This window comes from Myotis daubentonii, chromosome 1 (genome assembly GCF_963259705.1).
Source record: "Myotis daubentonii chromosome 1, mMyoDau2.1, whole genome shotgun sequence".
NCBI classification, from domain to species: Eukaryota; Metazoa; Chordata; class Mammalia; order Chiroptera; family Vespertilionidae; genus Myotis; species Myotis daubentonii.
The window spans coordinates 6,366,417-6,510,595 of record NC_081840.1 but is presented as its reverse complement, the minus strand read 5'-3'; the positions used below and the strand labels follow the sequence as shown (position 1 = coordinate 6,510,595).

General features: G+C 43.6%; 1 long non-coding RNA gene, 7 other non-coding genes and 18 pseudogenes across 8 annotated transcripts; all 26 read right to left on the bottom strand.

The window, feature by feature from the left end:
- Positions 1-7,376: 7,376 nt before the first annotated feature.
- Positions 7,377-11,851, bottom strand: LOC132229925 (uncharacterized). Its single transcript, XR_009451756.1, has 3 exons — positions 9,421-11,851; positions 8,640-8,789; positions 7,377-7,749 (listed from the first exon to the last, which is right to left on the bottom strand). It is a non-coding gene; the product is annotated as an uncharacterized LOC132229925 (long non-coding RNA).
- A 53,820-nt stretch (positions 11,852-65,671) lies between these two features.
- LOC132224531 (small nucleolar RNA SNORD113/SNORD114 family) lies at positions 65,672-65,744 on the bottom strand (annotated as a pseudogene).
- Positions 65,745-66,551: 807 nt separating this feature from the next.
- Positions 66,552-66,626, bottom strand: LOC132224435 (small nucleolar RNA SNORD113/SNORD114 family; annotated as a pseudogene).
- Positions 66,627-68,213: 1,587 nt separating this feature from the next.
- LOC132224469 (small nucleolar RNA SNORD113/SNORD114 family) lies at positions 68,214-68,287 on the bottom strand (annotated as a pseudogene).
- Positions 68,288-69,495: 1,208 nt separating this feature from the next.
- LOC132224487 (small nucleolar RNA SNORD113/SNORD114 family) lies at positions 69,496-69,568 on the bottom strand (annotated as a pseudogene).
- A 2,355-nt stretch (positions 69,569-71,923) lies between these two features.
- On the bottom strand, positions 71,924-71,998 carry LOC132224538 (small nucleolar RNA SNORD113/SNORD114 family; annotated as a pseudogene).
- Positions 71,999-72,780: 782 nt separating this feature from the next.
- Positions 72,781-72,851, bottom strand: LOC132224480 (small nucleolar RNA SNORD113/SNORD114 family). Its single transcript, XR_009450689.1, has one exon. It is a non-coding gene; the product is annotated as a small nucleolar RNA SNORD113/SNORD114 family (small nucleolar RNA).
- Positions 72,852-73,790: 939 nt separating this feature from the next.
- LOC132224460 (small nucleolar RNA SNORD113/SNORD114 family) lies at positions 73,791-73,876 on the bottom strand (annotated as a pseudogene).
- Positions 73,877-76,788: 2,912 nt separating this feature from the next.
- LOC132224508 (small nucleolar RNA SNORD113/SNORD114 family) lies at positions 76,789-76,867 on the bottom strand (annotated as a pseudogene).
- Positions 76,868-77,745: 878 nt separating this feature from the next.
- Positions 77,746-77,822, bottom strand: LOC132224514 (small nucleolar RNA SNORD113/SNORD114 family; annotated as a pseudogene).
- An 869-nt stretch (positions 77,823-78,691) lies between these two features.
- On the bottom strand, positions 78,692-78,764 carry LOC132224546 (small nucleolar RNA SNORD113/SNORD114 family; annotated as a pseudogene).
- Positions 78,765-79,577: 813 nt separating this feature from the next.
- On the bottom strand, positions 79,578-79,646 carry LOC132224474 (small nucleolar RNA SNORD113/SNORD114 family). Its single transcript, XR_009450687.1, has one exon. It is a non-coding gene; the product is annotated as a small nucleolar RNA SNORD113/SNORD114 family (small nucleolar RNA).
- A 666-nt stretch (positions 79,647-80,312) lies between these two features.
- On the bottom strand, positions 80,313-80,380 carry LOC132224566 (small nucleolar RNA SNORD113/SNORD114 family). Its single transcript, XR_009450697.1, has one exon. It is a non-coding gene; the product is annotated as a small nucleolar RNA SNORD113/SNORD114 family (small nucleolar RNA).
- Positions 80,381-81,924: 1,544 nt separating this feature from the next.
- Positions 81,925-81,997, bottom strand: LOC132224464 (small nucleolar RNA SNORD113/SNORD114 family; annotated as a pseudogene).
- An 863-nt stretch (positions 81,998-82,860) lies between these two features.
- On the bottom strand, positions 82,861-82,932 carry LOC132224559 (small nucleolar RNA SNORD113/SNORD114 family). Its single transcript, XR_009450696.1, has one exon. It is a non-coding gene; the product is annotated as a small nucleolar RNA SNORD113/SNORD114 family (small nucleolar RNA).
- A 2,473-nt stretch (positions 82,933-85,405) lies between these two features.
- Positions 85,406-85,477, bottom strand: LOC132224582 (small nucleolar RNA SNORD113/SNORD114 family). The gene has a single exon (XR_009450698.1). It is a non-coding gene; the product is annotated as a small nucleolar RNA SNORD113/SNORD114 family (small nucleolar RNA).
- Positions 85,478-86,748: 1,271 nt separating this feature from the next.
- On the bottom strand, positions 86,749-86,818 carry LOC132224522 (small nucleolar RNA SNORD113/SNORD114 family). Its single transcript, XR_009450695.1, has one exon. It is a non-coding gene; the product is annotated as a small nucleolar RNA SNORD113/SNORD114 family (small nucleolar RNA).
- Positions 86,819-87,666: 848 nt separating this feature from the next.
- On the bottom strand, positions 87,667-87,742 carry LOC132224491 (small nucleolar RNA SNORD113/SNORD114 family; annotated as a pseudogene).
- Positions 87,743-94,594: 6,852 nt separating this feature from the next.
- On the bottom strand, positions 94,595-94,671 carry LOC132224494 (small nucleolar RNA SNORD113/SNORD114 family; annotated as a pseudogene).
- A 788-nt stretch (positions 94,672-95,459) lies between these two features.
- On the bottom strand, positions 95,460-95,534 carry LOC132224440 (small nucleolar RNA SNORD113/SNORD114 family; annotated as a pseudogene).
- Positions 95,535-97,624: 2,090 nt separating this feature from the next.
- LOC132224448 (small nucleolar RNA SNORD113/SNORD114 family) lies at positions 97,625-97,699 on the bottom strand (annotated as a pseudogene).
- Positions 97,700-98,294: 595 nt separating this feature from the next.
- LOC132224425 (small nucleolar RNA SNORD113/SNORD114 family) lies at positions 98,295-98,363 on the bottom strand. The gene has a single exon (XR_009450679.1). It is a non-coding gene; the product is annotated as a small nucleolar RNA SNORD113/SNORD114 family (small nucleolar RNA).
- A 687-nt stretch (positions 98,364-99,050) lies between these two features.
- On the bottom strand, positions 99,051-99,124 carry LOC132224432 (small nucleolar RNA SNORD113/SNORD114 family; annotated as a pseudogene).
- Positions 99,125-100,249: 1,125 nt separating this feature from the next.
- Positions 100,250-100,313, bottom strand: LOC132224554 (small nucleolar RNA SNORD113/SNORD114 family; annotated as a pseudogene).
- Positions 100,314-103,021: 2,708 nt separating this feature from the next.
- LOC132224500 (small nucleolar RNA SNORD113/SNORD114 family) lies at positions 103,022-103,095 on the bottom strand (annotated as a pseudogene).
- A 5,805-nt stretch (positions 103,096-108,900) lies between these two features.
- Positions 108,901-108,979, bottom strand: LOC132224574 (small nucleolar RNA SNORD113/SNORD114 family; annotated as a pseudogene).
- Between the last annotated feature and the right edge of the window lie 35,200 nt (positions 108,980-144,179).

The following is a 144,179-nucleotide window of genomic DNA, read 5'->3' as shown; positions in this document are numbered from 1 at the left end:
ACAGGCTTTCATAAAACAGTCTATGTTTAGCTGATAACAACTTATGTTTAATTCACACAGACACTCTGACCTTTTAGTCATCCTCCACGTTTTGTTTTTGATGTCACAACTTACACCTTTTTATATTCTGTATACATTAATAAATTATTGTGGCTACAGTTGTTTTTAATACTATTGTCTTTTAACCCTTATACTAAAGTTAAGTAATTTACATACCATCATTACAGTATTAAAATATTCTGAATTTGACAGCCTACTTACCTCTACCAGTGAGTTTTATACTCTTGTATGTCTTTCTATTACTAATTAGTCCTTTCATTTCAGCTTGAAAAAGTGCCTTTAGAATTTCTTATCAGAAAGGTATAGTGGTGATAAACGCCCTCAGTTTTTGTTTGTCTGAGAAGGTCATTTCTGAAGGATGGCTGTGCCAGGCCCAGTACTCTTGGTTGGCATATTTTTTCTTTTGGCACTTTTAATATATCATCCCAGTCTTTCCTAGCCGGCAAGGTTTCTGTTGAGAAATTCACTAAAAGCCTTATGGAGGTTCCCATGTATGAGTTTAATTTATCTTGCTTTTATTAAAAAAAAAATGATTTCTTTGGAATTGAAGAAGACACAAATAAATGGAAAGATATCCCGTGGTCTTGGATTGGAATAATTAGATATTAAATGTCCATACTACCAAAGCCATCTACAAATTCATGCAATCCTGCCAAACTTCCAAAGGCATTTTTCACAGAAATAGAAAAAACAATTCTGATATTGGTTTGAAACCACAAGATACCCGAAATAGGCAAAGTGATCTTGAGAAAAAAGGGGCCAAGCTGGAGGCCTCACACTATATTACAAAGCTATAGTAATCAAAACAGTATGGTACTAGCATAAAAACAGACACATCCACCGATGGGACAGAACAGGGAGTCCAGAAACAAACCCATGCACATACCATCAACTAATCCTTGACAAGGACACCAGAAACACACGATGGGGAAAGGATTGCCTCCTCAATAAACGGTGCTGGGAAAACTGGGTGTCTGCATGTCAAAGAACGAAACTGGACCCTTACCTTCCACCACGCACAGGAAGTAACTGAAAATGGATCAAAGACTTGAATATACGCCCTGACACCATAAAACTCCTAGAAAAGAACAGAGCGGAAGAACTCCTTGACAACGGTCGTGGCAGGGATTTCTTGGCTCTGACACCAAAAGCACAGTCAATAAAAGCAAACATGAGCAGTGGGACCACCTCAAACGAACAAGCGAAGGAATTTAGACAGAGAAAAGCAGTAACGGCATGTGCAGAAACAGGGAGGAGCCAGGGGGCTGCCGGGGCCTGGGGGTGCAGGGATGGGGCGATGTTGCTTAAACAGTAGAAACCACTTCTAAGATGAGTAAGTTGTGCGGCTCTAATTTACGGCATAGGGACCCTGGTTAACAATGCTGTATTACGCGCTTGAAAGTTGCCGGGAGTAGATCTTAAGTATTCTCATCACACACTCGGAACAGGTACTTTGTGAGGTGATGGAGGCGTTAATTAACTTGACTGCAGCAATCATGTCACAATTCATGGGTATATCAAGTCAGCACATCATACACCTCTAATATATACAATTTTATTTGTCAATTATAATTCAATAAAGCCAGGGAATGCAAAGAAAGACATCCGAACCTCAGAGGAAGACATACTCGGAACCATGTCGGCAGGTAGGTGTGCTCTAGCTGTTCCCACTCCCTGGGTGGGAAAGAGAAGGTGGGGCGGAGGGGGCCTCGCACGCCCTGCTGCCGTGGTCCTCTCCTGCTGGACATAAACCACCTCCTGGCTTCGAGCTCAGACCAGGCTACTCCGAGGCCGTCTTGGGAGCCGGGCAAGGCCACTGCATAACTGTGCCTAAGCACAGACAGAAAACAAGGTCCCCGTGCCACCCACAGGCGACGAAACAGCCCCTCTTTGGGCTGAGACGAGTGCCAGCTAGTGCCTTACCGAAGCCGCATCTTCGTTCTTTCATTCTTGGTGGAAGGTAAGACTGACTAAGATGCTTTGTGGCAGCACCTGGTCCAGAGTGAACCCCCGCTTCCTTAGTCCCTCCCAAGCCCCCCAACAGCGGAGGTCGGGTCATACACTTCTCTCTAACGCCCTGACGGAGACCCCGTCCCAGTTCCTCACCGCAAGGCCGACTTGCCAATGGCGGCGAGCGTGTTCTCCGAGGCCTCTGGCTGAGGGCGTGGCCTTGCCAGCTGTGTGGCTCTGGACACAGCGCTGTCCCCCTCTGGAAGCTGGAGGAGATACAGGAGCCCTCAGTGCCGCCTGCGGAGGGCCTGGCCGGCAGAAGCCACCCGCCCTCCCTGGCTCTCCATCACCAACAGGGACCCGCTTCACTGTCCCTGGCTGTCGCTCCCACAGGAAGAGGCTGAGGCAGGATGACTCCTAGGGCTGCCCCCCACCCCCACCCCCGCTCTCAGGAGCAGGGAGCCCCTTGCTCACCTCTATTCCGATTTTGTAGGCACGGAAGCCAAGTTTCAGAAGCACCTTCTCCAGGGAGCCCAGAATTTGGTGGTGGTGCTGGGTGGGTGGGGAGTGGGGGGGGGGGCCCCAGAGATATTTGGTGCCTTAGGGCAAGTAGGTGGGCTTGGTAGATCTTGGGGACACGCCCCCATCCTAGGGTGTCCTGTGCCAAGCCGCCACTGTCATGCCACAGTGTCTCTTGTAGAGGTGTTCGTTGCAGACCCCTGGGCCTGGCTCTCTGAATTTTGCAACAACTGTCCGCCTTGCATTCGTCTGGGCTCACAGCCCACCGAGGCCCCTGTAGGCACTGGAGGGGGCTGTTTGGGTGGCTTTGGAAGGAGGGAGGGCCCCCAGGTGCCCAGGGTGAGCAGGAGGCAGTAGCAGGAGGGAGGAAGGAAGGACCCTGTGGAGAAGCTCACTGAGGCTGGAGGGGACTCCGTGGGGTGCACCTGTCTCCCCCTTGGCTTGGCTGTGTGTTCTAGAAAGCGTGAGAGGAATCCAATCCAGCAAGTGGGGGGTCTAAACCCACTTTGGGGGGTTTGGCGCCGGCGGGGGGAGGGCACGGGCAGCGGTGGAGCACAGTGCATGTTTGCATGAGTTTGGTGTGAGGACGCGGGGGGGGGGGGCGGGGGGGGGCTCCCACTTTGCATTTTACCATCTGGAAAGTGAAAGGCCTGGGTCTGCGGGGTCACAGGGCCGGTCTGGAAGGAAGTGGGGGTGGGGGCAGGTCTTCCCCCTCCCTCCAGGGGCTTCCACAGGTGTGAGGCCTAGAGCCAAAGGCGGGGCATGGGGGGGGGGCTGTGGCAACCTCCACCCTTGTGCAAGGGTGGGGTGGGTTCATCCTTTGCATGCTGGGCAGGGTCCCTGCCCCACCGGACCCCCAGCTCACACGGGCTGTGGTCCGGCAGATGTGGGCTCCGGACATGGCTTCCCCTCCCCCTTGCAGCCCTCTGGCTCTGCACTGCGAGGGCTGGGGTCTCAGCGGGGCGCCCAAGCCTCACACAGCTTGATCTCCCCACCCCTCCCCTGCATCCTCTAATCTGCTTGCTGCCCACGTTTTCATAAGCCCCACGCCTGGGCCAGGCCCCCAATTGTGAGTGACAATGGCGCAGGCAAGGTCCGCAGCGGCTGCCCCGCCCTAGGACGATGTCAAGAGCTGCAGGCCCTCTCTCTCCCCCCTTCCCTCCAGGCCCAGTCCCTCTCCCTCTTTGTCCTGTCCCTGTGTCCCCTGTGCCGGGCAAGGGTAAGCTTTGAGTTCCTCCCCCACCTCTGGACACCCCCACACCGCCGCTGGTCCCCCATCCCCATTCCCAGGCCAGACAAGTTCAGCTCCGCAGCTTCGTCCCCCCCCCCCCAGCTTCCTGTCCCGCCTCCGCGCCCCGCAGTGTCGGGCCCTGCAGTCCCCACCCCCACAGAGCGGCGCTGTCCCCCTCAGGTCCCCGCCCCCGCAGCCTCTGCTGCCGGCCCGGCAGGTGCGTCAGCAACTGGGCTGATCGCACTTCATTTATTCAATAGCTCGGGGCCTGAAAACCAGCCGCTAAATTGCCTCCCATTTTCCCCAAGCCCATTAGCAACCAACGGCTGCGTTCCTGGTAATTCTGCTGAATACCCTGCCGGCGGGAGGGCCGCCGCCTCCACCTGCCCCTTCTTAGAAAAGCACCAACTTCTCCTGATGATGAAGCCCGGGCGCCCGGACCCGGGGCCAGGCCCTCCCCCTGCCCACTCAGGCCCGCTCCGTCCTCTTCTCTGCTTTTAGTTGCTGACCACTCTGCTCTCTCCCAGCACCCCTCCCCCCGAAGCCCACCCCCCTGGGTCCCCGAGGTGGCTCTCTTCTAGGCGCCCAAGGCCTGACCAGGGGCCACCCGGTGAGTTATAACAACAGCCAGCACCTTCCTTTCTGGAGGTGTGCCAGGTGGCACTGTGCCCGCCCCCCCCACCTACATTAATATCCCCCCTCTGTCTTGCACTGGGGACCCCGAGTTGGGGTACCTGCTGGCCCCAGGACCTGACTCTTTTTCAGCTGAAAGTGGGAAAGGTGCTGTTAGGAGCTGCCAGGTGGCCGTCGGGAGAACACATATAGAAGGGCCCTATGGTGGGCACCTCCTGGGCCCCGGGCATTCGTCGCGAGGGGCAGAGGTGATGATCTGCGGGTCTTCCGCCCCAACCCTGCAGATGGGCACCCAGTGGCCCTTATCTGGCCCGGACCTCCTGGGGTCTCACTCCTGTGTCCCTCCTGGCCTTGCAGGCTGCTAGGGGGAGCGTGGGCATGGCTATGTGCACGGGGCGCACACGGACCACCAGGTAGGTGGCAGCTGATGCATGAACTACTCATCCACACGAAGGACCATTGTCTTGTTATAGGTAACAAAGTGCCAAGGAGCTAGGAAAGGCCGGCGAGCCTGGCTGGGATCCCGCTGCAGCCACCACGAGGTCTCCTGCAGCTGGGCGATGCGGGGTGCGGGGGGAGGTGGGGGGGGGCACATAGCTGCCGTTTCAGGCTGGGGGTGCTCTCTGGGGACCACACTGTACTGTGCACACGTGAGGCAGGGAAGCTGGAAACCATGGCTGTTGGGCATTGGAGGGACCGATGAAGTAACCCCCGAGGGGAGGGGGTCTGCACCATCTCTTTGCCCCCAGCCCTGGGAAGAGGCAGCCTCAGTACAACCCAGGGACACCCCCACCCCACCCTCACCCCTCCAGTGTGAGGGTGCAGCCACCAGCCCCCTTCCTCCTGGTCTGGCCTCAGGAAAATGTCAGCCCCGAGAGGGAGATGCCAAATGAAAGGTGACAGCGCAGGAGACGAGCAGCAGCCCGACCTGACTCAGCCAGGGTTCTGTAGGGAAGGGGCCCTGGGCCCCACTTCCTGGGACCAAGAAACCCCTAAGACCCATGATTGCCCACAGCCCCTCTGAGGTGTCTGCTCACATCATCCTCCTTCTTGGGGGGAAAAGCTGGTGTATAAGAAAGGACTTGGGAATTCCGTGTCACATTAACTGATTCAATCGCACCCATTTTACAGATGAGAACACTGAGTTCCAGTGCAGGCAAGTGACTCCCCAGGGCTAACTCGGAGCCAGGATCCTGACAAAGTTTGTGTCCAGATCTGTGCTCTTCACCAGGACCCTCTCTGGTTGGTCTGAAGGCAGCACCCAGCTCCTGCCTGGCACACAGTAGGAGCAGAGCCAGAGAGATTGGCTGCTGTGTCAATATTAGAAGGTGGGCTAGCTCCAGGGGGACTGTGATGAGGGAGGAGGGACAGGATGGGGACCTGGTAGGAAAAGGACCTGCCCTTCCTGCCCCACCCCCACCCCCAATCTAGCCCCTCAGCACAAGTTTTGGGAGTGAGAATGAGTGATGGGCTTTTGGGTGAGCCAAGATGGCGTGTGGGACTGGGAAGGTGGCTGGGCCTTGAGGACCGCCCTGTCCACCCCCTACCACCACCCCAAGAGGTGACTTGAGCGGACCACAGACCCCCACACTAACAGATCTATTCACATGGGGGCCCAGAGCTCCCAGAAGGCCCGCCCACATCAAGGGACCCTCAGCGCCCTCTGTGACCTACAGAGCTTTGCTTGGGATCTGGACACAGCTCTGAGCATATTCCTGGTTCTGTTTTGGGGTGCCTTCAGAAGTGAGGGAGCAGACAGGGAGGGCACAGCCCCTGGACGCTGGGGCTAGCAGCGAGGGATGGTCCCGGGGCCAGGGTGAGTCAGGTTGCAGATGCACTGATGTCAGGATCTGTGGGGACCCTTCCCATCCATGGGCCATCATGAGGGAGCCCCCAGTTTAATGAGCACCAACTCGGCTCACTTCGCCCCCACTACCAGGTGCGTCCATTTGTGGGTGAGGAAACCGAGGCTCGGTGCCAGTGGGTGACAAAGGCTGGATTGGAACCCAAGGCCTCATCCGGAGCCCACCCCACAGACCCCGTCCTACTCGGTTTTCTATTTTTACCAAAGCATCCCGCCAGCATCCCCCACCCCCGCACCGGGCATACACACCCTCGTGCCCCATCCCAGACCCAGTCATGTTCACGGGGTTTTCCAAAGGTAGACTTTGCTCAACCAAGGGGCCCTGGAGGAGACGGGGCGTTGCGTGGGAGTGGCAGGAGGTTCGAGGGTCATCCCAGCAGCTGGGCTCACCCGAGGCCTGTGATGGGGGCCATGATCCCGCAGATGGACGGTCGGGACCAAGGAAGGTTTGGGGACAGTCCCTGTGAGGACCACGGGGGGCTGCAGAGGAGGCGGGGGAAGGTGCCCCCACCCAGAGCCCTCGGCAAGATGGTGGCTGCCTGCCTGCCTGCCTTTGTGTTTGCGGCAGAGCTGGGGGGCAGTGGAGCTGCGCCCCCCGCGCCCCCCACCAGCCGGCCCAGACCCAGGCGGGGGCGAGCGCAGGCGGGTGGGCAGCTCTGGGGAAAACAGTGAGTCACCGCGGCCAGGCGAGCGCGTCCTTCCGCTGCGCTGGTGGCAGGTTTCATAGGTAATTATGTAATTTACGAGGCTCTCGCTCGGGGCCCTCTGAGTCAGCCGGCTGCGTCAAGCAGCTGCGTCGTGACCAGGCGGAGGCTGGCAGAGCCAGGCGTGGGCACCGGCTCTGACCCTGGGCCCCGGCCTCGGCCCCCGGTGGGAGGACTGACGCAGCGGCTGGGGGAGTCATCTCAGACTTCAGACCGCCAGGAAGTTTGTCTTTTTATGGCCCTCGCTTCCACCTGGAAATGTGGGCTCGCAGGCAGGGGGGCGCCGCAGGGAGACCCCGCCTTTGGAAGATGCCCCCCGCCGAGGGCCCCTCCTGAAGGCCCGGGACCTTTGTCTCTCAAGCTCCCACTTACAGCCATCTCCGAACACAGAGACACACAAAGAGATTGCGTTCTTTTATCTTGTGGGTTTATTATTCAAACAGGCTGACAACAGTCCGAGGGGCTGAAAAGGCGGAGCGGGACCCCTCTGTCCTTCCCGGTCGGGGGTCGGTGGCTCTTTCATTGGAGTTTGTCACTCAGGACGCCTCCCCGCGCCCTGGGTCCCCCCCATGCCCACAGTCCTCCCCGGGCCACAGAGAAGTCCAGCCTGTCCCACACGGAGGGACCGCCCTGGGCGCTCAGTCAGGTCCTTTAAGCGGTGGTGGTTCCTGGTGAGGCGGGAGAAGGCGCTGGTCTGGCCGCTGTGTGGTCCCATCTCCAGGAGCAGGGGCCACTGTGGAGTCCAATGGAGCAGGAGATGGGAGGAGAGGGCTCGGAGCAAGCAGGGCCTGCGAGGGAGGCAAGAAGGACGGCGTCAGAAGGACCCAGTGTTTGCCCGGGGCCCTACAGCAGCACCCCGCCATTCTCATCACAGGGCCCAGCTGATGGGTCAGAGCGACACGGGCAAGCCCCCTACTTCCCTCTGCCTCAGCTTCCCCACCGGGCACCCACCATCCCGGACAGAAAGGCCATGCAGACACCGGGCCCCGGGGTCTCGGGCAGACCTCCCCTCTTTGCCTTCCTCTTCGCACCACCCTGCGCCCCACTCAGACCCCACCCCATCCTATCTTTCCTGGCTAAAACCTGCCACAGACACCATCACACCCGGGAAGAGATAAATAAATAAAAGAAAAACAACCTCAACTGTGAAAAGCGGTCCAAATCTGAAAATTTTCCGGCCTGAGTTAATTACACTTTAAATTGGCATGTTTACTGATCGGGGATTTCAAGTTAACAGAGACACCCCCCCCCCCAACTGTTAGTACAGTAAAACTCAGCAGGCTGGCGGGCTCCCCCAGGCCTTGGCAGGCCCCGCCGCTCCCCTGCCAACAGCGAGCATAACAGAAACATCTATTTTCGAGCGTTAGAGAAACGAAGCTCTCACAGATGGCGAGAGCCGCACCCTGGACGGTTTCCCACCCCCAGGCTCCGTGCCCCCCTCAGCGGTGTCCTGCCCCAGGGAAGGCCATGTGGGGCGGGCATGGAGCTCTGGGCTGGGGCAGGAGGCCCCGTTTCGGTCAGTCATTCACTCCACAAACGCTGTTTGGAGCCCAGAGTCAAGTGGCATCGGCCCTAAGAACAGGGTTGGCTCTCCCTAGAGCTGGCGTGCCCCAGGCAAACCCCGCTCTGCTCCAGGCCCACATGGAAGAGCCTAGCGGTCCCCCTGACAGGCACTTACCAGACCCAAGGATGATCCGCGGTCAGGCCGGGCTCCCAGCCCAGGTCACTCCCGGCAGAAGTGGTCTGGTCTAGCTTTCGGCTCATGGCTGGGATCGACCGAAGGCTCCACCCATGGGGACGTCCCTGCCAAGTGTCCGGTCCCGTGTGCCTGCGAAGAGAAGACGAGACCCATGAGCATGGCTCGGCACCTCCCCTGGGCTAGCTTCCGTCCTGGGCACAGGGGCCCCAAAGGGGCTAGCAGGGAGGTCGACACCTGTTGATCTCTGGGTCATAGGGCTGACATCGGACTGCAGGTTGAGGCTGTTTGTGTGTATTGGGGTGGATCAGGGAGGCTTCCTGTAGGAGGCGGCACTGGGGCAGAGTCCGGGAGGGTGATGAGGGAGGGGCAGTCCAAGCAGGGGTGCCGCTTGAACAAAGGCATGGGAATAGGTATGAAAACAACAAATGAGGGCACGAGGTGGGCTTTCAGATGTCCCCCTGCCTCGGGATCATGCTAGGAGAATGCAGGGTCCCATGTGGGTCCTGCGGCCATAATGGCACCAAAGTCCTGCCTGGGCTGGTCATGTGACCCTGTGTGGCTCCTGTCCTCTCTGCCTCTCAAACCAGGGCCTCAGGATGGACCTGCCTTCTCAGCCAGCTGGCCTGCCCTTCCCCAGGGCCCCCCCTCCCCCACCAGCCCTGCACTGTCTCCGTGACGGGTGGTAAGGCTGCGCGTGTGCGGCCCTTCCACGTCGCTGGATAATGAGAAAATGATGAACGAGCCTCCATCACGCCCTTACTTCCCGGCCCTCGAGCCTGTCCACCGGTGACAAATGGCACCTCTCCCTCCGCGGGGTCTTTCCTGGACTGCAGAGCCTTGGTGGAGATTTATGTCCATCTTCCCTGAATCCTTCTTCGTTTCTCTGCTTCTTTATTCCCTGCAAGAGCACAGTTATTTATTCATTCCACAAACGTCCTCCCAGGGCCTCCTGGGGGTAAAGAGATCCGATTCAATATACCCTCACATCTTGAACACCTACTTTGTGCTGGTGTCTGTGGCCAGCCTTGAGCCGGGCATTAGCGGAGCACCTACTATGAGCCGGCCGGACAGTCCAAGCCATGGCTTCCAGAAGCTCTACGGCAGGGTGGCAGCGAGCATTCAGGGACTGAATCCCACGTGCGGACCTTAGCCCTGGGTGCCGCGTCACCCTGGTTTTTCCAAGGAAGGAAAATGCCTATTCGCCAGGTGTGTGGACCGAGGCCGGATCTGGGCGGTGCCCGAGGTGGCCCCAGTCACCTCCGTCCCTGCCACTGTGAGGAGGCATTTCCACTCGGCCTGGCGGATGAGGGAGGCCCTTTGTTTATTTGCTTTCATCCTCAAACAGTAGATAAACCAGTGATTTGGCTTTTAATGAAATTCTGCGCCGAGCAGTATGGGGTCACCCTCTTCGGGTTTAAAATGAGTTCGGGACATGCACGCTGCCGAGCGCCTGGTCCCCTGGGCTGACATCTGTCTCACGCGTGACTCCCAGGTGGGGGCCGATGTGCCCCATGCTCCGCCTGGGGGGTGGCCTGGGAGACCCGGGGGGCACCGTGCTTTTTATTGCTGCGGCGTGGGGATGGATACATTGGAGCTATTAAATAAGGCCGATGTTGCCTCCCACCCCCCCCCCCGCACACATGTAATATATTCCGAAGATGTGTGGATGCATTAACAGCAATTTTCGTCTCCAAATGTCCCCATTTAGTCAGTTCCATGCATAAAATATTAGCTCTGACACCGGGCCCCGAGCGCTGGAGGATTGGCTGGGATGTTGGGGGCTCCACTGGTTGTCTGCTGGGTTATACTGGGACTCGCCACTCCCTTCGGGGTCCCCTGGAAAGTGGACAGGAAGCCCAGGCCCACCTGACCGATCCCTGTGGCCTCAGGCTCTCCAATGACACCCTGAGTGGGGCAGAAAAGGGGGAAACCGGACAGCTTTGAACAAACGGGAAGAATGTTAGTCTAAGAGCTGATTACCATATGCTCGCGCTCCTCACCACACCTCAGGCCTCCTCTGCCTCCTCTGCGCAGGGCACTTACCCAGGGATGAACCTGAGAGGCCCCGGAGGTCCTGAGTTCCTTAGTCAGGGAACACTCACAGTTGCTCTACCCTGGGCCTGGCCTGTGCCCCGTGGCAGGGGACAGAGCAGGGACAGGACAACTTCCTGCCCTGAGACCTGAGTGGCCGTGCAGTCTGCTAGGGGTGGCAGTAAGCAGGGACAATACAGCAATGGGCAGCCGGAGAGTCCCAGCCCCACCCCCCTCAGAAAGGGCTCCCTGAGGCCCAGGCCACCAGGAACAAATACCAAATGGCCTGCCTCCACCTTTGGAGGTGCTCTGGCGGTTCACCTTTCCAGAACCTTCTCTACCAAAGTGACCTTGATGTGGTCTGGGCAGGGCCAGGCTAGGGGAGAATGGGGCTGCCCAGCGCAGGGGATCCTCCCTCTCCACGTCCCCCGCCCCCCGAGCACCCATGCCTGCAGCCAGGGGCTCTGGAGCCAGGGAGACCGCTCCGTGTGCTTTCAGGAGCCCTCCGCACAGGATGGAGCTGGAAAATTAATAGACCAGGTGGCCCAGGTCCGACGCCAGGGCCTTGGGGCCCCGACGCAGAGGCTTCCGCCGCCTGGGGTCAGCACTCGAAGGGAAGGTCGTCCCCGGCGGGATTCGATACCGGAAAGAGGTTGACTGTATAATATTCATCGTATAGACAGTGAACACCTCACAGGCAACCTCTGTCAGGTACCAGGCGCAGAGCACTCCCGACGGAGGCTTCTTCCTCGTGCGGCAGCCCCGCCACCCGCCACCCGCCCGCCTGCTGCCATGGGATGGCCCAGTTCCATGGGATGCCAGTGGGCACATGCTGGGCCCTCCTGGGCCGGTGGTCGTGCAGGAGGCATGCGAGGCGGGATGGATACTAAAGAGGTCGACTGTGTATTGTGCGTCAGGAAGCATGCGAACGCTCACGCACAGCAAGCAGCCCGCCGCTCTTCCCCGAGGGCTTAGCCCGCCTGGGGTCTCCGAGGCAGAGGGATGAGAGGTGTGGGCCATGCCCGTGTCCCCGCGGAGGGACACCCTACAGAGGGGCAGATGCCCGCTCCCACGGAGGGCGCTCAGGGAGCCCTCTGACTAGTGGCCCTGGCATGGAAACAGACTGAACATGCATCATTCCTCACACATGAAGCAATATGCTGCATGCCCAGATTCCCACACACACCCCTCCCGCCTGCTCCCCAAGGTCCGGGAGCCCCCAGGTAGCTCTCCCAGGATGGACTCGGCGAGACATGTCAGCACGGATGAGAGAAGTCACACGCGGAGCCCATGCAGGCACGTACCCCGCAGGAGGCCAGCCTCGGGCCTGGCCCTGCGCGCGAGTAGGTGGTACTGAAAATAGGCCATCTGTGTTATATTCGTCATTAATAAAGCGAACTCATCACAGACAACCTCTCCTCAAGTACCCAGAGTGACGATGCCGATTCAGAGCCGTGGCCGTGGCTGTGGCCGTGGCCGCCGCAGCACCGCTGGTCGCCTCCGGGAGCAGCCCTGAGGGTGAACCAGACACCACTTGTGAGAGGACACAGGGCAGGCAGCGCGCCCCGCCCCGCCCCGCCCCGTCTCCCTCCCACCCTCGGGGCAGTGGCACGGAAGGCCCTCCCCACTCCTACCCCCACAGGGCTCCATCTCCGAGAGGTCCTCCGAGGTGCGATTTGATACTGAGAAAAGATCAACCATGTATTATTCGAAGTCAAGAAAGCGAATATAACACGGTCGATCTCCCTTCAGGTACCAGCAGAGGTGCTGAGCGCGGGGCGGCGGCCGCGCCCGGCTGGGCCACAGGCGGCAGTGGATACGGACGGCTAGTGGACCAGGTGAAGTACATTAGAAACAATTACTTTCCAACTGGTCGACCACCCATCCTGTACCCCAGAGCGGCGCCGATCCCGTCGTTCTTCCCCGAGGTGCCGCGCCTCCCGGACGGCCTCTGTGGTGCAATGTGATACCGAAAAGGGGTTCACCGAGCAACATTCGTCGTCTGGATGCAAAGTTGCTCGGGTAACCTCTCCCCAAGTACCATGGACGCTCAGCTGCTCAAGGCGGATGCTTCCAGGTGGCTGTGCTTCTAGAAGACCCTCCCCAAGGGCCCTGGAGCACTGCGCGTCGGGCCTTCCCACTCTACAGGGACCCCCGCTCCCCGCAGGCCAAAGCCATCCTGTCCCCCGAATGAGCCGCACCTAGAGACCCTTCCCAGCAGTTACGCGGGAGATCCAGGTGGGATCCGCTCCTGAAAGGGGTGCCAGCGTCACATCCAGGAAGGGCACCGAATAAGGGCCTGGCCGCAGGGTCAGGGGCAGAGGACGTGGCCACAGCAGGATCTGGATTCTGCGCCCACCACCCATGCTGCGAGCTGTGGAGTGACTGACAGCTCAGCGACCACGGCCGGAGGCCCCACCTAGGAAAGAACACTGTGGACAGCCGCCCTGCGGGAAGCGCGGACACTGACCTGCCGCAGAGATGGTCCCCGATGGCGCACGCACCAGGCCACACGGGTCATCAACACTCGGGCGTGTCCCGGGGCTGCGCCCAGGCACCTATTCGGGGGAGGACTCGACCTGCTGGCCACCTCCTGGGCGGCAGGGCTCTGCAAGTCCTCCAAAGTGGGGACTGATCTGCAAAGAGACCCACATGCAATGTTCGTGCCAGACAAGGACAAGCACTTTCCTCATCCCAGGCAGTGGCTTTGATCCCAGAAGCCCCCACCCAGGAGACCCTCCCCCCCCCCCCACAAGGCTCTGCCTCTACGACAAGTGACAATCAGCACCAATGAGGAACATGTCCGTGGGGTGGGCATGACCCATGTCAGGTGCCAACACTGGGTTCAAGGAGGGAGATGCCTGGGGATGGCCAGCTTCCCATGTGCCCTTCAGGCTGAGACCCCACTCACCCAGGCGTTTCTGTCCCACTCTGGAGTCAGCATGTCACCCCAAACCCCACGAGGGATAGAGGGAGCAGACCAAGATGGCGCGTGCTTGCCTCAACACGCACCCCACTTCACCGGGGGTCACCCCGAAGTCAGCACGTCCGTCCGGGAGGTGCCCTGGGAAGACCTGGGACAGAAAGAAAAGGTCAGTGCTGTAAAGGACACTGTGTCTGACTCCAAGTGTCTACTGACCGTCTGCTCCTCGCCAAACACCCATGAATGCAACTGTCTTAATGAGATTTGTGCCAACACTGATTTTCATAAAAATGTGTTTTTCAGAGTGAATTCCATTAAACTAATCCAATTCCCTGTTTCGTTTCCCTGACTGTGCTGTTGAGCTGTTTTCATTTCTTTTATTTCCCTTGTTATTTCCCCCAAATCATTTTCATTAGGATCAATTCTTTTCCATTTAAACATCTGAATGCAGATTCGGTTCCTGCATGTACTTTTGCCTACATCAAACAGCGCCGTCCAGAGCCCCCGCCAGCGTCAATTTCCTCCCACGGCCGCCATGTCTACCGTGTCCCATTTCCCCAGGTCAGATGTGCCGCTGACATGTTGTCAAGAAAATTGGATTCTTCTGCCAATTTGTAGTCAATTGAACATGCTTTACTTGGTGCCATTTCATTTGTTTTTAGTTTTATTTTGTGTTGATTATTTTTATCACTATAATTTGATACAAATGGGACGAAATACTGATAGCGTCTATTCATTTCATAACCCATGAGAAAATAGAAAATGCTGTTTGGCAGGGGGAGAGAAAGGCAGAGAGAGAGTGAGAAACAAGGAGGCAAGGAAACAAATCAGAGACAGACAGAGCGAACACAGGGGGTTTGAGGGGGTGGGGGAGGTGGAGAGAGGAGAAACAGAGAATTGAGAAGCCGCAGTCTTTAAAATGGTTGAGGGCAAACTCTTTCCCACAAGGTCAAAATAGCTCCCGAGAAAAAGAGGTGGAGGCAGAATGACTTTGGGATCAATGGTCAAAACAGAGACGCAAAGAGGGTTCCAAGTCCTAAGCGAAGCAGGCTCACCATCCTCACGTGCCCAGGCGTCCACGTCAGGAATCACACTTGCGTTCTCTGATCACCTCCGTCTTGTCCACTGGAGAGGTGCCGACACCCACATCTACACCCACGTCTACACCGTCCAGTCGTGTTCTTGGGAGAGGCGGGCGGGGTCCTGGAAGCCAACCCAGAAGGATTTGATACTCAAACAAAAATAGATAAAGCAAGTGAAATCACCAAGGGCAACCTCTGGTCAAAGATCAAAGGTCAGCATGGGGGCGCACACCAGGCACCATGGAACCAGTCTTCAAACACCTTTGCTTCTCACTGCCCGGGAGCCTCCCCTCACCTCCCTGGAGGTAGCGTTGAGTCCCAGAGGTCACCCTGAGGGGGAGGACATGGGTGGGGCTGGGGCGGTAACATGTTGCATAAGTCTCCCTGATCGGGCTGTTGGCTGACCAGAGAGACAATTTCCCAGACGATTTCCCCCTAAAACGAGGTTACCCACCAATACACTCTGTTCACTTGTGAGACTCCAAGGAAGGGAGGGCAACCATGACCTGAAAACCACGGTCTCATCTAAAACGTGAGGAATTCGGGGCCGGCAACACAAGTTCCACATAAAGCACTCATCGTGGGTGAAACGACCGCTTCCTTACCCTGGGCAGGCGCCGGCGGAAACGTTCCTGAAGTTTTCCCGAGAAGAATTTAGTACTGAAAGGAGATTGGCCATGTAATACTCATCATGAATAAAATGAACACACCATGGACAACCTCCATTCAAGTACCAGACAAGGGTGCAGGCTGCGATGCAGCCCCGGCAACAGGCCCGAGGACGGATGCTGTTAACGCGCCGGCGGTCACACACAAGCTCTGTGGGCCACGCCCTTTCTGTTAAGTCCCCACCGAGTGCCACCCAGGGTCCTTAGAAATGAGTACCCCCATCCAGGAAGCCATTTAGGGAGCAACACACTGCAACCAAGGTGCGCAGAGAATCGCATGCCCCCCCCCCCCACACACACACACACACAGGCAGGATGCCCTCTTGTCAATCATGAAGTGGTTCTACAGTGAGACCCCCTCCTCTTCAAGGAGACTGGCATCCTAGCAGCAAACAACACACAGCTGTGGGGGCAAGGGGACATCCATGGAGGACATGCCCACGCTCAGCGTGACCATGCATGCACACGCGGAAACCGAACGCTAGTTCCTGAAGTTGGCGTCTCCGGGATTCGTCGCGGCCAGATCTGATACTTGAAAACAGGTCTACCATGTATGATTCAGCTACTAGTACAGTGAATGCATCATGGAAGACCTCTCCTCAAGGACCACCAAGTCACTCCAGTGAGCGAAGCGCCACTTCTTCCCCCAGGTTGGCTCCACGTCCAGGAATCCTCCCACGGAGGGGGCAGAGAGCATCTGGAAAGTGCATGCTCTGCAGTCGGCGGTCCACAGTCCCTCTGCCCACCCCAGAGAGAACCCACACCAAGGTCCCGCCCTCCAGTGGGGCTCCGCCCCAGGAAGCCTCCCAGGCAGGATTTGGTACTAAAAACTAGGTGAACCATGGAGGATTTGGAACAAATAAAGTGAAGGCAGCACGAATAACCCATCTCCGCACACTGCCCATTAGCCGCGACCAGGCGCCAGTGCCTCCTCTCCGAAGCCGGGCTCCCCCAGGAAGTCCTGCTGAGGAGAGAGTGAACACTGAGGATTAGTCGACTAAGCGATGGTGGTGTTCAGCTGACCCATCCCAGACCCTGCAGCAGCCCAGACATCGACACCTGTGCTGTGCTTGGCAGTGTATCTAAGAAGCACTCCCAGGGGTTTTAACGTGGAGAGGTCAAGTGCATAAGAATGCATTATTCTGATCCTAGGAGGGAACATGTCTGCCTTTCCCATCAGATCACAGCGGACAGCAGTGACCCTTTGCTCACACAGGACGTGTGTCCAGGAAACCCTCCAAAGGTAGAGCTCGTCCCAAAGAGGCTGACTTTGCAGTACTAACCATAGAGGCAATGCCGGCATGGAATGCAAACATCATCCCATGGTACTGACCTGGGAATGGTGGACTCATCTCCAAAGGTGTGCGTGACTTCCAAGATGTCTCCCTAAAAATAAATTGCGTTCTTGGGGTTAATAGTCCAGTATACATATGGTCAAAAAAAAAAAAAATCCTCCATTCCGAAAGGTAAATTCACATACCTAGCCAACGGGACCGACTCCATTTCCATCCCAGAAGCTGGCACTGCAAAGAGGATCCTGCCAAGGTGCAAGTCGATCCTGGGGGCGGGGCATCTGGATACGATTCATGTTAAATAGACGGATGCAGATTGCAAATGATAACAGAGAGGCTTCCAGAGAGAGATGGCAGCATGGGGCCAGATCACAGTCTCTTTCCTCTTCCAGGGTGTAATGAAGTAATAAATTATCATTTAACTCAAGAAAAGACCAGCATGTAAACAGAAAAGTACTCATAGAAGTAATAGAAGAAGACATCCTTGAAACAAAGGAACGACGAACTAATATGATTCAGAAAAACTGATAAATAAAAAAAAATTAGCGACTGAGTCAGAGCCTGGCCAAGAGCTAAGAGAGAACTTTCTCCTCCACAAACATGGAGACGTGATGGATAAAAGTCGAAGTCGACTGGTAAAATAAGTGCACAGCTGAAAGGAATGAAAGGAAGGGAAACCCTCAGCTGGCTAATAAAGAAAGAATTTAATTCAGAGCGACAAGTTTGCAACCTGCCACCAAGAGGCTCGAAGAGTCTGTAGTCACAATCTTCAAGCAGGAACTGGAGATGTGACCTGGGGCCCAAGAGCGGTGGGCACCTAGAACAGAAAGGGCAGGCAGACAACTATACAGGCCCAGAAAAATGACAAGAAAGTTTGTTTCTACCTAAGCTTTGGCTAGAACGAGCTCTCCTGGGAGAAACAAAGCTACAAGAGAAAGATGGGGTGAGGCTTTACAATAGCCAGAAGGTATGGGAATCCTCAAGTCAACAAATAAGTAAGAAAACTGGTCCCAACTGGTGAAAGCCATGGGTGCCAGACAGAATCCAATGTAGAACCATATGTCACAGTTCTTTTGCGCGGAGAACGAAATAAAACAGAAACACCTTAACCCCCCTGATAACCCACATTGAGAAGTCACAAATCCCATGGAGAAAAGCACTATCTTGAGTCAAAAGACAAAAAGAGAAGGACTTGTACCCCAAAGCTGAGAGACTTTATATCGTAAGTATCTTTAAAGCAACTAAGATCATTAAAAAGAACGGGAAATCATAGGGTTGAAGAGAATAGTGTGGAATAAAATTAGGCAGATGAGTAAAGGTGTCCAAGCAAGGGTCAGACATCCTCAGTGAATAAAGACCTCACAGAATACAATGCCCCAAAGTGTTTAAAACAAAGACTATTATAAGGATCCACCAGATAATACAGTCCAGGTAAGTAAGAGCTATGTGGAGAAGCCACATCAAAAGAGCTGGTAAAATACCAAATGCAGAAGACAGTGGAGCAGTATCTAAACAAGTCTATGAAAAAAAAAAAAAGCAAGCTGAGAATTTTATACCTAGCAAAATTGTCCCTTGTGTGGCAAAAGCAAGAGACAGATATTCTCAAATGTACAAGAACTAAGAGGAAGTGTCCATGAGCCACTGTAGAATGAACAATGGTAATATCCATTCCCCTGAGGAATAAATTAAAACTAAAAACTCAGGAACAGAGAAGGCTTAATTTAAGGAGAGAAAACTGGTGGTTAGTAATGACTTCATTTAAATATAGAACTATGACAAAACACCTGCAAGAATTGTGGTTAAAGAACAAAATGCAAATATTTATCATGGAAAAATTAAATTGTATGAGTGAAAATCAGGCAAGAGGTGGGGCGAAGTGTAAGAGTGCTGATATCCTTACATTTCTGAGCCAGCAGTGAAATTTGAACAGTTAAAAAAAACATAAGGATCCCAATCACTGAATATTTTACACAATTCTTGGTTTCATAGGGATCTTTTAGGAATTAAGATTTCTTATGGTAAAATAGGACATTTATCAATTCTCCCAATCTCCTTCAGATTATCTTTATTTTAAATTCAAGTAAAATTATAGTTAACATTTTAAATAAAAATATCAGGTACAGTGTAATATAATATTCATAAAATATTTTGCTTTCTATTTATCTATCTATATTTCTATTTGCATATATGCTCAGACAGGTATTTGAAATTTCTAAGGCCCTGATGGTTATTTCTGGGTACACAAAGAATTGGGAAATTTTCCCCCTTTTTATTTACATTTTCCCACATTGCATGAATTTTTATTATAAGCATGTCCCATTTTTATAATTATGATAATTAGGTAAAATAATTATTCTTTTTGCAGTCAAATGCTCTACCCCTGAGCTATACCCCCAATAATTATTCTTTTGAAAAACAAAACAAAATAAAAACAAGATATTGAAAATAGAACTGACCTCCATCCTCAAATTTTGTATGGCTTCCAGGTCGACAGATGTGGATCTGTTCATTCATTTTATCCAGAACATTTGATGAAATCATGCCCCTCCCCTGACTCTGCTAACATCTCTAAGAAATCCTCCCTCCAAGACGAGATTTAATACTGAAAGGGGAGGGGATTATCTATTGTGTTTCTTAAAAAAAAAAATCCCAGAATCATCATGGACACCCTTAGCTCCCTAGGTCTTAAACCCCCAAATGGGCAACGTCTTCCATAAAAAGACTGAATGAGGATAAGGGGCACTAGTGACACCTACCCAGTAGTTCCAGGGCCAAGCACAAGTTCAAGTACACTGGCATGGAACCAACATGAGTGTGGCTCCCCTGAAATTGGAATCAGTTCCTAGACGATACCCGGTGAGATGTGGTACCAAAAAGAGATCGACCGTGTATTGGGCATCACTAAACAATGCGAACTCATCACGGACAACCTCCCTCCGAGTACCATGAGGTGGTGCTACTCACAGCATCCCTGCATCCATGGAGTTGGGCAGCTTGGGAGTAGCCTCTGAGGGCGGATGGGACACCGAGGATGAGGGAACCAATGGGTAAATCAAACCCATGCTCTCGGGCAAACCCCTGGTTCATCAACCCAGCATTAGTGTGGACAGGAATGCTACTTCCTGTACTTGGCTGGCATGCAAGCAATACTCAGTAATGCAAAGAAGTCAGCCACTGATGAGTCATTTTCAATGAAGCAATGAGCTCTTGAAAGGCCACAAGGTTGCACTGCCTCCTTGGTAAACCTGGGATCACCCCAGGAGTTCCCTGGAGGGTGTGGGGCTACAGGCTAGTAAACCAGGGGTCATGCAGATCCTACTCCTGTTCTCGCCTATATCCTAAGAGCTTACTAAAAAAAAGATGCTTCTACATGCCCCTTCAAGGTTGGTTGGATTTGATAGCAAAAAAAGTCAGCCATATGCACTTCAATGTTAATTTCTTTAAAAGTTAGGGCATCCCCACAACCTCTCTAGCTTGTCCTAAAGTTGGTCGAGCCCCAGGAAGTTGCGCAGACATTGGGTTAGTGCGTCAGTAGCGTGCATCCTCAGGAAAGCACTTGCCGAGAGCTCAGCCAGCCAGCAGGGCACATACCTCGCCATCAGCATTAGCTCAGGCAGCCCTCCGAGGCAGAATTTGATACTAAAAGAGAGGAGAGCCGTGTATGACTCGCTTTGATGAATCGAATTCATCACGGCCAGCCTCTCTCCAAGTACCATAAGTGAATGCTGGCGAGCAATCCATCGTCCCTCTGGCTGAGGCGCTGCCCTCCCCGGAGCCCTGTAAAAAAGGGGTGGAACCATATTGGGTAGTGGGCCGAGTGACATACTACTACAGTTAATCGCATGCTCACCCGAGACGCACTTACCCTAAGCGGGTGGATGCGGTTCGTCTGTTTCGCCAACAGGGGCACCGTTCGACAGCTGCCATGAAGTCAGCATGCCATGGTATCCCTTTGGCTCTTAATGAACCACGGCCAACTCCTGTGAAGACACAAGATGTGAGGGTTAGGGGACTGGGTGCCACACCTCCTAAATAAAGCGCATGCTCTGTGAACAGTCACACACCATGGGCAGGAGCTGGCCCGCTCGCTTCAGGTCACTCATCAGAAGGCAATGTCACGTCCCAGGAGCGCTTCAAGGAGGCTGCGATAGTGACAGCGAGAAAATGGTTACCACGGGATGACTCATCACATTTTAAGTGAACACACCCTCCCAACCACGGCTGTCCAGGTCCACCAAGCAGCCATTGTCACCAGTCCATTGCCGCTTGCCCCAAGTTGAAAAGGCCTCCCACAAGGTCTTCCTGGGTGGGTGGGGTGGGTGCTGACCCACAGGGTGAACAGAGTGCTTGCCCCTCTGGTCACACACCCTGGACGGTGCTGACACCAGCATCTCTTCGGGAAGTTGGCTTTGGGCCCAGGCAGCCTCTCTTCAAAGTCGTGGAGGGTGACTCTGTTGACAGAACCAGAGCCATTTCCCCTGAGTCGGCATGGCCCAGGGGAAAGCCTCCTACAGACGGGTCGGACGTTCGGGCTAGTGGACCGGATGACTTACAGATGGTCGAGCAGGGTGTCCCTGGTCAAGCATCCGCTATCTTCTCCACGTGGTTGACAACATGAAGACGCCATCCTGAAGTTCCGCTGTGTCCAGGAAGTCCTTAGAGGTAGCATTTGGTACTGAAAAAAGTGTTGTCCGTGAATGATTCGTCATAAGTAAAGCGAATCCACCACGAACAACTTCTCTTCAAGTACCACAGAAAAGCAGAGACCAGACAGACAAGGGGTCCCCTTCCACTTCTCTGAGGGGCGTGGCCTCCAGCAGCTGTCCTGTGGGCAGATTGGAAAGTGTTAGTGAGATGGCTGATGTATGTCCTCAGAACACATGGGAGTTGAGGGGAGGGTCATCCACTCACCTCTTCTGGAGGGGTGCCAACCCCGCCCCCTGCCCTGGAGTTGAAACTGTGTTCCTGAGTCATCAGGGGCAGCATATTAGACATGAGAAGAGGGAGGCCACTGCGGTCCTTCACCATGTGAACTTGTCACAGGAGTTCTCCGCGTGTATGTGAACCCGAGAGTTTCTGAACAGGGACCTTGGACTTCTCAACAGAACACACTCAGTTATCCATCAGCACAGGGAGGTACTAGCCAAGCTCCTTCATGACTTACGGGATCCACTGAATCAGGGGAGCTCAAGAGAGAGCACCATGGCCACTTGCAGGGTGGATGACCAGGCTCTTCACAATCCCAGGAGACCCCCCAGTCGCTTCCCATCTCCTCTGCTTCACCACCTACCTCACCCCAATAAACCATCCAAGAAAGCAATTCCAAGATGGATGCCATCAAAGTCACTGACCCACCCTCTCCCAAACAAGCTTGGACCAGTAGAACGAGGTCCCATTCACTACTGCCAGAACCTAGTCCTCATGCCCAAAGGATCAATGTGAGAACCCATCTCCCCACCCTTCCTCCACGCCCCCAAGACTCTTGCAAAGCCTGGAACCATGGCCCAACACCAGCCAAGTCTTTCATGTCCATATTCTCTCACATGGGACACCTGCCACTTCTTACACCAAGGCTTGCAGTGGGCAGATGACATCCTTGCTCCACCTCCAGATTATGCCCCCCCTTTCCTTTAAAATTCCAGTTCATTCCTAGCACATTTGTCTGACCTCATGAACCTCCACCTGGATAATGGCTGCCCAGCTCTTCTTTGATAGTTTTTGAGTCTCCATCTTCCTCCCTTGAACACCTCCTGATTTCCTTCTGGTAATGACTGCACATCAACAGCTCCCTTGCTTTAGCCTGGCGACTTCCTCATTTCCAGCTACCTCCGCCTCCACCCCACCTGACCCTTCAGTGCCAAGGTCATTGCCTCAGCTTGGGTCGTTGCAATGCTGGTCACAGCCTCTTCTACATGAGTTCTCTGGCTACCCACTGACTTGCTCTAGAACCTTGCTCAGCAATGATCACCTTTAGAACCTCTTGTCCGTCCCCTCCCCCACTACCTCACTGTCTACCGACTGCTCTCATCCAACCATTCTGCAGACTGGCTGGCTCCACCTTGAGGGCAGCCCACATTCTCCATGCCCCCACCTCAGCAGGGGCTCCTGTCCTCACTCAAGCTCCCATTAGCTCTCTTCTAGGCCATCCTTGTGGTCAGTGATCTTTTCTACATGGGCCATGCATCCCTCTGCTGAGGACCCTCCCAGAGCCTCCATCTCACTCAGAATAAAAGCATGTGCCCATGCCTCTGAGGCTGCCTGTCCCACCTTAGCGCCCATGACTGTCCATGCTCGGTCCAGCCCCACTGGCCTTCTTGCTGTTTCTCAAAGATACCATAGGGCTTCCTTGCACCACACCCTTCTTCTGAAATGCTCCTACCCCAGATTGCCATCTGTCCTGTCCCAACTTCACTCTCCTGCCCTCTCCTCAGAGAGACCTTTCCAGGCCCCTATCTGTAGCATTAACCTCCACCCCATCTTTGCCTCATTCTGGCCCCTTACCCTGCTTTGCTTTCCTCCACAAAACTTACTGTGGACAAAATTATGTTTCGTAGTTTGCATTCGCTGGTCCATCTTTCCCACCAGATTGTGAAACCCACATGAGCAAGTGCTTTGTCTTGCCCTCTGCTCCACCCCCAGATTAGAGAAAACAGCTAAGGCCGAGATCGTCTAGAATACAGTATGTACTCGGTCCTCATTTGTGGAATGACTGAATCTTTCCTCAGTTCATGGACCATGTAGTTATGCAAATGACCAGAGAATCTGATCATGAAGAAAGAGCACCTATGGAAGAAGCAGGTACCTTCCCAAAGCGATGATAAACACAGGCCGGGTCTGTGGGAAAGCGAACCAAGTGAGACCCACCAGGAGCAAAGAGTAAAACTCAGCTCAACCAGCTCTCAATGCACGCCAGGAAGATGCGATGCCCACCGGCTGGCGCTGCTTTCAGAAAGCCTTCCTGGGCAAGAGTTGACTCTCAACAAGAGTCTTCCCTGGAGAAGTGCAACACGCATGACCAATTGTGTATCAGACCAGATCACTGCCGCCTCCTCGTGTTGGCCTGGTCTCCAGGAATTCATCTTAAAAAAGGATCGGGTTTTGTTTGTAGCAAGTGGCAGATGTTTTGTGCGAATGGAATTCTCACTGGCCAACCTCCCATGATGCTTTGGTGCTGAAACCAACACCCCTTCCAGAAGATCGCAGCCCTCCTAGGCAGCCAGCTCTGCCCAGCTTAGATTCTGGCCGTCGGGGCACCAAGGGCCATGCAGCAGGAGGCAGCGAGGGCACTGAGCTCCATCGTCCATCTACATACCTTGGGTGGGCACAGAAGCCCAGACCTCCTCCCTGAAGGCATAACGCTGTCCGGAAAGCCCTCCAAAGCAGTATTTGATACTGAAAAACTGGATGTCCCTGTATGATTCGTCATAAATACAGCGAACACAGCAGGGATAACCACTCTTCAAGTACCGAAGGCTAACGCCGATGAACCGTGTCTTCACCAGAGTGGGCCTTGCCTCCAGCTAGTCCCCCTGAAGATGAATCGGGGACTGAGGGTTAGGAGGGCTGGGTGGTGCTCCTTGGATAGAAAGCCCATGCTCTCTGGCCAACCATGCATTCCTGTCTGTCCCCGAGAAGGAGCCGAGGCCGACAGCTTCCCAGGCAAGATCAGCACTTAAAGTATTTCCCTCGGACGACTCGGCATCAACAGAGCCAGCCCAGCAAGGAGAAGGTCTTTTCAAGGGCCAGGCACTAGCACAGATAAGGGAACGACCACCTCTTCTTCCGAAGTCTGTCCTGAAGTCACTGGATAGGTAGGGACTGTGGATCAGTTGACATACATCATTGATAAAATGTATGTTCTCTGATCAACCATCCATTCCCCTATCATGGACAACGCCCTGCTGGAGTCTTGTCGGGCACGTCTCCAGGTGGGAGCCTGTCCTGAAAAACAGCAGCTCGGAAGTGATTAGCCACCAACACAGAGAAGTCCCAACAGTCAGCCCGACACCGCCCAGCCCGGGGGGAGCATCGAGGCCCCATGCTATAGCTGGGGGACCGCGTGACTTAATCCTGATGAAGGCCCAGGCTCTGCCATGGACCGTCCTGTCAAGGACTGGGGCAGGTAATTCTCCCAAAGCTGAATTATATCAGGAAGGATGTGACGCAGCACCCCATTCATGCCAAGGAAGCATGACAGAGATGCTGCCGAGGGCAGTGGTCAGCACCTGCTTGGGAGTGGCAGAGTAGGAGCGCCCCCCACCCCACCCCCCGCCCTCCCTAAACCTTGGATTGACACCAAGAACAAAACCTTTCCCTGGAAGAGATGTCCTTTTCTCCAGGAGGACCACTTCGCGCAAATACACACCACAACTCTTTCCGAGGGAGCTGGGGCGGAGCTGAGCACGAAATGGCCTGGCCCCCAGAAGTCCCTGAAAGAGGACAGTGTTCTTAGGGACCATGGACCCTACCTCCCTGCAGGTACTATGGGACGGGACTGACACCCATCCCTTCCCTGAAGGTAGGACACCTCCACATCACCTTCCATGGCACCAGTGCAAGGTCAGCTGGTCACCAACAACGAAACAGCATCCAGATGGTCCCTCGTCACCCCCACGTGCTGACACTGACAACGTCGGCACCCCGTGTCCAGAGCTGGCATCTCTCCTGGGGCTTCTCCTGCGGGTGGAACGGACTCTGCGTTAGTGGATGGGAGGCACAAGCATCAGTAACAGGCCCGGGCTCGACTGTGTATTCACGTACCTTAGGGCCAGGCTGACAGACTGCTTACGGGGAAGCTGGTGCCCCCAACAGGCACCCATCCTGAACTGACTCCAAGAAAGAACTCACTGTGCTGGTCACCACACATGGGCCCTCCTCCCCCATAAGCAGGAGGATCCTATCGGCCGCGTGGTCTTCTCCACCAATGAGTAGAGGGAGTGCAGCGGGAGCGGGAAGGAAGGCCCCTGGCTCTGCGACGGCGGCCCCTGGAGTCCATCTGCTGAGGAAGAGGACAGCAGGGTAGTGGTCTCAGGGAGAAGCAGCGGGTAAGCAGAAGCTGACCTGCCCTTCACACACCTGGGCCGGCGGCCAGCGTCCAGGGAGCCGTCTGGGTGCGTCTTGACCCCGGAGCACAGACTGCCCTCGGAGAAGTCTTGGAGAAGGAAGGAAACTCGCAATGTCCCTGTGGAGCAGCAGCCACATCCTCTCCGGCGTGGCTAGTGAGCCCCAGGAGCCACCCTGCAAAGGACTCGAATGGAGGTCAGGGCCAGTGCTGCGGGGAACTCTGCCCCTGGGGTCAGGGGCACAGTCAGGCACCCAGGGACCCACCCTGCAGTCCAGGGACACAGAGGCCCACCCCAGGGTCCCTCTCTCCCAGGCAGGTCAGCATTGACAGGGGGTAACTGGACACATGGTAAAAACACATCAAATTCACTGCAAAAACACTGCAAAACAACCCCGGCTTGTCGCATGCTGGCCTCCCTGCCGGGAAGCGCACCCTCGGGGCACACGGCTCACACAAGGCACACGCTCTCACGTCTCCTGTGCGGGTGGCCCTCGAGGCAGAGTTTGATATTCAAAAAGAGGTTAACCATGTATTATTCATGATGAATGAAGCGAACATAGCACGGATAACCTCTCCTCAAATATCCCTGAATATTCTGAAATGAAAACCACGGCCGCTTCCCCACCGTCGTCGTGGCCTCCTCTTCTCAGGATGAGCCGAGTCCCGGGGACCAGGGAGCCAGGCGTTCCCGTCCTGTAAGGAGAGCACGAGTGTGGTCTCGTCTCCGTCACCCAGCCCCGCGCCTTGGCCCCAGCGCCCAGAGGCAGCCCCGACACCGGACTCCGCGCCCCCACATGACAACCTCGCTCGGGGAGACTTCCAACGCGGGTCCAACTCTGAAGTAGAAATGAAAGAAGAACCTGATGACCAGAACGGCGCCCTGGAAACCTCTATAATCTCGTTAACCAATGTCACCCCAATACCTTTAGTTTTTAAAAGTTAGTACCTGGATCGATCGGCCAGTAAATAAACCAGGTCGATGCGTGTTGTAGGATAAGCAGAGCCATCACGGACAATACCTCCCCTGACAGAACGGGGCACCGTGGGTCCTGAGCCAGGGTCTCCAGGGCAAGACGGCCTGGGTCCCAGGAACATGTCCTTCGGACTAACTGGAAATGGAGGATCACAGAGTTAGAGGGCCCAGCCACCACCAACACTGCTGACCCAGCCCCTGACCAGCTTGGCCCTGGGCAGACACCTGCAGCCTCTCCCAGAAGCGGGTCATGTACGCGGGCAGCCCTTTGGGGCATCTGTGGTTCTGGAGAGGCGTAAGCGCGCGTTGTTCTTCCATCAAGCGAGCCTGCCCCAGATCACCAGGGCTCGCAAATCAGAGGGCGGCCCGTGGGCTCTGGGGAGGCCTCAGGACAGGCGGCATAGGGACGGTGGGGGTCAGGGGGGCACACCGCGCAAGGAAAGCACATATCTCCAACGCTCCAGCCCCGAACGGTTCCGAGCGGCGTCCACGGACCAGCAGCACTAGCATCACTTGGAAACTTGCTAAAAATGCAGAATCTTGGTCCCTGAGTCAGAATCTGCCTTTTAACAAGATCCCTAGGTGATGGAAATCTTAGAAGCATTTTAGAGTTTGAGAAGCACAACGCCAGCCAACAATCTGCACGCACGCACGCACGCACGCACGCCCCAGAGGTGCCGTTGACCAGTGTCTTATTACTAAAGTTCGTGTCCCATGGGAGAGAGAGTCTCTAAGATAAAGTGGATCCCAAAAAAGGGGCACGTGGCCATGCCACGTCCTTCAAAAATAAACAGAACCCTCCAGGGACGGCTGCTCAGAAGCCCCAAGCAGTCGCAGAGGCAGGTGATTGTACTGTGTTTCCTTAATGTTTGGCCCTCCTCCGGGAAGCCTTCCACGCTCTGAATGTATGCCAAAGGCCGGGGGTGGGGTGGGGGCACCATCTAGCTGCCTAGAGAGATGCTTGGCACCAACATCTCGTCATGGAATTCCTCGTGGCTAAGATTTAATACAAGAAGAGAAAGACAGATGAGAAATTATCAACATCTTCCAAATGGCCCCAAACGCCCACTCTGCACCTCCGCCCCGAAGCTGGTCTTAGTGACAGGGCAGCGCGCTGGCGGCTGACTTGGTGACTACAGATCCCCAGGAGAGGCGTGCGCCGCGGGGCAGGCACCCGTGTCCTCGGGCTGAGGTCGGCGCTGGGCTCAAGAGAACATTGTGAAGCACATTTGGATACTAAAACAATGGTTGTCCGATATTAATCACCATAAATAGAGAGACCATACTACGGACAGCCATTCTTTAAGCACCAAAGATCTGCGCCATCCAGAAGATGCATCTTCTCCAAAGTCCGTGTCCCTTCTAGAAAGTTCTTCTCAAGTGCTAACCCAGACAGTGAGGGTGAGCAGATACGCTTCACACAGGAGGAGAAGGCACGTGCTTGGGGGTCAGTCACATCCCTCAGGTGCGGGGCGGGGCACGGACGCCAACGACCTGTCCCAAAAGTTGGCTCTAGGTCAAGAAGTGCCTTCAAGAAGCAGGCCCGTGAAGGCCGCGTCACCCATCACACACACCCATGGCCAGCGCAGGCCGGCGGCCGCACCCAGGGTCCCACCGGCCTCTTGCCAAGCACGGCCTCGCCTCCAGGGTCCGGAAGGCCAGGGCACAAGTGCACCCCCACAGGCCAGCGGCACGCTCTCTCCTCCCCACCCCAGCACCAGCCCCAGGGAGTGGCGGACGCTCACATCTCGATAGAACTTGCCAGGGAGCCCAGGACGTCCGCCGAGGCAGGGCTTGATACTCAAAAAGAAATTGTCCTTGTATGATTCGTCACAAAAGACGCGAGCACACCAAGGATAATTTCTCCTCAAGTATGAAACAGGAGCACGGACAGGGCCCCCGGCACCTCCAGGTCTGTGGCTCAGGGCTGGACAGTGACGGAAACTCAGAACTCCAGACACACACACACACACACACACACACACACACACACACACACGTGCACGCACGCATGTGCACATACCCCCCACACAGGCATGGTGCATGCCCAAAACCCACTCCTCACGCTGCTTGGCGTCTGCACCCGCGAGTCCTTCAGAAAGTGGATGGCGGCTGAGGCCGAGGCCGAGGCCAAGGCCGGCCCCTCTCACAGGGAGCCAGGCCAACGCTCTGGGTTTGCCAAATGCCGCCCCGAGAAGGGCTTCGCTGCGGCCCTTGGTTGCCGTCATTGTAAATACAGCATAAGCTCTGGGCCCCGCACGCCACCCCCTACCTGAGGGGGCATCTGACGTCCACGTGGGACATCGCTCCAAAACGCCCAGGAGATAATTTACACCGTCACCACCGCCACCGCCACCGCGGGCTTCAGAGCACAGGCTTCCAGGCGACCGCGCGGGAAGGGCTGAGGCCAGGCTCTGCCCTGCGCCTCGCACACGGTCTAACTCGTTCCGCCCCAGCAGCCCCCGATGCCCATGGGACACGTGGGACAGAAGGCCCCACGCGATGAAATCCTTGCCCAAGGTTGCATGGTTAGTAAGTGTCAGAGGCGGGATCCAAACACAGGAAATCGAACTCTACAGTCTGCGCTCTTGATACTGAAAAAGTGGATGACCCTGTACGATTCGACATGAGTAAAACGAACAGGACAGGGATAACCACTCTCCAAGTACCAAAGTTTAGCACGGAAAAGAGAGCCACTGCCTGGGGAGGCCTCGGCACGTCTTCCAGGCGCAGTCCTGGGGATGAATTAGATGCTGAGGGTTAGTGGGCCAGGTCACACACACTGAGCACAAGCATGCGGGCTCGAGCACTGAACACCACAGGGAGGACACGACACCACCCCACACGGACACTGACCTGGGGGGCTCGGACCAGACCACACACAGCGCATGCCTGCTCACCCCACCCCCGGCCACACAGAACAAGGGCAGGCGGTGTGCCCCAGGCCACTGCCTTCCCTACAGTCGGCCGTGTGGCTGTGGCATCATCTCTGCAGAGTGGCGACCCGCGAGCAAGGTGCCACACACCAAATGGACACGCACTGGCATGCACACACATACCGCATCCCTCGCTGAGTGTGCACTGGGTCAAGGTTTGATACTCACAGAGAGCTTGCCCTTGTATATTCTATGTCAAAAAACCGAATATACAAAGGGCAACCTCGCTTTAAGTACCAAACAATAGCATTGGGCAGGTCCACCGCTATCGATCCCGGGGCCGGCCTCGACTCGCGCGGTTGGTCCTAGAGAGGGGGTGGGAGATGCAGGATCTGCAGGCCAGGGGGCACACACCTCCTGCCAGGTGTGTGCCCACAGGTCAGCTCTCCATCCCTCAGAGTCTGGGGAGGGGCAGATGCCATTGCCCCTCAGTGAAATTGGCATCATTTCCAGGCACCCGTCCAAATCAGAACTTGTTCCCGAAACGGAGCTCAAGCCCATGGCCTTGGAGCGCACGCAGAGCCCAGCTTCTCGGTTTCTGCAGAACAACAGTGGGTACCTCCTCCAGAAAGTTCTGCCGACAGTGTATGGGCACCGAGGGCACAGGGACTGGGTGAAGGGACATAGTATAGAAGCAAAGGCCCCGTGGCCAGTGTCTATGAGAGATAGGACTGCCAACGTGTTCCCCAGGGCCCGCCCCCCTCCTCACCACCCTCCTGAAGCCATGCTAGGAAAGGTCTGCTACCAGAAAGGATTCAGACCTATGGCCAATCTCCCATGGTGGCCTCTTCCCGGGAGTTCCCTACCCTACAGGAGTGGGACTGAAGGCTACAGGTGAACAGGTGGGCTGACTCATTCCCCTCCCAATCGCCCCACCCCGGTGAGGGGCTCACCTCTCTCGGACGATGTTCGTTCTCCCTGACAGGGGTGTTGCAACACCCCTCCTCTGATGCTGGTAGTCAACGTGTGCAAGGCGGACAGCCACACGGCCCAGGAATCGTCTCCACCAACACAGCCCCAGAGCCTGCTTTCCTGGCCAGCATCCTAGACATGAGCAGATACAGGAAGTCAGAGGGCCAGAGGACAAACATCAAGACAGAAGCCCTTCCCTCTGACCTTCCAACATCCACGTACCTGGTCCAGGGAGACAGATGGCTCCCCCGGCTTTTCCCTAGAGCCGTGCAGATCCTGTGGAGGACACTGTCTCCAGGTGGGACTTGAACCACAAATCACACACAGAAATAGCTCTTACAGATTCATCTCAGGGGCCACACGGAGAATATCCACCAAGGACGAGGAGTAATGATGAGCAAATCTCAGCTTCCTCCCAAAGGCAGATGCCACCTCCAGGAAGTCCTCCAGGATAGAGTCACAGGAGTTAGTTAGTCAATCAGGCTGGAAACCATCATAAATAAAGTCGGTGCTCTGTGGTCCACTGTCACTCATGTGTTACCCGTGACACATGAGCTCCATGTGAGGAAGTCTCCTGGGTGTGGCTTGGCACTAACATAGGGCAGGTATACGTACGGTTCATCTTTAAAAAAGCAAACCACCATTAAACCAGTGCAGGCAACAGGTGGCCTACCCAGAAGGCTTGGCCTCCGGGGAGTGCCTGAGGAGGAGCTGGGGGCACCATCACAGAGGGAACACATCCACATTCAGGCCGGGAAGCCAGGACATACCTGACGTGGCTGACATCAGCGACCCTGTCCTGAAGGCTTCTGGGTCCAGGTGCCTTCCCGGTCAGTTTGATACGCAAATAAGAGTCTCCCCTGTACATTCACCATTAATAAAGTGAACATACAAAGGGTATTCTCTTTTCAAGTACCAAAGAGAAGCTCCGGTGAGGACCACACGCGCCTTCCACAGAGGAGGTTCCTGGAGGGGGTAAGACCATGGGGGCGGGGGGGGGGAGGTGTACAAGGTGGGGGGAGGGAGGGCCAGTGACAACCCCACACCCTGCATGCTGTGACCCAGCTCTGAAAGGGGCTGTACATGCCAGGATCTCTCCAAGATAGGTTTGTCTCCCCAAAGACAGGCCAACCCCAATGGCTTGGCAGAAAGTGGAGGTAAAGGAATCCCCTATGACATTCCTTCATAGCCCACAACCACCCTGGGGCAACAACCATGCCTCTGCCCAAAGCCACCGCCTCCAGCAAGCCCACCCGATGGCACACAGGCTGGTGGGGGTTAGAAAACATGATAGCATGCATCATTAAAGAGAAAAAGCAAGAAGGAGAACCAACACACTCCACGACTGCCCGCACACTCACAAATCGCGAGGCAGTGCTAAGATAAGCGGCCCTTTTCCTGAATTGGCATTGCGAGCAGAAAGCCACCTGAGCTGCTACTCAAAAGTGCTCATCTGTGCAAGATCCACCAAAGAGAGAGGAGACCCCAGGCCACAATCCCTCCTTACACAGATGATGAAAATGACCTAGGGAATGCCAGTATTTCCGTCACAATTGGCAACGATGGGAGATGCCTGTGGACAAGGGGGCACTGCGGCCTCAGGGTCCCAGTGCCCAGTCCCATAAGTCACAGCACTTTAGGGCACCAACACCCCTCCCCTGCCTCTGAATGACATGGACATTAAGGCCCAGAAGTCAGCCCAGGGATGAGCTAGGTCTGGAGGGTAGGTAGACCAGATGACCCAAATTAAAATGAGACCCTAACTTTGCTGTTGACCATTCTGTCACCTGTCCAGGAGAGGGACGGACCCTGGGGTCACATCTCAGGGCTGGGCATCATGTCTGGTGAGACTGACCAGAGTAGCAGCTCATGGGTACGGTTAAGAAAGCACCACTTTCTCAACAGAACAGCAGCTATGAGAAGAAAACCACTGCATCATCTCCAAAGTCATCATTTCTTCCAGAAAGGTCTCTGGAGGATGCATGGGATGAGAAAGGTGAGAAGACCGAGTCACAGACAGCAGGAGAGAGGCGCATGCCCTGGGCCAGCCATGCTCTGGCACTGGCCCCCGCGGGAGCAGCCAGCCTTGCCTCTAGGGAGCCCCCCCCCAGGCAGGTTCTGCCCTCTGGAGAGAGCTTGCCCTTGAACACACATCACAAATAATAACAACGGAAGGACAACCTCTCTTCAGGGAGCAAATGATACCACTGGTGGCAAAGCTACTCTCACGAAACACAGTTGGCATCGGGGGGAGGAATAGGTGGAGGTGGAAGAGGGCATAGAGGGGATAAACGGTGGTGGAAAAAATTAAATTATATTGCATTTAAAATAATAGGAATGAATCCTTCTGACTGAAAACAAAAGTTGGCATCAGCTCTAGGAGTGAGCCTAAGACAGACAGATTGATCACGCCTCCATTCCTTCCACGTCCCGGGAGCGGTCCCCCACTCCACCTCTTCCTAAACTCCACAGCCCCCGCAGTGCCCTCTAAGGTTCCCGCGGAAGAGGGTAAGTCCAGAAAACGCGTATTAAACTCGGTAACACACAGAGAGCAAAATCCATTCCAGGTCAGTGAAGCCATTCGGAGTCTAGCCCCTCAACCACACAGTGCACGCGAGGGTGGGCGGCACACGGCGCATCTCACAGAGCTGGGGGGCTCCGGGGACCACGCTGCTTTGATGGTGACTTCACGTCCTCGGAGGTTTCCCAGCGGCATTTGATACTGAAAACGTGGATTTTCCTCTATGATTAATCGTAAATAATGTACTCATAGAAGGAGAATCTACCTTTTAAATACCAAGGAAGGACTCTGTCCTGGCGCTTGCGTCAAACATGACAGTGACACTGACACGGGGCAGACAAGCTCCCCCGGGTAACCGGGTCCTCCCCAGGTTGGCTTCGCTCAGCCTACGCCTTACGGCCCACGGCCTTCACCCACCCAGGCCGAGGGAGCCAGGAGGGGGGCTCGTCCTACAGCCCCTTCCCGAAATATTCCCTAAGCGGCTTTTGATACTGAAAACATGGATTTTCCTCTATGATTATCTATGAATCACGTAAACATAGAAGGAATATCCACCTTTTAAATACCAAAGGAGGATCGAGTTCCGGAAAGGACACGTCCACGCAAAGCTCCCCAAAACGGAAGCCAAGTTGTGTCCAGCCCCGTGGCCGAGCTGTGACCACACACGGCGGCCCCTTGCCCCGCTGGCTCCTCAGCGACAGGGGGCTTCTCAAGGTGATGGTCGGCAGACATATGGCTCGAATGAAGCACATGTTCCGCCGTCCACCATCTTTCACTTCTCCTGGGTCGCTGGGCCCTGCTCGCCGCCCCCACCCCCCACCCCCCACCCCCGGCGTCCATCCAGGAACTGTTTCCAAAGGAGCGTTTGATACTGAAAACGTGGATTTTCCTCTATGACTAACCATCAACCACGTAATCATAAAAGGAAAATCTACCTTTTAAATACCAAGGAAGATGAGTCCTGGGAAGTGTGGACCTGCTCACGAGCCCTCTGAAATGAAAGCGACATCACACAGGAAAGACCGTGTAGTTGGCATGGAGAGACCCGGATGCCAGCCTCCAGCCTCCAGCCTCCAGCCCCAGCCCCCAGCCTCCAGCCCCAGCCCCCAGCCTCCAGCCCCAGGCCCAGCCCCCAGCCCCCAGCCCCCAACCCGCAGCCCCCAGCCCCTCCTCTGGACAGTGGGTGGTTCACAGACGTGGCAGGAAGGAGGCACATGGGCTGGGTGGCCCACCATCCCACCACTCACCCTGCAGGGCTGCCCCCACCTGGCCTCCCTGGTGTGGGTCCGTGCACGAGCGTTTTGAAGAAGTATTTGATACTGAAAAGGTGGAATTTCCTCTACGTTTAATGGTACATAACATAAACATAGAAGGAATATCCGCCTTTTAAATACCAAAGAAGGATTTAGTCCGGAAAACAGGAACCCACGCGTGATCTGTCAAAAATGAAGGGCACATAAGACAGGTGCACCAGGCGCCGGCCTCCGGGCGCTCGAAGGAGGACCTGTCTCATCGCCACGGGGACCAGCCCTCCATCCCCCCTCCCCGCGCCCCACCCCTGGGAAGGGTGGAGGTTGGTGACCTTTGTCTCTATTCCCTGAGACGGACTTGGTGCTCAGAACTACCTTAAAAGCAATGTTAGGTACTGAAATGGTGGGTTTCCTCTATGGTTAACCACAAAGCCTGTAATAATAGAAGGAAAACCTACCTTTTCAATACCAACAACGAAGCAGCGCTGGAGGGCACCAACCTGAGCACAGGCTCATCGAGAGCCAGCACAACCCAGGGGAGGACACGCCCCACGTCCCAGGAAGGAATGGACGGCTGAGGAGGCAGCGCTCACCCCCCACAGTCAGAGCACAGGACCCACGTTGGCCCTGCCAGTCACTCACCCTGCTCCTCCGGGGGAACCGGATATCTCCTCCTTGTTTGGCAAGGTTGCTGTCACCTCCAGGAAGTCCTCCTAAACAGAAAATGAAGAGGAATGGGCCATCCACAAAGCATGTGCTCTATGGACGACCACACCTTCATGGTCCACAAAAGGCCACCGACCTTTGCTTTTCTCAAGTTGGACTTGGTCCCCCAATGTCTCAGACTTAAAACGCACATCTGGGCACAAGGGTGGGGCAGGGCATTCCTCCTACGGAGAAATGGACGCTGAGGGTCAATGGACCAGGGCTCCTCCCAGCACCCACCGCTCCCTAAGGAAGCAATGCTCTACCCTCAAAGCCCCCCAAGCACAACTCATCACAAATAGAGCAGAAGCCCCTGGCCAGGTGGTCCTCACTGTTGGGCGCAATGCCACGCCCCCCAGGCTGCTCCACCTCCATGAAGCCCTGTCAAGAAGAAAGGAGACATGCTGGTTAGGGGATCAAGTGCTTGAAGGTATAAGTACCCTACGGGTCCCTCTGCGGCCACCGTCATTCATGTCCCCAGGAATGGCTCTTGCAAGCGGGGCCGTGAATCAGGAGGGCGTGCCGTCAGGGAATAACTCCTGGCTGGGTGATTATCTTCTTCACTGAAGTGCAGGTGGCCAGGCAAGAGCTGGGCTAGACGCAGTGACTAGGCACAAAGCCCCTCCTTCAGGTGTCCTGGGGAACAGTGTCAACCCACCTGTTGTCTCTCCCAAGAAGCTGGCATCCCTCCTTGAGTTTCCCTGCGGAGGCTGAGGGGCAGGCAAGCTGAGGATGGTGTTTGCTCACCTCGCTGTCACTGTCCCCTCCCTCTTCCCCTCCCCTTCCCCCTCCCCCTGGAGTGGCCTTCCCTAGAGACCACTTGTTACACAAACCCCCTGCCCACAAAACTCGAGGAGCCCCCCCGCAAGTTTAAGAAAACAGCACACGGGGACCCACAGGAAGAGAAGCTCCAGCCGGGGTCCCGGGAGCCGGGTAGCACCTACGATCGGGGGGACGGAGGGAGGGACACCTGCGGAGAATGCGAAGGCGTTCTCGTCCGCTTCTGTGAGGGTCCTGGGCATTGTCCTAACTTTCCCGAGCAAGCTGGTTTCGTGCCTTTGAAAAAGATATTGAAATAAAGTTACATTAAAAACAGTTCTGTACGAACACACTGGCGGGCCCGCCGCATAGCCATAAAAAGTCTTCGAGATCCTCTCTAACTTGTCCTTTTTGATTTTTCTTTCAGAAGTGAAGCTTCGAAAGCCAAGGGGCTGCACAGGGTCTATGTCCCGAGTGTCCCAGAAATCTGAAAACTGCATCAAACATGGACTTGCTTACATTTCTTTGACGGTTTTTAAAATTGAAATGGGTGTTGCAGAACCTCATTTTTCACACGTATAGATTTACCTTAAGAGAAACGGGGTTACAGGATGATTCATGAACTACACGCTCAGCAGAAAAGCTGTAAGAAAACACGTGCCATCTGGTCAACCACCACCTGCTCCCCACCCTCCGAGGGGCCACGCCCACCCGCTCCTGACCGGCGAGCAGTGTCCTTCAGAAGGCATTTGATGAGGAAAAGAGATCAACCGTGCAATATCTGCCATCATCAAAGCAAATACATCACGGACAACCTCCTTTCGAACATCTCAGACCAGCTTCTGTGACCCCGCTTCTCCCCCGGCCACAGGGCGTCCTCCTGCAAAGGATCGGGGTGGGGGTCAGTGCACAGAGAAGAAACACCATCGAAGACGCGACGCGCCCTCGGGGCCTCCTCTGACATGAGCGGGGGAAGCGGAGAACCGTGCCCCACCGGCCCACCCCTGTCCCCCGGGCGGGAGCAGCAGGAGTCAGGAGCCCTCCACCTGGGCGGCGAGGCCCGTTCTGAAAGAGAACTGTACCTTTCGGGTGTCCTGGGGCAGAGAACCAGGGGGCACTGTCCTTCAAACTGCACTGGTGACTCCCATCAGAACCCCAACAGGAGGGCCTCCTGAGGGTCAGGCGGCCACACCTGCTCCCGGGAGGTGACCCGTGGCTGTGCCTCCCCTGAAGTGGGCACCCCCATCTGGAAGGTGTCGCTGACTGAGGAGGACAGGTTGGTGTGTCTGCCACATCTTGGATCACTTCTCCTCCTGGGAAGACAGATGCTGGGACCAAACATGTATTTGGGCAGGTGGTCTCTAAGGGGGAGGGGGAGAGGTCGCCAAGCGACCCTGAGGGATCCGTGCACACTCTCTGGATGACGACCCCTCACTTACCCAAGTGCTAATGCCACTGAGTCCCGGCTCCAACAGCCTCTCCTCGAAGTCGGATTTGACACTGAAAAGAGGTTGGGCAAGAATGATTCGTCCCAAGAAAAACCTGGACAAAGCCCTCTCTAAGTACCACAGACTAGAGCCCCATGGCACCACCTCCAGGAAGACGGCCGAGGATGCACTGACGTGGGGGCACCTCGGAGGCACATGCTCCGCAGTCACATCCACGCGCTGGTCCTGACCGGACTGACGCCAATGTCCCGTCTCCATGGATGGCACTGAGGAGCACATCCCTCAGGGGGACCGGAACCTGGAAAGAGTCGGGCTGGAGAGGATGGGTCGCAGTGACATGACCTCTCGGGGAAACCCCTCTCCCAGAACCACAGGGACCTCGGCCTCTGCCAGGGCCACTGTCCCTAGTCAAAGCTACTGTGGATGTGCAGGTGATAGCCTGCCAGGCGACACGTCCGTTAAAATGCACCCCTGGCCACCACCATGCCCGCCTCGGGAGGAACCTGAAGGACAGGCTCGCGGCCACAGGTTTTGTTGTCATTAATGTGGTGTTTGCGTGGTGTTTTTGGCTGCTCTCCTCTGAACACCCTTTGAAGGCTGGGGATGCTCCACCACAGAGCCTGGAAGTGTGCCTCTCGGCCTCTCTCGCAGTGGGGAGCAGCCTGTGACCCGGGTCTCGCTAGCTGTGCCTGTTCTTAGAGGTGGCATGGCCTGCGGTGGGACCGAGGACGGCCGAACACCGAGTGTCCCCGAAGCCTCCAACACACAGTGGACGGGGCGAGTCCTCCGTGTACGTACCCAGAGGGGCAGCGACAACAAGGCCCCTTCCCCAGAGTCCCGTCGGGCAAGGTGAGAGTTGATCCCGGAAAAGAAGTGCACCATGTTTGTTTCGTCACATAATACGCGAAAAGAACATGGGCAACTTCTTTTCAGGTACCAGGGGAGCGCGATGCCATCGTCCGTGCCGGTCACCTCCAGCGGCCCACCTGGGTGAGGGGACACAGAGGGTTAGGGGTGGCGATGGGGCTGGGACAGCAGAGGGGCATCTGGGCCCCCTGAGGAGGCAGACACCACTCGAGCCCAGGGAAGGGGAGTCCTCACCATGGATAAAGCCAACCCATCCCAGCCTGCCTCTGCGTCAGGGTCCCCGGAAGTCTTCTTGGGCAGAATTCGTCACAGGGGCTGACGTGCTCTGCAACCGACGGTCCCGGACCCTGAGATGAAGTCTCCTCTGTGAGTCAGTGAGGTTCCTGTTGAGACGCAGGAAACGGAGGATGTGGAATTTGGCGAATGGAGCCACCAGGCCAGCACCGGCTCCCTGTGGACCAGCTGCCGTGTGCCTGGCATGGTCCTGACACCCGCGTCCCTCCTTCACAGCACTCCCGGTTCCCTCCAGGCACGGTTTGGTTCTCAAGCACCAGCGGCCCAGTATGACCTGTGACACATACAGCAAACCCATCATGGAGCGCCAAAGAGCAGCAGGAGCAAGGACGCTGTCTTCCCCCAGGGCCGCGTCACCGCCAGGGAGTCCTCCCAGGGAGACAGGCACTCTGAGGTCAGATGAGCCCTTCAGGTCTCCTGGAGAGGGGCCCACGCCAATGGCCCTACCTGGACACAAGCTTATTTATCATGTATGACGTGTAACTCATAAATTAAACACCAGGACAATCCTTTTGAAGTACAGAGTAAATCCACAAGAAAAAGTAATTTCACCAAGGACCCACCTTCGAGAGGATACCAAGGATAGATGAGCTAAAGGACGCCCATCACTGAAAACATGCACGCTCTCCAGCCGCACAGTGTGTGGCGTCACCTATTTATACCCCGAGTAAGAGAAAGCCCAACGCAAAGTGGCTTAAACAAGAAAGGGATGTATAGGCTTATTCAACTGAAAAGTGCAGAGGCAGGGCAAGCTTCAGGCAGGGTTTGATCCAGGGGTTCCAATGCCATCACCCAGGTCCTGACTCCTCTCTGACTCCCCAGTAAGCCTTTTATGGTGCAGGCATTCCCCTCTGGGTCTGCAGAGTTCACTCGTGCAGCCTCAAGGCCCACGTGACCAGGAGCATAGGGGGTAGGCGGTGGCAGCTCTCATTGGTCAGGGAGAAATACTTCCTCTCCCGGTAGCCTCAGCAAACATCTCCGTGGAAGCCCCTGGCTCAGTGGCTCTATGGGCCCATCTTTGAACTAATGAACATGGAGGGATAAGTAACTCACTTAACGCTGAGCACCCGGGTGTGTGTGTGTGTGTGTGTGTGTGTGTGATTCCAACCCAAACCATGTAGCAGGAAGAGGGCAGCTTTCAGGAGAAACATCAAGGGAAACTGAGGAAGGGAGAAAAGATGCCATGGGCGACCATCTTGACCAGAACCCACAAGTGCCAACATGCCCTCCCTGACTTTGGCGCCCAAACGATGACGTCTTCAAGGCAGCAAGGGATACTGAAAAAGAAGTGCACCGCGAATGTTTCGTCACAAATACAGCGAAAAAGACACGGGCAACTTCTCCTTAAGTACCGCGCGGGTCAGAGCCGTGGCGAGACACTGCTTCCTGGAGGTCGGGCAGCTTCCCCCGGACTGGCTGAGAGCAAACAGGGCCAGGCATGTATGGGGGACAAGCCTTCGTGGGGTGGGAACAGAGACGCGTGCAATGACTGTCCAACACACAGCAGGTGACTCATGGACAAGGCAGCCGCAAATGCCATGGAGTGAACCCTGGACACGGACGGGTCACCACAGGCAGCCAGCCTCAACTCAACAGGAAACTGGGGGTGAATGACGATGAACCCCAAGTTCTCAGTGACCCATGTGGACAACTGACCCATGGCTCCATGTCCTCACCAGCCCCACATCCACACCCTGGCCATCGCCTCTTTGTGGGTGGAGTCCACCTCTCTCCCCTGGCCTTTGGACTTGGACGTGACACTTGTTTGGGCCAACAATCCATGAGCAGAATGTGCTCTGGGTTTCCATGTACTGGCTTGTGCCCCGGTGTCACTGTGAGAACACCACCAGCCCAGGAGGAAGTGACAGAGGTCCAGCCCCACCTCCTCTCAGAGGAGGCCTGGGAAGGTGATCTGGGGTTAGCGGGTAGGAGACACGTGTGCTAAATGGAACACGTGCTCTCCGGGCTACATCACACTCTTACCTTCACTGACGGTGGTGCCAGTGGAGCTGGAAACACCGACGGCCCAGTTCACATCCCGGAAATCTCCAGGGTGGCGCTGACTCCTGAAAGAGATGGGCCGCGTACCCTTCATCATGTACACGGTACGCTCGTCACGCAGCCTCGGTTCAGGCACCACAGACTAGAACTGACATCACAGCCACAGACGCACCCTACAGTAGCACGATTGTACATGAGTGTGCCCCCACACGCACACCCACAGGTGCACACACACGCCCTCCTAAGACAGACTGAGCCAGGTGGCATGCAGCCTGCACTCAGCAGGTGCTGTGGGGCGCCCCTTCCCTGACTTTTTCTGGGGCCAGGCTGAGAGTCCTGGGCAGGATTTGACAACGAAAGAGAGATTGTCCATGGGCAATTGCTTATATTCACTCTAACAAGGTTGGAGTAGGAGCCCCCTATGGCAGCCCCTTTAGACACTGGAGGTTCCCACTGGTCCCCAATCCTCGCACGTCTTCTCCGCAGCTGACACGTGAACCGCTGTCAACCCACAGCTGAATTGGGTACCGACGGATAGTCAAACCGGTGACCTACATCGTAAATAAAGTGCACGTCACCGGTCTACCATCCCCTCAGCTACCCTGGAGAGTGGGTGGCACTACTGTCCGCTCAGCGACGCTGCTGGTGTGTCCGGAAGTCGCCCGGCGGGACTTCACACTGAAGACCCACCGCCCGCCATGCGTTGTCACCCAGAGGACACCACAGTGAGGAGCCCCCCGCATCACAGCAATGTGGGCCCTCCCCAAAGTTGGCTTCCCTTCCGAGGAGCTGGCCCTGGGAGGCCTGGACCCTGAGGGCCACGCCCCAGCCCCGCCCCAGCCCGTGAGTCCCCAGAGCTGGTAGCGACCCCTCCCTGAAGGCCGCACCGGGAACAGGAAGTGCCTCCAGGGTGGGATCTGATACTAAAAAAGAGGTTTCCCGTGTATGTTTCATCATCAATCAAGAGAACACAACACGGACAACCTCTCCTTCGAGTATCGAGGATTAGCACTGATCAAAACAAACAAGCAAACAAAAACACAACAAAAAGAAAACCACAGAATCTTCCCGCATGCTGGGGTCACCTCCAAGGTCTCCCGAGTCTACATTGCACCAGGCAGACTCAAGAGTCTTTCTGGAGGTCAGTCAACAAACCCTTTAGGATACTGAAAAGAGATCGCCCACGAAATATTCTCTGCCAGGAAGAGAATACTTTGCATACAACCTCTCCCGGGAGCTCTCCTGATGGTGGAGCCCTTGCCCCCCTTGGGAAGTGCCCCCAGCAAGGGTTTGCACACCAAGGTCCATGCATCAGGCGAGCACTCACGAATGAACCCGCACTTTGTGGGCAGGAGGCAGGCGACGTGGTCTGCTGCAGGCCGGCACCCAGGCCCCGCGTGGACTTGGCTGTGGGTCCAGGCAGTCTTCCAGGAGAGCTGTGATTCTAAAATCAGAGTCAGGTATCAGGAGGGTCCTAAGTAAAGGGAGTACCCACTACAACTTCCTGCACCCCACTTACCCACCGAGCGCCTGGTCTCTGTGAGCTCAGCGGCCAGCTGCCGGGGGTCCAGCAGACAATGGCGTGCCCACCGCAGTCACAGGTCCTCCCCTCTCTTCTTTCCCGCCAGGTTCTTTTCAGGTGGCAGGAATGATGGTTGGGTATCAGCTGGTATGGAGATCGGTTGTGCCGATCATTGCTGCCACCGCATCTGGAGGGCTCTTATCAGACAAACGGGGGAGGAAATGGAAAGACCTGGCCCTTCTTGCGAGCCCGATGCCCCTTCCCCAAATACCACGAAAGAGCCCAGGACCCAGAGTTGGGCCATTGAACAAAATGCAGGGCCAACAACCTACCTCCAAGCCTTGCCTTTGGAGTGGCCAGGAAGTACTTCCTTCCCTGAAGGTTGGCGTCGCCTCCAGGAAGTCCTCCTGTGAAGGATTGGCAGGAGTGTTAGTGTCAGACACGACATGCAGAGCGAGGGAAGAACACAGCTCGGCTCACTCACCTGGGCTGGGGTGACAACTTCCGTCCTGTCCGGGAAGTCTTCCAAGCTGGGTTTTGAGTGAAGAGCGGCCGGCAGGATGGTTCATCATGAAAGAAACAAATACACCAAAGGAAAGCGTTCCTGGAGGACCACCTACAGAAACACAGCCTCTGCCCTGACGTCAGCATCACCTCCTAAGGGTGGGCTGGACACAGTGGTCAGCGGGCCAGGGTGTCCTGGTAAGCCACGGCCTGTCTGCTCACTTCTCCTGGATCAGGGTTGAGGACAAAGCCTTCCCCCTACATTCGCATAACAACAAGGCTGCCTCCGGATTTAACATAAATCAACTCTAGAATTCTTGTTAGAAATAAACAGGTCCCACCCAGTCCAATCCTAAGGATACCTATGGTCTTATCTTGATCTCAGAACCATCATTTCTTCCCCAAAGATGTCCAGAATGCTCTTTCAGTATAGACTGGAGGCCGAGGGGCCGTGGTGCAGGCTACCTACACTGTCTGTCCTGGGCACATGCTCCATGCAAAGGGCATTCCTCCAACATGGGCTGGGTTAACTCCACACCCACTGAAGGCAAAGACCAGCCGTCACTCTAGAGTGCGGCCAGGCATAGAGCTAGGCTGGCTGTGGATGACTGATCGGAAGCGAGATAAATTAACCCCAGTGAACCTACCTGCGCATTCTGGGGCACGGAGCTATCGCGTGACTATCGTGGTCCTCCCGGCAGGTGCCGCCCTGGGAAGTCGTCCTAAAAATGAATCATATATTGACAGTTAGTGGAAAAGGCGGTAAAACTCAGAAATAGGGGACAGGCTTGGTGGCCAACCACTTATTCATATGCAAGGCGCCCCCTCCCTGACGCTGGGATCTGGACCAGGGGGTCTCCAAGGGGGGACCTGATACTAGAAAAGAGGCTACCCAGGTGTGTTCCCTCCTCGAAAACATGTCTCTAGATGCTACCAATTAACGTGGGCAGGAATTCTTCCCCGGGCTTGACGTTCAGTCCTGGAAGTCCTGTTACTATGACTGGCCACCGTTGTTAGTAGAACAGGTGACATCAGTCACAGACACAGGCATAGGCTTTGAGGTCAGCCACTGATTAGAGTCGACTGGATGGGAACTGACAGTAACACGTTCGCTGAAGCTGGAATCTGATACTGGAAAAGAGGTTAACCAGGTGGTGTTTCATCCTCATTAAAGAAACAGAAACCCGGAAACCTCTCTCCAGGTACCACTGATGAGAACACCAGACATGGCGCTCAGTCCTGGACAGCCTGTTGATCGGGCCAGGATGCTGCGCATTTGTCAATTTGCTGCCGTAAACTATTGGTTGAATGCATGCTGTCCATCAACCACCTGTCCAAGCACCTCGGTGGGGCAGACCCCAACGGCATCCGAACCTCCTGAAGTTGGCCTCACGGCCAGAGGGTGGTGATGTTAGGAAGATGTTGGTCACTAGAGCGATCACATTTCTGGTTAAACCCGCCCCCCCCCGCCCCGGGGGAACCTTTCTTAGATGCCCTAAGCTGAGGCTGGCTCCTCCAAAGGTCCTCCTCCCAAGGACCCCCTGGATACTGAGGTGTGGGGGGCCCAGTGACCTACGTCGTGAGTAAAGTGCTCATACTCTGGTCCGCTGACCACGGGAGGACTTTGGGGTGGTGCCGACAGCATGCCCCTTCCCGAGTGTGGACGGCCTCCCCTCCAGGGAGCCCTCCAAGGACAGGGATCCTACTGAGAACAAGTCCGAGTTGGCCGCGGCGCACACCTTACAGGTGCTCTTTCTTCCGAGTCCAGTAAAGCCGGGCTGGCGCTGGTGCGTCGCCGCGTTCCCCGGAGTCGTCGGCACTTCTGGAAGCTCTCCCAGGGGAAATTAGATACTGAGGGTTAGTGGACCAGGTCACAAACGACACAAATAAAGCGTGTGCTCTCTGGTCAACCATCTCATGTATCCAGGCACGTGTGGATGCCGCTCTCCTTCTCCCGCCCTCGAAGCCACCAAGCAGAGCAGAGGTGTGCTGAGCAGAAGGCCGCCACAGGTGAGCTACCACCGCAGAGGACAGACATCACAGACCCCGCCGAGCCGAGAGGAGAGGAGAGCAGAGCAGAGAGAGGGCCCCCGCCCCACAGTTGATGTTAGCTCCAGGAAAGCTTGCGAGGCGGTGTTAGATACTGCAAAGAGGTCGACCGTGTAATGTGCGCCATAAATAAAGCGAACGCGCCACGGACCACCTCTCTCCAAGTACCAAGCAGCGGCAGTGCTGAGCCCAGGACAGTGGCTCCTCCTCAAAGCTGACAGCACCTCCGGGAAGTCTTCTGAGGCGAGAGGTGATATTGAGAAGAAGTAGACCATGTGTCCTACGTCATAAATAAAGCGTACACACCATGGTCAACCGCATCTTCGAATACCAGGATGTGACACTGACCCTCTCCCCTTAATTTGGCATCACCTCCTCCAGGAAGCCCTTGCAATGGGCACCATAAATGATCCACAATCAGCAAGTGTGACAATGACCACAAACCCACATCCAATGCCACGACCACCTTCAGACTGGGTGTTAAGTGTCGGTGGGAGACCCAACAGCCAAGGTCATGAAAACAAGCACATGGTCTCCTGCCAGTCGGCTGTGATGGATGCTGGACGGTGCCTGCCACACAGGTCCTGCGGTCACGTTGGCATGGCCTCTGGGAAGTCCCTGAAGGCTGACTGATGCCGAGAATGAGTGGACCATAGCACATACGTCACAAATGGCACGCATGCTCTACGGTCCACCGTCTCTCCACATGCCAGGCAAGGTGCCGAAGCCACACCAGTGTGTCTCCCACGAAGTCTGCTCTGCCTCGGGGAAGCCCTCGGCGACTGAGTTTGATATTGAGAAGACGTGGACCATATTACATACGACTTAGAGATAGCGCATGTTCTATGGTCAACCATCTTTTCAGTTACCGTAGAAAGGGCTGCTGTCAGAACCGGCGTCTCTGTCCTCTCGCCAGCACCCCCTTCAGGAAGCCCTTGGAGGCGAGATGCAGTATTGAGAAGAGGCCACCATGCAAGGACTGCGACAGATGCAGCGGACGCAGCACAGAGAACCCCCTCAGGGACCAGGAGTGGACATGACATCAGAACAAACACTGCCTAACACTTAGTATTGCCTCCAGGAAGCCCCCCCGAGATGCACTTGCTGTTATGAAAAGGAGGCCCGAGTCACATGCGTTGTGAGTAAAACATATGAAGCATGGTCAGCTTCTACCAAGTATGCCTCAGCATCACTGGTGGCTCGTCTCCAGAGGCGGATGTGACTTCCCTGGAGACTTCACACTGAACTTGATACTGAAGAGAAGCAGACCATGTTCCATAGGCGGTTAATAACAGACATGCAATGCAGTCCAACCCTTTCCAGGTACCGTGAGCTGGGTGTGGACGCCGGAACCAGGGCTCCCACATGACCCAGGCCGGCGGCATCTTCAGCCAGTTCTTCGAGGCGGACGGGAGATAGGGGAAGATATGCACGGGCCGTGGCACGTGCATCGACTGTAATGCACACGGCGGGGCCCAGCACATCTTCGTGGAGGGTCGATGGTCAGAGTTGAGTCCAGAGCCAGGGCATCTTCCCTGACATGACTGGACTCGATATGGGAGAAAGATAGACGGGACTCGCATCGCCATGGAAAACGGTGAGTCGGTGTGTCTTCCGGTACCTGGCGCGGCATTGTCTCTCGCGCACCCCTAGCTGCCTCTCCAGGGGCACTTGGTCCTGAAGCCGTCGGAGCAGAGCTTGGAGGATGACGAGAGGCAGGACGTGTAACATCCCTCATTCGTGAACATTCGCGGCACTGAGCAGCGTTTCTTTGGGGACTCTGGGGGGATGTGCCGGCGTAGAAGCAGGACGCCTTCCAAGAGGTGGTCATTGTCCTAAGGAAGCCTTTGGAGGCTGCGCTTGACACTGAGGAGGAGACGGTGCTGCAAGCATGAACAGGTTAGGTACACATGTAACAGTCTACCATTCCGCCAGGCCGGTACCGGAGCACGAGGGTGACGCCAAGGCCGCGCTGCGTCTGTGACTTCAGGCTCTGCGGGACGGTTTGGACGGCTGGGCTGGATACCAAGAAGCGGTTTACCGTCCCACATACATATTCAAAATGTATGTGGGACGGTAAACCATTTCTTCAAGTACCGCACGGTGGCAGTGACGGCTGGAAGAAGGCTCGCGTCCAAGGTTGCGTCTGGGGACCTCTTCAGGGCTGCACTTGACGCTGAGAAGAAGCAGGTAATGGTGGATACGAGACAAGAGTTGTGGAGTCAACCATGTCATTGAATGCCATAGAGCAGCACCGATCCCAGAAAGAAGCAAGATCTCCTCCCCAGAGATGGCGAGATTTCCCGAGGCAGAGGTTGGTATAGAAGAGCGAGAGAATGTCATTTCGTGTCATGCAGAAGAGAGCATGCCCTACAGGAACCAGCTTCAAGTGTCATGGAGAGGCCTCACGCTGCGTCCGGTGGTTTCCGGGAGCCTCGAGGACGGATTTGATACTGAGGGTTAGTGGACCGTGTTACATACGTCACAGATAAAGCGTACGCTATACGGTCTACTATCTCTCCAAGTACCACACAGGGACGCCGAGGACAGAGGTGGAGGACACGTCCAGAAAGCCTTCCAGAACTGGGGCGAACCAGAGGCAGGTCGAGCACAACACATGCACCATGCGACAAGCACACACAGGCTAGGAGTCTTGTCTCCACCGTCAGGAGTTGAGGCTGACGCTGGAACTGGTGGCTTATCCCCAAAGCTGACAACTCCTCCAGGAAGCCCTCCAAGGCTGAACGTCCCACTGAGCAGAAGTGGACTTATGGCTTTCATCACTCCAGAAATACTGAATAAGTGCCTACTATGTGCCAGGCACCCTGGTGAATCTGAGGGAATGAATTAGGTGGGCACAGTGGGACAGTGGTATGCCATGTGGCTGGCTAAGAGAACTACATGGGGAGTGATGAGCAAAGTGAAAACTATGAGATGGCCTGTGAGCAACCGAAAAGGACACCTGTCTAGTCAGACTGAGCAGGCCAAGCAAACAATCTCAGGGCATGTAAAGCCCAGGGTGTGAGCCCTAGTTTGGGGACATAAAAAAAAGTACAGCACAAGGAATGACTGACAGCCATCTCTGCCTCACGTCAGGGGCTCTCTTAGGCTGGACTGGATGTGAGCAGTAGCCATCATGCCATCTTCGTAAACAAAGCAGATGTCATTTTTGGCCAACAGGCTCCCTAAGGTCGGAACTTCCGTCTCATCCCAATCTTGTCACTGCCTCCAGGAAACCCTCTGAGATTGAGTTGACTATCAACCAGAGGTGGACATTAGTACAAACGGGACTTCCACATAAGGAATGATCTCTTCAATGGCATGGAACATGGTGGAGGTTGGACGGGTGGGTCCCCCTGAAGGTAGTGTCAGTTCCATGAAGCCCTCCAAAGCCAGCCGGGCTACTGGGGAGTGAAATCTCTCCTGGTGCATATGCCACATGGAAAAGCATGTCTTCAAGTGCCATGGCTGAGGCTGGAACCGGCGTCTTTGCCCCCAGGTTGTCACCTCCAGACACCCCACCCCGACCCGAGGATGCCTTTAACCGGCCTGGCTGCACAGTTCAGGCATGGAAGAGAGGCAGCGGGAGTTACCATGAGCGGTGCTGGCGCTAACCCCGTGTGCTCTTCCCTCACGCTGGCCACACCTCCGGGGTGCCCTCCGAGGATGGAGTGGATACTGAGAGTTAGTGGACCATGTTACATAGGTCAAAAATCATACAGCCTACGTTCCATAGTCTACCATCTCTTCAGGAACCATGGAGTGCTGCTGACCCCAGAGCCAGGGTGTGTCCCTCAAGTTGGTGTCACTTCCAGAAAGCTTTCCGAGCCTGATTTGGCATTGGGAAGCCGGCCTGTGTGAACACAAACACCCCCCATCAAGTGTGGGGGACAGTGCTGGGGGAGGGGGGGAGAGGTGCCTCTCCCCAGAAGCAGCATCTCCCCTGGGAAGGCCATGCCAACTCGGAAAGATTGAGAAGAGGCAGACCATGCGACATGGGCCACGCTTTGGCCATTACATGGTCAACTATTTCTTAACCCAAGGGAAGGGCAGCGGTTTGCTCTGCATGGCGGAGTGGGAAGCTCTAAGGGCAGAGCTCCCATGTGAAAGAGGGCCCCTCGAGTTCTGGGGAACAGCCTGCCCAAGCTCACCCGAGCTATGACAGTCCTCACCACACACCACACCACCTGAGTGGCGGTGCGCGCTTCCAGCTCCACCTCAACATCTGCACCCCCCCCAGGGGGCCTTCTCTTGGGTCTCCCCATCCCCTCTGGTAGCCCAGCTGTCCATACCACAACCCCTTATGAATGGGATGCACAGCCAAGAGATGGGCTGGTCTCCAAGGAAAGGGAAGGGTCGGCTCCTAGGCAGCATGGTGAGAGGGCCTGGTTATCCAAAGTCTTGAAGCCCAGCGCACAGCGGGTCGTCCTCCTGCTCACAACACAGGTGGTTAAAGACCAAATTCCCTAGAATGACATTCAACGCTTCCGCCTTCACCCCCATTGTCTTCCCTGTTCCCTGAGCCCTGACACTACCTCAGCCAATTCCGGCCTTTTCTCCCCCTGATCCTCCATAGCACCCTGCCTGTGCCTCTCCTCCAGCCCAGTCACACTGTCCATGTGGTCAGTTATAGAAATAAGCTCATGTTCATTAAAGACCCGTGAGGTGCTGGAGCCAGAGGGCTTGGCCCTCCTGCAGCTTCTAGCTTACCAGGAGGGCAGAGAACACCCACATAGAAAGAAATGTTTGCAGGGCACTGATGTCAAAATTAGAAGAGGCCAAAGTGTTGTGAAGGAGCAGGGAGCATTTAATAAGATCTGACCAATCGGGGGCGGGGGGGGCGGGGGGGAGCTTCTTAGAAGAAGTTTAGAAAAAATATGAAGAATGAAGAGACTAAAAAGAAGAAGAACAATAATGAAGATTCTAAGCCAGGAAGAGAGGGGACAATGCAGAATGGAAGCAGAGGACTGGATGGAGCATGGACAAGATCAATGGAGCATGGACTACAGAGATGGCTCATGGACCTCACAGATGGAGCGGGAATCAGACGGATGAAGCATGAACCAGGTAAATGAAGCGTGAACCAAGTAAATGGCTCGTGGACCAGATGGATGAAGCATGAACCAGATACATGGCTCATGGACCAGATGAGTGGAGCACATTCTGAAAGGAGCCTGGTAACCAAAAGAGCATCCTTGTGGACGGAGAGCCAAAAACGTGCCAATAATGGGGCTGAGGAGCTGGATGGGGGTAGATCATTAGGACAACTAGAACAACGGCTAAAGAAAGGTAACAGATTTTATTCTCCATCCAAGGGGAAGTCCTTATTATCTAATAAAGTGCCTGAGTTCCATGTTTTCATGAGGTATCTCTTCCTGATATGGAAAAGAGAGTACTGTTGGGGGCAAGAATGGGGGTAGAGAGAAAGAGTATAGGAGTCCAAAAAATGGGGGAATGGCAGGTTTGAGAACAGTTAGGAAGAAGAGCAGGAGAGACTGGTCATGTCTCAGATGCGGTTGAGGAGCTGCGAGCAATAAGAAAGTGTCCAGAGCCCTGCAGGTGCCTGGCAGGGAAGCCAGGAGCGGGTGGCACCACTGTCTGAGCTGAGGCCGGGAATGCTGGGAGGGGCAGGAGTGGAGTTTGAGTGCTGGTGAGAGATCCTGTGGAGATGCCAGGTCCCCAGTGACTTTAAGGAAAGTTCCTCCAACACACTGGCAGGGTCAAAAGCCAAATACAAGTGAAATACAAAGAAGTCGCCTGGAGGGTGGTAGCCAGCAGGAGGAGATGGGTTCCCGAGATTTTTCAGATTAAAGGGACTAGAGCATGGTAAGAGGCTCAGTAGGCTCCAGGTCAGGGAGAGGCGCTCTGACATGCAGCCAAAGGGTCGATGAAGACGCCTGATAGTCAGAGCATGGAGCCAAGCGCAGGTGGCGGTGGGCCGCTGGGCTAGTGCAGGCTGTGGCCTCCTCTGGTCATTGGGGAAGGACACTCCAGGGGACAAGGCGAATGGTGGGAAGCTGGGGGAGTTATTCTGGTGGCTTTTATTTGCTCTGTGTCCATGACTGAGGAGAACGTTGCTCATGTCTCCCCTTGGGACCGGAATGCCTCTGGGCAAGAAGGGGTCACACCAGCCCCTCCGGGTGCCCTGGTCACCAGGACCAGACATTCTACAAAGCAGTGAGGAATGAAAGAAAGGACAACTCTGAACAAAGTGTCCTGTCCTCCCGGATAAAGTGGCATGTGTCCCCAGTAGCTTCCTGGATGTCTAGAGAGGTGGGCAAACCCACCTTCCCCACCCAGCCTCGCAGCGGTCGAACACGCAGCCTGGGCCGGACAGCCTCTAACCTCAGACGGCTGCCAGCCGGTGGCTCTTCTCGCTTCCTCAGGCCCCGGTCATTGCTCTCTGCCTCCCCTGTCCGTCTGCCCAGCCATTCTCTCAACAGCTCGCTAATTCACCCCCTGGCTCTGCACCCTTCTCCATCCCAAGTTCACGCCTTCAAGTTCACACCTTCGTGCACTCATTTACGCCCCAGCTCCTCATCCCTGCCCTGACTTGCCCACATGTCCTCTCAGACACGCAGCCATGAACACGTTTGCTGGCCTCTGCCCTGTGCGGAGGGCAATGCGGCCCTGACTCAGTGTCCCTGTCTCCCGGGAGCTCACAGTCTAGTAGGAGAAAGACGGACATTCAACCCACGTGCTGATAGGAGGACATGGAAGTGCACAAAGTGGTAGGATTCCAGGCTTACAATCTATAGTCCAGAAACAGTAAGGAGTTCTGGCTCCTGCAGGGGGGCCGGACCAGAGAAAACCAAGACAGGCAATTCCCGGAGGCGGGGCAGGGGGGAGGTGAGTACAGGAGTTGGTGATGAAACCCATTCACACCTTATCATCTGGAAGGGTGCACACAGGGGGGTGGGCAGAAACAGATACATACTCAGCTTAATAATTACACATAGGGCAAAGTCAAGAGAATACTAGTTCTTTTTTATCATAAAGAAATATAGATGTTTGGTTTTCAAAAAGAAAAGGAAAGAAAGAAAGAAAGAAAGAAAGAAAGAAATCAACCAAACACCTAAAATGTAAGCCCTAACATTAGAAGCTGCTTGTGTACTTTCGGAAATCCCCAGGGTAAATTTTTTAAAAAGAGAAATGTAGTCTATATAACAAAAGATAGCAGGAAAGGGAAAAATTTAAAAACAAGCATTAAGTGCAATTTTTAAGTCCATACAAGAGAATCAAGAAAGAAATGTAAATGGGTTACACATTCCTAAAAGGGGAATTTTTCAAGTCAACAGCCTCAAATCTAAACTATAGATTGTTTATTTGAGACACACTTTAAATAAATGAATTCCAAAAATTCAAATAGAAGGTATGGGCACAGATAAAAGGGAAGATCTCAATTTTCATGCATGTGATGTTCAGGCAACCACACGCTCATGCACAGACATGTCAAAAACCACGGAATTTATACACCAGCTGACTGCCAGCAATCGACGCCCTACCGATGGCATCCCAGTTCTGCACATATAGCAATTAGTTCAATTTTCTGTGTACAATTGCTTAAATATCTCATTGCAGAGGCTTTCATAGGGTATTCTGAGGGGTGCTTGCCCCTACCGCAGTGATGGCGAACCTATGACACGTGTGTCAGAGGTGACACGCAAACTCATTTTTTTGGTTGACTTTTCTTTGTTAAATGGCATTTAAATATATAAAATAAATATCAAAAATATAAGTCTTTGTGTTACTATGGTTGCAAATATCAAAAAATGTCTATATGTGACACGGCACCAGAGTTAAGTTAGGGTTTTTCAAAATGCTGACACGCCGAGCTGAAAAGGTTCGCCACCACTGACCAACCCCATGTCTCTGGCAAAATGATGCCCACAGCTTGAGGTCACTGCCCAGCTCTAAACAGGGCAGCCTGGATTTGATCTCCTTTATTGGACTTCTGGGTAATATTTGGTCTGAATAAAGGGCTTGGCGGCATTGAAACCCCAGTATTTAATTACATTTTGCTCATATTATTTTATAAAAATAAGTGGAAAATCGAAAAATAAAATTAGGGATATCTGTGGTAAGACCATAGATCTCATATATACTTTAAAAATTAAGACAAAGATGGGAATCATTAAGTGAACCCATTGTGGCCAATCTTTAGCCTTGGTCATCGAACGTAAGGCAGTCAACTACGTGTTTGGACAGAAGAAAATGCTAGAAATTGTCTGCAACTGTGCAGAACAGTGAGCTCTCGTGGAGCAGACTCCTTCAGAACATGCAAGTGTCTGTTTCAGCTTTCAAACAACACTCTGTCTTGAAAACAGGCTTCCAGAAACATTTACATGAGAAAGTCAATTTACCCAACTCAGATACACAAATGAGGAGAAAGCAGAGGCAGGAGAACAATTTCAAGTACCCAAGAGCAAAGTCATTAAGCAGGCCGATGAAAATCACCTCGCAGAGTCGAAAGGTACAACCACAAGGATATAACAGTCAGAAACATTTACATGAGGAATAAAACAACATCCCAAACTGGGGGAAACAGATAAAAACAGTTTCCAAAGCCCTTTCAATAGTAAAGACATTGAATAGGCAAAAAGTTAATGATAATCTTAGAGGCAAGTCACATCATATTTCACAGAAAATAAGAAACAAAGGAAAGATGCATAAGGCATGATTATTAGATTACACTGTCCACGAAGCTCTAACCGATATGATAAAACAAAAGATAGATAAATTTTATAAACTACTAGAATGAGATTAAAATTGTGATTATTTATAGAATTCTTAATTCTTTACTAAGAAAATCCAAAAGACTAAACTATAAACCTAGTAAAACTAATTGTCTTCACATCAAAATCAGTAACCTATAAACAAGATGTACACCTTATTTTAAAGGCCCATGAAACATTTACAAAATTGACTGTATAAGGCACAAAGACATTAATAAATTCCCCAGAGTAGAATTTTTATGTCCACATTCTCAACCCACAATGAAATATAACCACAATTCAATAAAAAGGTATAAGCAACAACACACAACCCAAATAAATTAGCAATTAATTTCAAATAAGCTCTAACTTTTGCACATTTAATTCAGGTAATCATTTCTTCTAAGAAAAATAAGAAATGAAAAGCATAATTACAAATATTTTAAAATATTAAAAAGACTACATACTAAAACTTTTGATATGCAGTCAAAATTGCATCCAGAGGCAAATTCATACCATGAAATGTTTTCATTATTAAAGAAGAATAACATAAGAGATATATAGGCCAATCCATAAAACAAGCTTAAGGACAGCAGAAAGAAGTAACCAAAAGGCAGATATTATTGAATTTGAACACATACACAAAAACAGTTGAATTGATAAATTATTCCAAGAACTGATTCTATGAAAAACTTCTAATAGACACTATTCTAGCTCATCAAATAAAAAAAGAGATAAAGTACACATACACAAAATTAAGAATTGAAAATATTATATAATCATAGAAATAGATTACAATGTGTCATAAAAGTAATATTTAAAACTCTACGCTAAGAATTTTTATATCACAGAAAAAGAAATTATTTCCTACGATTATTATTAGGTTAAAAAAGTCATTGGGCAGTTACTGTGCCAGACATAGTGCAAGTTACTTTATCTTGGTAACCTTCACAGTGGCCCTATTAACTACAGGCTATCATTTTACCATTCAACAAACGAGAAAACTAAGAATTAGGAGGAAGACATTGTTTTCCTGAGGTCACATGGAAAATGACAGAGCACAAATATGAACCCAAATTGTCTGCACATTTAATTTCAAATGTCTGCACATTTAAACACCAAACTATATTAGAAAAAGAATAAAAAATTCTAAAGATGTAGAAAATATAACGAACCCAAGAAATACAGAAGAAATAGGAAACATCTCAAAGAATTATCTCAGGAAGGTCAAATGAGTAAATTATTTCAAGCCTTCATGGAATAGATAATTTAAGTGATGTATACATGGTACAGAATATAGAAAAAGATGGAATATTTCCTAATTCATTTTACAAAGCCAGCATAACTTTGACAGCAAAATCAACAAAAGACAAATTGGAAAAGTCCTACATGAAACAACAGCAGAGCAAATCCAGTCATCTATTAAAAGAACAAGATGCCCAAAACAGGTAGATTAATCCAAAAATGTTTCAAAGTTATGAAACATTATTATAACTCATTGCATCAAGTCAACAGAGAAAAACAACGTAAGTATCTCCATAGATATCAAAAAACCATTTCATAACATTCTACATTCATTCCTGATTTTAGTCACATATTAAGTAGAAATAAATACTTCAATAGCATTATGAAAAATGTGTAGCCTAAATTTATTTTTACCATATTTAATAGTGAACCAGAATCAAGATAAAAATTTCTATTATCAACAATTCAATGTTTTAGAAGATCTAGCCAATACTATAAGACAAGAAAAAGAAATAAAAGAGAAAAAATGCTGAAAAAGGCAAAATTTGCATTATATAGAAATGAATGGTTCTTTACCTAGAAATTCCAAAACGTTCAACTAAAATCTTGTAGACCAAGTGAGAGAAATCAGTGAGACAGCCAATAACAATAAATATATAATCTCTTCCCAACACATGAGTAATAAGCAGTTATGAAATATAAGAGGAATAATACAAGCAATACTTAATTCCTTGAAATAAGTTAATGACCAGTGATAAATTTATAAAATCTGACAAAATGTGAATATATACATTAAACTGCAAATAATCGTGCACAGCCCAAGTATCAAAAATATCAATTCTCTGTAATTTACAATTTTATGAAATTTCACAGAAAAGTTCTAACAATTTTTTTGAACTCCAAAATATCACTAGAATTCATCTGGAAGTATCAACAAGTGAGACTAATCAAGATAAACTTGAAAAATAAGAATTAAGGAAGACTATTGCCACCAAATAATAACACACATTATAACAACACCACATATTGAAACAAAGCAACACTGGTGTAAGAATAGGCAGATTAATGGGATAACAGAAAGCCACAACAAGAAACAAAAACTATAAAAATATCCAGCATGTGGTAAATGTGGAAATGGGACATATACTTATTTCTCACAATAATTAAATTAATGGATTGAAGATGCAACTATAAAAGATGAAATCATGGAAAAACTAGAAAAAACAAAGTGACTATATGAGCTCAGGATGGGAAAGGTCTTTCTAAACAAGAAGAAACTATAAAGAAATTTTTGTGATAGATTTTTACAACATAAAATTTTTAAGTTAAAAATTTCATGAAGAAAAAAACTTCGGTAATACATGATAGAAAAATAGTTACTATTCTAATTTTGAAAGGTTTTATAAAATAAAAATAAAAGATGAACACACCAAGAGAGAAAAATGGATAAATAACTTCCAGTTTAATATGGTGAATGGAATATAGATGTTCACCTGCCCCTGGCACCCCTTGAAACTGCTAAATGAGTGTGAAGAGACTCATTTTGAGCATAAGTACACAGAGACAAAGGCAGAAAGATAGGAGTTGTAACTGACTCGAAGCTAGGAATCCTAAACTGGCTCTGAGGAAAACAGAAATAAAGCCCAGCATTCTAGGAATCCACAGAAGTCTCAGGAATTGAGAGCACCAGGTACCCCAGTGTGGGAGGAAAACTTGGGCCTAAATGATAAGAGTTGGCTGAACACCTGTTTGAGAAGGCAGCTCCCCAAATCCTCACTCGCTGGGCAGAAGTCTTCCTTAACCCTGAGAGAAGACTAAAAATGTGTTACATGGAGACAATAAAGTGAAGATAACTAGAACAGAGACCTATCTATTTCATCTGTATTTATATCGAGTTGAAAAAAGCATATAACATGGAGGTTAGAAATACACACACTTGGAAAAAAAGATTAGAGGCTCTATAGGGAGAAGAAATTTTAAGAAAATCTATCAGGAAGCTCAAAGAGTAATTGCACCCATGAAACAAAATGTTATAAAATAAAATTTAGAATATAATATAAAATCTTGAGTATTAGAGACCACAGAAATGAAAATAGGTCAAAAGATAAATAAAAAAGTTATCTCAGAATGGGAACAAAGAAATTAAGAGTGGACAATCAGAGGGGAAAATATGAGAATATTAGACAACTAGTCAAAGAAATCCAATACTCGAGCAATGTAAGTTCTAGAAAAAGAAATCAGATGGGAGGTCATTATCGAAGGAATTGTTCAAGAAAAATTTCCATAACTGAAGGACACAAGATTTCAGATCAAAAGGACCTGGCAAAATAGATGAATGTAGCTCCACATCAAGTTACATACAAATGAAATTTAAAATACTAGAAGACAATGAGAAAATCCTTTAAGTATCAGGAAGGAAGGGGGAGGATCACATAAAAGAGATAATCCCAAAGGCTTCAGACTTCTCAACAATGCTAGAAGTCAGAAGACAATTATTTATGCTTTCAAAAATCTGAGAGAAAAAATGACCAACTAGAATTCAATACCCAGACAAATTATCAATGTCAGTGAGAACTAGACATTTGCCTTTTCACATGTGAAAGGTCTCCAAAAGTTTATCTCCCATGAATCCTTTTACACTTTGCTAGAGTGTGCACTGCAGCAAAACAGGGGAATAAACCAAAACGAGAGGATAACACAGGGTTTATGACATCAGGGAATTCAACCAAGGAGAAAGGATCAAGGGAATCCCCAGGAAGAAAATGAGGGAAGAGCCCAAGACACAGGCAGGAAGCCCAAAGATCAACCAATCCAGAACAGAGCAGGCAAGAGGTGCCAGGAAGAGATTTGTTTAAATGATAAAGCATGAAAAAACAAACAAAACACTAATGTGTTTGAATATATTGATAAGCTTAGGATAAATTTGTGATGTTCATTAAAATCCAATCAACGAAAAAAAGTAAATAAAAGAAAGAAAAAAAAACACAAAGAAAAAAAGACACGGCAATTATCAACTCCAGAAGAAACAAAAAGTTTGAAGAAGAGATAAAGCATCATATATTGCATTGTTCCATTGTCAAGAGTGTTTACAATGTTGTGAACATGTAAAGACTGAATACTGATCAAACAAAACTAAAGTAAACATCTTTGAGCGGAGGTGTGCTTAACGGATGTGTGGTGAACTCAAGGGCATTTGTGAGTGAAAGTCATACCTTCTGTAGGTAAAGAGTCAAGATAATGCCTAACCACTGCCCCCCCCAAAAAAAATGAAGAAGAAAAGTAAGAATATTACTTAGAAATATGGATATAAATGTCAAGAGAATTCATTTAAAAAGCAAAACTGTTGCGCTGTGGAGCAGGATATTGAAAAGAGTTGGGAGGCTGGAGGACTGAGGCTTCTAAAACAACCTTGCAGAACTATGTGACTCAAAATGATGCACATGCGTGACTTCGTCTAAAATAAACTAAATGAAAAATGCAAAGGACCTGAACTGGCCATTCAGATACTACCAAGAACCAATAAAGATATGGGGGGATGGGGGATATGCTCTTATCAAAGGTAATAAAAGAGCTGGAAATAAAGAGAAGGGAAGACCATGTTTTGACAAAATAGCCAATGTTAAAAACCTCCATAATTAGCAGAGAGAGAAGCAGGCACTTCTTAAGCTAATTCTGAGAATGTCAGTTGGTACAAAGTTTGAGGAGGTCAATCTGGCCATAAAAAGCTCATGCCTCTTGAGGCGGTCCTTTCACTTTTAAAAGGAACCGAGGAAACAAGTCAGGGATGCGTGAGGATGAAGGAACACGGCTGCTCACCCCAAGGTGCTCTAGCCAACTCTTAGACTTATCTAAATATCTGATGCGAGTGAACCAATTAAACCAATTATCTAAATATCTGATGCGAGGGAGCCAATTAAGCCAATTATGATATAGTCATTTGCTGAGACACTATGTAACCATAAAGACAAAACAAATAAACAAACAGGAAATTACTTAATGGCATGGGAAAACATTCAGAGTTGGGTGAAAAAGTTAAGATGACAGTGATGATCCCCAATTAAAAATATACATACATACATATGCGTATGTACACACACACACACACACACACACACACGAAATGGATGGGGCAAACACAAGGTGAGAGGCGGGTCCCACAATGTGGGCAGTGGTCATCTTTGAATGGTGGGACCAGCTTATTCTTTTTAGCATTTTACAAGTTTTTATAAGACAGATGATATTTTTCCTTTGTAATGAGAAAAAATGTTATTTTTTAGGATTACGTTCAAGATGTTTCAGTTATTGGCTGAGAGTCCTTTATGGGAAATCTCGCATGGCTCCCACTGACTGCATCTCCGTGACAGTTCACAGAATGCAGTGACCTGCATACTTTTGAGGACACTCGCTTGGGGCAGGAGTGTGACGGTAACCCCGAGCCCCGATTCAAGTGGCCAAAAAGGGCTCTTTTTGGTCAGCTGGGAAGTGAACTCGGCCCCACCGCCTGGATGAGACCTGAGACCAGTCGGACAGCTGTCTGGGGTCGAGGGCTGAGCCCCTGCTGACCTCACCTCTTGGCTCACCCTCTCCCTAGAAGGGCCTTGGATAACTTTGAGCAGCTTCGCTACTGGCCCTGCAGTACACTTAGAGAGGCATCTGCCAGGACTGGCCCAGCCTCCCCAGCCCTGCCCCAGATGGGTGTGCACCTGCTGGGGCCATTGAGGCCCTCACATGGGCTCCACCCCACCCATGTGATCACCTACGGTCTTCACATGACCTAGACCAGTGGTTCCCAATCTTTATTTGGCCACGCCCCACCTAGCATCTCTAGAATCCTGATGCCCCCCACCCTCCATGACATATAATTCTTATTATTCAAAAAGTGAACTCCTATTCACATGGAGGAACCCTAAAAGGCCACTAACTTGGTCTAAACAAGCTTCCAAAGAACATGGCATCCATGAAAGACAAAAATTAAAGAACAAAAGGACAGCTGAAGTACTAAGGAAGAAATCGCTAAGAAATTGTTAAAAAATAATAATAATAATAATGAAGTGATATGAAAAAATAGCAAATAAAGTTCGAAACATTTAAGAGAGAACTGAAATTCATAAATGTCACAATATATACTTATATACTGTATATGAGGCCCCTAGAACCATAAGAAATGCAAAACATTCACTGTTAATAACGCAATTGCCCCCCTTAAAAATCAAATTGCCCCCCGGCAGGCCTGTGCCCCACGTTGGAACCACTGACCTAGACTGTCTGGCCCTTTCCCACCGGCATGTATGCTTCCTAGAGTGTCAGCAGGAGACGCAGAACTCACCCGGGAAGCGAGGGCTCCACCGTCAGAGGCGTCCTCTCAGGGGGGGTTGTGCTCAGGCAGCCACACCTCCAGGATTTTTGCAGACGACCTTCGAGACAAGAAGGCCGTGTCACAAAACCCAACTGTCTGACCCACGGGATACCGGGAGCATGGAACCACTCCTGGGTGGGGGACTCAGCACCGGGAACAGAATACTCAAAATTCCAGGGGAAAAGGATAGAGATGGTATTGAACACGGGTGTTCTGTACGGGGAAGACCTTGAGCAGCTCCAGTGGGGTTGGGCGTCAGGGAGACCCTCCCAGAGTGACAGAGCCGATAGGAGGCGTGAACTGGGGAATCAGCAGACACTCAGGATGAAGCGAGGAGCAGGGAGCAGGTGTCGGGTCTAGCCCAGGACTCTGGGAGATAGTAAAGAGCATAGAATAGGGGGCGGGGTGGCTATGCAGTTGGCTGAGCAGATTAAGGCTCTCAGACTTCAACTCACTGAGTTCCTGCTATTGTTACTCTTATTGCCTGCAACCCCAGGTAGAATCTGATCAAATTCTATGTGTACCTGGGGTTGCCAGCCATCATTGTTTCATGACACCAGACATCGTTGTTCCATGAAGGTTCTTTTGTATTTTGATCTTTATTCAACATTTTAAGGATTAAATGCCCATTCATAAACCCACCACAGCTCTAAGCAGAGCAGAAACACTAACTGTAACTTGCCCCCCCTGGGCTGGGTGGTCCTGCAGCTCCCTGTCAGCCCTGCCGAACACGGCTGAGACCCACCGTGGCCACACCCCTGATCTGGATTTGAGAGTTGAGCTTCACCATACCCTGTTCCCATCGATACAGTCCCAGTCATGCCTGGGAGCTCTGCTCGTTGAAGAAATGGCTGGTCTGAAGGACAGACAGACAGCCCAGCACCCACAGGAAGCTCTCCCCAAGGTCACGAAAGCAGGAGATTGGGAGCAAGTGGAAAGGGGCAAGCTCAGGCAGGCCGAGGGTGGCCTGCACCCAGGGCCCGGGTGGCCAAGCCAGAAGCGAGGCTCTGAGCTCTGTGGCCGGAGGAACCTGGGGAAGGCACTGGGCATGGAGTCAGGGCTTCCCAAGCCAGACTGTGGCCCTGATGGGACCAGGAGCATGGCACTGCCTTCCCAAGGCTTGTTTCCTTGTTTCTCAATGAGGGCTTGATGTCACCCATCTCCAACTTGGTGACAATAGCCATAATGTAGTTACTATTCTTCCTCCTCACGTCTGGGACAAAGCCCCAGTCCCATTTAGTGCTCAGACACTTGTCCCATCGTCTGCAGGACCAACTCAGGCTCCTCGGGCTCTGGGAAGGTCTGAGGCCTGAGACGAAAGCTTGAGAAAAGAGCTAATGAGGGTGACCATGACCGAGCTCACTCCAGCTTCATCAGAGAAGCAACCAAACCGCGGAATTCTTCCTGCAAACCATCGGCCCGCTCAGTGACAGCGGACGTTTGTTTTTCATCTTCCTTCCCTTCCCTTCTCTGAGAGGAGGCCCAGCGACCTCGCAAACCAGGCTTGGCTCTGGCCAGTGGCCACGGGGTTTCAAATTTTGAAACGGGCCTTTTGCAAAATGTTCAGTTTCAAGCCCTCGTCCAACTGCCCACATCCTGTCCAAACTTCCTGGGGGAGTGAGATTTATTTAAGGAAGGAATAAAATCCCCATGTCTGTGCCATGGACTGCAAACACGCTCCATCCCAGGCAATTTCAAGGATTAAGGTTACATATTTCTTAATGAGCCGCAGGCGGAGGCACAGTGGGGTGGGCAGGATGGGGAGGACAGGCCTCGGGAGGGAGGGGATGCTTCTCCTCAGCACCATGGACCCTGTCCTGTGCCAGGATGACAACCTCACAGCCATTCTTTCGTGCATTCACTCCGCCATCCAACCAGCATTCTGACGGACCCATCAGCCGTCAGAGCACTAAATGGGACTGGGGCTGTGTTCCAGACATTGAGAAGGAAGACTAATACCTACATTATGGCTACTGTCACCAAGTTGGGGATCCACTGGCAGAGGTTCCACACTGGACAGTAGGGGCTCTGAGGCCCCAAGACTGAGTATCCACACTCAGGGAGCTCCAAGTCTGATTGGGAAGGTAGATACCTAAATAGGTCATGACCGAGCAACAGAAGTTTCTGAATGGAGGTCAAGTTTGCAACCGTGTATCCGTTCTAAGAGTGGGGTCATTCATCCCTCCAGCTAGAGGACGAGCTTGTGCAAAGGCCCAGAGACACAGACACACGGAGACTTGGGGAAGCGGCTGCTGGCTGGTACAAAAGGCCAGGGAGCGTGTGGTGGGAGGTGTGGCTAGAGGCCAAATCATGAAGATCCTTGAGTGGGAAACCAAGGGGCTTGGACTTCGCCTGGAGTTTCCAGAACTCACAAGAAGGCTCTAAAAAGCATGGGACTCATCCTCAAGCCTTCTAGAAAGATGACAATGACGAAAGTGAGAACAGACTAGAGCAGGGACAGGCAGACCAACCGGAAGACTGACGTGAGCCCACAGTGACCCTGGCCCACTGGAGAGATGCTAAAGGGGCGGGACTGGAGTCAGAGGTGCGCTGTGGACACTACAGCAATGTTAGCAGTGGGAGGGCTCCTGGGGATGCCATTGGAAGAGGCTCAGAGTGAATATGGGAGATGGAGAGAGAAGAAACGGCCAATGCAATGCATAGCCACCCTACCCTAAGTTTGTGAGTTGGCGGCACATCTAAGTGCAACACTTGAGGGTGGACATGGCAGATCAAAGCTGGACAGTATCAGCTTCCTTGACAAGCTGGTGCTGGAGAGAAACCCAGCAGCTGGCTCCTCCCAAGCCAGGCAGCTGCAGAAACTCCCAAATCTGCTCATCTCTCTCCTCCAGGGGTGTCCCCACTGACCTGACCAAGGAGCCTACGCCATGTAAGGGCCTTATCGTGAACTCTTGTTAGGCAAACTTAATTCTCACAACCATTCCGCTGGAGGGCGTCAGTGTCCCCATCTCATGGATGACGCTGAGGCTGGGTCCCAGGATGCTTCGCATGTAACCCAAAGTCCCACAACTAGAACCAGGAGGCAGGGAGCGAGCCCACTCACTGGCATATAAACAAGAGGCATAAAAACAAGGCTGGGCTATTTTCAATCTCTTGTCTTGGCAGGCGCACGGGCAGCTTTCGGGAAGACCCAGGGCTCCCATTCCACCATGCCAAGCCAATGTTGCCCAAGGACGGGCCAACATCCAGGGCAGTCAGAACTGCCAGTATCCTGCCTCACTGTCTGGCGCTGGACTCCAGGGAGAATCTGAACTTGGATGGGAGATACCGGCCATCTGATACGCAATGCACTTCACCACAGAGCGGCTCTCAGGCCGCCTGAGAAGGGTTATCCTGGTTCCACAAAAGCACATGTATTTTTAATTATTCATTCATTCATTCGGTAATAGTTTACTGGCGCCTGCTATGCTCAGGGCTGGGAAGGCACCGGGGACACGGAGAAAAATTTGACCCAGTTTCTGGCTCTCAGGGCACATCAGCTGAGTGATGACATTGAACAAATGTCCATGATGGAGTCAGACTGGTGATCTGGGTGAGGTAACTACAACATGCTGTGAGGTTGGGGTGGGGCTAACTCTCTGGAGTGGACAGGGAAGGAGGCCCATGGTGAGGTCATTTGCTAGTTGCCTCACACATGGATCACAGACTCATCCTCTCATTTATTGGTTAATTTGCATATTCAATCATCCATTCACAGAGCAGTTAATTTATTCTTGGATTACACACTCATTGACTCACTCACTAATTCCTTCTTTTATTCTTTCACTCTAATATAGTCATTCCTCTGTCCATTTGCTGATTCATTCCCTCATTAGTTCGTTTCATTCATTGACTTACTCATTAGTTAAATTATTCAACTTTTTCCTCTTTCATTGATTTATTCATTTATTCGTTCACTCATTTTCTGAGTTATTAATCAAGTCATTTGGTTATTCATTGACTCATTCACTGATTGACTCATTCACTGATTGACTCACTGGTTCATTTATTCCCTCATTACTAATTAATTTTCACTTATCCATCAGTTCATTAACTCATTCAGAGATTCACTTATTTATTCACTCATCCATTTGTACACTCATCTTTCACTTACGAGTCATTGACCTACTTTATTCAATCACTCATTCCCTTTTTGAAAATTTTACTTACAGGTCCATTCACTAATTCATCATGCATGTATGCACTTATTAATTTAGTTATTCAACTCACTGCCAAATCATTCATCCATTGGTGGGCTCCTTCGTATTTTCATTCATTTTTTCATCCTTTGTTGACACAAAGGCTCATTCTTTCACTAACTCACTGCTTCATTCATTCTTTATTTCAATCAGTGTTTATTCAGCTACTCATTCTATTAATGTTTATTACAGCGGTTCTCAACCTGTGGGTCACGACCCCTTTGGGGGTCAAATGACCCTTTCACAGGAGTCGCCTAAGACCATCGGAAAACACATATATAATTACATATTGTTTTTGTGATTAATCACTATGCTTTAATTATGTTCAATTTGTAACAACGAAAATACATCCTGCATATCAGATATTTACATGACGATTCATAACAGTAGCAACATTACAGTTATAAAGTAGCAACGAAAATAATTTTATGGTCGGGGGTCACCACCACATGAGGAACTGCATTAAAGGGTCGCGGCATTAGGAAGGTTGAGAACCACTGGTTTATTAAATGCTATATACATGCACGACACAATGGGCATATGAGTGTGGTTCCTGACTTCATGGAGTTTAGAGCCTTGTGAGCTTGTTACTGGCTCAGGCATCATCTCTTCCATAAAATGCCTGGTACTTAAGCAGAAGGCCCACTTCTTTGCCTTTTTAATGATGTAATGGAAACCTATGAACTAACCACTCAAACTGAGAACATTGTTACTTACATAGCACGGTATGCACCTTCCCCAGAGGGATAAGGCGAAGATCTTCATGACTGCAGAATAATTTAATTAGCTGTGGTGCTGCCATCCTATGGGATTTCAAAAGAATGCTGATAAATGAAAAGGCCTAGACTGGGGTTTTAATATGGCAAACATGAAAGAAATTAATCACAAACAATGCTTTATGTCACAGTCTTATCTCTGGCTCATGAATAGACTGCCATTGTAGTCAAGTATTTAGTTATCCATTTAATAATATAACAAACACCCTTCAATAAGCCACCCAACATGAGAACTCTGTCCCTCACCCACAGAACTAAGAGGAGCCCAAATGTTTTACTTAATTAAAAGCTTTATCATCTGCATGGAACTGGTTAAATCATAAACATTATTCCTTTGTCCCTCTGAGCTACTAGTAGCTATGAACTTATTTATTCACCACAATGATAAAAGCAAGATCTTTGCAAACACTCAGTACAATAGCACTGATTAATAGTAACGCATATGCAATTGCTGCTCATTACCAACTACTGGTATGTCACTTCACTGTGGAATTTAGTGGGCACAACAGCTCTAGTTATATAACAAAACTTATCACTGGCCTTCTTTAATTTAAATAGTGCTTAATCTTTAATTTTATAAATACTTTATATGCAGTAATAAAAGAAACAACCAGTAGACCAAAGACATCCCAGAATTCATATATCTGTCTATATGTGCTGCATTCTGAAATTTAAAGAAACATGAATCCCAGATCCTCAATGATAGATTGGTCCTGACACTTGTTCATTACATAGGCTACAGCTGAACTGGTGTGGCAGGGATTTTATTCAATTCTATTTGTTATACCCTTCATGTATCAGCTCACTGTAATAATTATCCATGCACTACAAAAGCACAAGAATGGGATAACTGAATATTTTCCTATCAACTGTCTATGGGATCATATCTAAAGGAGCAATAGACTAGATTTCTTTTTGTGTCAGATCTCAGACATCCAGACACATGTTATTCATCATCCTTGACATGCACCGCCAGGCGTTACCAATGGTCCAAGCACATGAATCATTGTCTTCATTTATTCTTTGTCTATTGATCTATTCATTAATTTACAACTTACTAAGAAAGATATATACATGAATCAGAAACTCAGAATAAGAGCCCTGACACCCTTAATGTTCATAAAATCATTTCCCATAGACACTAGATTATGTTTCTTGAATGGATGTTTTAAGAAACATATCAGTGTTTCAGATATGGCTGCCTCAATATAACCATTCCTATTAATCCCATGTTCATTATGGGCCATGTTTAGTCTTCTTTGATTATACTGTCTACTTATTAATAATGCATTAACCAATCCAACCGTCCCAACCAAGACAAGAACTGCACCTATTATTAATGCTGGAAGTGCATACTCCTAAGATGACCATTGAGTTGGAGGCCATGGCAGAATGTTAAAATCAGCACAGGAGTGGCCTTTCATTTACTCAGTAATTTAACATTTCTTAATTTATGGTACTAGTTGGGTATTTTCTCTTAAAAAATATGTTGAATTTGCAATTGATCCAAAACAAGGCACTGATTATTACTTATCAATAGCTCTGTAATCCCTAGCCAAAGGGGTAACACCCTTGTCCCCTTATTATCCATTCCAAATTATATTAATTTCTTTCTTACCACATGTTTTGATAACTGGATTATGCCTCACTCTCTCCATCATTAATTATTTGATATTGACTCTTTTATAATAACATAATCATCCATGAACCATAAAATTAGAAGAATAAGAATCTTAAATATCTCTAACATCTATCTATAGGATTTTTTCCAACATGACAATAGACGAGATTTGTATTGTGTTGGACCTCAGAGTTCCAAACACATAGCAGCCATCATCCATGACTCCTATGCCACCAGTGGTCACCTCTGATCCAGACATGGTCCTCAGTTTTTAAATTCATGTCTACATGAATTTTGTTAATTAATCAGGTCACCAATAATAATAAAATATATACCTAAAGTCACAAACTTGAGAGTAAGATACATTCATAAAGCTTCTGTTATAGAATTATTACTCATGGCGATAAATCTCTTTCATTACTCGACTTCCATGTTGCATTTAGGGATTAATCAAAGCAATGCTTCCTATGAACCCCATATTTATGACTGGGCCAGGGCTGTCCTTCAATAATTACATTTCACAATTTTAAAATGATACAGTGAATATTTTTTAAAAAAACATAAAACGATGACACCAAGACAGGAACTGTGACTATTACTCACATTGGTCTCCATGCTCATAATGCACAGATATAACCATGGAGCTCGTGATGCTTAAATCAGCTCGAGTGAGTCCAGACTGCGGGGTACAGAACAGAGGAAATGATTTTTAAAAGAGGGAGACACTGTCTGCACTGGTCTGTGCACCCCACCTTCCACTCAGTCAGTCATTCGGGGAGGTAGTGATTTGGGTTAATATTTTATCTTCTTGGAAGTAAATAAACAGTATCATTCTTGCCGCTGACGCAGAGCATGGACTATTATTTCACACTGTCTGTAGTATCATCAGCCAAAGAGAAAACGCCCTTTAACCAGTTACTTCCTCAATAATATCAGAGTGTTCAATACGCCGGAGCATTTCCTGCGCAATCACATGCCCTCACAACTGGACAAAGCTTTGCTCCATTCATCTTAATTTATTTATATATTTATTGATGGATTCTTTTATTCACCCAATTAAAATAATGGAATAAAAATACACAAAGATCAAAAATTTAATAAAGCATCTTTGTGTATTCCTGACATCTGTCAATAAAACCCCATCAAACAAAACAGAGCGAATGATTTTTTTCTTAAATTGAGACGATATCCTTTATGGTCCTGCTTTCTGCATTTCATTTATTCAGTCATATAGTTAATTTTTATATTTTCATAATGTATATATTTTTTCTCTTAACAAAAGGACAACAGACAACACTATGGTGGTTACCAAAGGGAAGAGGATATGGGGGTAGTAAAAGGTAAAGGGGGCCAAATATCTGGTGACAGAAGTTTTGACTGTGGGGTGGGCGGCACAGAATGCAATATACAGATGATGTATCATAGAATTGTGCACTTGAAACCTATATAATTTTATTGACCAATGTCACCCCAATAAATTTAGTTTTTTAAATGAGGACAGCCTCAAACTTGGAACTGATCTAGTACAATAAACCTGACTTTTATTCATCAGTGTCTATTCATCAGTGTTATTTAAACAAACAAGTAAAACTTTCAATTCATTGATGTCTTAATGGGCATCAATTATTATTAATATTTTTTGCCTCATCACATAAGTTCTTAGTTGGACAATAATTAACCCTTTTCCTTTTCTTTCTTTATTTTTATTTGTTTAATCATTCAATCATTGATCTGTTAATAATAATAAATCTAAATCTAGGAATCCAGAATAAGAACATGATCTTCATATATTTCTGTTGATAGGACTCTTAACAGAGGGAATACACTAATTATATTTTGTGTTAAACCTCAGAATTCCAGATTCATCTTATTCATTATTCATAACTCATATGAACCAGTCGTCATCAGTGGTCCATGTGAGGCCACCTTTCTTCCTAAATTTGTATCAATTAAATCATTAATTCATTGACAGTAATAAAATACACATGATTCACAAAAATGCAAGAACAAAATCCCTGAATAACCCTAAAATCTATTTATAGAAATCTTTCCCAATACAGTATATCTTTTGCATTAAGCAACTTTAATGTTGAACATTATCAATTAATCAGCATAATGTGTCATATTATATTACTCAATGGGCCATAGATAACATTTTGTTATATTTAATACTTTTTAATAATAGTGGGAATTTGATTAAGGTTATTACCTTAAACAAATGACCCAAACCACGACAAGAACCTCGATGACTACTCACCTTGTCTCTCTGAAAACAGAAGTGACATCTTATTTTGATCATGGAAGAAAGCTTAAGTCAGCTGGGTGCTTTGTTTCTACAGAGTATCAAGCAGAACAGATGATAAAAAGATTGAGACACTGTCTCCAGTGATCTATAATTTCCATAATTATTTTGGTATTTATTCATTTATGGTAAAATTTATTTTTATCTTTATAAAATAAACTTCCCATATTTATCACTGAGCTAGAGTTGCCCTCTTAAATATCTTTTGCACTTTCTAATGAATAATTTAAAAAAACACATTGAAACCAAGAAAAAAACTCGAACTATCACCCACATTAATCTCTGTCCTCCTACTAGAGGCAACCAGAAAGCTGGTGACCATGGATAATGCATACATCAGCCCGAGAGTGTCTGAGGAGGACAGAGCAGATAAAAAATAAAATTAAACTAACTGTCATTGATACTTGCTTTCCACACATTTCATTAACTCAGTATTTAGGTATGTATTAATTTTTATTAATATACATTCTTTATCTTAAGAAAAGTAAAAACTCAATCTTGAGATTGACCCAGAAGAATAAAATAGACTTCCTTATCAGTATCTATATAATCCTTAGTCACTGAGGTGACCGATTAAGCCATTAATTTCTTAATGGGAATCAATGTTTTCAATGGCATTACTACCTTTTACCTCACTACAAAACTTTCATAATTGAACAATACTTCACCTCATTCTTTATGTGTATTTATATTTAATAGTTTTATCACTATTCCATTAATAAATACACATCTATCTCTGTGAAATCAATACACTAATATGATCTCTATATTCCTGACATCTCTCTATAGAAACCATTTCAACAGAAGAAACAGACTATGTTCTAGATCTCAGAGTCTCAGACATGTATTTTCATTGTCATGACTCCTACGCCACCAAGAATCATTATTGATCCATGACTTGGTCTATTTTTCATATCTGTTACTACATTTGTATCGATAAAATGATTAATTCATTCATAATAATAAAAACAATTCATGGATTATAAAAACTTAAGAATGAGGTCACTTTACACAATCATTTCCCACATAGACTATACTTCATTCATTAATGGGCCCCAATCTTGCACATTATCAATTAATCAACATAAAGTTTCATGTCATACTTAACAGTGAGACATGGCTAACTTTTTATGAATTTAATGTCTTTAAATGATACTGTAAATATCCTTAAACAAACGACCCACTCCAGGATAACAACATGACAGTTAGGTACCTTGACCGCTTCTCAGACACAGAGGGAACATGACAGACTACAGAAGCCAAAATCAGTTCTAGGATCCATTCGGGAGACAAATGGCCAAAGAAACATTATAAAAATGTTGAGACTTTCTCTCCGTGGATTCAGAGTTTCCACTATTTATTTGCATAGTTATTTAAGCATTTATTAATGTCTGGTCATATTTATTTATTTTTCTCTCAATAAATCAAATGTCAAAGTTGAAACTGACTCCATTGGTAACCAACTACTATTTATCACTGTTTTTCATACTTACTCAAGGACATATACACGGGGTGGTATTATTTTCCATCCCACTATATATTTTTAACAATGATGAGGGTTTCACCCTTTTCATATGTATTGACTATATATTTGTTTATGTTGCCATTTCTAATGAAATTTTTAAATATTCATGTATACAAAGACCAAGAGCATGATCCTTTCGATACCTAGCCATTCCCTATGGGATCACCTCAAATGGGGGGAAAAGGACTCCTACGCACACTAATCATCATCATTTATCTAGGGTTGAGCCTCATTGTCTTCACTCATGTCTACACATATATATTGAATAAATCATCAATTGACTACGAATAACAAAATAAATACCTTAAGGAGTCACAAAAACTTGAAACAAGAGTCTTAAATATGTCTAACATGTGTCTTTAAATTACTTTCCATAAACAATATATATGTTTCATAAATGACCTCAAAGGTTAATTAATTTCCTATAAAGGTTAACATAATACTTCATATTAGCAACATTATTCTTTATTAGCATGTTTGGCGATCAGAGATCTTCTTTCAGACTTTTTAATAATGTGGTGAAAACCTTTTTTAAAAAAACAACAAAACCAAGAAAAGAACTATGGTACTCACATTGCGCTCCGTGATTTTAATGCATAGATTCAGCCTCAAAGCCTATGATCATGGCTGCACGCTTAAATCACCCACATGCAAGGATTTTAAGGAGTACAAGAGAAAACAATAATTTATAACGTTCAGATATTAATTCATTAATTCTAGAATGTCACCTTTTTATTAGTCAGCCATTTAGTAAGTAATGAATTGAGAAGTAAATGAACAATATCAATGTTGCAAGGGAGAGATAAATATGAATATTGACTATTACTTATCAATAACTATATCATACTTAGTCAAAGAATAACACTTTGTACCTACATACTAAGAGATATTTGTTTCTAATACATTTATTAATAGCTTTTTATCTAAACACATATTTTTAAAATTGGACAAAGTTTCACCACCTTCATATTTATATTTATAGGGTATTCCCCCCCCAAAAAATGTATACACGTACTTTGAATAATTATAAAGGCAGTGTTTTTAAGAATATGTACAATTTTCAAAATGGAGCTATCAGTGTGTATACATTTTGGGGGGACACCCTGTATTTATTTATTTAATTACTATTTCTTTGAATGCCCCCTTCCCTCTGAGATTCGTCAGTCTGTTCCATCTTTCCATGTCACTAGTTCTATTTTACTGGTCAGTTTATTTTGCTCATTAGATTTCACATATAAGTGATTTCCTGTGATATTGTCTTTCTCTGATTCACTTATTTTGCTTAGCATAATAATCTCCAGGTCACTCCACGCCATCTCGAAGGGTAATAGATCCTTCATTTCTACAGCTGCATAGCATTCCATTGTGTAAGTGTACCATGGGTTATTTATCCACTCATCTACTGATGGGCACTGGGCTGTTTCCAGATCTCAGCTATTGTAAATAACACTGCTATGCACATAGGGGTGCACATATTCTTTAATTACATTTAACATGTTGAATAATACAGTGAATACCATAAAACAAGCCATTCAATCTAAAATATTGATATTACTTACGTGGGTCTCCATGCTCCTACAACATAGATGCACCCAGAACATTCAGGACCAGGGAAGATGCCTAAGTCAGGTCGCGTGCGTCCATTCTGAGGCATAAAGAGCAAAGCAGGTGATAATAAAATGAGGCATGCTTTGCAGGAAGAGAAAGACCTCACAGCTTCTGAGGTGGACCTCAGCGTCTCAGACATGCATTATTTGTCATGGTGACTCAGAACGCCGGCAGGTATCATCATTGATCCAGAAGACCATGTTGTCTTCATTCATTTCTATGTTGTTTATTGATTAATTCATGAATTCACTAATTATAACTTAAAAACCAACAAGGCCTTAGAATATAACTAGACATTCTTAGAATTTAACTGGAATCATTCTCACAACAAGATACCATTGTTGATTATTGTGTTTTGCACATATGAATTAATCAAAAAACGATTAATGTTGCAATTATTCACAACAAATACCAGAAAAGACAAGAACTTTCATTATTACTCACATTGGTCTCCATGCTCCAAAAAACAGAGATGCAATCCTATGGCTCATGGTGAAGGAAGAACCCCTAAAGCAGGTCGAATTTGTCCTTTATTCTAAGGGATAAAAGGCTGAACAGATGATAAAAAAAAAAAAAGTGAGAAAACCTCCCCATTGATTGTTGCTCTTCACCTTTGAGTTCGCAAGGCACTTAGGCAGTCACTAATTTGGTATAAATTTTTTTCTCTCTTAAGAAAACAAACAACGTTGATCTTGCCACTGACCTAGAATCTGAACACTGTGAATCATACTATTCAAGTCATCCTTAGCCATACAGGTAGCAGTCATGTACCATTTACTTCTAATTAAACTTCAGGGTTTTCATAATGTATCAATAGTCATTTGTGGCGTAATCACGTATTTTTACAATAAGTGGTTATAAAATGTCACGACATTCATCTTTGCTTATAATTTGTTTACAGATTCTCTCATTTATACAATTATAATAGGATGTAAATGAATGAACACTTAGGCCAAACTAGGTTTCTTTTATGATAGACCTCAGAGTTGCAGACATGTAGTCATCTCTGTGGCTCGTTTGCCACCAGTCGTCATCACTGATCCTATTGGAACCCATTTTCTTCCTTTTTAATTGTTTATTGATTAAACCATTAATTCACTAATACTAATATCTAAACACTATGACTCACCCAAACCCAAGAAGAGTTATTACACCCCTAACCTGTACATATATTATTTTCATATCAGTGTCCCTCTTTGATTAATTATCCTGCTTTTCATACATGGATTAATCAATATAATGGCTCATATAGCTCATATTTATCACTGAAATACATTCCATCTTTATTTATATTTTATAATTTTTAATACTGCAGTGAATTACCTTATAAAAAACACTTAACAAAGAAAATGACACTTTGACTATGATCACATTAATCTCCATCCTCCTATTATGTAGAGGCAAGCAGGGAAGACACTGAAGCAGTCCTAAATATCCCTAGACATTTAATGTAAGACCTAATGGCCATTGATCCCTGCTGACCACGTTTCATAGACTCAGGGTTTAGATATTTCTTCTTTTATCTTAATGTATATACTGGGTGTCCCAAAAAATGTATACATACTTTAACAGCTGATAGCTCAATTTTGAAAATGAAATGCATTTTAATAAACATTGCCTTTATAAATTCTCCAAAGTGTGTGTACACATTTTTTGGGACACCCTGTATATTTATCCTAATATGGTGAAAAACTCAACCTTGACACTGACCCAGAACAATATAATAGACTCATACTAATCAATGTCTATATGATTCTTAACCAAAGATGAAATTCACAGCTATATTGTTTTCTTAATTAATATGTCCTTTCAATTTTGATAATATCCTTTGCCTGACCATATACATTCATGGTTATGTATTTCTTCATCCTAATTCTTTAAATAGTTAACTATTTGTTTAATACTTCTATCAGTCTATTAATAAAATATCTATTGGTATATCAATGAAATCAGTACAAAACCATGACCTGTGTATTGATTTGTATTGATCCTGACATCTATCTATCAGAGTTCCAGACACATATTCATCATATATGACTCAGATGCCACCAGCAGTCATCATTGATCTAATTAAGTACTAATTATAATTTTAAAACTTGATGATTCACAAAACCAAGAAGACAATGATATCCCTATTGTGTATCTAGAATTATTCTCATATCAATATACCTCCTTCATAAATAATCTCAAATTTCATTGGAGCATTAATCAATATACTGTTTCCTGTTAACTCAATATTTATCAATGGATGACAGTTGGATTACTTTGATTCCCTATGGCACTTTTTAGAAATATACTAAATACCCTAAAAAAAAATCATTAAAACCCAGACAGGAACTTTGACTATTTATTACTCATGCTGCTCTCTGTGCTGCTCACATGCAGATGGTAGCATGGAGCTGCCCCCATGGAATGAGACTTAATTAGCTCGAATGGTCCATTCTGAGAGATTCTAAGCGCAGTCGAATGGAAGAAAATTAAAGTATTGCATAGGTATTTAAAATTTGTGTATATATTATCTTCCCTTAACAAAAGGAACCATCTCAAACTTGAGACTAACCCAAAACAATAGATTCACCCAATTATTTTCTTTTTTCTTAAATTTATTGGGGTGACATTGGTTAATAAGTTTATGTAAGTTTCAAGTGTCAATTCTATGATACATCATCTGTATATTGTATTATATGCCCACCACCCAAAGTAAAATCATCTTCCGTCACCATATATTTGACCCCCATTAGCATTTACTACCCTCCCAACCCCTCCTGTGCTGTGAGTTTTTGTTTGTTTTTCTTGTTTGTTGATTTACTTTCAGTATTTCTTAATGAACACAATGTTTTAATTTTTAAAATATTATTTCTTTACTTACCACATATGTTCAAAGTCGCACAATGCTTCACCCTTTTTTCTTTAGCTACTATTCACATTTCATTACTGGTTCTATAGATCCATTAATAATAAAAAGTATAAATCTATGAAGCCAAAATAAGAACATGATCTTTGTATATTCCTAACATCTGTCTACAGTATCGAATAGAACAGAGACAATTCACTAGGCATTGTGTTGGACCTGAGTTTCAGACACATATTTTCAAATTGTTATCACTATCATGGTCCATCAGAAGTCCACTTTTTCTTCATTCATTTCTATTTTTGTGTTGATTAATTCATTAATTCACTGATAATAAAAATACATTATTCATAAAAACTTAACCAGATACTTAAATATCCTTAATTTCTACCTGAAGAATCATTATCAACTTAGGTTTATGTCATTCATTAATCAATCTCAATGTTATATGTTATTAATTAATCAAGATAATGTTTTCTATTAGATTTATTATTGGGCAATAGGTTCCTTTCTGATAATATTACTATTGGTAACACTGTAAATATCCTTAAACAATGACCCAAACCAAAACAAGACCTTAGACTTTTACTCACTTTAGTATCTTTCCTAGATAAAGGCAACATAACAATCTTGATCATGGCACAGTAGACAAAATTAACTTGATCACCTCCTTTGAAAAGTACCAAGCAAAGAGTTGATAAAAACATTGGGACTTTCTTTTCATTGATTCATAGTTTTCAACAGTCATTTAGGCATTTATTAATTTATGATAATACTTATTTTTATTTTTAACTTAATAAACTTTAAACCTACAACTGACTCAGGCAATAACTGACTCTTCCATCTCATTGTTTTTATGAACCTTAGAGTTGCAACACACTTGGTCCAATTATTATTCATTCTAATGCATATTAATATTCATTTACCTTGATATTTATCAGAGAATACTGCTTCACCCTCTTCATCTTTATTCATTTATATACTTGTTATTTATTCTGCCATTAATACTTTGTTAATATTATTAAAATCATGACCCTGAAGACCAACACAAATGTATATGCTTCACATCTGTCTAGAGCAGGGGTGGGGACTACCGGCTTGTGGGCCATGTAAGACCTGCAAAGTCATTTGGTCTGGCCCTGCCAAGGCAACCGCAGGCGGGACTCAAAATTCAATAAATCTAGGAGCTTTTTTCATAGCAACATAAATTTATATTAAGTGAATTATCTTCAGCAAGTGATGTTATTAATATCCACATGGCCCTTGGCAGGAAAAAGCTTCCACCCGCTAGTCTGGAGGATCCACTGACACGTGGGGAGTGGACTAGTACCTTTCGTGTGGACACATAGTATTCATTGTCCGCCAGCCATCATGGATCCATGGCTGTCCTTCTTTCTTTTCATTCTAATAAACATGTGTTTATTAGTTCATTATAAAAAATAAACATTAACCTTAAAAACAAGAATAAGATCCTTTGACATCCCTATCATCTATCTGTAGAATCATGTCCACGTTGACTAGATATCTTTTATTAGCTAACCTTAGTATTACATTTATGGATTAGTCAATTAAATGTTTCCTATCAATTCGATATTTAACATGGCCTATTTCACCTTCTTTGATTATAATTAATACTTTTGAACAATACAGCGAATACCCTTAACGAAGCCATTCCCATGAAGACAATAACTTTAATTATCACTCACATGGTCTCCACGGAGGAATGCTACAATCAGCAGGAGTGCGTCATTCCGAGGAGTCGGGAACAGAGCAGATAGCAAAAACAGACTTCCTTCCATTGATCTTTTATGGAAGCATTTAGAAATCTGTTATTAAGAACATTTACCTCATTGTCTCTTGTGAAAACAAACTACTTTGAACTTCCCACTGACAAAGACCATAAACATAGTCTATAATTTACCCTGTCTACATCACCCTTAGCCAAAGAGGTTATAGTCATGTACCATTTATTTCTCTTTGAACTTCACTATTTCAAATTATATTAATAGAATTTATTGCCTCTCCATATGTGTTTTAAGTTGGACAACACAACTACCATTCAGCTTTATTTTTATATATTTCTTCATTGATAAGTCATTGATCCAATTAGAATAAAGAATGAAAATGCATATAGAGAAATACCCCATTTTCAGACACATATTATTCATTATCCGTGACTCATATGCCAGCAGGTATCATCATTGATCCAGAAGACCACTTTGTCTTCATTCATTTCTACATTGTTTATTGATTAATTCATTAATTCACTAATTAAAATTTTAAATCCGCATGACAATCAAAAGCTTAACAAGATCTTAAGATCCCTAATATGCATGAAGAATCATCCCTACATTAATATCTGTCATTATCTTGTTTTCTTATGTGCTTTTAATCAAGATAATGCTTCCTATTAATCCCATGATTGTTACTAGAATACAGTTCACCTTCTTTGATTGGATTTCACACTTTTTATTAATACAGTGAATATACTTAGACAAAGCAGCAAAACCAAGACAAGAACTTTCATTATAACTCACATTGGTCAGCTCCAGGGCTCTGCTTGGATCAAGAAAGAATCCTTAACTTAGTCCAGTGTGTCTGTCCTGAGAAGCAGAGAGCAGAGCAGATGATACAACTAATTGAGACATTCTCTCCATTGAATCTTGCTTTTCACATTTTGTTTATTCAGCAGTTTGGGCAATGATTAATTTGGGATCTATTTTTCCCTTAAGAAAAGAACAATGTTGCTCTTGAAAATTGATCCAGCATTTGAACAATGTCTATGACTTATAATGTTTGTCATCTTTATACAGGTAGTAGTCATGAAGCATTTATTTCTAAAGGAACTTTAGGATTTTCATAATATAGCAATAGTATATCTTACATAAACACATAGTTTTATAATTGATCAATGCTTCATTACATTCATCTTTATTTATAAACTTATAGATTCTCCCATTTATTTAATTAAAATAATAGAAAAAAAAATGAACGAAGACTAACAGCAAAAGCAAGATCCTTGTTTATTCCTGACATCTATCTATAGGACCCCTTTAAACAATAGGGATGGACTATAGTTCTTTTGTGTTGGGCCTTAGAGATCAACACATACTAGTATTCATCATATATATCTCACATAGCCACACGTGCTCATCATCGATCCAATCTTGTCTCTCCTTTGCTTCAGTCATTTCTATAGGTTCATTGATTAAATCATTAATTTACTACTATTAATTTCTAAACACTGATAAACAAAACCCAAAAGCCTTTATATCCCTATTTTATACATTGGTTATTCTAACATCAATGTGTCACTTTCATTAATTATCCTCAGTTTTCCACTGGAATAATCAATATAATGTTTCATATATCCCATATTTATCACTAAGATGCATTTGCCTTCTTTAATTATATTTCAGACTTTCTAATAAAACTGTGAATTAACTTTTTGAAAAACACAGCAACTAAGAAAAGAATTTTTACTGTTACTCACATTAAATTTCATCTTCTTATATAGAGACAACCACGCAGCTCATGACCATGGAAGATGCTCTACTCAGCCTGAGTGTTTCCACTCTCAGGAGAACAGAGTAGAAGGTGATAAAATCAAATAAAGAGAGAAAGAGCCCATCATCACTGATGCTTTCTTTCCATATTTCATCAATTCACTATTGATTTATTTTTCTTTTGATATATATACATATATCTTACAAAAGGAAAAACACAATCTTTAAGACCAAGAAGAATACAATGGATTCTTCCTTAGAAGGGTATTTATGACTCAGTCAAAGAGGTGAGACCTCTATCCATTTATCTCTTAAGAGGCATCACCACACACTAAAAGTTAGATCAGGCCTCACCTTCTTATTTTTTAAATACTTATTTATGTTTGTTGAATGGTTCCACCAATATACCAGTAGCATTAATAATAAATCTACATCTAGGAAATTCTCACAAGAATATGATCACTGTATATTCTTGACATCTCTTTATGGAAGCAATTCCAACTAAAAGAATAGATTTATGTTCCATGTTGGACCTCAGTTTCAGACCTATAATATTCATCATCCAAGACTTGTACTTGACCAATTACCATCATTGGTACAGGTTACTTCCTTATTGTATTCATTAATGCTTTTACTGATTACTTTGTTAACTAAAAACAAAGATCACAAAAAGTAAAAAAAAAAACTTCCACTGACTATAAATCTTTCATTAATTAACTTAATATAATGCTTGATAGGCCATGGTTATAATTTTTATTTTATATGACATTTTTAATAATGCAGTGAAAACCTTTTTAAACAAACACACAAAACCAAGAAAAGTACTTTGACTATTACTCACATTGGTCCCCATGCTTTTAACACTGAGATGGAACCATAGAGCTTCTGATCATGAAATGCTGAAATCATCTTAGATGTGAACAAGCTAAGTTCAAGGCAGAACAGATAATTAAAAAAAAATTGAGATACTTTGTCATTAGTCATTGCATTTCACCTTTCACTGAGTCACTCGTTCATGTAATCTACATTAGAACAATATATATTTTAATTTCCCATGAGTCAATGAACAATATTGATCTGACCACTGACAGATATGAATATTAACTACCACTTATCAATACCTGTATCATCCTTAGTCAAAGAATAATGACCTAATACCATATAATCCCTTACCAAAATCAGTGTTTTAAATATACATTAAAATATACCTTGACTAAACACCTACTTTTATAATTTGACAATATTTTGCCACCTCCATCTTTATTTATTTATGTTTGCTTATTAATTATTTCATAGATTCAATTATATAGACAGAAAATGCATAAACATAAAAATCAAAAACAAGACCCTCATATATTCCTGACAACTTTCTAGGGGATCCCTTCAAACAACGGGCATGGACTATATTTCATGTTGGACCTATAGTTCAACATGTAGTCATCATATAGGACTCATTTGCCACCAGTAGTCATCACTGATCCAGTATCACCCCTATTTGTTTCATTCATTTCTACACTGTTTATTGATTAATTCATAATTCGCTAATAATTTTAAAACCCTAATTACTCACACATACAAAATAAACCCAGGAAGAGTCATGATATCCCTAACCTATAACTGGAATCTAATATCTTTTAAAAATTATATTGTTTTGCACTTATGCATTAATCAATTTAATATTTCATAAAATCCAATATTTATCACTGAGCTATACCTGGCCTTCTGAAATCCTATGTAAAACTTTTTAATGATATACTGAAAAAATCAATCGCTAAACTCAAGATGAGAACTGTGGCTATTACTCACATCGGTCCGTGTGCTTTTCACAGAGATGTAATCATATAGCTCGGCAGCAAAGAACAATGCTTAGCCAGCTAACATGTGTCCATTCTGAAAAGCCTAAAGCACAATCGAAGATAAATAAATAAATAAGCCTTTAATCCTTACTGATTCTTGCTTTCTACATTTCATATTTGCAGTTACTTAAAAAGATTTGACTGTGGGTGGTGGCACACAATGCAATATATAGATGATGTATTATAGAACTGTACACTTGAAACCTATATAATTTTATTAACCAATGGAATCCCAAAAATATAATAAAAGTATTTTAAACATTAAAAATTTTATGTTTCATAATGTAGATATTTGCACCTCACAGTTCCAGATTATTCAGTGTCCATAACTCCTCTGCCACAGTCATTATCATTGGTCCATAGAGGCCAACTTTCTCCTCACTAATTTCTACATTTGTGTTGATTAAATCATTGATTCATTGACAATAATAAAATACATACATGATAAACAAAAACTGAAAAACCAACAACTCTGAGCATATCTAACTATTGTCTACAGAATAACTGCCAACATAGATTTTATCTTTCTCATTAATCAATCTCAATGTTACATAATTACAATTAATCAATGTAATGTTTCATATCATATTTAGCATGGGGCAATAAATTAATTTTTATTAAATGTATTAATTTTTTTGTTGAGAATATTACAGGTGTCCCTCATTTTACTCCTTTGCCCCTCTCCACCTGGCTCCTGCCCCAGCCCAGGCCTCCCCCACACTATTGTCTTCGACCATGGGTTATGCATGGGTTCTTGTTAATCTCTTCCCACCCACCCCCTTCCCTGTGTGATTTATCAGTCTGTTTCACGCTTCCATGTCTCTGGACCTATTTCGTTCATCAATTTGTTTTTTTCATTAGATTTCACAGATAAATGAGATCATGTGATACTTATCTTTCTATCACTGGTTTATTTAACTTAGCATAATAATCTCCAGGTCCCTCCATGCTGTTTCCAAGGGTAAGAGATCCTTCTTTTTTACAGCTGTATAGTATTCCATTGTGTAAATATCCCACAACTCTTTTATCTACCACTCTACTGATGGGCACTTCAGCTGCCTCCAGATCTGAGCAACTGTAAATAATGCTGCTATTATTAAATTTTAATAATATCATGAATAATACTCTTAAACAAATTAACCCAACAAGACAAAATCTCTGATTACTACTCACCTTGATCTCTCGCCTAAGGTGGAGGCAACAAAGCAAACATCACCAGGGCAGAGCTGAAATCAGCCGGAGCATCTGCTCGGAAGAGTCCAAACAGAAGGAGACAAAAGGTTCAGACTTCTTTTCACAGATCCTTCCTGCACATCTTTCATGTGACCAGTCATTTAGGCATTCATGATTTGGAGTATATTTATGTTATTGGCCTTCAGGAAAACTATTGTGAACTTCCCACTGACACAGAATAATATAAACACTGTCTGTATTTTACCCGCTATAGCAGTGATGGCGAACCTATGACACGCATGTCAGAGGTGACACACGAACTCATTTTTTTGGTTGATTTTTCTTTGTTAAATGGCATTTAAATAGATAAAATAAATATCAAAAATCTAAGTCTTTGTTTTACTATGGTTGCAAATATCAAAAAATTTCTACATGTGACACGGCACCAGAGTTAAGTTAGGGTTTTTCAAAATGCTGACACGCCGAGCTCAAAAGGTTCGCCATCACTGCTCTATAGCATCCCAAGCCAAAGAGGTTACAGAGTCATGGATCATTTGTTTCTCTTTGGACTTTCACTGTTTTCAATTATGTTAATTGAATTTATTGCCTACCCATATGTTTTAAATTGGACAATGCAACTACCATATATATATATGATCATTGATAAATCATTGGTCCAATTATAATTAAGAATGAAAATGCAGACAGAGAAAGAACCCATTCCTTCTGTGTTGGATCTCAGAGTTGGAGACATATTATTCATCATTCGTGACTCATACTCTGGCAGTTAGCATCATTGATCCAAAAAAGGATGCTTTCTCTTTATTCATTTCTATATAGTTTATTGATTAATTCATTAATTCCCTAAATAAAAAATTAAAGCTCTATTATTTAACAAGAACTCAAAAGGGTCTTGATAGCCCTAATTGTGCCTGAAACCATCATCACATCTGTCATATTTATTAACATTTTTCATATATGAATTATTTAATATAATGCTGCCTATTAATCCCATTTTGGCCACGAGGATGCAACTGGCCATCTTGAGTCTGTCATACTTTTATTAATACAGACCACCCAAACCAAAATAAGAACTTTCATTATGACTCACATTGGTCTCCAAGCTCCTAAAGCAGAGGTGCAATTCTATGGCTCCTGGCCAAGGAATAACCTTACAGCAGACCCAGTGTACTTGTCCTGAGGAGTACGAAGCAGAGAAGATGATATAAATGGTTGAGACCTTCTGTTCATTGAAATTTGCTTTTCACCTCTCACATGGTCAGTCATTTGAGCAATCATTGATTTGGTATATACTTTTTCTCCTAAGAAAACAAATTTTAATTGGACCACTCACCCAGACTATGAGCATTTTCTATGATGTATCCTTTAACTATACAGGTAACAGTAATGTGTCATATGTTTCTAATTGAACTTCATGATTTGCATAATATATGAATACTATTTCCTGCCTCCTTACATATTTTTATAATTGGACACTACTTCATTGATCTGTTTTTATTTATGTTTATTTATAGATTCTATAATTTATCCAATTATAATAATAGATGAGAATACATGAACACTAAGACCAGAAACAAGATCTTAGGATCTTCCTGTCAACTGTCTAGAAGATTCCTGTGAGATGGGAATGGACTATAGTAATTAAATTGGAACTCAGAGTTCCAGACATGTATTTGCCCCAGGTAACTCCTAGGCCAACAGTAGCCATCATCAATTCACTATTCTCTCTCATTTCCTCATTATATTCTATTTGTATATTGATTAAATGTTAGTCCAATAATAATAATTCTGAAAGCCTAATATTCACAAAAAACAAGATGAGCCCTCGTATCTTTAAACTTAATATACATTTACTCTCACAGCAATATATCTCTTTATTATCACCTGTTCCCATGATGCATTACCGGATATAATTTTTCTTATAGTCCATATTTAACAGATACAGTTGCCTTCTTTACTGATACTTCACACTTAATAATACGGGGAATAAACTTAAAGCAACAACAACCACGCTGAAACCAAGAAAATAATTTCAACCCTAACTCACATTAATCCTCGAGCTCCTACTCTAAAGTGGGAACCAACGGGTCTGTGACCGAGAAAGGTGCATACGTCATCTAGCGTGTCTGCGTTCTGAAGAGGACAGAGAAGGGAAGATGGTAAAGGAAAACGGAGGCCAACTCTTGCTTTCTGAGTTTCATTGACTCAGTATTAAGGTACTTATATTTTAATGTATAATTTTTATCTTAACAAAGGAAAGTTGGTAAGATAATAAATCTTAAAAGTTTTCTTCACCCAAAAACATATTTTATAACTATATATGGTAACCAATGTTAAACTAAACTTCATTGTGATCATTATTAGGCAATATATAAATATACTGACCCTTGCCCACCTGGTGTGATCATGGAAGAATCCTTAAATCAGCTCGAGTGTGTCCACTCTATGGAGTACAGAGGAGAGCAGAAGATAAAAAGTTTTCAAACTTTACCTCCACTGATCCTTGTGTTCTACATTTTATTTATTCACTTAGACATTGATTAATTTTTCATATTGTAACATATTTTCTCTGAACAACAGATAATTTTAAAATTGAGACTGATCAAGAGCAAAATAATATTGACTCTTACTCATCACTGTCTATATGGTTCTTAGCCAAAAAGGCATATGCTACTTCCACTTATGGCTTCATAAGTATGATTGTAATTTTATTGCCTCATGACATATATTCCTAGCTGGACAATGTCTCTCACTCTTTTCTCTTTAGTTGTTTATTACATTCTTAATGGTTTGACTATTGATTCATTAATGATAATAAATCTAAATCTATGAACTCAAAATGAGAACATAATTTTTGTATATTCCTAACAACAACCCATGGGGTCATTTACAAGAGAAGATAAACCAGATTGTGTTTCTTGTGAACACAAGAGTTATAGACACCTCACACTCACCATATATGATTCTATGTGACCAGTCATCATAATTGATCCATTTCTGGGTCTCTTTTCCTTCATTGGTTTCTCTATATGTGATTATTAAAGCACTAATTCATTGCTAATAAAATAAATACATAATTCATAAAATCACAAGAAAAAGATCCTTGATTAAACCTAGCTCTGTACTACATACATAGGTTATATCTTTTACATTAATTGACTTCAATGTTGCACATTATCAATGAATCAACATATTTTATAACATATTTGTACTTGATTCACACTGACGTTTTTTATTATATTTATTACTTTATAATAATACTATGAATACTTTTTTTAAAAATCATCCAAACAAGGTAAAATCTTCACCTACTTTTCACCTTGGTCTCTTCTCTACCATCATCTCAATCAGAGCAGATGCTGAAATCAGTTTGGTGCATTCATTCTGAAATGTACAAGCAGACAAAAGAATAAAAGATACTATTTTTATAATTCAATGTAAACATACTCATTAAAATGTAAAGATACTACCTATAGAAATATAATTAGAATGAATGTATATCAGATTAGTATAGAAAATAGTTAAATTAGGAGACAAACATAACTAATCAAATATGAACCAAGAAGGGAGTGTAACAAACAGAAAAAAACAATAAAGAAGCACAAAAGTCAACTTAGAAATACATGAATAGTACATACAAATATATTGGTCATCACAAAAATGTAAAACAATACATTAGCCAGATACGTCATAAATAATCAGAATATATTTTTAAAATTCAACTATATGTTTACCCAAAAAGAAGATTAAGACATTTTCCCCATTGTACCATATTTTCCACTATTCATTTACAGTCATTTGAGGGTTTATTAATTAATGGTGATATTTATTTATTTTTCTCTTAATAAAATGAACTTCAAACTTAATACCTGACTGAGGGCAATCATTGTTACCTGTCAGTGTGGATGCCATCCTTCGTCAAATACATAATACCCTTGGCCCTTTTTTAACCTTTCCCATTTATATTGATATTCATTTTTTCATTATTACATATTTTATTCATGAACAAAGCTTCATGCTCCTCATCTTTATTCATTTATACATTTGTCTATTTATGCTGCCATTAAATCCTTAATAATAATATTTTTAAAATTCATGAACTCAAAGACCAAGAACGAGATCCTTTTATATTCCTGACATCTGTCCACAGGTTCCTGTCATAAAAGAAAAACGTGCCGGACTCCATTTGTGTTGGATGTCAGACTTCCAGATACCTATTGAGCTCATATGCCCCACAATGCACCAGTGATCATTGTTGGTCCAGGGGTGGCCTTCATTCTGTATTGTCATCTACATAAATCTCAAAAAAAAAAAAAAAACAAGAGTGAGATTTTTAGGTATCTCTAACATCCAGTTTTATAATCACTTCCACTAAGACCAGACTCTTATCATTAACTGAGCTCAGTGTTTCATATATGGATTAATCAACACAATGTTTCATGGTAATATGATATTTAACAGTGACATCTCTAATCTTCTTTGATTAATAGAGGCACAGTGCCTGAAATGTGTGCACAGGGGCGGGGGAGAAGGGGGTACCTCAGCCCGGCCTGCATCCTCTTGCATTCCGGAACCCCTTGGGGGATGTCATGGACCTCTTGTGGGGAGCTGGTAGGCATCTCTCTCACAGTCCGGGACCCCCTCATGCCTTACCACACCCCTGCTCACTACTCCTTACCACTCGTCTCGCTGCTCCTTCATGCAGCCGTGGAGGTGGGAGAGGCTCCTGCCATGGCCACTGCACAAGCCAGCCTTGAGCCCGGCTTCTGGCTGCGCTGCACTCTTCTGTGGGAGCCTACTGACCACCAGGGGGCAGCTCCGGGGCGGAGCGTCTGCCCCATGGTGGTCAGTGCGCATCACAGCGACCCGTCCTTCTGGTCCTTACGCTGTAAAGGTCACTTATCCTTTTATTATATAGATAGTTACACTTTTTAATAATACAGGGAAAATCTTAAAAAATAAAACACACTTAAAGCAAAAAGAACATTGGCTATTACTCACAGTGGCCTCCATGCTCCTAATACAGACGCAGTCCCAGAGCGCTTTCCCAGGGAAGATGTTGACATCAGATGCAGTGCATCCATTCTATGGAGTACAACGCACAACAAACCAAAGAAGCAATCAAGACATTATCTCCACTGGTCCCAATTGCACCATTATTTAGTCAGCCATGTACATAATTGGTAATTGGTGATTGTGTCTATTTTCCTTGCTCTTAAGTGACTAAACAAAACCAATATGGACACTGACAGACTATGAACATTGGTTGTTGCTCATTACTATCTATATCAAATTTAGCAAAAATAAACAGCGTCCTTATACTGTTTATTTTCATTGACCTTCAGTGTTCACACTATATATGAATAGTATTTCTTATCAGACCACATATTTGTATAATTGGAAGATGTTTTACCCCATCATTTATTGGTATAGTCACTGATTCAATTATATTTATAGAATACAAATGAGTGAAAAACAAAATAGGACCCTGTATATCCTGGTATTTCAGCCACATGAAAAGGATTCATTTTTTATTGGACCTCAGAGTTCCAGTGGTATTCATTGCATATGACTTATATGCCAGGAGTCATCATCATTGGATTTGCTCTTCTTACCAACTGTCATCTATGTTTCTTATTGGTTAAATTCACTAATATAAAAATAAACATAAATGAAGAAAAATCACAAATAATATCCTGGAATATCTCTGACATCCATTTTTTATTTATTTTTATTTTGGGGAGTACTACAGGTGTCTCCCATTTTGTCCCCATTGCCGCCTCCACCATCCATCTATTGAATCATTTCCACTGAAACCAAACTCTTTCATTAACTGAACTCAGTGTTTCATATGTAAATTAGTCATCATATGGTTTCATATAAGTAACATGTGATATTGACATGATTGGGCTTCTTTGATTATATTTAATACTTTTAATAATAAAAAGAATTTTTTTAAAACACCCAATCCAATCCAAGAACACTGACCACTACTCACGTGACTCTCCATGCTCCTCACACACCGATGCAACCACAGGGCTATGACCATGGAAGATGCTGCAATCAGCCCAAATGTGTCCTTCCTGAGGAGTATAGAACACAGCAATGATAAAAAAATTTAGTGATTTAGTCACTCATTAATCTAGAGTACATTTATTTCAATTTCTACTAAGGAAATAAACAACTTAGAACTTGTCCCTCACCTAGGAAATGAACATTGACTAGCACTTAACAGTCCAAATTTATTAATAGTACTCTTTACCCCACAATGTATTTTTATAATTGGACAATACTTCATTCATGCTTATTTATATGTTTTTTATTGATTATTACATTTATCCAATTATAATAATAGAATAAAATAAACCCTAAGACCAAAACCATCCTTGCATATTCCTAAGTTCTGTCTATGGGATCCTTTCAAACGAAGAGAAGGCACTGGTTGCTCTGCGCTGGACCTCAGAGTTTCAGACACATTGAAATTTATCATCCTCTCCTCAAATGCTACTGGTTCTCATCACGGGTCCAGGACTAGCACACATTCCCTTTGTTCATTTCCAACTTGTTTATTAATTCATTAATTCACACTCTCACCCAAACCAACACAAGAACTTTGACCATCACTCACAATGGGGTCCATGCTCCTGACATACAGAGGCGAACAGAGGGCGGGAGGCCAGGGAAGACACTGACGTCATCTCGAGTGGGTCCATTCTGAGGAGCACAGAGCAGTGCAGTCAATAAAAAAAAGAATTCATCTACATGGGAACTTCCTTCCCACCTATCATTTACTAAGTTGGGTAGGTATTTGTTAATTCTTCATTATGTATTTTTACCTATTGACAACGGGACCAACCTCAAACTTGAAACTGATCTAGAAGAATAAAATTGACTTAATTATCCTCATCTACATAATCCTTGGCCAAAGAAGTAAAACCTTTGATCAATTTATATCTAAATGGGCATCGATGTTTTTTTTTAATTTAATGTAGTATGTCTTATATCACAACATGATCATAATTGGACAATGCCTCACTTTCTCCTTTATCTAAGTATTATTTTTATTTGATGAGTTTATCCAGGATTCATTAATAATAATAAATCTAAATCTACAAATTCAAAATAAGAACATGACCTTTGTTTATTTCTGGCATCTGTCTATAGCATCATTTCCAAAGAGGAATGACTAAGTATGTATTGTGCTGTATCTCAGAGTTTCAGACACTTCTTTTCATCATCCATGACTCACCTAAACTGGTCCATGTTGGGGTTTCTCTTTTTTTGATCATTCAAGTCTATAGTGGTATCACTAAACCACTAATTACTCAATGATAACAAAATAAGTACATTATTCACACAAAAAAAGAACCAAAGAGCAAGGTCCTTGAATGTCCCCACCATCAGCCTAAACAATCACTTCCCATATAGATTACATCTCTTCTATTAATCAACCTCAATGTTACATTATGGATTAACCAACATGTTCCATATCACGTTGATTGCTTGGACAATAATTAAGTTTTTAATTAATTTAATAATTTTAATGACACTGTGCATACTCTTAATCGAGTGACCTGAACCAAGATAACATCTTGGACTATTCATTACTCACGTTAGTCTCTTTCTTGACACAGAGGCAACATGACCATCTTGATCACAGCAGAAGCTGAAATCAGCTCCATCTCTTCTGAAAAGTACCAAGCAGAAGGTGATAAAAAGATTGAGACATTTTTCTCTATTGATCCATCCACCATTCACATACACAGTTATTTGGGTAATTATTTCAAATAGTAATATATACTTATCCTTCTCTTAAAAAATTAATTGTCAAAATTTTAACTATTTCTTAACACTATCTATAGTATATATCATACTTCGTCGAAATGTAATACACCTGGTGTATTTACTATTCATTCCAACTTATATTAATATCATTTTTATTTATTAGATATTTTAATAATAAATAAAGCTTCGTCCTCTTCATCTTTTTCCATTTGTTTATTTGTTCATTTATTCTGTAATTTATAATGTTAAAAATACATGGCCACAAGCCCAAGAAAATGATCTTCTATATTCCTGACATGTGTCTACGTTCCCTTCAAACAACTGGAGTGGACTAGATTCCTTTTGTGCTGCACCACCTCAGGGTTCCAGACACATAATATTCATTGTACGTGCTCATAAGCACCACTCACCAACATTATTCCAGGTTTTGCCCTTTTATTCTTCACCTTTTTGAGATTAATTCAATAATTCACTAATAATCACAAAGTAAATTAATCAATGGTAAAAACCCAAGTTTCTTGAAACTCCCTAACCTCTGCCTATAGAATTATTTCTTAGAGAGATTAGATCTCTTTCTGTATTTGGCCTCAATGATTCATGTATCAATTCATCAAATCATGCTATCAATACCAGCTTCATAAGTAGTCTATGGTTGGACTTTTGTGATTATATTTCACAGGTTTTTATACAATAAATACCGTTGGGCAAACCACCAGCCTCATCAAGGAATGTGACTATAACTCACAGTGGTCCCCACACAGAGGTAACTACAATGTTTTTGATCACGGGGATCAGAGCAGAACCTTACCAGCAGCGAGCATCTACCCTGAGGAATACAAAGCATAGCAGATGAAAAACAGGTGAAGACATTCTCTGCATTGATCATTGTTTCCCACCTGTCATACTCTTAATCATTTAAATATTTACTAGTTGATTTTAATAATTAACTGTCTCTTCTAAAAGAAAGAACAACGTAGAATTCACCACTGATCTGAAGCAGTAACACCTACTGTTCCTGTTAGGGAAAGAGGTAACACCCTTAATCCACTGGTTTCCTAAGGGCCATTATATTAATGGCATTTCTTGTCTCATGTCATTATTTTATAATTAGACAATGCTTCACATTCTTCGTCTGTATTCATTTATGTAATTATATAGATTACTTATTGATTTTTTCATAATACAGTAAAAATTAATGAGGCACAGAAGTCCAAAAACAAGATCTTTGTGTATTCTTAATCTTAACCTTTCCAGAGGTTCAGTCCCAACAGAGACATAGACTAGATCTCTTCTGCATTGGCCCTGACAATTGCAGACACATCCTCTTCATTGCCCATGACCCTACTAGGGGTCCATCATGACTCCAAGATTTGCCCTTTCCCTCATCCATGTTTCTTGATTTACTAACTTTCATTTGACTAATAATAACAAAATAAATTTACATGATCACAATAATTCAAGAACAATGCTCTTAAGTCTCCCTAACATCTGTCTACAGAATAATTTCCCTCAAAACTATCATTAGTCAATGTTAGTGTTGCATAAATCTATTAAGGAACATATGTTCCACATGAACCCCATAGTGGGCCATGGTTAACTTCTTTTATTATACTTAACACATTTTATGAACAATACAGTTAATGTTCTTAAACAAGTCACCCATACCAACACAAGAGAGTTCGCTATTACTCACACTGGTCTCCATGCTCCCCACAGAGTTCTTGCCATGGCAAAAGTACTACATCCGCTAGGTGCCTTCGCTCTGAGTATAAGCAATACAGATAATACAATATTAAGACATTCCTTTCTCATTTCATTTTCTTAGTCATTTGGGTATTTGGAGACTATTAATTTTTAAACAAAATCAAAACTATTTAACTTCCCAGGAACCCAGAACAGAAATGGTATTGTATATCTCTGTCTATTTAACTCCCTTCAATACAACTAATGAGAGCAATTTTTTTTCATAAGGAGGACATAACATGAGTAGAACTGATGAAGGATGAGGTTTCAACATATACTCGTCACTGGTCAGGAGCTCTGTCACCTTTACCTTATTAAATTATTCACCTGTTTGTTAATTACTGATGAGAAAATCAGTATGTCTGTGCACAAACTCAAAATGATAACTAACTGACTGTAACTGCAGGTGCTAACTGGCATGAGTATTGGGGAATAATATACTTTTTCCAAATTCCATGAGGAAAAATTGACAACGTTGGAAATCTTTAAGGTGCACAGCGTGATGATTTGATTTACATTGTGGAATGATCACCCATGGGGCACAGTGAAGCCAAATGGATTGGTCTTAACTGTCATGGAACATATTTTTGTCACCGGTTCATGCTCGGCCATCTTTAATGTAGTTAATTGATTAAATTATATAATCGTTTGACTATTAAATTAAGTCTTTAAAAAACACCTGCTACACAGTTACAGCCCAGGACATGAACACTGGCAAATACCTCTCCCTTCTGCTTAGGTACAAAAGCCTCTCCATATTGTAAATGGACTTCAGTTCTCTGAAAGGGACTGGGGATGATGTTTGTTTCATTACGTATGCCATCTTCCTTCCACATTCGACCCATTTATCCTTCATTTGTTCAGACATTTGTGTAGTTATTATTGCATGAACTTTTAATGAGATATCAAATCTGTTTTGCACTGGACCTCGGAGTTCTAGGTGAGCAGTATTTGCCCTTGACTCACCTGCCACCAGGGCACAGTACTGACTCAGTATTCACCCTCTTGTTCTTCATTTAGTGTCATTTTGTGAAGAGAGAAATCATTAATTCATTAATAATAAATATATAACAAATTAATTTTTGAAGTAGCTTTAATATCCCTAAACATATGATACAAAATCATTTTCTAAAGAGCAAATAGTCTAGGTCTGTTCTGCTAATGAACCTCAGTGTTGAGTATATGGATTAGTCAATGTACTTTCTTCAGTGTAACCTCTTTATTATTCATCCATGATTGGCAGGGACTAATCTCTTCCATCTGTCTATAGAATTATTTCCCTCAGCAGCTCATCCCTTTTGTTAAATAACCTCAAGGATTTGTATATAAATAAACACAGTGTTTCATAGTAATTGCATTTTGATTGGCATGCACTGATGATATTTCACACTTCTTAGTAATAGAGTGAATACCCTTAAACCACCCAAACTGAGACAAGAACGTGAATATTACTCACTGACACAGAGATCTATGGTCGAGACCATCACCACAGAAGAATCCTGAAATCAGTTAGGGTGGGTCCGTCCTGGAGAACAGAGCATAGTAGGTGGTTAAAAAAGATTGAGATGTCTTATCTACTAATCCTTGCATATAACTTTTGATTAGTCATTTAGGATAATTAGCAATATGGAGAAATTTCTAAATTCTCCCAAGTGAGCAAATAACAGTGACCTTGCCACGGACACAGAATTGGAACATTGTCTATTACTATGAAATGCTAACTACAGAATCTATAGCCAAAGAGGTAACACCTGTCGACCATTATTTCCTAATGTGCAGGAGTTTTTTCTATATAGATGCAGAGTATTTCCTATCTAACTACATATCTTTATATTTGGGCAATTCTCATGATCTTCATCTTTACCTATATGTTTTTATTGATTATTTCATTGATCCAGTTATAAATAGAATGACAGTACATGAAAGTAAATAAAAAACAAGATGCTCATAGATTCCTGAATTGTAGGGGATCCCTTCAAACAGGGCAATGGACTAGTATGCGTTTGTGTTGGAAGCCAGATACGTGTTGAGCGTATGTAACTCACACACCACCAGGAGTCATCGTTGATCCACGATGTCACTGTCCCTCTTTTTCTCTAATATTTTCTATAATTTCTACAGAGTAATTTATTCATTTATCAATATAATTTTAAGGTCCTATTATTCATAAAAACTCAAGAAAAGCCTTAATATCCCTAATCTTTGTATCAAATCATTCTTACATAAATCTCTAATTGAAGAATGAATATTCTTTGTATATATATTCATCGACATAATCAATGTTACATCAATGAATAAAAGAAATCTCACATTTGTCACTGGGCTAGAGTTGGCTTTCTTTGATTATATTTCACACTTTTTAATGATACGGTGAATAGCCATTAAAAAAAATGTTGGAACTGAGACAAGAACGTACTTACAAATAGAGGCAACCACAGAGCTCGTGACAAGCGACGATGCTGGAGTCAGCCCCAGAGCACCCACTCTGAGGAGTACAGAGCACAAAAGGGAACAGAAAGATGAGACCTAATCTCCATTGCTCCCTGACTCCTACGTTTCATTATTCACTGATTAATGATCAGATATATTTGTTCTTTCTTAATAAATTAAACATCAGAATTGTAACTGACTCAGAGCAGTAACTATTACTTATCATTATATATCTCATTCTTAATCAAAGATGTAATACACTTGATCCATTTGATAGTGATTGCAATAGACATCAGTATTATTTTTCTTCTATACATTTTAACAATGAACCATACCTCACCCTCTTCATCCATATTTATTTTGTCATTTATTCTTTTATAATAATATTTTGTAATATTTATGAACACAAAACCAAGAACAAGAGCTCTGTCAATTCCTGACATCTGTCTATACAATCACTTCTAACAGAAAGAAGGGACTCGGTTCCTTTGTGTTGAGACCTCAGAGTTCCAAACACATCCGTTTTTACTGTACATGTCTGAGTCATATGATGCCAGTCGTCATCGCTGTGACAGGCTGGAATTCTTTTCTTCATTCTCATCTATACCTGTTTACTGAACAATTTGTCAATTCACTAATAATAAACACATCTGTGAATAAAAAATACTCAAGGACAAGTCTCTCAATATCTCTAATCTTTATCTATAGAAGCATTTGCCTCAATGAATATGCCTATGTAATTAATCAGCTTCATTGATACAAATACCCATTAATCAACATCAAGTTTCATGTCAACTCCATACTTCTTATGCGAGCATGACTAGTCTTCTTTGAACATATTTAATGCCATTTGATAGCATTCCAGTGAATACTCTAAACAAACAATCTGAACCAGGAGAAGAGCATGGCTATGACTTACATGCACCTCGACAGAGGGCCGACCAGTGGAGCTCCTATGATGGCCCAGGGCTCGGTCAGCTACAGCGTGTCCATGCTGAGGAATACAAAGCAGAGAAGATTGTAACGAAATTGAGAGACTGAGGCACACATCACCTTCCACTTAGCCAGTCACTCAAGGATATAATATGTACTCATGAACAAACCAAACAATATCAAACTTGACACAGACCACGAATTAAAAACTTGGACTATTATTTACCGTCTGTATCATTCTTAACCAAAGAGGGAAGGCAACTGAACCATTTACATTTCTTAATGAATGACAGTATTTTCAATAAGCATTTGAAATGTTTATTGTCTCATCCTCTTCATCTTATTTATTCTTATTCATTGGTTCTTTTTGAACCGTTTATTAAAATGGGATCAAAATTCATGAAAATGAACCAAGGAAATGGTCCCTTTTAATTCTCTAATATCTGTCTATAGGATCAGTTCAAAGGCACTCGACGATGCCTCTCTTTATCGGACCTCAGAGTCTCAGACACATTGTATTCATCATCTCCGTGACTCTTCCTCCAGCAACAGTCATCATTGGTCAACGCTGTGGCCTGTTTGTCCTCATCCTCATTGTTCTCTCTCTCTCATTAATTACCATCAATATTTCAAATCTGCATTAGTAACTATAATGCCTCATAATATCTCCTATTTATCATTTCCTGTGGTCGGTGTGGGGCTTTCATTTCACACTTTTAGCAATACAATGAATACCCTTTTAAAAAATTCTTAAACAAACACAAGAACTGTAACCTTTACTCACATTTCATCTCAATGCTTTACACAGAGGAAACCATAGATCTTGTTACCATGGAAAACACTTAAGTCAGCTTGAGCATGTTGATTCTGAGGAGCACAAGACAGAGCAGATAATTAAAAATTGAAACCTTTTCTCCATTAGTCAATTTCTTTCTCATTTCATTTTATCAGTTATTTAGGTATTCACTTCTTCAGAACACATACATATAAAATATAAATATACATATTAAAAATTAACATCGTCAACTCAAGACTGACACAGGCTAATTAAACTGTATATTAATTCTCAGTGTCAGTGTTCATATAATCCTTAGAAAAGAGGTAATGCACTTGGTCCATTTCTTTCTTAACATCAGTTTTTCATTTTATGTTGACTGTATTTCTTGCATCACTATATATATACTTGATAAGTCTTCATCCTTGTTTTATTTAGTGATATATCTGTTTATTGGTTCTATCATTGATTCATTGACATTAATAGTAATATACTAGAAATCCATGAATCCAACATGACAACAACAATTTCCTTGCATATTCCTAATGAGAGAGGAAACAGACTAGATTTTGTTTCGTTTTGGACCTCAGACTTCCAGACACATAGCAATCATAGTACCTCCTTCATATGCCATCAGTGATCATCATTGGTCCAGTTTGGGGTCTCTTTTTCCTCATTCTCACCTACAGTTGTTAAGTGTTCAATCCACTACTAATAATTAAACACGTGTGTGAATCACAAAAATGCAAGGACAAGAGCCTAAAGATTGTTGTCACACTCCTTTCGGACCAATGGCTTACTGATTATACCTCTTTTCATTAATCATCCCCATTATTCCAAAGGTAAGGTAGTCAACATAATGTTTCGTACATTTCCAGTTTCATCATTGGACCATGGTTGGTCTTTTTTCCACTTTTTAAATTACTACAGTGATATCCCTAAACAAACTTCCCTGACCAAGACAAGACCTTTGATTATTACTCACACTGGCCTTCATGCCGCTCCATGGAGCTTCTGAACACAACAGATGCTGAGTCCCCTTCAGGTGGTTTCGTTCTGAGAAGTGCAAAGCAAAGGAGATGATAACAGGACGGAAACATTACCGCACCTTACATTTAGTCAATCATTTAGAAGATAGTTATGTGGGCTAATACTTAATATCATGCTTTTAGTGACCAGAATAAGATCGAAGATGGAAGGTACTGGAACCATTTATTTTTGGTAACGGAATACAGTATTTTCAATAAACTGGAATATTTTTTTATTCGTTCACCACAGATGACAAGTGTATGATGTGGTTGAGTGTCGACCTCTGAATCAGGAAGCCCAGGTTTGATTCCCGATCAAGGCACATGCTCTGGTTGTGGGCTTGGTCCCCAGTGGGGGGGAGAGGAGGGTGCAGGAGGCAGCCAATTATCTTTTCTCTCTCATCATTGATGTTTCTATCTTTCTCTCCCTTCCTCTCTGAAATCAATTAAAAAAAATTTTTTAAAGAGTGCATGTTATTCATCTCTGATTTTTAAAATTTGTACATTGATTCTGAAATTAATCCATGCATAAAATAATAAAAATCCATTCATTTCTACATTTGTATCAAATAAATCATTAATTCATTAATAATAATTAAATGAACACATGACTCACAATATCCAAGGACAAAATTGTTGGATATCTCTCACATTTGTCTATAGAATCATTTCCCACAGAGGCTAATTCTTTTTTCATTAATCAACCTCCATGCTGTACATTATTGATTAATAATATAATGTTTCTTATCATTTGGCCATAGTTAATTTTTTATTATGTTTAATATTTTTTAATAATTCAATAAATACGTTTAAACAAATAATGCAGTCTAAGATGACAACTTAATGAACTTCAGTATTTTCAATAAATATTCATCTTTTTCACCATTCTTATCTGCATAAGTTCATTTATTAATTTATTGATTCACTTATATTAAATTTTAAAACTATATGATTCATAAAAAACAAGAATAAGAGTAATAAATGTTCCACATATAGGACCATTTGCCATATTATTGATATATCTCTTTAATTATCATCAATGTTTCATGGATGATTAATAAAGATAATCTTCAGACCAATCCCATATTTATAATTCACAATAGTTGGCATCTTGGACTATATTTCACATTCTTGATGACACATGAATATTTGAGAGAGAAAAAATCTCAGAGACATGAACTGTTTCAATGTACTACTCACATTGGTCTCTACTCACTACACAAACAGGCAACCGTAGAGCACGTGACCACGGATGATGCTTCAATCTGCTCAAATGCGTCCATTCTAAGGAATACAGAATAGAGCAGAAGGTGAAAAAATTGAGAACCCCTCTAAAGTGACCCTTTTCCCCGTTATTTCAGTTACTCAGTCATAAAGGCATATACATATATATTTATTATATGTGTATAACTTATACACATATATAAACATAAATATAAATAAATGATATGACTCCTTAGATAAATAATGCCCTTTGTCCATTATTTCTTATCAGAATTTTCAGTTTATATTAATATTTCTTGCCTCACCATATATATTCATAGTTGATAAGACCAACTTAGTGAAGCCTTGTTTCCTTAGTGATATATTTGTTTGTTGGTTTTTATCATTGATTCATTGATATTAATAGTAATATACTAGAAATATATTAATCCAAAATTACAAGACCAATAGGAACAATTGCCATAGAGGAAATAGATTAGATTTTCTTTTGTTTTAGACCTCAGACTTCCAGACACATAGCAATCATAGTACTTGCTTCATATGCCATCAGTCATCATCATTGGTCCAGTTTCGGGCCCCCTTTTCTTCATTCTCATCTATATGTTTATGCATTAATTCATCAATCGACTAATAATAATTAAATACATATCAATGAATCACAAAAGATCAAGAACAATAGCCTTAAAATCTTTATCATTTTTTAAGAATCATTGGCTAATTGAATTTTATTAATCATCTTCATAATTTAAAAGTTAGATTAGTCAACATTATATTTCCAACTTAATTATCGGAACATAGTTGGTATTTTTTTCTTATATTGAATATTTAAAAATATATACACAGAGAAAACCCCAAACAAACCACCCAAAGTAAGATGAAGACATTGAAAATTACTCACGTTGGTCTTCATGCTCCTACAGGCCAATAGAAAGATCACTGACCAAGGCATAATGCTTTATTCAGCTTGGGTGTGTCCATCTAAAAAGTAGAAAGCAGAATAGACAACACGACTGAGATATTTTCTCTATTGGTCTTTGCATTTACATTAAATTATTTGGTGATTAAGTTATATATTATTTTGGGGTAATTTTATTAAACTTTCCACTAACCCCAATATTGCTCATTATTTATATCATCTATAACTTCCTCAGCTAAAGGTATCTTGGACCTCAGAGTTAAAGAGTATTCACCATCAATGACTCATACGCCACCAGTAGTCATCATTGGTCCAGGGTTAGCCTTTTTTATCCACTCTCATTTATGTTTATTAATTAATTCATCAATTTATCTGATCGTAATAAAATAAAAAAATATGAAGCACAACAAAACTTAAGAGCATGAGCCTGTACTAGTCCTATATCTGTCTATAGGATCATTTATGACATCAATATATCTTTCATTAATCATCCTCAAAGTTTCATATAGGGATCAATCACTATAATGTTACATATCAATTCCATATTTAATAATGGACCATGGTTGGCTTTCTTTGGTTATAATTCACACTTTTCAAATGCAGAGTATATGTTCACAAAACTCACATTTGTTTCTATGCACCAAACAGACAGACACCAGACATCTTGAGACCATGGGAGAATCTGCAGTTCAGGTCCAGTGCATCCATTCTGAGAAGTGCAAGCACAGAGGGAGAGGAAAAGTTGAGACTTTCTCTGCACTGACTTTGCTTTCTGCATTTAACTTACTCAGTAACTTAAATATTTATTCATTTTCATAACTTACAATGCTTCACACATTTATATTAATTTACTTGTATGTGTTTTTTAGTTCTTTCGCTAATCTATGCTCATAGAATCATTACCCATGAACAAAAAAGTGAAGAACATAATCTTTGCATGTTACTAACATCTGTCACTATGGTCATTTCCAACAGAGGAAATAGATTAGATTTCTTTTCGTGTTGGACCTCAGAGTCCCGACATACAGTATTCATCATCCATGACTCATACCCCACCAGTCGTCATCATTGGTCCAAAATTGGCCCTCTTCTTCTCCATTAATTTCTAATTTTCTTTATTAATTAATTTATCACTTCACTAATAAATAAATAGATAAATCACAAAAATTTAACAATATTTTTAAGTTTTATAGCCATGTGATCATTTATCAGCTTGATTACATCATTTATTAATCGATATTTTGCAAATATTGATTAATCAGCACAATGTTCATCTGGCATATGTTACTATGACATCATAAGAATGTCATATTTATGATTGGGCCATGGTTGGCCTTCTTTAATTCTTTTAACAATACAGGAAATATCCTTTAAGAACTACCCAAATCAAGACAAAGTGTGTGACTATACTCACATGAGTCTCCATGCTGCTAACACATGGAGGTAACTAGAGAGCTTCTGACCATGAAAGATGATTAAATCTGCAGGGGACGATCATTCTGAGAGTACAAAGCAGAACAAATGATTAAAATATGAAAATACTCTCTTCATTTATCCTGAATTCCTCCTATCATTTTATTAGACATTTAAGTCTGTATTAAATTATGATATTTTTTCTTGAGAAAACAATGTTGAAGAAGGCACAGAACAAATAAGAGCATGGACTGTTATTTGTAGTGTAGGTATCATTCCTTAGATAAAGAGGTAATGCCTTTAAGACATTTATTTCTCTCTTTTTTTAATATATTTTATTGATTTTTTACAGAGAGGAAGAGAGATAGAGAGTTAGAAATATCGATGAGAGAGAAACACCGATTTAGCTGCCTCCTGCACACTCCTACTGGGGATGTGTCCGCAACCAAGGTACATGCCTTGACCGGAATCGAACGTGGGACCCTTCAGTCCACAGGCCGACGCTCTATCCACTGAGCCAAACCAGCCAGGGCAAAGACATTTATTTCTTAATGAACTTCAGTGTTTTTAATATATAGTAATAGTATTTCTGGCCTCACCAAATATTTACATAATTGGACAATGCTTCACCCTATTTATTCATATATTTATATTAATTCTTTCCATTTATATTAATAAAATTAAATATCATGAACACAAAACTAAGAACAAAATCCTTGAATATTCCTAACATCTGTCCATAGGAATATTTCAATAGAAGGTACAGATTAGATTATATACTTTGTGAAATAAACAGGCACATAGTATTCATCACCCATGACTCATACTCCACCAGTCATCACCATTGGTCCAGATTGGCCCTCATTATCTTCAATTGTGTCTACATGTTTTTACTAATTAATTCATCCACTAATAATAATAAAATAAATGCCTACAGGCCATAAAACTTGAAACTAGATCCTTGAATATTTCCAGTATTTCTCTACAGAATTACTTCCCACTAACAGTATAGATATACTTATATAAATCCTATATTGTCAGTAGGAAGTAATTCTGTAGAGATATATATATCTTTCATTAATTGACCAATGCTTGCTATATAAATGAATGTAAACTTTAACCCCGTTTGCAATTGAAGCTGACTAAATTGTGTCTCTGTAAAGGGAGGTTAAAATGAACTGTGACTCAGAATTAAAATTGAATAATACATTTTACATTAATTAATTGAATAATTAACTCTTAAAATGAATAAATGGTCTTACTTTTTCCTCCTTAGTTGACCTCAGATGTGCTAAATTGGCCCACACATAACCTTAATTCATTTTATTTGTATATGTAACTATTTATTTCCTTTCAATAAGAGTTAAGACCCTATGCCCTAGCTGGTTTGACCACTGGATAGAGGGTCAAGGGTCCCAGGTTTGATTCCAGTCAAGGGCACATGCCTGGGTTGCAAGCTCAATCCCCAGTAGGGGTTGTGCAGGAGGCAGCCAATTAATGATTCTCTCTTATCACTGATGCTTCTATCTCTCTCTCTTTCTCTCCCTTCCTCTCTAAAATCAATAAATATATATACTTTTTTAAGAGTTAAGACCCATGACAAACCACCAAGTCAGAAGTGATTCCTTTGAGTGTAACTAACGTTTCTCATTCCTTTAATTGAATCATTTGTGCATTCATTCTGTAAATGCAAAGCAAATATAAAAATAGATTAGATTATATAGGCAGGCAGATCAGCATAGAGTCAGATTTTTTAAATTGATCTAAGTCAAAAATATTTGACTAAAAATAAACCTTAGTGTTTGTTATATATTAAAACTCTGAATGGCTTATTGATCAATTTCTTCAAATATTAAATGTAACTTATATAATGAACACCTTTGAAACCAACATCAGACAAAAGAATGTTAACTTATTCTTTTACACATAATAATATCATTAATACAGAAACAGGATAATATTAATGACTGTCCATATATTCATTGGGCACAAAAAGAAAAGACCAAATAATCTTTTCTGTTCTTTTTAAATTAAAAAAATATTGAAGATCATTGAATTAATCCTAACTGGTCATGTGACACATTCAACATAGTCTGTGTCTAAGTCCTCTCAATTATGCAGCGATTTTATCAATGATTAGTTTAAGTTGATGTTTTGCCCTTTTCTATAAAACAAAAAACCAATAACTCAGCCCAGAAAAATAACATCGGCTCATACATCCATTTATCTAAATGCTCTTTACCCAAAAGGGTCAGCTCTAATAAATTTATTTATTTTACTGCAACGGTGGTTCAGAAATGTATTAACAATGATTTTATATTATATATATTACACTCCATATTCTCATATTTGAATCAGGAATAATCCATTTTCTCTTTATTCATTTATATGTTTCTTCAATGATTCATTCATTGATTTAGTGAAAATACAATACTCAGAAACCCAACCACAAACTCCTTCATATCCATAACTCCTAGCATAATCTCATGTGCCACTCAGATCACAAAGAGGAATGTTCTGGTAATGGAGCCCAGAGTACAGGGTTTAATTACAATGCTTGTCTTCAGAAGGATCCAGACACACTCATCATTGACCCAGGGTGAACAATCTTTTTCTACATTTATACTTTTGTTGATTGATCCACTAATAGCAATAAAGTCAATATTCATTATTTTCTATAAAAGCCAAGAACATCCTTGACTATGACCAAGATGTCTTTCTAGGCTCTTTTGGCATGAACTCAATTTTATTCTCAATAGACGAGATCTCTTTCAGCAGTGGCCATCAGTGAGGGAACAATTAACATCCTTGCCTCACACCTATCCTACCCCAACTACCTTCCATCTCCGGATGCACGCCTCCCTCAGTGAGGAGCCATCCAGGAGAACGGTGCATGGTAACATGAATGTGCTATGACTGGGCTCTCCAATCCGGTCGCCATTAGCCACAGGTAACTAAGGACTTCAAATGTGGCTAGTGCAACTGAGGAACTGAATGTAACATTCACCTTTCCTTTAAATTTAAATGGTCACATATGGCTAGGGGCAACCAAATGAGACAGTGCAGCCCAAGAATTTAATGCTGGATAAATGTTTAAATCAAATGCAGAGCACAAATAAGACGGATTATTAATCAGAGAAAATGTCTTCCATCTTGTTTTTAACCGCAATTGTACTGAATTGGTTTAACCCTTAATCTTTGTGTCATAACACATTCATATTAGGAACGTTAACAAGTTCTTTGACCATTATTTACTTCAGTCTTTAGGTTTCTTACCCTAACAGCCAAGATCTTCAGCAGCACACTGATGACAGCAACCGTGGTCTTCAATCTATGGAGCCAAATATATGCCAAGTTCAAGGCCATGAGCAGTCCATATCAACACTGAATTAAATGACATTACTTTTGTGGTACTAGGTTAGTCATAGAGTCGATTCAAGTCTCATTGTTATCATTGAAAAATTCAGTCTATATCCATAAAGTGATCAAGGGGGCTGAACAGCCTCAATTTCTGCTATAAGCTCATTTCCCTAAGGAAGAGCGGAAGATACTCTGTGATAATGGACCTGAGAGTTACAGGTGGCTTTAATCAATGTTTTTGATTCAGACACCCTCCAAAGTCATCATTGGTCCAGGCTTGGCCCTCTTTTTCTTAATTCATTTATACTTTCAGTTTCCCACGAATCACAAACTTCCAAGAACAAGGTGCTTGATACAACTATGGTCTGTCTCTAGACTGACTTCTCACAGAGATTTTAGACTAGATCTCAGTGTGAACCTTGCTTCATACAATATCTCTGCTCAAAATGGCCCATGGTTTGGGCCGTGTCCATTTAACTTGGCCAATTTAAAGCATGAAGTCATAGACACTCAAAACCCACAAGGGAACCCCACATCTAGGACACAGACAATGTCTTCCACCTTCTAAGAGCTTCCTCTCAACAGTTAGCCTGGATTTATAGCAATATGAAATACTTAAATCAACTGTGGTGCAGAAATAATAGGGAATAGCAAACAATTCTCAAAAGTAATTAAATGCCTTCCATCGTTTGAAGAAATGTATCTCAGGTGTACTCTAATGGGTTAATTTTTTATGAATTTATCTTTATTGTAGAAAGTATTACAGATGCCCACTTTGGGGTTTTTTGTTGTTGTTTTTTCCCCATTGACCCCCTCCTCTCTGCCCCTCCCAAGCCTTTGCCACACTATTGTCTGTGTCCATGGGCTATGCATATATGCATAGAAGTTCCCCAGTAACTATCTCCCCCCACAAACTACAAACCCCCTTCTTCTCTATGAAAACAGGGTAATAGTTTTAGGTACCAAACACATGCAATTTTGGGTCTACACTTGGACTTTATTTGTTTATATAGCTGTGTTCCACTAAACCACCTCAGTGACCACACATGACCAAACCATATCAGCCGAGAACAGAAACTGTGTTACTTACATTGCCCTTTTCCCAGACAGAGGTGACAGCTAAGATCTTCATCAATGGACAAGGACTGAATCCATGTGGAGTGTTCATTCACGAGGAAATGCAGATTTTTAAAAAGATGAAAGGGGTAAATTGAGACTTTTAAATAGTAGTTCGTTGATCATTACTAAATTATTCATAAACATTGGTTTGTGTCACACTTTCATCAACCCAATAGCCATGTACTTTTCATCTATTGATCTACCATCAAACATAAGTATTATAGCTATTATTAAAATATTCATATCTGCCTATATACCCCTACCAAATAGCAAAAAGGACACCACTTTTTATTGAGGGAAAATTTTACCAAATGAGATTGTTTACTTTAACTAAGTAAAGATAAATCTATCCAATGGGACAGGCTGTGCTTCCTTTCACATATTTATTGATTAACTTATTTATTCAGTTATTTAATAACTCTAAGGTTAACTTAACTATCTGCTCTCTTTGCCTAAGGGAATCACAAACGGGCAGAGCGATTTGCTACCCAAAGCGCCACAGATTACACGCAACTTTCTGTCTCAGCACCGTCTGCACTGATGGAACTTGCCACAGTGATGAAATGTTGCTTATGGGCACTGCCCAATATGGCAGCCACTGGCCACATAGGGCTAAAATGTGGCTAATGTCAATGAGACATTGAATGTTCTTATTAAATCAATTTGACTTGAAATGCTAATAGAAAGATGCATTTAGAGGGGGCTGGATCTTTGTTATTTCAGTGACTTCATAAGGTTAGAGCAGGATGAATCCCGCCTCTGCATACACCACATATTGCCTCACTGCCCCTGCTTTATGCTTTTCTAAGGGACTGGATATGAAATTATTCTTTCACTCGCTTATTATAGCACCTAAGGACAATGGGCAAGGACATGCGTGGAGCTAAATTTATCCATTGGCTTTTTCTATACAAAATGCATTTACATTTTTGTTTTTAAATAAAAAATCAATGAATACAAGGGAATTAGTAGTCACATTTCTCAGTGCTCATATTTAGACCTTTTCCACATTTCAATAACTATCTGATCGTTTGCATACTGTTGTTATTATTGATTATATTAGATGATTATATATTAAAATAATTTTATACTAATGGGTTTATCATTTTTTGGTATATTACTATTGAGCTTATTATATAAAGTATTGATTATTATGCAATTATTTAAGTTTTTGTCCCTTTTTAAAATAAAACCTACAACACAAACTCACCACCAACTCAGAAAAACAACATCTATCTGCCCTTATGCCTCAAATCTACTTTATTTGAACTCCAAATTTCAAAAATGTATTACCAATGACCCTTGGTTCATTGGCTCCTATCCTAATTAGGTAAAGAGCAACCCTCCTCTTTATACTGTACTCATGTGTTGATGTACTTATAATAATATAATTCATATTCATGAACAACAAAACATCAAGAACACGTCATTGAGTTTTCCCAGTTTCCTCTGTAAGCACATTTCCCATTGACGCAGTGGACCTCAGGAGCCGCTGGGTAATCAGAATATTTTTTCAGAATGCCCCAACCATTTCTTCATCATCGATCCAGACTTGGTACTCCGTGCTTCCATTTCATATCTTGTTCTTGACTTATTCATCAGTTTATGAATAATAATACAATCAATGTCCATGAATTATGAAGACAAAACCGAGTTCCTTGTGGATATGAATGTGTCTCTGAAACCAGTTCTCCCCCAGAGCTGGAGGAGTGGCCCTATAGTCTAGACCAGCGGTTCTCAACCTGTGGGTCGCGACCCCTTGGGGGCTCGAACGACCCTTTCACAGGGGTCGCCTAAGACCATCAGAAAACACATATATAATTACATATTGTTTTTGTGATTAATCACTATGCTTTAATTATGTTCAATTTGTAACAATGAAAATACATCCCACATATCAGATATTTACATTACGATTCATAACAGTAGCAAAATTACAATTATGAAGTAACAACAAAAATAATTTCATGGTTGGGGGTCACCACAACATGAGGAACTGTATTAAAGGGTCGCGGCATTAGCAAGGTTGAGAACCACACTGGTTTAGAGGCTATACAATGTGCTGCGCTTAGTGTTTTACTAAGACAGGGCAATTCATTTGAGTGAATGGTGGGAACATGAACTCTGATTATTACTTACATTGATCTCTTCTCTCTTTACTCCAAAGAGGGAAAAGGCAAGATTGTCACCATGAGATAATAATATAATCTGATAGCGTTCATTCTGAGGAGTAAACAACAAATTTTTAAAAGAATCAGTATACCTTGAGCTATTTTAAAGGATCAATAATCAATTAATCAAAGACTTAAGCCCTATTCTAACATTTGGAAAGAGAGAGCATCCACTACCTTATATTTATTAACATGTGCAATTTTATTTTTATTAATTTTTTATGTATTTTATTGATTTCAGAGAGAGGAAAGGAGGAGATAGAAACATCAATGAAGAGAGAGAATCATTGATCAATTGCCTCCTGCACGCCCCACACTGAGGATCGAGTATGCAACCACGTGCCCTGACCAAGAATGGAACCGTGACCTCCTGGTTCATAGGTCAATGCTCGACCACTGAGCCACGCTGGCCGGGCAACATGTGCAATTTTATATTTTAAGTAATACAATGAGCACCAGTGTTGCTAACATGAAAAAGAAACAAACTATTTTTATAGGAATATCTGTCTGTAATTGCTGCCCACATAGGTAACAGCCAAGATCATCATTTATGTTGAACTTGGTGCAGAACTGGATATATGGCGGATTCAATGCATGGCCCAATCTCACCAATGGTCCAAGTTTAACTCTACTGAATACATTTATTCAGTCACTTGCTTTACTTAATTACTGTGGGGTAAGAAGACCATCTCTTCATTTTCCTAAAAGAATTCCCAAAAGTATAAACAACCATCAAAATAGAACTGAAACATTGTTATTTGCCAATGTTTAATGCACAATTGGAAAGTCCTAGAACCCTTGTCTTCCTATGGATATCAGTTGTGTAAAACATGATGAAGCATGATGTTTACACCCAACTGCATGCTTTCCATTGATGTATTGTTGGCTGATTGAAATATAAATGTATACATTTGTTCATTTATAATTATACTTCAACGTATGTGAGACCACCCACAGTGGATAAGTACCTCAATAATATTTACATATGTCCTTATGTCCTTAGCCAAAAGAATAGCACACTGGTTCTTTTAACGAAGGTTTGCTTACACAAAATTGCATTAAAAGGTTGCATTAATCATTACTGTGTTTGTATAAAACAGTCTCATCATTGCTCCATGCTCTCTCCCTCAATTCCATAGTTTATTCAATCAAGGATTTATGTAAATGTATTTCCCTTTCCTTAATAAAATGACCAATTGGCTATCTGCCTCAACACAGAACCAAAACACTGCCTCTTAACAGATGACCATATGCTCTTTACTGAGGTGCTAAGAGCCTTGACTACTAATTCATTGGAATTGAGAATTTCAAAATTGCCTTTTAATAATTGTCCATGTTTCATTCAATGGGATAAAAGTAGTATACGCGTATTACTCTTACTTTTCATTCATTGACATATTTCTTTATGTGTGTGTTCATTTTATTATAATAATGCATTCACACCCCAAACCGCAAAGCCCAAGATAAAGGTTCTGTAGGCTCATTAGGAGATCGTGAGGTGTGTCAGCGCAATGGACCTCGGTTTTAGGATTTAATCAAAATTCTTGCTTCAGAAACCCCATGCCATTCATCGCTGGTTCATGCTGGGAATTTTTTAAAAATGATGATTACTTTCCTGGTTCACAAATAATAATATAATTACAAAATTCCAAAACAAGATCCCTGAATTTCAGGCTCTTGTTGCAAAGAACTAATAAACTCCATCTCTGTGTAATGGCACTCAAGCTGCACATGGGATGGGACAACATCCCTGCGTTTATATTCCGCGTTCTTCCTGTGTGGCCCTCTTTCATTTCATGTGTCCTTATGTCAAAGATGTTTCCATTAAAAATAATGAAAGCACCTTCTGCAAGTCACTGCCCCCAAAGAGTTACCCGCCAGCCCTATGCACATGAGAATGTGAGCGTCGACCCTGGCTATATTAAACTGCGCTGAGAATGAATTCAATAACTTCTATCATCTTTTAAAATTGCCTCAGTTGTACTGATTTAGATTAAACATAACATTTGGATTATAATCCATTCCCATCACGGGCCCACACTTGGAGTGTTTTATTTATTTCATGTATGTAGTACAGAATGATTACTTTAAATTTCTTCGGATAACGCCCATGAACAAACACTCCAAGCAGAGAATGTAAACTAAGGGACTCACTTATATTCCTTTTTGCACCGTGCTCACAAAGACAATTCAGCTGCCCCCGTTCTCTCTGGAGAGGAAACAGCAGGTTTACACTAGATTTAGATTCTTTTTATTTTTTTTTATCAATCCAGTATTAAAGTCTTAGCTTTAAATAATATAACAAACACAACTACATCCACCACGTAGCCCAAGATTAAGATCTATAATGTTATAAATCTCCAACTATATGAACATTTATTAATTAGGTGGTTATTTAATAGACTACTGCTATATTGTGGTTATTTAATAGACTCACTTTTCCTTTCTTTTATATTAGAAAAAAATACCCAGCAAATGACTACAACTCGAAAACTGCCTACCTACAGATGCTAATATGTTCCATGTGAAAGAGGATTATAGACTAAACCTGTTCATTTTCCTTCAGAATTATATTAAGTTATTTTACTGCAATGCCCCAATTGTTCCATGAATAAGCTTCTTCGTCGTTCATATATATATTTCTGTGCTTATTCATGTATTGATTCTACTGGAAAGAATACAACCTATGCCCATGAATCACAAAAGCCCAGACCCAAGTTTATTGAATTTTCCTAACTCCTACTCTTAGCTAATTTCTATAGGGAATATTGACCAGTTCTTTTTCCATGATGGACCTCAGAGTCACAGAGACTTAATGAAAGGGGTGTGTTGACTCAGATACCTGCACCACTATTCATCATTGATCCAGGCACAGCTTTCTATTGCTTCTCTCAATCATGCCTTTTTTAACTGATTCATACATTCATGGATTCATGAATAATAGTAATTATATAATCAATAAACTCTAATGACACAAGACTGAGAAGAAAAGCCTTAAATGCAACCAAGATCTATCCTTGCCCTTGTCCACATGGAGCAAATTGACAATCACTATTCACAGGGGTCAGTCAGCACCGTCCTTCAGGTCAGACCCTTACTTATGACTACTGTCCACCTGCTCCTCTCACTAGTTGGTGTAATCAGTAACCACAGACCTGTCTGTTACCTCAGCCCACAAATGACAAAACTGACATCTGCTATCTTGGAAGGTATCTAGCCTCAAAGAGCGAACAACTGAGATCTGTATCAGTGAAGGAATTCATTAGGCAAATGTGACAACAACTTTGAATGAGAAGTTAGACTGCTCTCAACAGGTGTGACATGCTTCCCCCTATCACTTTCCTGAGGGCCCTTAGTTGGGCTGAGTCAGAATTAATCATTAGTTTCAGTTCATGCTACATTCGAATCATGGGTGCATGACTGATATTCCTTAATTCCACATATTATTTAACTATTTATTGTATTGAAATAATTTTGTGGGCACCCCATCTATGCTTAAAACTGATGTTTATTTACATCAGTCTTTAAACTCCTTAGTCCCAGAAGTGACAACCAGGGGTCTTCACCATCAGAAAATGATTAAATCGGTGGTGCTCATTCTATAAAGGGAAAATAATAGTCTTTATTTAAAAATGAAGACAGAGTTAGCCGTTTTATTTATTTTTAATATGTTTTCATTGATTTCAGACAGAGTAAGGGAGGGGGACTGAGACGGAAAAGCAATGATCAGAGAGAATCACTGATTGGCTGCCTCCTACGTACCCGCTACTGGGGATCAAGCCCACAACCACCGTGGCATGTGCCCTGACCTGGAATCAAGCAGTGACCTCCAGGTTCATGGATTGTCACTCAACCACTGAGATACACTGGCCGGCTGGGAGTTAGTCTTTTTAAATGGAAATTTGTCAGAAAGACTAGACTAATCATAAACTCTATCTCACACCACTCTTATCATCTTCTCAAGAGTGGCAAGCTAACGTTTACTTAAATTTTACTATTAAATAATATGAACACCATTGAGTTCATTGTTCAATACAAAATAAAAACTCTGCCAATTAATGACCTGTGACTTTATTTGCTACCTACATAGGGAGAGACAAAATAATATTTCCATTGGACTTATTTGTGTAGAATTAGGCATATTTAATTTGTTTCATGGTACAATCTCATCGGTAGGTACAATTTCATCAATCTTCTACTATAGGTATTTATCAATTTATTCACTGGTTTATTTTATTATTGAGGGAATAACAATACCATGACCTCATTTTTCTGAGGACCCAAAATGGTTAAACAACAATCCAGAACCAAATTATTTTAACTTGGAAAGTTCTGGGTGCACCTTTCAAATAATAGCAGAGCCCAGACTTCGTCCTAGAATATGTGTTGCTGGGAGCAAAGATGAATTGGTATCCTCATGTCAAAATGTGTTCCTACTTGGTCTGTGGTTTGCTGAATGTTCAAACGTAGATTAAGATATAAAATTATATTTCTCTATACAAAGACTTCAGTCTCTGAGATCTTATTTACTAGATAAAAACACGGAACTCTACCGTCAATAAGAGACTTGCTTCTGTTTTGTGTTTTAATAAAAATCAGTAAAAAGGTTAATCATGAGTATTATCATATAAAACATTCTCATCTTTGGTCTCTGTGCATGGTTTTCAATTATGTGGTTATTTAACCAACTATTTATATGGGTAAATGTGTTTCCATTTCCTTAATAAAACCATCAGTCAGCAATCCACCACCAACACAGAACAAAAACTCTGACTATTAATGTGCAAGTGACAGTGTATATGGTCCTTTCCAGAGCAGAGAGAGCCTTTACTTTTAATTCTTTGGAAGTTGAGCCTCAGCTAACTTTTAATAATAATCCATGTTTCATTAAATTTCTTGATAATAGGTGAATGACCTATCCTCTTTTTTCATTCATTTTATTTACTTTTGGATGGATTTTATAATAAAAATTATAATCCATCCCCAAGAATCAAAAAAAGACCAAACACAAGATGACATGAGTTCATTACTAGTGGAACTCAGAACTGCATACGGGTTTAATCAAAACTCCTTCAGATACGCCATGGTACTCATCACTGGTCCAAGCATGTTTTTTATTCCTTCATGCTTACTTATTCATTGATCCATGAATAACAATACATTCATAAAATTCCAGGAAGATGATCTTCCCATTGGAGTAGGTCTCCTTTACAGTGGACCTCAGAGAACATGTGGAGTCAGTTACATCTATGCTTCATACCAAAGCCACATTCACCATTCGTCCTCCTGTGGCTTTCTTTTATGTAATTAGCCTATGTTTTAAAGACGGCTCAGTAAGAGTGGTGAAACCACCATCTTTAATCCCCCGTAAACACTGCATCTTCCATGGGCTATGGGCTGCCACACACATGGATAACAGCCAGGATTAGACAAATATGCAAATGGCTAAGTCCTTTGTGGAGGAAATTAATATGTAATATCAAATTTTTCTGAAAAATGAATGAAATGGTCCTATCTTTTTTTAATTCCCTCAGTTATCCCAAATTAGATTAGATGTAATTTTTGATTCTGAACATATTCCCATCACTGGTCCACACTTAGGCGGTTTTTGTTCTTTTATAATTATTGATTCTTTTGACAAACCACTAAAGATTTGTGAACAAAACATTCTAACCAATGATGGGAACCTCGAGTCTTACTCACTATGGTTTTTATCCATAGAGCTAACTGCCAAGATTTGGTTTCTTCGAAAAATGAAAAAGTCAGCTATCTGGTAGTCATTCTGTGGAGGACAAAGTAGGATTAGCCTATATTTTAATGTATGTTAACTACATGGGACTGGATAGCAATAAACTTTGGTCCTCTTTATTTAGACCAGTATTTTACTTTTAATGGATGCTGCTTTTGCAGAATTGAGTATATTTAAATCCTTATTTCACATTTTCAATGACTCATGCTTGATTCTATTGTATATATTTTTATTCATTCACTTATTTATTTAATCATTTATGGGATGATTTAGCCATACGTTCATTATATTTAAAAAAGTCAAATTGGTATACCAGCCAGGAATCAAGAACAGAAATACTGTTGAATGCAGTGAGCTACATGTCCCTAACCAAAAATGAGAGTAGGCCGGGAATTTTTCTTTCAATAAACATCAGTAGTGGAAACCCTAGTTAATCATTATCATTGTTTCATAAATCATGTTATTTATTGATCTGTGCTTTTTCATATTTTAAATAATTATGATAGGATTTTATTCATTCATTCATTATAATACTTCAATACCAGCAAATGCAAAGACACTGGAAATAAATCCTGAATGATACTAATATCTGTCTGTCTACTTGATAGTCACAGAAAATAACTGAGTCAATTTTGAGATTGTTAATAAAATTTAGTGAACACAATCTGATCAAGGACACATTCCATAACTGCTTGACATTCTATGAGATATGTACTCAATCAAATACTCATTTATGTAAATGTTTCCTGTTTCCTTAAAAAAATGGATGCAGCACAAGCAGTGCTTGGAGGAAATTTTATAGTATTGAATGCATATATTAGAAAAGAAGAACTAAGTGTCCGTTGACAGATGAATGGATAAAGAAATTGTGGTATAGACACTGTGGAATATTATTCAGTCTTAAAAAATGAGACTGTCATTTGTAACAACATGGATGAACTTGAAGGATATTTTGCTAAGTGAAATAAGCAAGATACAGAAAGAAAAATGCTGCATGATCTCACTTATATGTGGGAATCTAAAAAAGTTGAATACATTGAAATAGACAGTAGAAGAGTAGCAATCACAAGTGAAATATGGAGGGAAAAGGGAGATGCTTGTCAAGGTACAAAGTTGGTGTTATGTAGAATGAATAGGTTCTAGAGATCCAATGTATAGCAAGATGATTATAGTTATTAACATATTGTATACTGAAAACTGGCTAAAAGAGTAGATTGCTATAACAAAAAGAAAAAAGGAAATAAGTAACTACATGGAGAAATAGATACATTAATTACCATGATTAAAGTAATACTCTATGTATATGTATATGAAAACACAATATTGTACACATTGGATACATATACTTTTTTAAAGAAAAAAAAACAAAAATTAAAAATCAGTAATATACTTTAGTAAACTAATAAGAGAACAAGTTAAATCCAATTATCCAAAATAAATTATACAAATTAAAGCAGAATCTTCTCTGACCATAATGGTATACGAGAAAAACAAAACAAAACTGAAAAACACAAACACACGGAGGCTAACTAACACATTACTAAACAATGACTAGGATAACAATGAAATCAAGGAAGAAATCAAAAAATCCCTTGAAACAAATGAAAATGAGAAAAAAACCACCAAAAATCCGTGGGACCCAGCAAAAGTAGACCTAAAAGGAAAATTCATAGCATTATAGTACTACCTCAAGAATCAAGAAAATCTCAAATAAACAATCAAACTTTACACTTAAAGGAACTTGAAAAAGCAATAAACAAAGCCCAAATTGAGTACAAGAATGGAAATGATAAAGATCAGAGCAGAAATTAACTAAATCGAGTCTAAAAAAAACAATACAAAAAATCAAGGAGACCAAGGGTTGCTTATTTGAAAAGATAAACAAGATTGATAAACCTTTAACCAGACTCATCAATAAAAAAGAGAGAGGACCCAAATAAATAACATCAGAAATGAAAAAGGAGAGGTAACATTGACACCAAAGATATAAAAAGGATTATGAGAAAATATTATGAACAACTACATGCTAACAAATTGGACCACGACCATCAGGAAGAAGTGGATAAATTCCTAGAAATAAACAGTCTCCAAAACTGAATCAAGAAGAAACAGAAAATCTGAATGGACTAATTACAACTAATGAAATTGTAGCAGAAATTTTTAAAAATATACCCCCAAAAAACAACATTCATGAACTGGATGGCCTCACAGGTCAATTTTACCAAAAAACAACTAAAACCTATCCGTCTCAAACTATCCCAAGAAATTCAACAGGAAGCAAGACTCCCAAGCTCATTTTATGATGCCAGCATTACACTAATTCCTAAATCAGATACTACAAAGAAAAGAAACTAGAGGCCAGTATCCCTGATGAATATAAATGCAAAAATATCAACAAAATATTAGCAAATGGAATCCAGCAATACACTACAATGATCATCCAGCATCAACAACTGGGATTTATCCCTCAGAAGCAAGGTTGGTACAATATGCACAAACCCATTAATGTAATGCACCACATTAACAAAACGAGGGGTAAAAAAATCACATGATCCTATCAATAGTTGCAGAAAAAGCTTTGGGGAAAATCAACCACCTATTTATGATAGAACTCTCAGCAATGTGGGAATGGAGGGAACATATTCAACATCTTAAAGGCCGTATATGACAAACCCACAGCTAACAATACTCAATGGAGAAAAACTAAAAGCATTTCCCTTAAGATTAGGAATAAGGGAAGGCTGGGGTGGGTAGGTTGGTGGAAGAGATCAACCAATGAACTTGTACGCATATATGCATAACCCATGGACACATACAATAGTGTGGTGAAGGCCTGCGGTGGGGGGCTGGAGGCAGGGGCCTGCTAGAAGGGGTCAATGGGGCATAAGGGGAACTTATGTAATACTTTCATCATGAAGAGTTTTTTAAAAAGAAGACAACAAAGAAGACAGCAATGTCCACTTTCACCATTATTCAGCATAGTACTAGAAGTCCTAGCTATAGCAATCAGACAAGAAAAGAGAAAAGGCATCCAAATTGGAAAAGAAAAAGTAAAACGGTCATTATTTGCAGATGACATGATACTGTATGTAGAGAATCTTAAAGAGACTACCAAAAAACTACCACAACTGACAAATTCAGTAAATTATCAGGATACAAAATAAATACCCAGAAGTTGGTGGCATTTTTATACAATGATAATGAACTATCAGAAAGGGAAACTAAGAAAACAATCCCATCTATAATTGGATAAAAAAATGAAATAAAAATAAATTTTACCAAGGGGGTAACAGACCTGTGCTTGGAAACTTATATAACAATGAAGAAAGAAACTGAAGGAAATACAGAGAACAGACTCATGGTTGCCAAAAGGTGAAAGGGCCAAGAAATACAGGTGAGCATTTACAAAATAGTAATGGGATGTAAAGTACAGCATAGAAATAGAGTCAATAACATTGTAATACCTATGTAACGGTGCGAATTGGGTACTGGAAATATCAGGGGGAACACTTTGTAGAGTATATGATTATATAACCACTATGCTGTATACCTGAGATTAACAGAAATTAACACTAAATGTAAACAACGTTTTAATAAAAATGAAATCTCAAAAAAATTAAGGCATAAATCAATAAAATTTTAAACAAAAAATAAAAAGAGGAAATGAATGAACCAAAATCTGGTTCTTTGAAAAGATCAATAAAATCATTTAGCTGCTAGTCAGACTAAGAAAAAAAAGAAGACACAAATTACTAATATCACAAATGAAAGAAGATAAATTATTACCTTTCCTATTCACATTAATAGGATAGGCAAAGAATACCATGAACAATTCTATGTTCATGGTATATGATAACTTAGATGAAAGGAACCTATTCTTCAAAAGACACAATTTGCCAAAATTCATACAAGAAAGAGTATACAATATGAATAGGCCTATATCAAAGAAATTGAATCAATATTTAATAACCTTCCAAAACAGACAACATCAAGCCCAGGTGGGTTCACAGGTGAATTCTACCAAATATTTATGGAAAAAGTTACACTAGTTCTCTACAATCTCTTTCTACATTACTCTAATACCAAAACCAGACAAAAACATTACAAGAAAAGAAAACTAAAGGTCAACATCTCTCATGAAAACAAAATGCAAAAATCCTCAATGACTAACTGAAATTTATCTTAAGTATGCAATGTTGGTTCCATATTCAAAAGTCAATTAATGTAACCCATCACATCAACAGGCTAAGGAAGAAAGAACCTATCAACAGATGCAGCAAAAGCATTTGAAAAAAATAGAACACCTATTCATGATTAAAAACTCTCAATAACTATGAATGAAGAGGAATTTCTCCAACTTGATGAAGAAACAACCTATAGATAATAACATATTTAACGATGATGGTTTTCCACTAAGATCAGGAACAATGTAAGTATATTCCATTTCATCACTCCTTTTCAACACTGTCCTGGAAGTTATAGCTAATGCAATAAGGCAAGAAAAGATAAGTGGTGTATTATTAGTGAAGAAATAAATAAAATTGTCTCTGTTAACAGATGACATGGTCATTTATGTAGAAAATATATATAGTCAATTGCTTTAGTAGAACTTGAAATTTAAAACACAATACTATTGCCCTGGCCAGTTTGGCTCAGTGTTTAAAGCATCAGAACTTGTACAGAAGGGTCTCAGGTCTGATTCCTGGTCAAGAGCACACATACCCTGTTTACAGGCTGGATACCCGGCCCCATCAGGGCACATATGGCAGGCAACCAATTGATGTGTCTCTCTCACATCAATGCTTTCTCTCTCTCTCTGTCTGTTTCTCATTTTTTCTCTGTCTCTCCCCCCCACTCCTGTCCACTCACTCTCTTAAAAAAAAATCAATGGCAAAAATAACCTCGGGTAAGGATTTTTTTAAAAAATACAATTTACATTATCACCTGAAAAATGAAATACTTAGGTATAAATCTAACAAAACATCGGCTGCTACCCATCAACAGCAACATGGACTCTCAATACAGCTGTCTTCTAATGCTCCTTACCCAGAGCCTTGATCTATGTACTTTGCTGGAATGCAACACTTCCAAATTGTATTAGTCCTGTTACTTATTTCATTACATACTCTCATCATTGTTCCAATCAAGGCCCTCCATAATGTACATAGTTTATGCTTTCATTCACGTATTAATTTACTTATTAAAGTATAATCTATGCTCAAGAACTTTAATAGAGCAAAAATAGGATCTGACACTTGCTAACTTCTGCTGTGAGCTCATTTCCCACGGAGATAATAGGGTAATTTTCTTTTCCTAATGGATCTCACAGCTATCTGGCTTAATCAACATCCTTAATCCAGACCCCCAGGGCGCTCATCATTGGTTTAGTTAGGCTTGGCACTCTTTTCCTTCATTCATTTCCACGTTTATTTATTGATTCATTCATTGATTCACTAACAATAACAAAATTGGCACGTAAAATCCCCCAAATCACAATAAGAACTTCAAAATGGCTAACATGGACAGATGAATCTCTTTGTCACACGATGCATAATCAAATCCCTTGCTGCTTAGAAATCCTGAACTCATTGCTGATCCATATTTACTCCTTTTTGTTTAATTTGTCCATGTTTTAAATATGATACAACACTGACCATGAACCCAGCATCTTACCCCAGAACAAGACACCTGACACTATCAGCCATCTTCTTACGCTCTCCCCTTAAGCAGGGGTGGGGGGCCATATAAGCCCCGAGAAATCATTTGGTCTGGTCCTGCCAATGCGCTAGGGATGAGTTCATTAAATGCTTAACCAAATATAGCGGGCTCGTTTTTACGTTTGATAGTATTGTATGGACCGCGAATGATGTTATAAATATCCAAATGGTCCTTGGTAGACAAAACGGTTCCCCGAACGTCAATAGCCAGGTCACTAATATAACCAACTCGGAAGGTGACAGAAATGAGCCTGGATCTTCTTCTCCTTGACAGGCTCACTTCTGTGGAATCGGTATAATCTAACTTTGTTTTTGTTCTTAATACATAACTATACTCGGTTAATAACTGGTGCTTTTATTTTCTTTAAATAGATACTCATTTCTTTTTCTGAAATATGAAAACCCATAAACTACACCCCCACCCCAAATCAAGAACATGAAGTCTGAACTTTGTTACGTAAATCGGTTTCAAGGCTTTTTATCCACAGAAATGATAGCCAAGACTTTTACCAATGAAGAATAATTAAGTCAGGTATGATGTATCTAATGTGTGGCATGAAAGCAGATTTTGAAAAGAATATAAAAGTCTGCACTTAAATTTTCCAAAGTATATTAATTAGTAAGCCTATACAAGATTAGTCATAAACCTTGACTCATGCTACATTTTAATCAATGGCCCCAGAATGGCCTGACATCTTATTTACAGACTTTATCTAATACCCAACACAAACAAGAACATAACATGACTATTACCAGTATCCATCTCTGGAGTCTCTAACCACATAGTAAGAATATAGAACATTTTCCTAATAATGGATGTCATTTGTGCAGGACTGGATAAATTTAAATACTTTTTTTCATGGGATAATTTTGCCAATAGTCCATATTAGATCCTACCTTTTGTATTTATTCATTCACTGTTTTATTTATTCTCCTATTGTTATGCTCATGAATAATTTTAACATCAATTTACTTTTCCAGAGAAAGCACATGATCAACCCATCAACAATCCTAACTGCAAGCCAAGGCAACCTTGAGAAAGGAAAACAAAGTTGGAGGTATCAGTCTACCTGATATCAAACTATACTACAAGGCTATAGTAATCAAAACAGCATAATACTGGCATAAAAATAGATACATAGATCAATGGAACAGAACAGAAAGCTCAGAAATAAACCCACGCTTATATGGTCAATTTAATATATGTCAAAGGGGACAAGAACATACCATGGGGCAAAGAAAACCTATTCAATAAATGAAGTTGGAAAATTGGATGAAAAAAATGAAACTAGACCACCTTCTTATACAAAAATAATAATAATAAACTCAAAATTAATTAAAGACCTAAAAGTAAAACTCAAAAACCATTAAAACTACTAGAAGAAAACATAGGCAGTAAACTGTCTGACATTTCTCTTAGTAATATTTTTGTCTGATACATCTCCTCACACAAGGAAACAGAAAAAATAAAAAATAAACATGGGACTAGCTCAAACTAAAAAGGTTTTGCCCAGCAAAGGAAACCAGCAAAAAAATGAAATGACAACCTACATGGGAGAAAATCTTCAGTAATGGTACATCTAATAAACGGTTAATATCCAAAATTTATAAAGAACTCATACAACTCAATGCCAAAAAACTAACAAATAATCCAATGAAAAATGGCCAGAAAACCTCAATAGACACTTCTTCAAAGAGGACATACAGATGGCCAACAAACATACGAAAAGGTACTCAATGTCACTAATGATTAGAGAAATGGAAATTAAAACCACCATGAGGTCACCTCACACCTGTCAAAATAGCTATCATCAATAAATCAACAAATAATAAGTGTTGGTGAGGATATGGAGAAGAAGGAACCCTCATGCACTGTTGGTGGGAATGCAAATCCACTACGAAAAACAGTGTGGAGGTTCCTAAAAAAATTAAAAATAGAACTACCTTCTGACCCAGCCATTCTACTTCTGGGTATATTGCTGAAAAAAATACAAAGCACTACTTTGATAAGATATATGCACCCCTATACTCAATGTAGCATTATTCACAAGAGCCAAGATATAGCAGCAGCCCAAGTGCCCATTAATAGATGAGTGAATAAAGAAGAGGTGGTACATACATACAGTGGAATATTCCTTGGCCAGAAAAAAAGAATCTTACCATTTATGACAACATGGATGGACCTAGAGGGTATTATGCTAAGTGAAGTATGTCGGTCACAGAAAGACTAATACCATATGATGTAATACTGTCAACAATAAAATTAATTTTAATTTTTTGAAAAATGACTCTACTTTTTATGTACGTATAAATTTATGATTTAATTTTTAATTCCTGTCATAAACACTGTTAAATGTACCACCCAACACAAGAGTAATAAACATAACTAGCGCTACTATCTATCTATATACTTATTCCCAGGCCACATAGTTCACAGCCTCATTAATCTTTTTAGGGACTATATTCACAAGTTGCTTAGAGTATGCAATGAAGAATTAGTGCAAGATTTACCCTAATCAATACATTTATTCACTTGTTTTTCTTTCATATAATTACTCGAAGAATAATTTGATCATTTATTCTTCCCCCACCTCGTTTTCCCCCCATGGACCTCTTCTAGGCCTCCACTGACCCCGGTCCCAAGCCTTCACCACCCTATTGTTGGTCCATATATGTGTACAAGTTCTTTGGTTGATCTCTTCTCACCCACCCACCCTCCCCATCCCACTTCCCTCTTAAATTCCTCAATTTGTTCTATGCTTCTATGTTTCTGGATCTATTTTATTCATGAGTTTATTCCTTTTTTTTTTTAACGAAAAAGAGTAAAACCTATCAGTAATCCACAACTGAAATACCATTTCATACAACAGCTGACAAGCACTTTGTCCAAAGGGAGGGAATTCTAATCTATTTTTCTTCATCTAAAATGATTTAATAATTTCATGACACCTACTCCTCACTGACCCTTACTCTACCTCCTTTCCTTTTTTCTTTTTTTTAATTTATTGAAGTAATATTGGTTAATAAGATTATATAGGCTTCAAAGGTACAATTCTGCAATACATCATCTGTATATTGCATTACGTGCTCAAGACCCAAAGTGAAATCTTCTTCGGTCACCATATACTTGACTCCCTTTACCTTATAATGCCCTCTCCCCCTTCCCTCTGCTAACCACCATACTGTTATCTGTGTCCATGTGTTTTGCTTGTTTTTCTTATGTGTTCATTTGTTGCTTTCAGTTTCATATGCCACATATCAGTGAAAGCAATATGGTCCTTAATTTTTTCTGACGTATTTCACTTAGCATGTCATTCTCAAGATCCATCATGTTGTGACAATTGGCAGTATTTCATCTTTTCTATGGCTGAGTAGTCTTCCATTGTGAGTAGTATTCCATTGTATATATGTACTACTTCTTTTTATTTTTTAAATATATTTTATTGATTTTTTAGAGAGAGGAAGGGAGAGAGATAGACAGTTAGAAACATCGATGAGAGAGAAACATCAATCAGCTGCCTCCTGCACATCCCCTACCAAGGATGTGTCCACAACCCAGGTACATGCCCTTGACTGGAATCGAACCTGGGACCTTTCAGTCCGCAGGCCGACGCTCTATCCACTGAGGCAAACCGGTTCCGGCCTACTTCTTTTTTTTTTTTTTATTTCTTTTTTGATTTCAGAGAGGAAGGGAGAAGGAGAGAGATAGAAACATCAATGATGAGAGAGAATCATTGATTGGCTGCCTCCTGCACACCCCACACTGGGGATGGAGCCCACAACCCAGGCATGTGCCCCTGGCCGGAATCGAACCTGGGACCCTTCAGTCCACAGGCTGATGCTCTTATGTACTACTTCTTTTTTTTTTTTTTAATATATTTTATTGATTTTTCACAGAGAGGAAAGGAGAGAGACAGAGAGTTAGAAACATCGATGAGAGAGAGACATCGATCAGCTGCCTCCTGCACATCTCCTACTGGGGATGTGCCCGCAACTCAGGTACATGCCCTTGACCGGAATCGAACCTGGGACCTCTCAGTCCGCAGGCCGACGCTCTATCCACTGAGCCAAACCGGATTCGGCTGTACTACTTCTTTATTCAATCATCTACTGAATAATACTTTAAATAATTGACCAAAATATGAACTCAATTCATTCATTCATTCACTTTTAACAATACATTCAAGATACGGGACAATAACTTTGACTAATTCAATATCTGCCTGTATGCTCACTGTCCAGATATATACAATCTGCTAGATCCTTTTTTGTTTTTTAAGTATAGCCAGTAAACAGAACTGATCTGATGATACCTACTATCATACTCTTGAGAGTAGTCCATGTTGGTCTCCTTTCGATCAGGCACTTATTTGAACAATTATTTTTCACGTAAGTGATTTGTTCCTTTTTAAAATAAAACCAACAGCCAGCAACCCACCACCAATCCAAACTAACATGGACTCTCATGGAATAGGATATGCCCTTTATGGGAATCACTAAGAGAGACTTGCTCTATTTAGATTATGAAACTCGGTGCTTCAAGAAACAATAAAGTAATGATGATAATCGTTGTTTCTTGGCCATGTGCATTGACACCTTTTTATTCTTGCATTGCTTCACTTAGGATACATCTCACAGACACTGAGAAGTAAAGATCATGAGCCAGGTCTTACACTCCTAACTTTTCAGTGACCCCTTCCCCTCAGAGAAAATAACTACATTTCTCTGTTGTAACAGATCCCAAAGTTACAGAGCTTAATCAAAAGCCTGGATTCATACATCTCATCATTGGTGTATACTGGCCATCTTTTTCTTCCTTTATTTTGACATGATATATTCCTTTATTCATCAATTCACTAACAATAATACAATCAAAACTCATGAATCAAAAAGCCCAAAAACAACATCCTTAAGGGTCACTAATAACTGCCAAATGCCCATATCCCACAGCGTTAGTAGGTGAGGGAATTCTTTGCAGTGTGTGTGTGTGTCTGTGCGTGTGCGTGTGTGTCTGTGTGTGTGCGTGTGTGTCTGTGTGTGTGTGCATGTGTGTGTGCTTTCTGCACATATAAATTAATCAACATCTTTGCTTCATATCAGTTCCACTGACCCATGCTTGGCTCCATTTCATATCAAGGCGATGCAATGAATAACCATTTTGCATCATAAACGTACTTCAAACTAGAACACTAACAATTTTGTCCATCTTCCTATGTGTTCTTCCACAGGGAATTAGCCTAAATCTTTATCAATGGAGAAGCACTTAAATGAATCGCAATGCAAAAATAAAACACAATGAGAGGCAGCCCTGAAGATGAATGAAACAGCTTTCGTCTTTCTTACTGAATTTTAGTAGTACTGATTCAGACGAACCAGAAACCCCAATTCGGGTCTATGCTGGTGTTTTTGGTTTTATTTATTAATACATTCATTTATTACATTGAGAAATTCAAGTGACATCCAGAAACCAAATTCCCAAGCCAAGAATGTAAGCTGTTGGTACTTACATCAGTTTCTTCTCTTCTTACCCAGTTTGTAAAAGGCAGGAACTTGAGCCTTAGAGAATGATGAGATCATCATCGGCGGTGTGTTCAAATGGGAACAATGCAAACTTTCAAAAGAAAGAAACAGCCTATAGTTAAATACTTTTTAATGGAAGTTAGTCTTGCAGTATTAGATTAATTATAAACTTGGTGCATTTCCTACACTCATCATTGCGCAAGAATTATACATCTTATTTTATTGACTTATCTAATTTTTATTTTTTAATAATTCAATGAGCCTGAGGATAAGAACCTTTATATTTCACAAGAATCTGCCTACATACTCCAAATTCATAATTTCACAGCTCAGTGACTGCTTTGAGTGGACCCCACCTGTGCAAAATTGGATAAATGCAAATTTTTTTCAGCATAGTCTCACCAATGATGCACACATTTTTCTGATTTATATGTCTAGTGATTATTTATTCATGTATATAATTATGCATGAAGTAAATTAATGATCTGCCCATTTTTTAAAGAATCTCTCCATGCAACTTGCTATGTGTACTTTAGTCAAAGCGGGGGGGGGGGGACCTTGAGTTCTATTTCTTTATCTGGAAAACATTTGGGTAATCATCATCTTTGGTTCGTAATACATGTTCCTCATTGGCCCTTACTCAGCCTTCCTTATAATAAGTCATCTATAAATAAATGCACTTCTTCATTCCTTTATAATAACCTATCAATATCAATGGTGTTCTAACCTTTATCCATTCATGAGTTCACTTCCCAAAGCCCTGGATGAGAGCCCTGAATACCCTGTCCACATGCCCATGGCCCAGCCACATAACTGACTATATCCTCTTTAATTTAAAAAAAAAATTTAAAAAACTCAGGGCAAATAGAGTTAGATTAATCATAACTCTGGTCATATAACACCTTCACAATATTGGTTTATGTTTAGCCCTCTCAATAAGACAATTATTTAAGCGATTGTTAATTTATGTAAACTTACTGTCCTTTTCTAATTAAAACAACACTTCAAACACCCAAAACAGCAACACAAATTCTTAGGTATATCTATCCATATTGTCGTTATGGAGGGTTTGGGGTTTTGATCTATTTATCTAAGAAGCCCAGTGTTTCAAATATGCACTAATAAAAATTACATAATTTCATATTATTAGTCCCTGGGTGGCCCTCCCTATTTTTATTCCTTTACATATTTCTTTATCATTCATGAGTTCACTTCCCAAAGAGTTCACCTTATCTCTTTTTGCAACAGTCCACAGATTTCAGAATTTTGGATTCAGACTCCACACCCACTCCAGGAGGCATCACTGGCCCAAGCTTTGCATTCCTTCCCTTTGGCACTTCAGCCCTTTGTTTACTGATTGGCTCACTGATCCAGTAAAAATATAATCATTGCCTATAAATCACAAAGCGTCAAAAACAAGATTCTGGGACATTTCTAGGCTCTATCCATAGGCTCATGTCCATAGAGCTTGTACATTAGGTCCCTTTTCGCAATGGTCTCAGTGTAGCACCTAAGTGCTCCCTCTCACTGACATCTTTTTCAGGTTAAAATGATGAAATCAGCTGTATGTAAATAGGAATGAGAACAGCAAAGATACCTGGAAATGTATGAAACATCTTCCATCTTTTTTAAGGAGTCATCACATGTGCAGAATAGAATTAATCTTTATATCTATGGTTCATAATCTATCTCCATCATTATATGGCCACCCTCAGTTTATTAAAGATGTACAGCATTCGTTGAAATATTTCAGTGGACACCTATGAACAAGTTCCCCTAAACAAGTATATAAACTTTAAATGTAACTCTCCACAGTATTTATCCTTCCTTTAAAAAAAAACCAAATTATTTATATATATATATATATGTATATATACATATATATATATATATTTGTATTGATTTCAGGGAGGAAGGAAGAGGGAAAGAGAAAGAGAAACATCAATGATGAGAGAAAATGATTGATCCACTGCCTCCTGCACATACCCCACTGGGGATCGAGCCCATAACCTGGGCATGTGCCCTTGACTGAAAAAGAATCTAGGACCCTTCAGTCCGCAGGCCACACTCTATCCACTGAGCCAAACTGGCTAGGGCTTAAATATATTTTTATTGATTTCCGAGAGAAAGGGAGAGGGAAAGTATGATAGAAACATCAATGATGAGAGAGAATTATTGATCAGCTACCACCCACACGCCCACCACTGGGGATCAAGCCCCCAACCTGGGCATGAGACATGACCAGGAATCGAACCCTGACTAACTGGTTTATAGGTCAACAGTCAACCACTGAGTTACACTGGCTGGGCACTATTTATCCTTCTTATGTGGCTGGGCCATGGGCATGTGGACAGGGTATTCAGGACTCTCATCCAGGGCTTTGGGAAGTGAAACTATGAATGGATAAAGGGTACCACACCATTGATGTTATTATAAGGGAATGCAGAACATTCCACAGCTAATTTAATCATAACAAATAATGAAGATTTTGGCTAATAACCTCTGTGTTTAAGCAGGCTTTTAAATAGTGAAAAAAACATAAATTTAAGTATTTTTAAGAATATTTTTGTAGAGTTATAAATTAGACATAAAACTCAGACATAAATTAGACATAAAAGTTCATGTCTTTAGCCCAAGAATATCACTATTTTTATTTACTAAATAATTTAATTTTAATCTTAAACAATATATTGAATATCACTAAATTCACCATCTAACCCACAAGTCAGAACTATGACTATTGTAAATATGTCCAAATGCTTTACATAGGTAAAGGCTAAATTGTCCTTTTTAATGGATCTTTCTTGACTGCATGAGTGTAAATCCTTCTTTCATAGCATACTCTTAACAATGGCCTATGCCTAACTCTACTTACTGTATTCATTAATTCATTCATACATCTAAATACTCACAGAATAATTTCACCGACTGTTCACTACATAAAGAAAAGGCAAAATGGTAAAATAGGCAGCAAACCAGAACTACAATACGTGCTATTATGTGCAGCTGTCTACATACACATTATGCAAAATAAAAAACCCTGGGTATTTAAAAAATATGGATGTCAGTTGTATAAAACAGGGTAATCATTATCCTTATTTCATCATAAGACTCCTCACTGCTATGTGCTTTTCATCTCTTAAGTGAAATATAAATGTATTCATTCACTTATAACAATATATAATTAGGTAATATAATTATTACTCATTATACAAAAACTTTGAATAATATTAGCATGTCATCATATGCTCACAGTAAACTATCTTAAATTAATCATTATTCTTATCATAGGACATATTCTCATCATTGGTCTGTGATTGTTCTATTTTTTTAAAATAGATAATTGTTTATGCAAACATGTCTGTCCTTTTCTTAATAAAATAAACACCAGCAATCCACCATCATTCCATAATAACAACAAACCTGTCTATTTCCTCCTCCGAAAGGGGTAAAACCTTGATCTATTTCTTTGCCTAGATCTCAGTGCTTCAGAAATGTTTCAAAACATATTCTCATAATTAAACAATGTGCGACTTTCCTGGTCTTCATTCATTCTTTCATTTCTTTCCTTACTTATTATTTCATGTATAACAAAAAAATAACCCAAGAAAAGGGTCCTGAATCCTCCCTTTTTGTACCCACGAAAGAAATAACTAGATATTAACTTGTAATGACCTCAGACCTATAGAGTCTAATCAAAATCCTTAATTCAAACACCTCAGGACACTCGTCATTGATTCAGACTTGACATTGTTGATTTCTTCTTTCATGTCTTCCTTTCTGGATCATGTTCACATGCATACTTTGAAATACAGCCAATATCCAGGAATCACAAATGCCAAGAACAAGATGAATGACTATGGAAAGACAAGTCTATTCCCACTTGTCCCACAGAGCTGAGTGCCTTTGGTCAGTGCCCTTCTAGGTTCCTATATGGATGGACCACCAGCTCTGCTTCATCTCAATGTCACAGTGACAACAGGTTTCTGCTTGTCTCTTTAATGTGTCCACATCGTGCAGATGGCAGCATGAACAAGCAGGAGTCACTGCTCACAAATGAAACCATGTAACTTTCTCTATCTTCCTGTGTTCTCCACCCTCAACAAGTCAACAGCCTCCATCGTTGCCAAGAGGGATGCCTCAATACATTTTTGTGGCCCCAAAATGATTAATCATGGAGCCTTGGTTCATACTTGGTCAATGGTTGGTGCTTTGTTATTTTATGTGTTTTTATAAAAACATCACTGGCCATGAATGAGACTATGATATGAACCAAGGTTTGAGATATAGACAGGGTGAGGCAAAAGTAGATTTACAGTTGTGAGTCTATGAAACACAGAGTTTATTTGTGTATTAGTATTTATTAATTACCGTATTATTTTCCATGCTAACACCTATAAACCTACTTTTGCCCCACCCTGTAAATATGTATCTATATAGATATATATCTCTCCAATTACTTAAGATACTTCCTTTAAAACACATGAACAAACTCCCCAAACCAAGAACATGAACTCTGGCAGTAACTTATACTCATCCCCGTTAGAGAATGATTGAGTTGGTTGTAGTGTGTGCGTACTGGCAAGCCAATTCCAGACAGTCTGTATTAGATATTTGAAGTAGACACGACTTTTGTGCTCCAGATCAATCATCAACCTGAATCATATTCACTATCATTATTAGTGTGAAAACTGCACTCCTTTTATTTATCAGATTATTTTATTTTTAATTTTGAGCAATGTAGTAAGTAAGCATCATTCAATCCAACATCCAACTCATATATTGGACTGGTAACTATCACAGATCGCATGGCCATATAACCCCTACTCATAGTCATTTTACTTGTGCAGAATTAGAGACATTTAAAACCTACTATCATGGCAAAGTCTCATGAATAAAACTAGCTTTACCTTGTTTTATGGACTTGATTAACTTCTTTCATTGATTTAGTTATTAATGAAATAATTTGATCATCTATTTTTTCTAAAAATCTATACATTATATTTGATCATCATTACATTATATATAATATGAAATACAGGGTGGAGCAAAAGTGGGCTTACAGTTGTGAGTACAAGAAACAAAGTTTATACTTGTATTATTATTTATTAATTATTGTATTATTTTCCATACAATTTTAAACCTACTTTTGCCAACCTGTATAATTTGATCATCATTTTTCTAAAAATATGTATTATGTGTGATATGTAAAATATACTATATAAAATATAAACATAATAAAATTATATACAAAATAATAAAAACTCTCCAAATGAAACCTGGAACTGAAAAACTATTATTATATGTACGTGTCTCTACTTAATTCAGTGGTTCTCAACCTTCCTAATGCCGCGACCCTTTAATACAGTTCCTCATGTTGTGGTGGCCCCCAACCATAAAATTATTTTCGTTGCTACTTTATAACTGTAATTTTGCTACTGTTATGAATCGTAATGTAAATATCAAATATGCAGGATGTATTTTCATTATTCGCGACCCACAGGTTGAGAACCGCTGAAAACAAAAACAATAAAACAAACTAGGTCCCACATTCTACACGTGGACATCATCGGGTATGGCAGGGTTAGTCTACCTTCTTTCACATGATATGCTTCACACTATCCATTGTTTGCCCTCTTTTAGGTAACTGTTTGAGATATCATCATATTAGTCAATAGCTAATAACAGTATACAATTACCAAGAATCTATGGACCCTATATTTGAATACCAGAAATACTAACAACTGTCCACAGGCTCCTTACCCACAGAAATCACTGACTATATCCCTTTTCCTTTTTTTTTTTTAATGAATTCAGCACACACAATTAGATTAAGGCAGACTGGTGTCATATAACACATCCTCAACCCTGGCCCATGCTTGCTTCTTTCTCACTGGAGAGCGAAGTAATCACTTGCTTATGTAAACATTCTTTCCTTCTAAATAACACCAACAATCGACCACCTCCCATCAGCCCAGAATGGCAACAGGGACCCTTACGTGCATGTGCTCCAAAGGGGAGGACAGCTCTTACCTGGGAGATGGCAACTCACTGTAAACAAATAACCACTAATAATTCTTCTTTCGTGATACTCTCTCATAAATGATCCATATTTGATCCTCTTTATCTTCATTCACTTACATATTTTTTAATAATGCATTCATTAATTCACTTACATCAATACAATCTACACCCAGGAACTACTAGGACCCAAGAGCCAAATCCCCAGTGGGCTTGAACTTCTGCTCTGAACTCTATTCCCTTACCATCTCTTTCTAAGAGTTTAGGGTTTAACCGACATTCTCGATTCTTATACATTGATCCAAGCTCAACACTTTTCTTCATCTATTTATTTATACTTTATAGATTGATTGATTATGCATTATTGATTAGTTCATTCGTGGATTTCCTGATCAAAAGTTTATTCCAATGAGTCACAAAACCCCAAGAATAATATCTTGATATGCTGCAGAGAGCAGTTTCCAGGTTTATTTCCCACAGAGGTAATAAATGAGATATCTTTTTAATTGGACCTCCGTGTTGCAAATAGGGATTAATCAATAGCCTTGCTTCATGCCCATCACATGGGTTTCACCACTCTCTGCTTGCTCATGGTTCACTGAATGTCTTCATATTTTAAAAATAGAACAATAGGACAATGAACCTACTGACAACACTTTCTATCTTCCTAGGTGTTCCTTCTCAATGATTTAACAAACTATATCATTATCCATAAAAATATTTTTAAATGTGGTGAAAAAAATAAAGTGGAATATTAGGCAATCCTGAAAATGAATGCAAAAGTCTCTAAATCTATGTTTACTGTATCTCAGTTGTCTTAAAAGGGACCAGTCTTAATCAGTGGTTCATTACGCATCCCCACTAGCGGTCCATGCAAGACATTCCTGGACTTTCTCTGTTTGCAGTAGCCACTCATGGCTTTGAAACAATTCCATGGACCACATGAATAACCCCCTCCAAATCAAGAAAATGAGCTCCATTACTTACATGAGTCCCTTTGCCCCTTTTGGAAAGAAGTAACCACAGAGGTCCTCATCGCTGGATAATAACTAAGTTGAATCTGTGGAGTGAAGGGGCAGTTTTTAGAAAATTGAAATAGTGTAGATTTTTTCAGAGAACTTAGCCCTGCTGTTCCAGATTTCTCATGACCTCGGTTTTCATCACACTCCAAGAGCCCCAGAATGTCGCTCTTTTCATTTTATTTAATTAGAAATATATGTGCTATGATGACAACAGCTCAATCTCAGTCCTAGCCGAAGAATGAAGAATTATGCCTCGCCCAGTGGCGTGGTTCAATGGATTGCACCGGGAGGTCTCCGGTTCAATTCCCAGGCAGGGGACAAGCCTGGGTTGCTGGCTTGAACCCCAGTGGAGGGTGTGCAGGAGGCAGCTCATAAATGTTTCTATCTCTCCTCTCATTTTCTCTCTCTAAAAATGAATAAAAACTTACTTTTTTTAAAAAGAACTATGCCTATTCCAAATTCTGTCTATTAAAATCACACACATAGGTAAGAGCCTAGTTTATCTTTGATATGGGTCCTGTTTGATTAGAATTAGGTAACATTAGCCCAGCCGGTTTGGCTCAGTGGTTGAGCGTCAACCTATGAACCAGGAGAGTTCACAGTTCAATTCCGGGTCAGGGTATATGCCTAGGTTGCAAGCTTGATCTGCAGTAGGGGGCATGCAGGAGGCAGTCAATCAATGATTCTCTCTCGTCACTGATTTTTCTGTCTCTCTCTCTCTCTCTTTCTCTCTCTCTCTCTCTCCCTCTCGCTTCCTCTTTGAAATCAATAAAATATATATGTAAAGAAAAAAAAGATTTAGGTAAATTTACATCCTATTTCCAGACATATTTTCACCAATGATCCATTCTTGACCCTACTTTATGAAGTTATTAATTTATTTTGTTTATTTACTCATGAAATGACATTACTATTTTCTTTTCTTTTTTTCCAAAATAAATGAAAATTATCTAAAATACTATCACAGGTAACTGCCTCAATGCTCTTTACCCAAAGTGGGCAGAGCCCAATACCCTCACTGTTTGCCCTCTTTTTAAACTACCTTTGACTTAATTCACTTATTATAATATTATCAATATTCATAAACCTACATGCCCCGGAAAGAGTCCTAAATAACACTAACATCCGCCCAAAGAAAAACAACTACATGGGTTTTTAAAAAATGATACTGATTAAGATGAACTGATTTAATCATAATGCATCCTTAACATTGGTCCATCCCTTGGTCTTCTTTAATTAGGCAGCTCTGTAATTAATTGTTTATTTTGTTTCCGTTTTCTTTTTTAAAAAAATATATTTTACTGATTTTTTTACAGAGTGGAAGGGAGAGGGATAGAGAGTTAGATATATCCATGAGAGAGAAACATCAATCAGCTGCCTCCCGCACACCCCCCACTGGGGATGTGCCCACAACCAAGGTACATGCCCTTGAACGGAATCGAACCTGGGACCCTCCAGTCCACAGGCCGATGCTCTATCCACTGAGCCAAACTGGTCAGGGCTGTTTCCTTTTTCTTAATACAATTAACAACAACCACAAGAAACAACATCAACTCTTACATATCTGCCCATGTTTCTAACCAACATGGTAATATTGTGGAAATGAAAATGGGAAGTCAGCTCCGCAGAAACCCTTAAATGAGCATTTATATCTCATTACATACTCTCGTAATTAGTAACTATCTAGTCCTCCTTGTCTTTATTCATTGATATGTTTCTTTATTTACCCATGAATCGATTCACTAACAAAAGGACCCATACCTAAGATCTACCAAAGTCAGGGGCAAGATGCCCTTGTTAACTTCAGCTACAAGCTCATGTCTCATGGGGCAGGAAATTAAGTTTTTAATAATTAACCTCAGAGTTACAGAGTTTCACCAGGGTATCCATCATGGGTCTAGGCCTGGCACTGTTTTTGTTATACATTTGTTTACTGATTTATTCATTGATTGAGAAAAAAATTACTTCACATCCATGACTCACAACAAAGCAAGAATAATATGTAAGAGTATCACTCCCTTCGGTCCTTTGCCTAATTTCTCCCAGACTCATCAACAGGATTGCTTTCTAATGTGGTCACTGCTGCACATATGGGTCAATCAATATTCTTTAGGCAAACCCACACTTCTCATGGCCATGCTTGGCCCCTCCATTGGTTTTCCTTCATTTGTTAACATTTTAAATATGCAACAACAAAAACTCCAAGAATGTCTCATTTTATGTCATTAACCATTTTCTATCTTTTTTGTGTTCTATCTCAGTTGGTTAGGAACCTAAATGTTTATCACTGGTGGGATGTATAAATTAATAGTGGTGAACAACAAAATGAAGTATTGAACAACTGTAAGAAGAATGAAGCACCACCTTCATCTTGTTTTAATGGACCTCACTTGTTCAAAGTTGAATTAATCTAACATGGACACAATTCACCAGTGCCCATTCATGACCCTCTTTATATGTACTTAGCTATTTGCTTATTTAGTATTTAATTTTATTAGATATGGCTTAATTAAAACCTATAGTTTTTAGAAGGGAATTAGCAAGAGTAAATCTATCATTAGCTCAAACTTAACATGAACTTAACCTGGAAACCTTAAACAAATAAGGTTGGAGCCAAGACTTTATAGCCTTTATAAATAGTCATGAGTAACTATTTATAAACATCATTATGGACACCAGCAATGAACTCTGAATTTATCCTCATAGTTGCTTTACAAGTCATGTAAATCACGGATCCATGATCTGTCTGCTTTTAAGGCATTGATTATAACTCATTCGTTCCAAAGAAACTGGTCAAAAACTCTGGACTAAAACTAACACCTCTCAACCTGTTCATTGCTAACAGAGATAACCAACTGGATTTTTGTTGTTGTTGTTTAATGAACTTAATGAATAAACTGGATTAATAATTCTTATCATCTGACACAAACTCAACCTTGGTCCACTTCAATTTTCTTATTTATGTAAATATCTTCCCTTTTTATACACTAATGTCTACACTTTAACAGACTTCAGTGCTTCAAAAACATAGTGATAATATTCCTTGCTTTATTATATACCTTCATCATTAGTCCATCTTTGCAGAAAGTTCTATTGGACAGTGTTAATATTTACGCTTTACCCTTGGGTAATAGTCTAGCATTTTTTCTAATGAAGCCAAATGGAATTAATCATCATGTTTGATAATTGCTCCATGCTTCTTTTCTGTTTTATTTAATCATTTCTAAAGAAGTTTTAATGAGCAACCAAAAATCCAATTTCTCACCCACAAGTAGAACATTACCTTTCATCTCCCATTGTGCTCCTTGCTCAGAGAGTTCATAGCCTAGATCTTTATCCAGGGAGAAATGTCTGAACAAACTAGGCACATAAAAGGGATGAAGCAGGCTAGATTGTTTATTTGGAAGTCAAGAGCACAATAAAAAACAAGAGAACTAAATTAACTCTAATCTATTAGTTCTTGGGTCATTCACATCACCAGTCTATGTTTTGGCCTTTCTTGTATTTTGGCCTTTCTTGTAAATAATTACTTGTGTAATTATTTATTTTTAGTATTAAAATCAACATCTAGCATATCACCATGCAAAAACAAGAAAATTAATTGCTCCTTAATTAGCACAGTTTTTAAACAGACCGTGGATGTACAGAATTAGAATCATCTTAATTCTAGGATAATGAGATATTATCATCATTGACCCATGTTTGCCCTCTCTTGTTTTATTCATAAATTTGTTCATTCATGCATTTACTTATTTATGAACACTTGAAACAACTTTCCAGCTGAATATTTAAGAAAACTGACTATTACTTACATTTTCTATACATACTTTATTCACCCAAATAAGAGTCAAAATTCTCATAAAAACTGCATGATTAAATAAACTATTGTGTGTTCATTTTGTGAAATAGAAACCAACTACTTAACAACTTAACAACCTGGCCCTGGCCTGCTTTTCACAGTGGTTAGAGCGTCAGCCCGTGGACTGAAGGGTCGCGGGTTCGAATGCAGACAAGGGCATGTACCTCAGTTGCAGGCCCGATTCCTGGCCCCAATCAGGGCACAGGGCACACATGGGAGGCAACCAATCAATGTGTCGCTCTCACATCAATGTTTCTTTCTCTGTGTCCCACCCCCTCTATTCCACTCTCTCTCTAAAAAAAAAGGGGGGGGGTAGTATCCTCAAGGGAGGATTAACACAAAAATAGAAAGGAAAAAACACCCTGGCTCACTTTTAATCGCTCTCACTTGTGTAGAATTGAATTCCTTAGTTTATGAAACACTGTCCTCATTGGTCTGCACTTAGCCCCTTTTTTATTTATTCCTTTAAAAATATCATAAAAGAATACCTATAATTCTTATCCAACAAAGAGAAAGCTACCAATACCTGTCAAGTGTAATTGAAAACAGTAAAAAAGAAAACTACTAATACATTATGTCTGTATGTGTACCTCTCTCACTGATTTAACAGCCTAAACTGCATCAACAGGGAAGTGTTTATAGAAACCAGAGTGTATAAATGAATGGTATGATGATATTAACATAAATGAAATAGAGTAGATATTTTTGTTTTAATGGCCCTCAAATTTGGAGAATTATGTAATCATACATTCTCTTCGTTAGTCCATGCCTAACTCTCTGATTTATGTACGCATCTATTTTTAATAAATCAATAAAAACACATGAATCCACCACTCAACCCAAGAAAAAGTAACAATTATATTTATAATAATAACAACAGGTTTAACCCCTAGAGTGCCCGGGAGCGCGATCGCGCTCCTCCTGTCTTTCGCCAAAAGTGCCGGGAGCGCTATCAAAGCTTTGAAATGGCGTCCATTTCTAAGTCTGCTTTTATTAGTGATGATGACATTGCTAAATATATCAATGTAGTAAAGGTTTCCTTAAGTTTTTGAATATGTAACTTCATTTACTTGCGATTCATAATTTTTTTTTCCTAAACCGCTGTAAAATCAGCAAAAAATGCCTTGGCAATTTTAGCATAGTTCCTGGGACACTGGTTGGCACTCAAAGGGTTAAATTGCATATCTGTATATTGTAGCTACTCATATACATATATAAAATTAACATAACTGTATATGTATATAATTATTTTATGTGCTCATTCCCTAGCATAGAGAACATCCCAGTTACATTATGTGTGAATTTGGTGGCAGTTATGCCAAATGAAATGCATCGTCCTTGGTTCATGACACTCTCATCAGGATAGAGACAAGTCTCACTGCGTGGCCATCTTTAGTTTTATTTGTGCCCATGTATGTGTAATACAGACACACTCACCAACCAACCACCCAACGTGCACCAACACTTACCATCACGCACATTGGTTGGTCCATGGCTCATTTCTCACAGAGGTCACAGTCAAGATCTTCATCATAGACTTGCTCTGGGGCCTCCATTCTGTGGATCGCAAGGCAGACAGATTAGGGTAAAACCACCCAGGTGTTTTCAAGGGTCAGGTGAGCGGCACAGGCATAATCACCGTCTTTGGTTCATCGCACAGGCATAATCACTGGCTCAAGAATAGCTCTCATTGTACGTATTTTTTCATCTAATAATTTTATTATTACAGTAAACATGCACAAATTCACCACCCTAATCAAAAACAAGAACGATGGTTATAAGCTGTCTGTCTTTTTGGTTCTTCCCAAGGGACCAGCCTAGATCTTCTTCCCAACAGACTCAGATATGCAGAGTTGGAATAAAAATAATCTCTGACTCTACACATAATCTCATCTCGTTATTGTTTCTTACTTGTCTTTTTTAATGCTTGTACTTATTAACACAATGAACACATATGAATTCAACCCCGGCCCAGAACAAAAATATCACTTAGTATTTCCCAAAATGCTTTCTCACCAGAGGCACGAGCTTTGCTTTGTTGTATTATTTGAAATAGACCACAATTGTACCTACGTGAGTTAATCTCAATCCATAATTCATAATACATTGTCTTTGATGGCCCATTCTTGACCCTCTTTCATTGTGTCATTTATCTTTTATTACTCATCTAATTCATTGTTAACTGCACAATAAATACACCTGAGGCCACCATTCAGCCCAACACCAATGACCATTCTATACGCCTGTTGGTATGCTTCCCCCCACCGTCCCAACAGCCTGGGCCTTGTTGGATTTAGGGGGCGGGGTGAACCAGATTATTCATAATCCTTGTTTCAAACCCCATTCTCATCACTGGTCCGTGCCCGGCTCTCTCTACTTTAATTTATGCATACGTTCATTTCTACCTCTTCAGTGAGCGCCCATGAAGCCCCGCGCACACCTGTCTACAGTGTCCCTCCCACAGCCAAGATTCCTCTGACGGAGAAAGCCCAGTGCGCCCATCCTGTGGGACCCGAAGTCCAGGGAAAGGAAGAAAGTAGCCTAGACCTATCTGTGTGTTAATGTCAGGCTAGCAGACCTGGATGAATCACCATCTTTTGTCCAGAACAAATTCTCACAATTGCTCTATTTGAGGCCTTTATTTCCTGATTTCTTTATGTTTAATAATAAAATTAACAACCACAAACCACTCCAATCTTTCTTTATCTCCCTTGGCTATAGGGAATTAATCACAGTCTTTGGCCCATGGCCTGTTCTCATCATTCTTCTGGGCATGTCTCCCTCACTGTATCCCTTGTTCAAACTGGTACAATAACCAGACATGATCCCACCTCCATGCCTATTGTCCAGCACAACGCCCTCTACCTCAGCTCATCACTCCCCCATCTCCTGTGTACCTTGCCCTGCTCCTTTTATATACATAAAACTTTATCAAGTATAAGCATTCTTTAAAAATAGTTTCCATGGGCCAGTGGTTTGCTGGAGGTGGTTAAAAGGACTCAAACCCAGACCCTTAGACTCCATCCCTTTGCTCACAGGCACAATGGTCAGAGTACAGGTGTGCACACCACACCCCCTGCCTCAAAACCCAGACTCAAACCCTGACCCGCTGGGTGACATCGGGCGAGCTAACCAGCCTGTGTGTGCCTGTTTCCTCATCTGTAGGACAGTCACAGCTGTAGTCCCTCACCTAGGCAAAGCCCCTCCCCATCCCATCTCTGAGCCCCTCCCCCAAATCTTTGTCCCCTCTGCAGCAGCGCCTGAGCCTTGGTGCTAGACAGACAGACAGACCAGGTTCCACCCCAGCAGGCACTCATGAGCTGTGTAACTGCAGAGACGTGACCTGGCCTCGCTGTCTTGTGCCCCGACTTGTGCGAATAGTAGGCAGAGGACGGCAACACCCCCGTGGCTCCAACGTGGGCGCATCGCACTGCGGACAGTGGCTGAAGCAGCTCCCACCCGGCCCAGGTCCTGCCCTACCCGTGCCCATGCCCATGCCGCCCATCTGCTGGTCATACAGCCCCCGAACGGATTACAGAATTATCACATTGCTCAGGCCCGGAGGGTTTTGGGAAGGACGGGCCTCGGGCAGGAAATTGTTAGGGTCTGTATCTATTTTGGACACAGCATCAAAGCTTAAACAAGTACCCTGGAGAGTACAAGTCCAAGTAAAGGATTCATTTCACAAAATGGGGCCACTGCCAGGGGCGCCTATACTGTGAGATTCTTTTTTTTTTTCTTTATTGCTTTATGGAGAGAGGAAGGGAAGCAGAAGAGAGAGAGAGAGAGAGAGAGAGAGAGAGAGAGAGAGAGAGAGAGAGAGAGAAACAGCAATGTAAGAAACATCAATAACTTCCCAGACACCAAGGAGGCCTCCACTCTAACCCTTTCTGACAATACTCCGCCAGCTTCCTGAGACTTGAAAAATATAAATAAATGAATAAATAAATAAATAAATAAATAAATAAATAAATGCTGGCATATATATATATATATATATATATATATATATATATATATTATGTGTACACAGCAGTGGTTCTCAACCTTCCTAATGCCGTGACCCTTTATGTTGTGGTGACCCCCAATCATAAAATTATTTTCGTTGCTACTTCGTAACTGTAATTTTGCTACTTTTATGAACCGTAATGTAAACATCTGATATGCAGGATGTGTTTTCATTGTTACAAATGGAACATAATTAAAGCATAGTGATGAATCACAAAAGCAATATGTAATTCTATATGTGTTTTCCGATGGTCTTAGGCGACCCCTGTGAAAGGGTCGTTCGACCCCCGAAGGGGTCGCGACCCACAGGTTGAGAACCGCTGGTATACAGTGTGATAACCACATCTATGGGGACGTTGATAGGGAGTCATGGAGAGACCCCACACTGGGCGCTAGGATGTGGCTCCCAGCTCTGCCTTCATCCCTCGGCGGGGACCCACCCCCTGGCGGAGCCTCGGGGGGGCAGTAACCCATCAGTCTCCCCTCCCACCCAGGTGGTGTAAATGCAAAGCATGAAGTTTAAGTGCGACTTCCCTGTAAGCAGCCTGGGAGCGGTAATGTGGTACCTCCTGGACCAAGCACGTTGTGCTCACAGCATGCTTTAGCATACATTATCCTGTTTGATCCTCGCCACAGCGGTCCTGTGGATTAGACATAATAATCATAATTAGCCGATATTTATTGGATGCACACTCTCCACCAGGCACCATGCTGCCTGCTTTGCAAACTTGACAGTCCTCTGTGGTGGGTCCAATTCAACAGCATCTTCCCCCCGCATCCCCCCACCCCCCCCAAAAAAATGGTGAGCATGCATTTCGGTGCCTAGGATATAGCAGTGAACAAAACAGACAAGAATAAGTAAGTATAGCAGGTAGGAGACGGTCATCAGACCAACAGCTGACCCCTGAAGGACAGATTTCAACGGCAAGCCCGCTTATGTGTAGAATTTTTTCAGTAAATACTGTAAAGGTTGTTTCTCTTTCTTATGATTTTTTAATTACTTTTTTCCAGCTTACTTTAGTGTCAGAATACAATATAAAATACACATAACATACAAAATATGTGTTAATTGACTGTTTATCTCATCTGTAAGGCTCCTGGTCAACTGTAGGCTATTCATAGTTACGTTTTAGGGGAGTCTAAAGTTATACACATATTTTTTTGATTGTGTGAGGGGGTCAGCAGTCCTCACTCCTGTGTTGTCCAAGGGTCACCCATATGGAGAAAAAGTGGACAGGAAAGGCGGTGATAGAAACAATAAGGAGAGTGCGTCAGTAATTTAGATAACCTTGTCCCCATTCTACACATGAGAAAACTGAGCCGCAGAGAAGTTCAGTGACTTGCGTGTAGTCACACAGCTAGGAAGACGGCTGAACTACAAAGCAAACGTGCGAGCTCTGGCTCCCAAGCCTATCGAACCCTAAATCCACTGCCTGCCTCATCCTGGTAGCTCCTCCTCCCCGATGCTCCCATCAGCCTGCAAGGCGGGTGTGTGAATGCATGGCTGGGGGAGTGGGAGGGCTGGTCTGACCACCCCCTCTCCAAAGGCAGCCGCGTACACCAGCGTACCTGTTCACCTGTGAAATGTGGGCCATTGGGCAATGATTCCTATCAGGCAAAGGTATTAAATGCCACCGCAGGGAGAGCAGGAAGAGCAATTATAATGCCAATTACAATGAAGTATTTGAGGGCTCACCATATACGGACATTGTTTTAAGCACTTTAAATGTTTGAGTTATTTCATCTTCAATAAGGTACTGTTCGTATCACCATATTGCCACTGAGGAAACTGAGGCATAGAGGTGAACTACTTGGTCCAAACTCCCAAAACTAGTCCATGGGGGAGCAGGGATTGAACCCCGAGTGTCTGGGGTGTGGGTCACAGGGCTCACACCTGCAGTCGATGCTCACAATGAACCTGTGGAATGGAAGCAGGGTTTCAGGGAGGCTGGCCGGTTTGCCCCTGTGCCCACTGTCTATTTCCCTCGTGCCTTGCCTCGCACCCCTTCGGGCTCTCGAGTCCTGTGTGCATCTGGTCCCCTCAGCATTCAGTCATGACGTGAGCTACCGGGACTTTAGTTGGACTTCATTAATTGTTCTGTGGGATGTCGGGGATAAGTTGGACCCTTCTCTGTGTGTGATTTTAACAAATAGGATGAGCTAGAGAAGTTGTTACTTGAGAAATAAATTTAGAGTCCAGAGGATAAGAAGTCCAGCTCCCTGATGAGCCAGGAGGTTGAGTCTGACATGGGTGAACCCCCCAGGAGTACAGGTTTTCTCAGGCACAATCACAACAAAAAACAAAAAAAAGGAAAGAAAAGCAAGCGAGGGTTCAAATGCCGATTCTATACTCACTCCCTGTGTGGTTTGGGGTAAGTCACTTATCCTTGCTAACCCTCAGTTTCCTTTTATCTCGTGCAGGAGGGTAATTGTTATCATGGAGGTTGGCTGTGATGATTTAGATGAGATGCAATTACGCCAAGTGGCTAGGAAAGGCCCGAGCATGCGGTGAGGGTCACGGAGTACTCATCCATCCAGGAGAGCCAATGGGAAGGGGAGGCTGCCTGCTGTCTCGGTGCACTGTGAAGGCGGCTGGGGCTCAGAGCTGACGCTGAGCAGCTCCAGCAACACAATTGGGACTGGGTCCCTGTGGACCGGCAGCCCACCTGTTGTCCCTGCGCCACCTGAGCCAGTCAGTGCACTCGGAGGCAAGACAGACGAAGGCAGGCGCTCCACGCAGAGGACCCCTATTCACGGAACAAGTAAGCCTTTCGCCTTGGTGAGAAACTGACTATTTCTAATCCATCCATCCATCCATCCATCCCAGCTTCCTTCCCTCCTTCCTCCTCTCCATTAGGCACAGAAATCAGACAAACCTGGGTTGGAATCCTGGGCTGCTTCCTAGCCGACCTAGGACAAGTCACTAACCTCTCAAAGTCCTCTCCTCCGTAAAGTGAAGGGCAGGGAGACAGCTGGGTGAGGGTGGAGAGAGAGAACGGACAGATGGCGCCCGGCCTGAGCAAATGACCATTAAGCGTTCCTTCCCTCCGCCTGTGCCAGCGGGCCGCGATGTGCGCAGGGACAAAGCCGGGATGTCCTGCGTGAGAGAAACACTTTTTAGAAATTATCTGCCCTGTTTCAGCAGTGTGTTTGCCCCCCGTGGTGCCCGGGGCTGGCCTGTAAACACTGCAGTTTGGGGTAGTGGTCCCGCCTGGACTTCCCACGGTGGGGTCCCGGGGTAGGGGGTGGCGGGGACCTGGGATGCAGCAACTGCTGTCTGCTAGCGGGGAAGCTGGGCTGTGAGCCAGCGAAGCGAGAGGTCCCAGCCCGGGGACCTTGTTGGGATGTCTTACCCACTCAGGGGGTGGACGGCCTGGTGGATGGCAGCCAGCTGTTTGCCACCCCACCCAAGGCCCCTTTAGAGGTTTCCATGGGAGAAGGATTAGTTCTAGCTCCTCCTGCTTGCTGAGCGTCTGGTATGCATTAGACACAGGGCAGAGGGGTTTCACGTGCATTATCTCGATTGCGCTCAGTGACCCTGGGAGAGACCCAGAACTTGTCTTGTTTTCCATGAGAAAACTGAAACTCACTGAGGTTGGGTTACTCCCTGGGGCGAGGGGAGTACAGCTGGAGGCCCTCGAATCTACAGCTGCACTTCACTTCTGCGAGCCCAGGGCCCCCAAGCGTGCAGGACAGGCTGTAACCGACTGTAAAAGAAGTTTATGGGGGATATTGGAAAGCGGAATCAATGCTGGGCGGACACTGAGGAAATGCTGTTAATTTCTGAACTGTGATGATGACATTGGTTTTGTTTGTAAAGCAGAAGGGTTCTCTTTTTTAGAGATACATCCTGAAAAGTCCTCAGAGATAACGATGTGGACTTGGCTTCAAGACAGTTGGTGAGGGGCGGGCGGGGGAAGGACAGCGGGAGGTCCGGATGGACCGAGATAGCGACCACAGCTGGGTGACAGCAACGTGAAAGTGCGTCCTTCTATGCTGTTTGACATGTCTCCTAATTAGAGGGTTTGAAAATCAACAAGTAAAAATAAGTGGAGGACACGAGGTCATTAGAGAGGGGCCCAGGGTCTCAGCTGAACCCCGGGCGGAAAGCAGGGAGCTGAGTCACAGAGTGCAGAGGGGACGAGAGGGGGTCCAGGCCTGGGGGAGCAGACTGTGAGAACTGGGAGCTGGGGCTACAGGGCCAAACGCCCACTCGCTTCCCCCCGGCCCTCCTTCCCACTGCAGACCCTCCTGTGGGCTTCCATCCACCTCCCCACGTGCCTCTCTCCATCCCAGGGCCTCCTGCAACCCCACGTCTCTACCTCTCTTAGACCACCCCCGCCCCCACGCTCTCCCCAGACCTTCCAGCCACCCTCCCACAGGGCCTCCAGCCCTGCCCTGGCCCCTGTTCCTTTTCTTCGGCTCTAACAGGGCCTGACAGCACCTCCCTCCCCCAGGGCAGAGCTGGCTACCTGGTTCTTCCTTCCCCGCGTTCTGCACAGCCTGGCTGGGGAGAAGTCAGCTGCAGAGCTTTCGGGTGCTTTTTTGTTTTTGTGCTTTTTTTTTTTTTTTTTTTTGCTTTTTGGGGAGGACAAACGTCGGTGCTTTTGCCCTAAAATGTGTGCAAGGGGCCCTGGCTGTCCTCAGCCCCTCTCTTCCCCATCTCTCAGCACCCCCTCCCTCTCTCCTACCAGTGGTATCACTGCAAAATGACTCATACCGGACCCCGGGTCCACTGCAGGCTCCCCAGGCCCCCGGGACCACCACACCCTCCACCTCTCCCTCTTTCTGGCCCTTTCGGCAGTTGCTAGACCCTCGGCACCCTCAGTTTCCTGGACTCCCCGCTCCAGCATCCCTCACTTCCCACTTTGGAAAAGCGGCCCGGGACAGCTCCCCGGCCCTCTGGCAGCCTGCTGCATTGCAGCACAGCTCTGCGAGGGAGGGGCGCGCTGGCGCCACCCCAGGCAGGGCGGGCCACCCCTCCTGGGGCCCCCAGCCCAGGGAAGGTTGGCCCCAGCACACTTCTGACGCAGTTTAAAGCGCCACCCCTAAAGTAAAACCGCCAGTCCCTACTGACGGCCTCCCCCTCCTCAATTTCCTGGCTGATAATGTGGCCCAGGCAGCCCCCTTGTGGCACTTGGGGGCGCCACAGACTCTCGGCTGGAGTCTGGAGAGTTCAGAACGTCTGCTTCCACTGCACCGTGGTTGGCACAAATCTTAACCGGCCCAAGCCTGCCTGATGCAGCAGCCTACCCGCCCCCCCACCTCCCTGCGCAGCCCCCTCCCGCCCGCCCCGCCCGCTCGCCGCACTGAAACTGTTGAATGTTGCTCTGGCAAGCAGACAGGTGTCTGGAGACCGTAGCAGAGGTAGGGGGCTGGAGAGAGGGCGTGAGCGCAGGGGCTTCCTTCCCATGACGTAGTTCCCATCTCTCTTGCACAGGTAGGGAAACTGAGGTTCAGAGGCTCAGAGTGGCTGTCTGCGTCAGAGAAGGGGCTGGGGGACCTCCCCCCAGGAGTGGGTCTAGTGGGGGGCACTTTCCTGTGGTGAGCGACTGCCTGCGTCAGCCATCCAGCCCTCATCCCCTCCAAAGCCAGCCCTCCCCAGGAAGCAGCCCTGTCCTCACTCACTGTCCACACAAACAAGGCCCAGCCCTCCCCATCTCCATCTGCAATCTGCTTGGAGGTGGGAGGGAGGGCCCTCCCCCCCACGTCAGGGTAATAACGCCATCCTTATAAGCCTCTGCCCATAGGTGCTACCACCTAATTTTGAATCTGCCCTTCAAAGGGATTGGGCCACAGAGGAGCTGGGGATCTCAAGCACCGCTGGGAGGTGCTTATAACTAATCAATCCATCCCTGCCCACCCACGTCCCCCCAGCACTCAGCACAGCCTCGCTGAGCTGTTCAGCTGCAGGGTGTGGTGGGAGCCTCGGACGGACTGGGGTTCTATCCTGGCTTGGCCTCACACCAGCTGAGAGACGGTGAGTAGGGGACTTCGCTTTTCCCTGCCTCAGTTTCCTCATCAATCTAATGGGGATTCTGAGGCCGGTGCTCAAAATTTGTGCCGGGGAGAGTCCTGCGAAGACAGCCCAGCTCAGAGCTTGGCCCCTACATCGGGCTCCATAAATCTCAACTGCCATCATCCCCTTGATCACTTGATTTACAGTGACTCA